Source organism: Corythoichthys intestinalis, chromosome 21 (genome assembly GCF_030265065.1).
Source record: "Corythoichthys intestinalis isolate RoL2023-P3 chromosome 21, ASM3026506v1, whole genome shotgun sequence".
Lineage (NCBI taxonomy): Eukaryota > Metazoa > Chordata > Actinopteri > Syngnathiformes > Syngnathidae > Corythoichthys > Corythoichthys intestinalis.
Window position 1 is genome coordinate 20,531,840 of NC_080415.1, and position 142,673 is coordinate 20,674,512.

General features: G+C 39.0%; 9 protein-coding genes across 15 annotated transcripts in view; 5 read left to right on the forward strand and 4 right to left on the reverse strand.

Moving 5' to 3' along the window:
• LOC130909260 (chymotrypsin-like protease CTRL-1) overlaps positions 1–1,309 on the forward strand; it is a 9,931-nt gene extending 8,622 nt beyond the window's left edge. The window contains exons 5-6 of the mRNA XM_057825511.1: positions 509–657; positions 749–1,309. Of these exons, the coding sequence (XP_057681494.1) occupies positions 509–657; positions 749–1,087 (488 nt within the window). The 3' untranslated portion in view covers positions 1,088–1,309. The remainder of the gene's footprint in view (positions 1–508; positions 658–748) is intronic.
• Positions 1,310–9,358: 8,049 nt separating this feature from the next.
• Positions 9,359–18,669, forward strand: LOC130909261 (chymotrypsin-like protease CTRL-1). Its single transcript, XM_057825512.1, has 6 exons — positions 9,359–9,506; positions 9,924–9,941; positions 10,033–10,198; positions 14,447–14,715; positions 17,458–17,606; positions 17,701–18,669. The coding sequence occupies exons 1-6, from the start codon at positions 9,452–9,454 to the stop codon at positions 17,998–18,000; spliced, it is 957 nt and encodes a 318-aa protein (XP_057681495.1). The 5' UTR covers positions 9,359–9,451; the 3' UTR covers positions 18,001–18,669.
• A 9,726-nt stretch (positions 18,670–28,395) lies between these two features.
• Positions 28,396–51,922, reverse strand: aldoab (aldolase a, fructose-bisphosphate, b). Of its 2 annotated transcripts, XM_057825508.1 has the most exons (9): positions 51,706–51,922; positions 42,822–42,943; positions 39,563–39,796; positions 34,368–34,486; positions 31,808–32,074; positions 31,527–31,687; positions 29,130–29,388; positions 28,849–29,048; positions 28,396–28,764 (listed from the first exon to the last, which is right to left on the reverse strand). In XM_057825508.1, exons 4-9 carry the CDS (start codon positions 34,477–34,479, stop codon positions 28,672–28,674), a joined length of 1,092 nt encoding a protein of 363 aa, XP_057681491.1. In that variant the 5' UTR covers positions 34,480–34,486; positions 39,563–39,796; positions 42,822–42,943; positions 51,706–51,922; the 3' UTR covers positions 28,396–28,671. The 2 variants fall into 2 exon arrangements, with proteins under 2 accessions (XP_057681491.1, XP_057681492.1); XM_057825509.1 differs by lacking the exon at positions 42,822–42,943.
• LOC130909248 (integrin alpha-M-like) lies at positions 34,723–63,199 on the forward strand. Of its 2 annotated transcripts, XM_057825484.1 has the most exons (31): positions 34,723–34,818; positions 46,489–46,547; positions 46,643–46,745; positions 46,818–46,921; positions 50,434–50,504; positions 51,177–51,291; positions 53,342–53,469; positions 53,546–53,688; positions 53,767–53,917; positions 54,004–54,154; positions 54,260–54,333; positions 54,407–54,521; positions 54,604–54,740; positions 55,875–56,021; positions 56,097–56,306; positions 56,476–56,609; positions 56,735–56,877; positions 56,956–57,110; positions 57,181–57,303; positions 57,388–57,461; positions 57,529–57,670; positions 57,799–57,897; positions 58,056–58,135; positions 60,053–60,139; positions 60,211–60,280; positions 60,346–60,444; positions 60,540–60,620; positions 60,701–60,811; positions 62,464–62,577; positions 62,641–62,751; positions 62,831–63,199. In XM_057825484.1, the coding sequence occupies exons 2-31, from the start codon at positions 46,511–46,513 to the stop codon at positions 62,921–62,923; spliced, it is 3,402 nt and encodes a 1,133-aa protein (XP_057681467.1). In that variant the 5' UTR covers positions 34,723–34,818; positions 46,489–46,510; the 3' UTR covers positions 62,924–63,199. The 2 variants fall into 2 exon arrangements, with proteins under 2 accessions (XP_057681467.1, XP_057681468.1); XM_057825485.1 differs by lacking the exons at positions 34,723–34,818; positions 46,489–46,547; positions 46,643–46,745; ... (1 more) ...; positions 50,434–50,504; positions 51,177–51,291 and adding an exon at positions 52,090–52,292 and having other exon boundaries at positions 62,831–63,194.
• A 166-nt stretch (positions 63,200–63,365) lies between these two features.
• Positions 63,366–74,749, reverse strand: LOC130909925 (uncharacterized). The gene is given in 22 exon segments (XM_057826878.1): positions 63,366–63,662; positions 64,023–64,132; positions 64,231–64,496; positions 64,654–64,825; positions 64,921–65,230; positions 65,317–65,462; positions 65,554–65,822; positions 65,890–66,052; positions 66,254–66,545; positions 66,623–66,738; positions 66,853–67,121; positions 67,196–67,650; positions 67,724–67,869; positions 67,955–68,223; positions 68,298–68,752; positions 68,826–68,971; positions 69,067–69,335; positions 69,410–70,088; positions 71,606–71,874; positions 73,940–74,102; positions 74,188–74,208; positions 74,695–74,749. Coding segments are annotated over 22 exon segments (5,337 nt in total).
• A 9,422-nt stretch (positions 74,750–84,171) lies between these two features.
• vkorc1 (vitamin K epoxide reductase complex, subunit 1) lies at positions 84,172–86,647 on the reverse strand. The gene is made up of 3 exons (XM_057825520.1): positions 86,070–86,647; positions 85,276–85,385; positions 84,172–84,841 (listed from the first exon to the last, which is right to left on the reverse strand). The coding sequence occupies exons 1-3, from the start codon at positions 86,249–86,251 to the stop codon at positions 84,630–84,632; spliced, it is 504 nt and encodes a 167-aa protein (XP_057681503.1). The 5' UTR covers positions 86,252–86,647; the 3' UTR covers positions 84,172–84,629.
• A 171-nt stretch (positions 86,648–86,818) lies between these two features.
• Positions 86,819–96,890, forward strand: mapk7 (mitogen-activated protein kinase 7). 4 transcript variants are annotated; one of them, XM_057825487.1, is made up of 7 exons: positions 86,819–87,227; positions 87,789–88,063; positions 88,143–88,308; positions 88,446–89,842; positions 92,260–93,293; positions 96,317–96,447; positions 96,562–96,890. In XM_057825487.1, the coding sequence occupies exons 2-7, from the start codon at positions 87,793–87,795 to the stop codon at positions 96,707–96,709; spliced, it is 3,147 nt and encodes a 1,048-aa protein (XP_057681470.1). In that variant the 5' UTR covers positions 86,819–87,227; positions 87,789–87,792; the 3' UTR covers positions 96,710–96,890. The 4 variants fall into 4 exon arrangements, with proteins under 4 accessions (XP_057681470.1, XP_057681469.1, XP_057681472.1 ...); XM_057825486.1 differs by having other exon boundaries at positions 86,819–87,163; XM_057825489.1 differs by having other exon boundaries at positions 86,819–87,147.
• zgc:92313 (uncharacterized protein LOC436869 homolog) lies at positions 95,818–102,420 on the reverse strand. The gene is made up of 6 exons (XM_057825514.1): positions 102,045–102,420; positions 101,442–101,554; positions 101,183–101,259; positions 97,844–98,115; positions 97,567–97,718; positions 95,818–97,475 (listed from the first exon to the last, which is right to left on the reverse strand). Exons 1-6 carry the CDS (start codon positions 102,088–102,090, stop codon positions 97,218–97,220), a joined length of 918 nt encoding a protein of 305 aa, XP_057681497.1. The 5' UTR covers positions 102,091–102,420; the 3' UTR covers positions 95,818–97,217.
• A 12,577-nt stretch (positions 102,421–114,997) lies between these two features.
• On the forward strand, positions 114,998–129,910 carry pax10 (paired box 10). Of its 2 annotated transcripts, none has more exons than XM_057825516.1 (8): positions 114,998–115,163; positions 115,989–116,214; positions 116,281–116,487; positions 124,179–124,261; positions 124,343–124,499; positions 127,154–127,230; positions 128,514–128,646; positions 128,734–129,910. In XM_057825516.1, the coding sequence occupies exons 2-8, from the start codon at positions 116,109–116,111 to the stop codon at positions 128,832–128,834; spliced, it is 864 nt and encodes a 287-aa protein (XP_057681499.1). In that variant the 5' UTR covers positions 114,998–115,163; positions 115,989–116,108; the 3' UTR covers positions 128,835–129,910. The 2 variants fall into 2 exon arrangements, with proteins under 2 accessions (XP_057681499.1, XP_057681500.1); XM_057825517.1 differs by having other exon boundaries at positions 127,157–127,230.
• Positions 129,911–142,673: the final 12,763 nt, after the last annotated feature.

The window sequence follows — 142,673 nt, forward strand, 5'->3', positions numbered from 1 at the left end:
GGGGGTTACTACATTGGCAAGAAACCTATGGTGGCTGTGTTGTACAATTAGCATCTTTAGTGGGGCAAATTGAAACTCCGCTCAGCATTTTGGCGGTGCTCTCTGGCGTTTTATGTTCCACATTTTCAATCCTTGGTTCTTGCTCTGTAGTTGTTGTCGCTTTTGATAGCTTAGGTTTGAAAAAATTACATATATCCATTTTGTCTTTTTGGTCCTCGGGTGGTTTTGGCTAAGCAAAACAATCTGATGTGTTTGAAAATCATTTTGACCCATGATAAAAAAAATGTTTTTTTTGTTCATTTCATTCATTTTTGTTGTTTTATCACTTTACAACTTTTATTGACAATATTTTACCAGAAAACTCTTGATTTTAAAAAATATTATATAAGAAAGTCAATTACATGCAATGATTTTTATTTTTTTCCCAATAGTGCATTTGTAATGATTTGCAGTTACATTGTTGGGGATGTTGTCCTGTGAATTTGTAAAACTGACACTTCTCCTGCAGAGCCAAATGTGGCCTTTGACAGGCTGCAAGAAGTTGAGATTCCGATAATTGGAAACAACCAGTGCCGCTGCAACTACTTCTTTGTGAACAACGCTGACATCAACAGCAATATGTTATGTGCTGGGCAGGAAGGTAGAGGAATATGCCAGGTTTGTGTCTTACTGTAATTGGATCAGTCTATCTTCACATCAATATTCTGGACTTTATCATTTATCTGTCATTTGTAAAATGTGTTTTCAGGGTGATTCAGGAGGTCCCGTGCAATGTAAACAAGGCTCAATGTGGATCCAGGCAGGCCTGGCCAGTTTCGGCATACCATGCGCTAGAGAGGGCTTCCCTGAGGTGTTTGCTCGCGTGTCGTTTTTCCAGGACTGGATCACAGCACAAGTGGCGGGGGCCGACGTTAGTTTTGTAACATACACCTCGAGCGGTGGTGACCAAGACGACGACTTTCGTTGTCGATTAACGGAGCCACCATCATCAATGACAATGCCGCCGGCGCCGCCGCCATCATTATCCACGACACTTCTTTCGAGTCTTAGCCTCTTGCTCTTGGTGCTAGTTATTCAGGCGTTGTAACGGACCTATGACTCAATAACTGATCTTATGAACATTTGTAAAACTCAACTTCTATTATAGTTAATATTCTCAATAAATGACCTTCAATTACATTTGTCTCGATAAGATTTTGATCCAAGGACTATTCCGCAGAGCACACAAGTACATAAGCCAACTGAATTTTAGCATTCATTATAAGGTTTTTTTCAGTCTAATTTTTAATCAACGTGGAATTCATCAAATATCACACATTGCATAAAGACAAAATGGCACTGATGACCCTCCCGGATATTAAAGTTGAAATAAAGAACAAGTGATTAATCGACAATTGAAACACCAATTTGTGTCATTTATAATTGCTACAAAAACAAAATGCTTAAAATGATATACTATTCACTAAATTCTTTTAAATGGAAACTACTTTAAATGACTAACTTCTTAAAATGATGATCAAGATAATTTTGAACACCGGTGGATAGCATTTCAACATTAATCTTTCTTGCAGTAATTACTCGTACCTAGCATAAATCACCTGTGTTAAGGTGTTTTCAAATCAAATGATTTTGGTTCACTTTGAGGAATATGGGGAAAAAAATACACTGTGACCATCACTGGCCAGTAATTCCTATTACTAGACTGATGTACAAATACTGTATGCACAGTGCCCTCCATAATTATTGGATTTATAATAATTATGTGTTTTTTAGCTTCTAATATTTTTTGTTTCTAAATAATATGGGACCTTAATGGAAAAAAAGAGAAAAATCCAACCTTCAATACAAGTGCATTTATTCAGTGGGGAAAAAATCCCACATAAAGAAATAATTATTTGACATCAAATAATGTGTGTCACAATTATTAGCACCCCTGGTGTTAATACTTTGTACAACCCCCTTTTGCCAACAACACAGCACCCAATCTTCTCCTATGTTTCACAAGATGGGAAAAGGCAGAAAGAGGGATCTTCAGCCATTCCTCTTTGCAGAATCTCTAAATCATCCAGAGACCTGGGTCCTCTCCTCTGTACTCTCCTCTTCAGCTCTTTTCAGCATGCGCATCTTTCGTGGCACGCCAGACCCACTTAGAGTGTTTGTTGCCAAAAAGCTCAATCTTGGTCTCACACAAAAATACACACGGTCCCAGGCTTCAACTGGGACCATGTGCTTTGGTCAGATGAGACCAAGATTGAGCTTTTTGGCAACAAACACTCTAAGTGGGTCTGGCGTGCCACGAAAGATGCGCATGCTGAAAAGCACCTCATACCCACTGTGAAGTATGGGGGTGGGTCAGTGATGCTGTGGGGCGGTTTCGCTTCCAAAGTCCCTGGGAACCTTGTTAGGGTGCATGGCATCATGAATGCTTTGAAATACCAGGACATTTTAAATCAAAATCTGTTGCCCTCTGCCCCAAAGCTGAAGATGGGTTGTCACTGGGTCTTTCAGCAAGACAATGACCCTAAACATGTGGCCAAATCTACACAGAAATGGTTCACCAAAGTGACCAGACACAAAATCAAGCTCCTCCCATGGCCATCTCAGTCCCCAGACCTCAACCCCATTGAAAACCTGTGGGGTGAGCTGAAGAGGAGTGTACAGAGGAGAGGACCCAGGTCTCTGGATGATTTAGAGAGATTCTGCAAAGAGGAATGGCTGAAGATCCCTGTTTCTGTCTTTTCCCATCTTGTGAAACATTACAGGAGAAGATTAGGTGCTGTTTTGTTGGCAAAAGGGGGTTGTACAAAGTATTAACACCAGGGGTGCTAATAATTGTGACACACATTATTTGATGTCAAATAATTATTTCTTTATGTGGGATTTTTTCCCCCACTGAATAAACCCACTTGTATTGAAGATTGGATTTTTCTCTTTTTTTCCATTAAGGTCCCATATTATTAAAATATATATATATATATATATATATTAGAAGCTAAAAAACACATAATTATTATAAATCCAATAATTATGGAGGGCACTGTATATTAACGCCTGGTCACCTGCATCTCTTTTTCATGACCACCTCCTACTGGTGTGCGTACATATTACACCATCACAGGAAGGTAGTCTTTCACTCCTCAGGCATTACGTCAACAATTTCTGATTTGGTTTTGTAATAACAAAGACGATTTACTCATTCACTGCCACTGACAGCAAGGGACATCCAATCCATTTGAATTGCGAGGGCTGGCAACGAATGATAGCTGTCAATGGCAGCCAAGGAATTAATTACAAAAGATTTTCTAAAGAGACAAGGCCTCGAGTCTATTTTTTTTTTCCTTTTAACCTATCCTGTTCAGCTGCTTAGAAAGGAGAATGGGAATCTAAGTGTCCTTATGGTCTGAACAGTTTTAATGTATACCACACATGGGAGGGTTATTCAATGTGTTTATATTTATTAGGAGAAAATCAGCGAGCAGGAAGGGGTAATGGGGGACAGAAAGGGAAGGAGTAGATATAAGAGAAGAACAAACAACAAGATATATATTAAACACCTGATAACAGAGGAGAAAGAGGATGGGTGGTGGGGTGAGTCAAAAGGAGATGTGATTAGGCGGGTGGAGCGTACGCAGAAATGTGAGGTGTGGAACCCAGGATTACGTGAATCACATGTAAGTGACATGATATGTTGACATCCTTGAGTCAATGTTTTAGTTAGGAAACAGTGATGAAAAAGTGAGTGTTACAATAAAATGTAAATAACAAAGTATATTGTAAATGAAGCAGACCAGTAAACAGATCACAAGAAGACAGCCGTCAGACCAGCAAGAGGGGATTCCATGTGATGCACGAGAGAATTAATTTCTCAAATTAATAATAAATGTGTTTGAACACACGATAATTATATTGGTGGCTGTAAAATCCTATAAGAAATCCAAACCAACAGGTAATGTGTACATTGGACTTCTGCCAAATGACAGAGCTCTGACTGTTCTCTTGGACTTACCTAACCACACCCCACTTTTTCCCAAGGCGGGGTCCAATTCTTTTCATCTATTTCAACTCCAGACTGCCATTATTGCACTTTTCATCATTGTTTGTCTCTCCAAGTGCAATTGAATTCAATTTCAACAGCATTACTGCACCTTTTTGCAATATCCCAAATATATATTTATGGCATCTTTTTACAAAGCTATAGTAGGGTGAATTCAACTAGTAAAGACAATTTCCTTGGCATTATTATTCTTGTCCCATAAAGATAATTCAGATTGGTAAACACCAGAAACAACATCAGCTAAGCTAACAAATACCATTATCAGTATTGAAAAGATTTGCCCAACTGTACACACCCATGTGCCTTTGATTTATTTGCTCTGTGTACACACATATTGTAATATACAAGAGTGCTGTTTAATCACCTCCATTTTATATAACGTTGCCCACAAAATGGAAAATGGAATTGTTGTCCGACTTTAACGATACTTATAATCACACAATATGGTGCGATCAAGTCTATTGCTGGCATTAACAGCTGAAGAGGATTAGTTTTTAGTACAAATATTTTACTAACTACAGTCCCACAAAACATTCTCTGTGGATATTTTACATATACCTAAATTGCCAGTGAGTGAGCTCTAGGGGTCAAAGGAAAGCTATCTAAATAAAACTCTTTGTGGTATGGTGAGCTTTTTTTAAAAACTCAACTACAATGTGAGTTGAGTCGATTAATCGATGTGTGTGGGGCTTTTTGGTCGTTAACCTTTTTAGTGCCAGAGACGTGAAATATTTCAACAGATTAAGTATATCTTTATAAATCCCACTCCCCCTGCGAAACAAAAATTTATTAGTGAGTGGTAGTACTATTTTCCCATGTATGAGATTTTTTATTCATACTTTCCTATATACAGTATAGTATTTCAATCTTCTGTTGATATTGCAATATATTTTATGAATTAGAGATGTCCCAAACACATATCTTTGCTGCCAAATCAAAGTTTCAGAATCTGCCGATACTGAGTCCCGATCCAATACAAAAAAAAAAATGTTCAAAAAAGTTTTAAACATGTTACTGTTCCACTGTGCCACCTTCATAATGTGAATTATTTTCTAAACAACAATAACATAGAAAAATGCTTGTCATTATTTAATGCTTCATTGAGTGAGTCCACTCTAAATGCTCACTTACACACACACAATCAGTTGCCATAGCACACTACCGCTAGTGTTTGACAAGCTCAACAACGATCGACGCATTCAGCGCCTTTGAAGGTAGCGTTCCTAAGCTTCTCAGGCAAGATCATACCTTCAATGCCTGTCAATCATCGTTAACTTTAACAAGCAAACTCCAATGCATTGCTGACCTACTATCCACTATCCTTTTCACCCGATTCCGATCCTCTGAAAAATGGCCCGATTTCCGACAATGTGATCGGATCGGGACATCCCCAATATGAAAATATCATATAATTCCATGTACTTTAAATTAATAACACCATATACTGCATTACAGTATGGTTCAGTATATTTCAAGTGATACGTTAGTACATAAATATATTTTCCCTCAGCAAGAGGCACCTTTATGCTGAATTATGAAGTTGTAATTTCGGGAGCCCGGCATGTTTAACCTCTCCGATTTTATCTTGTACTCCATAACGTAGCTTGTCGTCACTTACTATCGGCCATAAAACTTTGGCTACAAAGACGGAGTTTTTCTCTGATACCTCATTCTTTGGCTCTTGCTCCTGCTGGTAAAAATATATCAAAACGAGCAGCAACCGGAATAGCCGAAGCTAGAGATTAAGTGAAAGTGGTCAATAGGCTATAAGAAATTCCTCTGTAAATAATAGTTGATTGGAAGATAAAACCAAGGGTTTAGGTTTGGTCTCAACATTGGTAGGGACGTTATAACAGGATTACCTGAATGTACACTTTTTGCTGGGGACGGTACAGTGGGGCAAATAAGTATTTAGTCAACCACCAATTGTGCAAGTTCTCCAACTTGAAAAGATTGGAGAGGCCTGTAATTGTCAACATGGGTAAACCTCAACCATGAGAAACAGAGTGTTGGAGAAAAAAAAACAGAAAATCACATTGTTTGATTTGTAAAGAATTTCTTTTCAAATTAGAGTGGGAAATAAGTATTTGGTCACCTACAAACAAGCAAGATTTCTGGCTGTCAAAGAGGTCTAACTTCTTCTACCGAAGTCTAAGGAGGCTCCACTCGTTACCTGTATTAATGGCACCTGTTTTAACTCAGTATCGGTATAAAAGACACCTGTCCACAACCTCAGTCAGTCACACTCCAAACTCCATTATGGCCAAGACCAAAGAGCTGTCGAAGGACACCAGAGACAAAATTGTAGACCTGCACAAGGCTGGGAAGACTGAATCTGCAATAGGTAAGACGCTTGGTTTAAAGAAATCAACTGTGGGAGCAATTATTAGAAAATGGAAGACATACAAGAACACTGATAATCTCCCTCAATCTGGGGCTCCATGCAAGATCTCATCCCGTGGCGTGAAAATGATAACAAGAATGGTGAGCAAAAATCCCAAAACCACACGTGGGGACCTAGTGAACGACCTACAGAGAGCTGGGACCACAGTAACAAAGGCTACTATCAGTAACACAATGCGCCGCCAGGGACTCAAATCCTGCACTACCATACGTGTCCCCCTGCTGAAGAAGGTATACGTCCAGGCCCGTCTGTGGTTCGCTAGAGAGCATTTGGATGATCCAGAAAAGGACTGGGAGAATGTGTTATGGTCAGATGAAACCAAAATAGAATTTTTGGGTAGAAACACAGGTTGTCGTGTTTGGAGGAGAAAGAATACTGAATTGCATCCGAAGAACACCATACCCACTGTGGAGCATGGGGGTGGAAACATCATGCTATGGGGCTGTTTTTCTGCAAAGGGACCAGGACGACTGATCTGTGTAAAGCAAAGAATGAATGGGTCCATGTATCGAGAGATTTTGAGTGAAAATCTCTTTCCATCAGCAAGGGCATGGAAGATGAGACGTGGCTGGGTCTTTCAGCATGACAATGATCCCAAACACACAGCCAGGGCAACAAAGGAGTGGCTTCGTAAGAAGCATTTCAAGGTCCTGGAGTGGCCTAGCCAGTCTCCAGATCTCAACCCCATAGAAAATCTGTGGAGGGAGTTGAAAGTCCGTGTTGCCCAACGACAGCCCCAAAACATCACTGCTCTAGAGGAGATCTGCATGGAGGAATGGGCCAAAATACCAGCAACAGAGTGTGAAAAACTTGTGAAGAGTTACAGAAAACATTTGGCCTCCGTTATTGCCAACAAAGGGTACATAACAAAGTATTGAGATGAACTTTTGGTATTGACCAAATACTTATTTTCCAACATGATTTGCAAATATTTTTTTTGAAAATCAAACAATGTGATTTTCTGTTTTTTCCCCCACATTCTGTCTCTCATTGTTTACCCATGTTGACAATTACAGGCCTCTCTAATATTTTCAAGTGGGAGAACATGTACAATTAGCGGTTGACTAAATACTTATTTGCCCCACTGTACATTAATAAGACCAAAGTGAACCGGGATCAGGGCCACATTTCCCACAAAAATGAACCTAATTGATTGATAGGCTAAATGATCAATGCAAAATAAATATTGACATATAAACTTTGATAGGCTACTTGATCAATGCAAAATAAGTCTCTATTGCCATATTAACTTGTGTATTGGTTCAGGTGATACACCGTTCGATTCAAACCTTTGCTTTCAAAAATTACTGAAGAAACATTTTGAAAACTTCCAGAATAAATGTCTGGATTTAATTAGAAAATGTACATTTCATAAATCTCTGAATTTTATTAGCAAATTTAAATTGCAATATTTGAACATAACCTACATTATATTCATATACGCAATACAAACCTGTCATTCACTTAACTATCCAGTTGCGCAAAAAAATAAACATTTGTTTTGAGACTACGCAACATTATCTAAATAAATAAATTCATTCACTCATTCATTCATTTTCCGAGCAAATAAATATAACTGAAAAACCCTCTTACTCAGGGAATAACAAAAATAAAAATGGAGCCTTCTTCAAGTTGAACACTACTGTTTTTCTCCACAAGAACGGCCAGACTAAACAAAAAATGAATCTTGAAGCTTCTTGAATGAAGCTCCTATGGGCTGCTTTAAGACCAATAATAAAAAAAAATAAAAATGAAAATTGAGGAGAAGGGGACAAAGCTGGGTTCACTACATTTGTCACAGTTTAAGGTAAACAGTACAAAACACATACAGGAGGACGCTTCTCTCTAAGTAGCTTCCGTTTCGAGTTTTGCAGGTTAGCAAATTCACACAATTTAATGTTATGCTAACTGATGCAGGTTGGACTTTCAGTAGCTAAACTAGTGGTGTGTTCCTCACCTCTACAAAATTGACGTCTTTTTGCAGTACATACAGTGGATGCTGCTGGTTGAAAAAATGCTTGCGATACCCCCCCTCTTCAAAAGGGCGGCGGAGGCAGCATGTCGTCGACATGAAAATCTGTCGTTTGAAGAGGAAAAAAGTGGACTGGGACATTCAGCAAGTGAAAATGGGAAAGTCAGATGAAAATAATTCACTTAATAATGGTAGCGTCAACTATCCTTACAACGTAAGGGAAAACAATCTAAATTACCTATGTAATTGAACACATTATATAATATATAATCAAATAATGTCGCGTAAAACTTGGTGGGGATAATTTGAGCATCCCGAAAAGTTGGTAGTGTTATGTCCCTACCGTTCCTTGCAAACTACGCCTGGATAAAACCATGCAATTTGGCGACTTCACACATTAATACTGGGTCGTTAAGATGACTAGTTGGTTTACCTAGAATGCTCCATTACGCAATATTAGAGGAAAACATTTTTCCACGAAGGTTGATGCCTCTGTGGCAACTTGCCAAGTAAATGCATAAGTATAGTATTATACGGACCGTATTACTGAGAGCACAAAAAATATATATACGTACGAATACAACACAATTTTACTAACTTCCTTCCAGAATTTTTTAAAAACATTAATTAAAGTATGTATCCTTCCATCTATTTAACTGGAGAATATCAGTACACCCCTGCTGGTAACAGATCTAATAGTCACAGACTACCTGAGGAAACCTCTTGAAAAAACAAAATGACAATTCACCATGGTCAAAGTGCATAGATCTGCAATGCCATTCATTGCAGACTACCAAGACCAGTAGGAGCGCATTCCAAAGTTGGGTGCATGTAATCCGATTACTTGTCATAAATGTATCACTGGAAAAACACGACCTGTCCAGATAACACTTTCGCTCCTATTGTGACCTACACAAACATTGCATGCAACGCAAAGCTAGTTTTCTAGGAGTGGTTACAGTATAAATAGACACACGGGGTACAATAGGACAACATAGGTAGCGTACTCCTGCACTTGAACATGATGCTGCGGACAACATGGGCTCTCTTATTGGGTATATTACTCACAAGTAAAGGTAGGGTGTTAAACTCAACTTTATCCTCCCTGTCTTATTACATGTTGGTGGTGTACATCTCTGTGTTTTTAGATTGTCATGACACCTGCTACGGTTTCCTTGGATATATTGGATTACACAAAAACAACTTGTCCAAGGAACACTCACAGCTAGGACTGTCAAGTAACAATTAATAGCGAAAAAAAGACGTTGGTCGATTGGGAATTTGTACGTAAAAACAACATGATTTGTTTTTCCTTATTTTTGACATTATGTTAATAATGTTATACTAAAATCCAGCATGTAATCGAAAATCCATTTCACACATTAACGTAGGAAAATTAATCATTCAATTTAGCTGCTGTTTAGAGTGTTTTAAAATGATTTTGTACACAAAACGTGAGAAATAATTCATTTTTTAAAATCTCTTTTCTATAGATGGTGTGAAAGCTCAAGGTACGTCTTCCAATTTGCTCCATCACAGTAACTGCCATGCAGCATCCCATTATATTCAAGCAGTTGACATTTTGTTCATACTCCGACACAGTGGGCTGTGGAGAGGCACCACTAAACTCAAGGATTGTCGGGGGTGACGATGCCGCGGAAGGCACCTGGCCTTGGCAAGTCAGCATGCACTACAACGGGTTTCACATATGTGGGGCAACTGTGATCAACGAGGAATGGATCCTCACGGCGGCCCACTGCATTTTAAGGTATGATGATGTTTCCATCAATTTTACTTACTGTCAGTGGTTAGAAAATGTACAGAACAAAAAAAAAAAAAAAACAACAGAAAATTAGAAGCTGGGATTAACCCCGTTAAGACTTTTTTGTTTTGTTTTGTTTTTTAAAGTACATGATTTTCAAAGTATCGGAATCGGCAAAAAAATATCGGCCATGCCTTTTCTTAATATAAATATATTTTTTAATTAAATCGTTTTCTAATTGTATTTAACGTTATAGACGTATTATGTTACACTTATCCAGAGTCTTTAGTTTAGGCTTAAGGTAGGGTTATCAAATTTATCCCAATAACGGCGAAAATTAATTTTTTAAATAATGTATCACGTTAAAATATTTAACACAATTAATGCATGCGCTGCACAATCCACTCACGCATTGTCGCGCTCCAACTGTATTGGCCGGTTTGACAATATAGAGAGCTCAAAGGCAGCGTAAAATGAGTGGAGTGAATTTTGGCAGCCTTTAGAGCCTTATTTTAATTGGCTAAAGGTTTTCAATCCCCCTCCCTACAATTAGAAATATCATGGGAAACAATGTGGGGAAGCAAGGTAACAATTGATCTATTTCTTAACACCTTGTATTATATCCCATCGCAGAGAAGATATATGAATTGGTAGCACTACACACAGTCGTGGTTTCACTTGTCATGGTTCCACTTCCCATCATGCATTGGGCATGGCCTTCAGTATCATTTACTGAAAGCTCAACAAATACACTAGATGGCAATATTTAGTCACAATATACAAAGTCACAAGTCTTTCAATCCGTGGATCCCTCTCACAGAAAGAATGTTAATAATGTAAATGCCATATTGAGGATTTATTGTCATAATAAACAAATACAGTACTTATGTACTGTATGTTGAATGTATATATTCGTCCCAGTTTTATTCATTTTTTTCTTAATGCTTTGCCAAAATGTATATGATCGGGAAAAATTATCGGGAATGATTGGAATTGAATCGGGAGCAAAAAAAAAAAAGCAATCGGAGCGGGAAATATTGGGATCGGCAGATACTCAAACTAAAACGATCGGGATCGGATCAGGAGCAAAAAAACATGATCGGAACAACCCTAGTACAGACTGAAATGTTGTTAGGCTTGATTGTTAAACTTTCGTGGAATACCCACCCTTGTACCAATTGGTTAATGTTCAAAGGGACGTACTCACTCAAAATGATTGGCAATGTGTCAAACATGAGTTGAGTAATCGTCGCTATAAAAAGATAAGAGGCAATTGATATAATCAGCACACACCCTGTCTTCAAATAGGGGTGTGTCACAGACCATTGTCAAGGTGCCAGGTCCAGCTGCGGACGTCACTACAATAACTCAGAAATCAGAAGAAAAGGAAATAAATGAGGACTGATAACAAGTTAAATTATCATATAATTTGAAATCTCACTCATTGCAGTAAAAAACAAAAGCCCTCAGTCAATAAATCAATTTTACAAGTGCTTAACTTTACTTCTAAAAATGAGAAATATATTTTTTTTAAAAACCTGATTACACAAATCCAATTACGTGATCAAGCTCAATGTCTGAAACGTGATCTGAATGGGGGCATTTTTAGAATTATTTCCTTCTTGGCAAGGAACAAGTAAATAAAACGGTCCTTTAACGAAATAAAACAATCCATTAATCCATAATCCATTTTGACTAGGAGAGCGATCATTCGCTACCAGCCCCTCCCAGTCAAATATTCGAAAGCAAACTGTCACACTCGGATGGAATGGAGCGGACTCAGCCCATGTCCACACATAGCAGGGCTTTTTATAACCGAGTGTTTTGCCCCATCTGTAAAGGAAAATAAAAGATCAGCATCCACACCACCTCCTTTGTAGGGAAAAATGTCATCCACCCCCAACTGCATCAGTGTTTTTTTTTTTTTTTTTTTTACATATTTATTGATGTGCACCCAAGCACAGAGTGACTGAGAAAAAGTAAAGAAATGGTTCAGCAATCATATTTTGTTTAGCCGCACGCGGTCGCTTACGTATTTATATTAGGGCTGTCAAAATTATCGCGTTAACAGGCGATAATTAATTTTTAAAATTATTCGCGTTAAAATATTTGACGCAATTAACGCACATGCCCCGCTCAAACAGATTAAAATGACAGCACAGTGTCATGTGCACTTGTTACTTGTGTTTTTTGGAGTTTTGTCGCCCTCTGCTGGCGCTTGGGTGGGACTGATTTTATGGGTTTCAGCACCATGAGAATTGTGTAATTATTCACATCAACAATGGCGACCTACTACTTTATTTTTTTGATAGAAAATTTTACAGATTTTATTAAAACAAAAACATTAAGAGGGGTTTTAATATATAATTTCTATAACTTGTTCTAAAACTTATCTTTTAAGAACTACAAGTCTTTCTATCCATGGATCACTTTAACAGAATGTTAATGTTAATGCCATCTTTTCGGTTTATTGTTATAATAAACAAATACAGTACTTATGTACAGTATGTTGAATGTATATATCCGTCTTGTGTCTTATCTTTCCATTCCAACAATAATTTACACAAAAATATGGCATATTTTATAGATGGTTTGAATTGCAATTAATTATGATTAATTAATTTTTAAGCTGTGATTAACTCGATTAAAAATTTTAATCGTTTGACAACCCTAGTTTATATATGTGCATTATATATATCTTTAATTCATTCGCGATGTGTATGTAATGCTGTAAGATTCCAAATCCTTGTGAGCGCAAGCGCAATCCCTGAATGTAACTCATTTGCTCCCAAAAACGTATAAATACGTTCTATTTTTAATTGTTTCAGTGTCCCAAAACGTATTTATACGTCTTTTGCATTTTTTTTTTTTTTTTTTTTACAAGAGACATCTCTGGGTTCTGGGTTCTGATTCAATTTAGCTCCAAAGCACAAAGCTGAAAATCCATTTTCAAAGCAATAAAACTGGCCACTGGAGGGCAGTAGCGCATTTGGTAAGACCCGCAACCCGATTTAACGCAACGAACGGCCGGGCCGCACGGCCGGGGCGCCGGCGGAAGACGACCAAATGGACGTCCAGGATGCCAGGCGCTGGACGACCGAGCAGAATGACCGGGACCACCAGTGCAGCACCGAGCAGACCCCGCAGAGACTCAAAAAAATCCATCTTTATGAGACAGGCGGCGATGAGGGAAAAGTTTACCCGGCTGTCGCGGCCAAAACAGCGTCATCTCTCAGTTTAATAGTTTAGTTATGTGTAAATAAATTGTTACTTTGCTATCAAAAGCTCTTTGTCTTGTTTATTTATTTTGTAAAAGGAAAATATTATTCAGATGTTTGGGATGTAACTACAGCAAAAAATAGCTGTGTTAAAGTTAAGTTTTTCAATTTCTCTGTTTTTTTGATCAGAAATTGGAAAATTGCCCAAACTAAGCTATTTTCTTATGCTAATTTCTAAAGAATAGAAAAAGACACGAACTTACTTGTTTTCCTGCTAAAAGAAGAGAGTCTAATCTTTCCTTTGGTGGATTCCATGTTTATATAGCAATAGAAAAGAATTTTCTGAGGGCCTTGCAAAATAAGTCAAAATTTAGCGAAGGGGGTTGCACCGGTGAAAATGACTGGGAGTGAATGGGTTAAACACGGGTCGCACATATGACGTCTGACCTTTTTTTGTTGCAGACATTTCGACTGTTTAAAAAAAACAAAAAAAAACCCGGTTACTTTGGTGGGAGTTTTTAAAAACCCTAATATTTAATACTCAAAATATGCATCTGCGTATAGAAAATGAACCAAATTGAAACAAAATGATCCAAATTAGAAACAAGGGAGCCAGGCAAAATGCACTGGAGCAGGTCACTACAACAAAGGACGAGACATGAGGCACAAAATAACAACAAACTGTGGTAGAACATAATGAAGAAACTTACAACGTAGAATATACTGTATGTGGCTATGGATGCTGGCTGTAGCGGGAACGAAGGGCGAAGACACGTTGGCACGAGACTCGGGAGTGACAAACAATTTAAGCACATGACGAATGGGGCACAATAGGTAATCCCAATCAGAGACAGGTGAGGCAGCAGTAAGGGTGGGTGGTGGAAACAGGAAGAGATAATAATCTACCTAGACAGGACAACCCCCACCACGGCGTGACAAAATCAATGAATTCAACAAACTTGATCATATCCAGTAATACAAAGTGAAAACAACAATTGTGAATTCACCCCTTTTTCTCTCCTGTGTTTAAATGTAGCACAAATCTTGAGCCCTGGCGCCTCTACTTTGGAAAACAGAATCAGAGCGACACCAGTCCCAATGAGGTCAACCGCACTGTGGCACGGATCATTGTTCATCCCGACTACAATAACTCAACCTTTAACAACGACATAACTGTCATGAAGCTTAGCAGCCCCCTCAATTACACTGAATACATCAGACCCATCTGCATGGCAAGTAAGGACAGTAAATTCAACAACGGCACCATGTGCTGGGGCAGCGGCTGGGGCAGACTGGGGGCTGATCGTGAGTATCACACCATTCAATCACATACAGTATGATGACCGCCTTCAATGTTGGAGACCACTGAACTAGATCAAAATTATAACTATGATTGTAATCAGTTCTCTGAGAGAATTTCTAAGGATTCTTAAAGGGAACCTTGGCTCTAAAAACTTGTAGGCTCTAATAAGCCACAGTTGTTGTCTTTTACTAAAATATGTTGTTAGAAACACATAAAGTACTGCGATTGATTTAAAAATTTAAAATATTTAGTACATGTTTTGACCTACGGAGGGCACCATGTTTTTATTCCTGCAATAGAAGCTCAGGGTGATGACGTAGATTGTCACTGTCACTCGACGAATACTACCGGGTTACTGCAGTTCCTTCTACACGGCGAGACGTCTAACATATGCACTCATTGGTTAACAGCGATAGTTACCATTTCATTGCCTCAAAATACTCTTTGCATGTGTTTCCCTCTCATACCTTTGGTGCCTTGTGTTTTCTTTTGGTAGCTTTAAAGTACGTATGACACCAAAAAGCATGTTTATTTCATATATCAAGTGGTGTTTTATGCTCATGAATGAAATGGACCGCTTGGACGCGTATGGAAGTGATCGTTTAATATATTAAAATTTTTTAATCCTGCGCCATGAAAATGAATGACTTCCGGCTCCAGACTCGGGTTTAGGACAAATACAAATGTGACGTCACCCGGGTGAGCATCTCACAATACAGCCTTGCTGTATCGCTTACAGATGGACTCCGGATTCATCTGATTTTGCGGATTAGTTCGTTTATTTTTCGCATTACACCAGCTGCAGGCTTTTGTAGCTGCACCAGGGAGAGACCTGTGAGCCTTTTTGGGTTTCAGAAATTGCAACTTTGTGTTAAAAATCTCCGCGAATACAGCGATTACAAAGTAAACACAACAGACTTTCTTTAAATAAAGGAATATTTACTTATGTTTGATCATGGATGCATCCTTCCTTGTTAGTTGCACACAACAACTGTATGCCGCTTTCTCACTGTTTACGTCTTTACGGTGTTTTTAAGCATTAATTTACGTCATATTCGTGTTGACAATGTGGCAGCTACGTGCTCCTCTGACGTCGGCTGGTTGGTCCGGCGGTCATTCTCCAGCTGCTTCCCTGGCAAACGAGCTCTCCTGCCCGCAGCAGGGGAACGACGAGCTGTAACTTGCTCGCCGCCGAGCGGGTTGCCAATCGGCAAAGTCAATCGACAACCCCGCCGCCGTGTGACATAACCCGGGATAGTTTTGTGTGATTTTTCGCTTCGAAAAGCGAAAATAAGACTGAGATGTCACCGGGTTCGGGTTAGCATGTCGGCTAGCTGTCATGCCTCCTGTTTGTTTATGTTCTCCGAAGCCAGGGCAGGGGAATGACAAAAGCCGGACTAACTCCGGTGGCATAAAATATCATGGGGAGGTGCCAAGAAGTTGCTGGTTTTTCACCATTATGGAGTAATTTTGCCATGTCCTACTGAATAAATGCATTTTTAATATTTCATATTCCATTTAGCAAAAGACTGTTATTTGTCATGACCATACCATACATTTTGCTGCTCTCTTCGTCGCATTTTCCTCGTTCTGAATAATTGCCCCTCAATGGGCCGAATTCTAAATCAGATGAACTCATGACCCTGCCGACGTCATCTTCCCATTGGGGACGCAAGAGCGCTATAATGGCAGGCGTGGCAAAACGACTTTTCTTGTCATCTGCGCTATGCCAAATTGTTGTATATAGTCGAATCGTCTCAAAATATGATTCTAATTCACATAATAATGCTATTTAAGACTTAATTTTATCCTGTCATACGCACTTTAAAGCAGATTGTTGATCTGTCGACCACATTAGTCACGTAGCGTATTTAAACGACCCTTATTTGATATTACGACGTTTATGTATTTTCTTCAGGCATGTTCTGTCTGGATGCATCTAAACAAAACAAGCTGAAAGCGCATGGTAGTACTTTGGGTGTCAAATTTGCCTCTTGTAGTGGTTTTGCCAGTTTAGCACATTTTGACAAAACACAGTTTTTTTTTCCTCCTCTCGTCTCATCTCATCCCGTCTTTCCTGTTCATTTTGCTTTTGCTGCTCGTTTTGTGAAATATCGAAAGTGCTGTCATGCTCATTAATGTTCCTCTCAGATTTAAATTGAAAGGGTAGAAAAGATAACATGTTTATGTCGCTAGAGTCATACTGTGGACGCCCGGCAGCATAACCAGTGACGTCACCACCCTGCGACGTCTACAACGTTGGCGGCCTACTAGTTAAACTAATTTTACAAATTGTATAAAAAGGAAAACATCAAGAGGGGTTTCAATATCAAATTATTTTAACTCATTATAACGTTTATCTTTTAAGAACTACAAGTCTTACTATCCACGGATCCCTTTAAAACTCTTAAAACCGGACTAAGGCGTTGACCACACATAGCAGAGTCATACTAAACGAAGATGTATTTCTACAATTTGGCACAATTTCACACGCAAATGCAGATTCATGGCTTTAAAGACAATGCTTTTAAACACCTATGACAAAAGTGAGGTTTTGCGAATTCTCAATTTAATATGGCTAGTTGGGTTCCAGCCTTTTATTTATCATGACAACAATAAAAATTAAATTAAAAAAAACACAATAACATTGCATATTTAAGTTTGGTGTATATCTATTGATTTGAGGTCACATTGTTTGGGATGCTGTCCTGTCAATTGGTGAAAATGACTCATTTCTTCTGCAGAGCCAAATGTGGGCTTTGAAAGGCTACAAGAAGTTAAGATTCCAATTATTGGAAACAACCAATGTGGCTGCAGCTACAGCTTTGTGGAAAACGTTGGCGTCAACAGCAATATGATATGTGCTGGGCAGGAGGGTAAAGGAATATGCCAGGTTTGTCTCTTAATGTGATGGAATCAGTCCAACTGTACATTAATATTGTGAACTTTTTTTTTTCTCATCTGCCATTTGTAAAATGTGTTTTCAGGGTGATTCAGGCGGTCCCCTGCAATGTAAACAAGGCTCAGTATGGGTACAGGCGGGCCTGGCCAGTTTCGGTGTACCATGCGCTACCAAGGGTTTCCCTGAGGTGTTTGCCCGAGTGTCGTTTTTCCAGGACTGGATTACAGCGCAAGTGGAGGGGGCCGACATTAGTTTTGTAGAATTCACCTCGACCGGTGGTGACCAAGACGATAACTTCGAATGTCCATTTATAGAGGATTCATCCACTGCACTTCTTTCAAGTCTTAGCCTCCTGCTCTTGGTGCTGACTATTCAAGCGTTGTGACTGACTTATGACACAATGTAATTATTTTAAGAAAAAAAAAACATGATTTTATGAAAAACTAAATTTTTCATATATATTTTCTATAAATCACCTTCAATTACATTTCTTTCTATAAGATTTCGATCCAATGATTCTTCTCCACAGAGCCCACGTTATACATAAGCCAAGTGAATTTTATCATTCATTGTAACAACACTGTGAACGTTTTTGCAGTCTTATTTAATATTTTTTAATAAACTTGGAATTCATCAAATATAACACATTGTATAAAGACAAAATTGCACTGATGACCCTCCGGGATATTAAAGTTGAAATAAAGAACAAATGATTAATCGACAATCGAAACCCAAATTTGTGTCAGATTTGTAGTTGTTGCAAAAACAAATTGCTTACAATGATTTACTATTTACCAGATTATATTTCAGATGGAAATTAGAGAACAATCTTTCATTGCAGTAATTACTTGTACTTAACAAGGCGCGGCTACCATTAATTTGTTTTTTTTTATATAACCAAACAAAATGCAACACTTAAAAAAAGATCAAATTAAAACAAAATAAATCAGGGCGAGGTGAACTCTAGTGTGTTACACTTTTTTTTTTCATGTGCACCTAAGAGGTTGTGCAAATTTACAGTGAGGGCACTTGGCTTGCTGTTCTTGTCAGGGCCGGAACTGAGGGGGGTTTATGGGGGTGCTTTTAAGGGGCCTGGCGTAAAGTTGGGCGAAGGGAGGGTCAAACAGAAAGGTAAGATGATGCACGAAGCTGTAGTATAATGTTCAAGTGTTAAAATATTTCTGCCAGTCACTTGACCAGTTGTCTGGAGGGGCCCATAAAAAAAAAAAATTGCACCCCACACACAAACACACACGCCCACACATACAAACACCAGGCGATCATCTTGAGGGGCCTGCGAAAGTCGGAGGGGCCCAGGCCGTGTTCACATTTGTTCCGCCGCTGGTTCTTGCAACTATATCCAAACCAGACGAAACCAGTTTGTCTTTGTGCCTATAAACAAATGCTTCCAACATCATTATAGCCTCCGTTGAAGTACTGAAATGTCACTTGCATTGTCAGTGTTGGGGAAGATTTCTTTGGAAGTACCAGTAGTGTCTTTTCGAATACAGTCGTGTAAATATTTCAATTACTTACCTAAAATAAATATTGTTAATTTCATTACATTCAAATTACTTATACTTTCCATACTCTCAAGAGTTGACCAATTAAAACCTAATAGAATGAAAATCTTTTAATAGGAATGACGACTAAGAATGGTAAAGAAAGATATTACAAGACTTCACAAGACTGCCACAAAAAATGCATAGTATTCAACATTCGGCCCTACATTACACTTACTTAAATCAGGCATCGTCAGGGGTGAAAGTGGCTAGAATTTCTTGCCGGAACTCCCCGACGTGAAGGTCGCCACGGAGCTAGAAATGTTATTTATTTTCATTTTAGGGGTGGGGGGCGGGGGGGGGGGGGGGGTGTTCAAACCTCCTAAAACTACTGAAGTGCAAAGAAAAATGTTTTGGCACAGTTATTTCTCTAAAATACAAAAACTGATTTTCATTCAAAATTGTATTTTTCAATGATTTGCAAAATAAAGTTAACAACCACAGCAATAACCCCAACCTCCATCTCCTAATTTTTATTTTCCCTCTTTTAAGAACTACTTAAGAACATAGGATGTCTATTACAATTGAAGTTAATGTAAACATTTACTTTTGCTTTCTTTTCTTTTTTTTTTATAATAAAGAAATAAGTAACATACATTCAGAAAAAAAGGTACAAATGACCTATATTATGCAGAGTGAAATGGAATATATTTTGAAGATCGTGCAAACACTGACATTGTTAAACCATAATCATCATGCGACTTTTTTGTCGCGTCAATTCAAATTCAATTTTTTTTTTTTTTTGCTGTTCCAGAAAACATGCACATTTGAACCAATCAGAGCTAACTATCTCTGCTGATCACATGTCAGTATGTCAGCCAATTGAACGGATAAATGAGTCCAGGCGTTTTGCTTTGCTGCGTGCATTCGCACATTGACGTGACTCATCATCGTCAGACGCAGATAACTGCAGCAGTTGGGGAAACCTCCATGCCGTCCTTGGAATAAAATAAATAATTAATATCGGTGCAAACAGATTACGCGACACAAGCACTTTATTATGCTTGTTGTTAACACTTGTGTATGTAAATCTGATGTTGGTAGATTGTTTTCTTCTTGGAGATGAAATGCATGTGTGGCAGCTTAGCATTATTATTAGAGATGTCATCGATCGGGTCCGATCACGTCATTTTTAAAGTATCGGAATCGGCAAAAAAATATCGGCCAAGGCTTTTTTTTTAATATATATACTGTATATATTTTAATTAAATCGTTTTCTAATTGTATTCAACGTTACAGACATAATATGTTACACTCATCCAGTGTCTTTAGTTTAGGCTTAAGGTAGGGTTATCAAATTTATCCCGATAACGGCGGCAATTAATTTTTTAAAAAATGTATCACGTTAAAAATATTTAATGCAATTAATACGTGCACTTCACGACCCACCCACGCATTGTCACGCTCAATCTGTAATGGCACCGTTTTACCGATATAGAGAGATAAAAGGCAGCGTAATATGAGTAGAGTGAATTTTGGCAGCCTTTGGAGCCTTTTTTTACTTGGCTAAAGCCTTACAATCCCTCTCCCTATGATTAGAATTATCGTGGGAAGCAATGTGGGGAAGCAAGGTAGCAATTGATCTTTTTCTTAACACCTTATGGTAGCACTACGCACAGTCATGGTTCCACTTCCCATCATGCATTTGGGCATGGCTACAGTATAATTTACTGAAAGCTCAACAAATACACAAGATGGCAATATTTAGTCACAATATACAAAGTCACAAGTCTTTCTATCCGTGGATCCCTCTCACAGAAAGAATGTTAATAATATAAATGCCATCTTAAGGATTTATTGTCATAATAAACAAATACAGTACATATGTACTGTATATTGAATGTATATATTCGTCCGAGTTTTATTCATTTTTTTCTTAATGCATTGCCAAAATGTATATGATCGGGAAAAATTATCGGGAATGATTGCAATCGAATCGGGAGCAAAAAAAAAAAAAGCAATCGGATCGGGAAATATCGGGCTCGGCAGATAAAATGATCGGGATCAGATCGAGAGCAAAAAAACATGATCGGAACAACCCTAATTTTTTTCTCTTATTTTTTACATAGCGTTTCGACAGTTGCCGTCATATTTTTGGAATCAAAGCACCGTGTACCGGAACAGCATTCCGGCCCTGAATCTTATACCGGAACTGCGTTCCGGCCCTGAATCTTAAACCGGAACTGCATTCCTGACCGTTCTGGTCCACTTTCACCCCTGGGCATCGTGGATTGGAACCCTGCAAAGACATACAACACATGCTGGATTCTGTATTTGCAAAACCAGCACTGAAACACACCAAATCCAGCAGGCAGATTCTTGTGCTTTGGTCTTGCTGGTACGGAAATCACATGCTTGATTTACTAGTATGGAATGCAATTTGTAGCATTTGCATTTGTAGTGGGCTACACTATACATGCCTGGCTATGGACAGAAAGTTTGATATACACTGTTTTGATGTCAGCATCTTCCCTACTGGCAAACATTCTTTGCACTGTAATTAAATGTTTGAGTTCTTAGCATTTGTGAGTCAGTTATTGTTGTATTTCCAAACAAGGGAACATATGTGGGCCTAAAACATTGTTGCCATTTGAGTCGCTGGGCAAAATATCCCATGGGGGAGGGGGAGCAGTCATAAGTGTTGCTTTCATACGAAGAAATTGATGTAAAATGTACTATTTGTTAATTCGTGTTTATACAGTGATTGTTTAAATGGGACAACAATTGTAACTCGGGAAAATTCCAAATGTAACTGTTATTTAACTACACATTTTTGTTACTGTCCAACACTGGTTGTACACCTGGTGACTTAATGCTGGAATAGTGGAATCTTGTCAGAAGATGTGTACAGCAGGTGCCACCCCACAGTCGGGACTGATGACCAATCAGAAAGGGCGTCTTTAACTGTAGGGCAGAATAGCATACATCAATCGACTTTTTGAGATTTGAAGACGGTGGCCGCATCGGTCTAGACCTTTGACCCTTGACCCTAAATTTTGACCCCGGGCGTCAACACTGAGTTCAGGTGTCGCCACAGTTGGATTGCACTTCGCGCGGGAGGGGTCCTATGTAGGGGTGAAAGTGGACAGGAACGTTCAGGAACGCAGTCCCGGTATAAGATTCAGGGCCGGAACGGAGTTCCGGTATAAGATTCAGTGCATGTTTTCTGAAAACAGCAAATTTAAAAAATGGGCAATGTAACAGAAAATGGATCAAATCTTTAAGAGCAAGGAAAGAGTTAAGGTGGCCTATTTATCATATTTAGTTTTATTTGCTCTGATGGGGAGGTTCAGAACATCTTTGCTGTCAATGTGCACTTTGGATTTTTATTTGTTCATTTATGTTACGCTACTTATTCATTTCCTTATGATTTAAAAAGTCAATGTTTGCACGATCTTCAAAATATATTCCGTTTCACTCCGCATAATATAAGTCATTGGTACTTATTTTTCTGAATGTATGTTACTTGTATCTTTATTATTAAAAACACAACAAAAAGTAAATGTTTACATTATCTTCAATTTTAATATACATCTTATGTTCTTAAGTAGTTAAAATTAAGATTTGGCATTTAATATGTGAGGAAATGAGGAAAAATAAAAATTTGGAGATTGAGGTTGGGGTTGTAGCTGTTTTTGTTAACTTTTATTTTGCAAATCATTGAAAAAATACAATTTTGATAGAAAATCAGTTTTTGTATGTGTTATAGAATTAACTGACCAAAACAGTTTTCTTTGCATTTCAGTAGTTTTGACATCGGGGAGTTCCGGCAAGAAATTCTAACCACTTTCACTACTGGTCCCATGTCCAAAAACCAGCCAGGGCAAAACAATTACATACCTTTAACCACTAGATGACAGCATAAAATTAAACTGTGTTTTGGCCGTTGCCATTCGTACATCTTTGAATTCAATTTAACAGGTCCACAACACTCAGCATTTTTGTAAAATTCTAGACAATTGTTAAAAAGTTGTTGTTGTTGGTTTTTTTGGAAAAATCTTTTTAGAAGTGTTACCATTTTTAGCTGTATATTTTTTCAATTCTCTATATTTTGTATATTTCTTTTATTAATACTACAGAATTTTACGTACTTATGTATTCCTCCAATGCTTTATCTATATTTGTTAACTCTTTGGCTGCCATTGACAGCGAGCGGTTGTCACCTACTGATTAACTTATTCAAATTCACAGCAGAAGGGCGCAAAGAGCTACGTAATTGGGCGTATGTCATCATCAATAGCACTGAAAGAGCTACCATAATTTTCGGACTATAAGGAGCACCTGATTATAAGCCGCCGCCCACCAAATTTGCTGACTATAAGCCGTAGCCCACCAAATTTGACACAAAACTTGCATTTGTTCATAGATAAGTCGCAGCTGTCCTCGCTGTATTATGGGATATTTACACCAAAATATATCAATCGGTAACACTTTATTTGACAGTGGCATCATAAGACTGTCATACGACCAAATGAACCACCATAAAGCTTTGAATCAATTGGCTGCAAACCTTTATTGCTTCAAGAAGCTTCATTTAGCCATCACTTATCCCTTGTGGGAGAAAGTCAATGTCTGCTGCCACACTGTTGTCGTCCAACATGCTTCCTAGCATGCATTGCAGCGTTACAGATGTAAATGACAATCAAAATTCATGTTATGTGCATTTTTTCCAGTTGCTGTTCCAGTTGTATCATTAATTGCTATTTATGGTATTTAGTAATATAAATATCATTTTATGTCTTCCGGCAAATCATCTCACTTTGGAATGGATGTAAAAGATCCGAGCTGAACTTAAATTGAGTAAGGGACATAAATTGCCGGATGACCGTTAATGACATCTGTCATAAGCATCTGTTAATACTGATGATAGTAGGGGTGTAACGGTTCACAAAAATCTGAGTTCGGTACGTACCTCGATTTTGAGGTCATGGTCAAGAAAACAAAATGCAAAATATAAATGTTCTAGTTGTTTATTACACACCTTTGTGCTTTCAACAATAGGAACATTAGCCTATACAAAGCTAGAATTCTGCTCAAAAAGTAGCGGGTAGTAGACACGGAAAAATTCCGATCCAGACTTCCGATCCAGTTTTTTTAAGTTTGGTCCGGGTTTTCCATACAACCAACCTAATCAAGCATTTAGCGAAATACCACCACAAAAGAGTATGTGAAAAGCAGAAAACTGAAGACAAAAAGAAAGGTCCTATGCAACGAACATTGGCAGAAACTTTTGCTATGCGTGACAAACTGCCATTGACAGTCCCAAAACCCAGGGAATAAAAAGAGTCATTGCCGAAGGAATCATTCTGGATAAAGAGCCATTATCTCTCGTGAGTAAAGGGGGATTTAGACGCATCGGGCAGACTTTTTTCAAAAAATATACAGTACTGTGCAAAGGTTTTAGGCAGGACACCTGCCTAAAACTTTTGCACAGTACTGCATATATATTTTTTTTAATTCATAAATTTATTAGGATCATGGAAGCTTCCACTTGGGGAAAATATATACATACAGTACAGTGCCTTGCAAAAGTATTCAGCCCCCTTGAACCTTTCGCCACATTTCAGGCTTCAAACATTAAGATATGAAATTTCAATTTTTTGTCAAGAATCAACAACAAGTGGGACACAATCGTGAAGTGGAACAAAATTTATTGGATAATTTAAACTTTTTTAACAAATAAAAAACTGAAAAGTGGGGCGTGCAATATTATTCGGCCCCCTTGCGTTAATACTTTGTAGCGCCACCTTTTGCTCCATTTACAGCTGCAAATCGCTTGGGGTATGTTTCTATCAGTTTTGCACATCGAGAGACTGACATTCTTGCCCATTCTTCCTTGCAAAACAGCTCGAGCTCGGTGAGGTTGGATGGAGAGTGTTTGTGAACAGCAGTCTTCAGCTCTTTCCACAGATTCTCGATTGGATTCAGGTCTGGACTTTGACTTGGCCATTCTAACACCTGGATACGTTTATTTTTGAACCATTCCATTGTAGATTTGGCTTTATGTTTTGGATCATTGTCCTGTTGGAAGATAAATCTCCGTCCCAGTCTCAGGTCTTGTGCAGATACCAACAGGTTTTCTTCCAGAATGTTCCTGTATTTGGCTGCATCCATCTTCCCGTCAATTTTAACCATCTTCCCTGTCCCTGCTGAAGAAAAGCAGGCCCAAACCATGATGCTGCCACCACCATGTTTGACAGTGGGGATGGTGTGTTCAGGGTGATGAGCTGTATTGCTTTTACGCCAAACATACCGTTTTGCATTGTGGCCAAAAAGTTCGATTTTGGTTTCATCTGACCAGAGCACCTTCTTCCACATGTTTGGTGTGTCTCCCAGGTGGCTTGTGGCAAACTTTAAACGAGAATTTTTATGGATATCTTTGAGAAATGGCTTTCTTCTTGCCACTCTTCCATAAAGGCCAGATTTGTGCAGTGTACGACTGATTGTTGTCCTATAGACAGACTCTCCCACCTCAGCTGTAGATCCCTGCAGTTCATCCAGAGTGATCATGGGCCTCTTGGCTGCATCTCTGTTCAGTTTTCTCCTTGTTTGAGAAGAAAGTTTGGAAGGACGGCCGGGTCTTGGTAGATTTGCAGTGGTCTGATGCTCCTTCCATTTCAATATGATGGCTTGCACAGTGCTCCTTGAGATGTTTAAAGCTTGGGAAATCTTTTTGTATCCAAATCCGGCTTTAAACTTCTCCACAACAGTATCTCGGACCTGCCTGGTGTGTTCCTTGGTTTTCATAATGCTCTCTGCACTTTAAACAGAACCCTGAGACTATCACAGAGCAGGTGCATTTATATGGAGACTTGATTACACACAGGTGGATTCTATTTATCATCATCGGTCATTTAGGACAACATTGGATCAATCAGAGATCCTCACTGAACTTCTGGAGTGAGTTTGCTGCACTGAAAGTAAAGGGGCCGAATAATATTGCACGCCCCACTTTTCAGTTTTTTATTTGTTAAAAAAGTTTAAATTATCCAATAAATGTTGTTCCACTTCACGATTGTGTCCCACTTGTTGTTGATTCTTGACAAAAAAATTAAATTTCATATCTTTATGTTTGAAGCCTGAAATGTGGCGAAAGGTTGCAAGATTCAAGGGGGCCGAATACTTTTGCAAGGCACTGTATATGCTGTATATACATAGTATAATAAAAATATATTTATACTAAAACGATGTATGGATGTTAAATAAAATAATTTGGATAAAACAGAAGGCACTGTGCATGCCTGCGCACGGGAACGCAGTGGCCCCGTTCTCTTTTTAATCTTCCCCTCCGCGAGCATCCTGGTATTTCTTTTTCGATATGAGGCAACTATAGGAGTGAAAAACAAACTAAAGACAGAGGAATTGAAAAGCAAACAACTGCGTTGGGAGTGGGATATGGAAAGGATTCTAATTGATTGTTGAAGATACGGAAACCTGTGTCGGCTTCACTGAATGTAAATGAATGTGGCGCTTTGGTCTCATGCGAGAAATATATTTAACAAACTTTTCCAGCATTATTTCGCTGAGTAAATGCAATTGTAATCATAAGTATTTAGTATTAAGTATTTAAGCATTGAGATAACTTGCGTTTTTTTTCTGCCAACTCGAGGAGATTTAAATAAATGTCAAATCCACTATCCACCTGTTAGAACACACATGCAAACATAAAATATATAAATGTTTATTGAATATCCATCTTACAGTCTTGTTTAACTGGGAGAATTTGTTACAAAAGACAGGCTATAATTTTTTATCATTATGCATATATGCACCGGCGTCACCAAACGTGATCACACAAAACGTAACCACGCATCGCTCCTGAGTGCTCACAAATAAAACATAAAATTTTGTTTTTTTCGGGCTCGTGCCTACAAATAAAACATAAAATTTCGGGTTTTTTCGGGCTGGGCAAGCAAATCAAAGGGAGTGTGTAATAGTTAATAGTTTGAAGTTGTTTGTGTGTTTTGCTTTTTAAGACAGTTTACAATATTATTTGCACGTTTTACTGTCTGAATATGTCATTTCTGTTTGTTATTCATAATGTTTTGTGTTTATCATTTAATAAACAGGTCAGTTTCTTGTTACCAACCATTGTGTTATTCAAACTCACCTAATTCAGCTGGCAAGAGGTTATCAAGACTACTAAAACCCTTTTCATCATGAGTCTGACAACTAAGTAAGGAGGATTAATAACTTTAAACTTTAATACATGCTCAGAGAGGCCGGTATCGGTATCGGCCAGTATCGGTATCGGATCGGAAGTGCAAAACAATATCGGATATCGGGACATCCCTAAATGTGATGTAGTATTCATTTATATTGTATATTTTATGTTTTATAACTTTAGTTCCTATGTGAATATTAGTTCCTACTTGTTTTGTTGTGGTAGGAGGGTTTTGTATTGAACACGTGTTGGTTATTATTATAGCAGAGAAGACAGCAGTAAATCAACAAAGACAAGTCTACTGCGCCCGATCTACCACTAAAGAGATCTGATGGACTCAAAAAGTGGGTTACGATTGCATATTAGTTTGAAAATCGACCGGATCCACCGTATTTTTACACGAGTCACTTCCGGTCTGCCTGATCCTAGCTACCGGTAGTAGTATTGACGCAGGAGGGTCGCGTCTCGCGTCAAATAATAAACTCTGCCGTTCTTTTCGCGTGCGTCGTGTTGAGCCGCTTCTGGGACGCGTCTAACACACGGCCGCACTGCGACTGGTGTGCATTGCCTGATTGACTTTAAACGCCCGCGTTTCACTGCGTTCTCGCAGCGGCCACGTTGTCGTGCCGTTGACGTTTCTGGGTTATACTGTCCTACCGTGTTGGTCCTCATTATAGTAGAGAAGACGGAGTAAATATAATCTACACAAAGAAGCTGTAACCCGATCGACTCACAGCCTCGAAAAGTAAGGGTTACATTATGTCAGAAACCCGTTCGGTACGCCTCCGTTCCGAACCGAGCACCACGTACCGAAACGGTTCAATACAAATACATGTACCGTTACACCCTGTCATGTCATAATTATGACGGTCTTATGACAGTTTTACGACGCCGCTGTCAAATAAACTGTTGCCTATCAACCCAAATAAATCAACAAATAAGCCGCAATGGACTGTAAGCCGCAGGATTCAAAATGAGGGGGAAAAAGTAGCGTCTTATAGTCCGAAAAATAGTCAGGCATCAAGGGATTGATTATTCAAGAAAGAAGCAAACATTGTAGAAGGGTAAACATTTTATTTCATTGAACCCGTATGAATCCAATGAAAAGTCGTACAACTTGAGTAAAAACCGTGGGAATAATCACCTGAGAAAAGGTGTGAATCAGCCTAAGGTCAAGGGAATGGAGGTAAATCCACCAGTTGCGACAACCAAGAGGAGGAGGTTTACCACTCTCATTTTCAACCGAGAGGCTTCATATTAGCAGAGAGGTGACAAACAAGTCATGAGACTGGTGTAACAGCGTGAGAGAGTGAACGTGGTGATGTGCTTTTTAATAAGCGTGATTAGCCACGAACAGAGACTCTCCACCAGCAGCGCTGGATCCACTGGAAGCATATTTTCCCTGGCATGCTTGGCTGTTGGCCTGAAAGAAAAACAGGATATCAATATACAATAAAGCAAGCTACGCATGATAAAATACTTCTTTTCCGTGCATTTGAAGACCCACCAGAGCTCTCTTGATAAACTCCTCCTGGCAAGCTTTTCCATTCTCTTTCTTGCCGCCCCAGGCCTTGAGGGCAGACGCCTGCAGGGCACGTCCGTATGAGAAGGTCAGTGCCCATGGCCTGTGCAGTGGGCACTGGTTCATGGCGTTCAGGTTGACCGAGGCCTCCTCCTCACTCTGACCACCAGACAAGAAGGTGATGCCTAAACAAAGGAGGAGGAAACAAGTATTTTAGCAATCGTATTTGCGAACTCCATTGTCGGGAACATGGAGGTTTATCGCACCAGGGACTGCAGGGGGCACGGTGCGGCGGAGGGCAGTGACGGTGGCCATGGCGATCTCCTGGTTGCTGTACTTCATGGAGCAGGAGTGGCCGGCGGTAACCATGTTGGGCTTGAGCAGAGTGCCCTCCAGGTAGACGTGGTGGTCAGACAGAGCCTTGTAAACGGCAGCCAGGACCTTCTCGGTGACGTACTGGCAGCGCTTCAGGTCATGGTCGCCATCGGGGAGGATCTCGGGCTCCACGATGGGCACGATGCCGTGCTGTGGAATGCAGGAGAACGTCATTTTTCTTTTCCCGTTCCATATTAAAGTAAAGTTTGATTGCCAATATTAGAGTTGTCCGGTATTATTAAGTAGAAGATAATAGCGGCCGATTAAAGTATTTTAAAATGATATTGGATAATATCGACATAGGTTTTTTTATTATCGGTTTTGGGCTAATATGCACGACGCCTTCAAAGTGAATGTAGAAGCCAGGAACACTTGACTGAGAGAGGCTATTTGTGCCTTTTTTGTTTATTTTGTTGCACTTTAAACGGCAGCTGAAGAGTTGTTCGGATATCGGTGTAATTTTACAGATATAAACTTCGAACGAGTTAGTCAAAACAACCATGTCATTTTTAACATGAGATGATAATTTGAGTTTTTTTTTAGTTTTTTGGCACTCTGTTGATAGTCCCTTCCCAAATCTGGAAGTGTTATGTGAATTCTTGAACGCAAAAGAGGACATATCCACAGCGAGCATAGCAGCAGTGATATAAGTAACCATTCAGGATCGCTCTTTCATGACGCTAACGATGGCAAAGGCTCCCAGGAAAGATTATCTACAATTAATCCCTACATGTTTGAACCTGAAGCGTCATATGACGACGATTTACTCGGCACAGCAGACCTTGGTGATGACGCCGGTTGGCGGCTCGACACTCCACGAAAGGAAGAGTGGTAGGCATCTAGCGTCGTGATTTCTTTCTTAACCTTTCTTTCCAATGGGCTATATAGGATGAGGTAGTTCTGTTATTTGCTGTGCCTTGTTTTTATTTTCATTTTTTTGTTACAAAATGTTTTGGTGACATTTCATGTGAGACCTCAGGAGGGCAACGCCACACTTAGAGTTCAGGACATTAGAACAGATCGATTTCAGTTTACAATAAAATCATTGTACTTAAGTTATTTTATGAGATGGGGCTGTAACATTCCTTTATTATTCTTTTTATGGCGTTTTCTTCGTCGCGCCGCACAGCCTGAACTGTTTGACTGATCAACACCGTTCAAATTTCAAAATGACCGGAGTTTTTGCGCGATGCAGGGAAGTTTTCGAATGACCCAGCAAAATTTTCCGTTTACCCGTAAATGCAGGTTTTGGAAAAAAAAATAAAATAAAAAATAAAAATGCTACTTGTCCTACAATTTTTGACCAAATCAAAAATTTTACACATAAAAAAATCCAGGATGGAGGGGGCAGTAAAGTTGTATAAAGAATTTGGCAAAAAACTACAGTTCACCCAAAATTTGCCAAAAACTTGCCCATTCATTTCTAATGGGATCCGACTGACAGCCATGTACGTCCAAATTTCCCACTCATTTTCAATGGCAGGAAAATATAGGTTCTTGTGATTTTTGACCACTGACCATTAACGGTCAACTGGCGCCCAAGTAAGTCGATGCCATTGGCAGCCATGCATGTCCATGCTATTGACGGCTATATACATCCAAATTTCTTTCATTTTCAATAGCGGAAATACCTGAGTGATGGTGATTTTTTTTACCAAAAACTTAACATTACAGCCCATTGACATTCAACTGGCACCCAGCTAAGTCGATGCCATTGACAGCCATGCACCCAGACGTGTCCCTGAAATGTCCCCAAATCAACAGGAAGTGACGTAATAGATATGTATCTACCACAGCAAAGCCCCATCGTAATAGATGTGTATATACCACAACAAAGCCCCATCGTAATTTCTCCAGATATTGCAGTTTCTAGTTTGAAAAGTTATTGACGGTTAGTTTTCATATGGCAACCTTTTACCTCATTGACTGAATTGAATCTGTGTGCCTTTGTTGTTATTCAGCCAAAGCAACGTGTGAGCCTTATTTGTACTTTGAAAGAAAAAAAAAAAAAAAGATGTTTGCACTATTTTGATTTGAACTATAAATATAGTGGTGCGATATAGGCACTTTTTCCCATAACTTCAACTTATTTTTCACAGAATGTATATTTAGAAAACCTTGAAGTTGTTACATTTATCATTATTAAGGCATAGTCCAAGTCCACGACCGCATATAACGGTATCGGTTTAAAATCGGTATCAGATTTTTGTAGTTGGTTATAGGTTAAAAAGTAATTATCGGACCATTTTAACCAATATTAGTCTTTGCTTGACACACTCCCGTCCTACCATCTGGCAGATGCTGGCATAGCGGGCCAGAACGTTGGCATTCTCAATGATGGCCAGTCTTGAGGGAGTGGTAGGGGTGATCTTCAGCACGCAACGCCACTTGGCGAAGTCGGCACCGTCCTTCTTGTACTGAGCGCAGCGCTCGTACAGTCCATCGAGACCTGGAGCAAACAAGACACTTTTTCAAAATTTAAAAATATGCTATTTTGTTCAAATCCTGCACCTAAACTGGAGCAAGCCCAATGCAGTTCTGAGTGAGACGAAACTTCCGCCTGGCTTACCCTGAGTTGTCGTCTCGCCGTTGGTTCCGGCCAGAGGGACGACACCTTTGTCGACCTTGATGCCCACCACCATGCCTCTCTCCTTGAGGTACTGGGGGAAGAGCTTGCCACTGTCGGTCTTCTGGTACATGGTCTCGTGGAAGAGGATGACGCCGCCAATGCATGGGGTGGCGCGGTCATCGGCGGTGAAGAGAAGCTGGCGGTACAGCCTCCTGTTCTCCTCAGTGTTCTCAGCATTGATGCTCTGGAAGCGCTTGGCAACGCTACCTGGAGAGCACACCATGGCATTAAGAGCATTGGCACATTTCCGCAAAAAACAGAAAAAAAAACTACAGATAGGCGTGATTCGCATGCAATGTCTTAAAGTGACAATTTACAGTCATTGATTTAGCTTCATGTTGTCTACTGCCAACAATTTTCACTTTAGACACCAGTCTTTCCTCATTTCCAACCATAGTCAATGTGAAGCAAAATGTTACATAGACTTTGTCATATTTCCTGATCTTAGCTTTGAAAAAACTTTGTCTTATTATCTGTATCTGGGTTTCTTTTCATTCCTGTAAAATATTTTTTATGCTGACTTTTTAAGGTTTGTTCACTGCACTTGATATCTCCAGCTCTTAGATGTGTTTGCTCATGCTCAGTGCATATATGTACATACTAATCCACTCTGTGCACGTGTCAAAAATGTGATCACCACTGCCATCTAGTGTAGGGATGTGTAAGTCATTCTAGTACAGGGTTTCCCCCTGTACTAGAATGACTTACACTAGGATGTTCCCTGGATTCACAGGCACACACCCCTATACACTTTAACAAGGACTGGTCAAAATATACGCTTTTTAAAAATTTAATACAATGAAAATTGTTTGATTTCTTAATTATTTTTACTATATTTACTTGAGAAGAAAAAAGACTGGTTGTGAGGAATTTACATACAGTGGGGTAAATAAGTATTTGGTCAACCACCACTTGTGAAAGTTCTCCTACTTGAAAAGATTAGAGAGGCCTATAATTGTCAACATGGGTAAACCTCAACCATGAGAGACAGAATGAGGGGAAAAAAAACAGAAAATCACATTGTATGATTTTTAAAGATTTATTTCCACATCAGAGTGGAAAATAAGCATTTGGTCACCTACAAACAAACAAGATTTCTGGCTGTCAAAGAGGTCTAACTTCTTCTAACGAGGTCTAACGAGGCTCCACTCGTTACCTGTATTAATGGCACCTGTTTTAACTCATTATCGGTATTAAAGCCACCTGTCCACAAACTTAGTCAGTCACACTCTAAACTCCACTATGGCCAAGACCAAAGAGCTGTCGAAGGACACCAGAGACAAAATTGTAGACCTGCACCAGGGTGGGAAGACTGAATCTGCAATAGGTAAAACGCTTGGTGTAAAGAAATCAACTGTGGGAGCAATTATTAGAAAATGGAAGACATACAAGACCACTGATAATCTCCCTCGATCTGGGGCTCCATGCAAGATCTCACCTAGTGGCGTCAAAATGATAACAAGAACGGTGAGCAAAAATCCCAGAACCACACAAGGGGACCCAGCTGAATGACCTACAGAGAGCTGGGACCACAGTAACAAAGCCTACTATCAGTAACACAATGCGCCGCCAGAGACTCAAATCCTGCACTGCCAGACGTGTCCCCCTGCTGAAGAAAGTACACGTCCAGGCCCGTCGGTGGTTCACTAGAGAGCATTTGGATGATCCAGAAGAGGACTGGGAGAATGTGTTATGGTCAGATGAAACCAAAATAGAACTTTTTGGTAGAAACACAGGTTGTCGTGTTTCGAGGAGAAAGAATACTGAATTGCATCCGAAGAACACCATACCCACTGTGAAGCATTGGGGTGGAAACATCATGCTTTGGGGCTGTTTTTCTGCAAAGGGACCAGGACGACTGATCCGTGTAAAGGAAAGAATGAATGAGGCCATGTATCGAGATATTTTGAGTGAAAATCTCCTTTCATCAGAAAGGGCATTGAAGATGAGACGTGGCTGGGTCTTTCAGCATGTCAATGATCCCAAACACACAGCCAGGGCAACAAAGGAGTGGCTTCGTATGAAGCATTTCATGGTCCTGGAGTGGCCTAGCCAGTCTCCAGATCCAGAACTCCATAGAAAGTCCGTGTTGCCCAACGACAGCCCCAAAACATCACTGCTCTAGAGGAGATCCGCATGGAGGAATGGGCCAAAATACCAGCAACAGAGTGTGAAAAACTTGTGAAGAGTTACAGAAAACATTTGGCCTCCGTTATTGCCAACAAAGGGTACATAACAAAGTATTGAGATAAACTTTTGGTATTGACCAAATACTTATTTACCACCATGATTCCCAAATAAATTCTTTAAAAATCGAACAATGTGATTTTCTGGTATTTTTTTCCACATTCTGTCTCTCATGGTTGAGGTTTACCCATGATGACAATTACTGGCCTCTCTAATATTTTCAAGTGGGAGAACTTGCTCAATTAGTTGTTGACTAAATACTTATTTGCCCCACTGTATGTACAGGGTATAATAACACAATGGGAATCTTTACCGGTGGACTCATCTGCAGCAAGGATTCCCTTGCCGGGAGCGACGATCCTCTGAGCGATGTCACTGAGCTCCTTCTTCTGCTCAGGAGTGAGGAAAGGGTATGCGTGAGGCATCTTGACTCTGTTCAGTGAGAGGGGAAAGCAATGTCTTGGTAAGGTAACAGAGGTTATGGATGGCAAAACTCCCAATGGCGCCACCAGGGGGTGGCCAGGAAATTTGTTGGCCACCCCACTGGCCACCCCGCTTAGATTGTTGTAGCATCAGGTATGCGTTTCATCCCAAATGCACAGCCAGGCAAGCTGCTGCTCCTCACCTTCACAGTAGTCCCCCCGCCCCGCCCCCGCTGCTGTTGCGCCCTCCGAGAGCAACGGTTTAGAGGTAGCACAATTCGATGGGCAGTTTATTTCGGTGAATGCCAGAAAAGTAAAGAGAGAAGACGGAGACGACTACAAGTAAGTATATAAGTCAGAATACCTTTGTAAAAGAAGAAGGGGAAGTATGCGCCATCGTAACATGTGTCTTTTAAGAGCTAAATTGTGCTGTTTTTTTTTTTATTTATTTTTTTAACAAACTTTATTTACACAAAAACAAATACACATAATGGGCGAACAATTTACATACAATCAACAGATTTAAAACAAAATAATAAATAAAATGGTCGGGGTCATTTCAACACAAGCCGTACTGTTTTCAAAGTCTTTTGGTCCTTATAGCTTTGAGATTCAAAGAGGAACTCAAATCGTCCAAATATTAAAACATTTTCCCAAAAACATGAAAATTTGGTCTTTCATTAGCATATTTTACACAGTAAATGTGAAATTTTGTCAATATTAAAATAAGATTTACAACATATCGTTTATCCATTTCTGGTTCTTCAACGTTGGATAGGCCAAACAAAATATGTCTAAAAACAATTTTCAATGATGGCACAACTTTGGAATTAATATAATTGTTCAGGTCAATCCAAAAGATGTGGGAGTAAATACATTCCCAAAACAAATGGGAAATAGTTTCCTCTGCATTTGCACAAAAAGAACATAATGTCTCAATATTAATTTTAAATTTAACTAAATTGTGCTTTTACACATCTGTTAGAGCAGCTTTTTGACGTGGTTTCGACTTGTGTAACTGAGTTACGTAGCTAACGCTAGCTGCTGCTGGTCAATTTTCCGACGATGGAGAGAAAGTCGACAGATATTGCTTATTTTAAGAAGAAAATTAGCACAAGGGGCGAGAGAGAAACGACAGGGGAGCAACAGAGGCTTAGTGAGGAGGATAAATTGTGGTAAATAGCACTTCCGTTACCTGTGAGCACTGCATCCTGTGAGGGCAATTTTTCTAAACTCAAGTTAATCAAAACTGCGTTGAGAAGTACCATTATGACTGATGAGCGTGTAAGCAATTTGGGGGTGCTAAGTGTTGAATCACGAAGTACTAGGGCCATAAATCTTGATGACTTTGTGGATGCGTTTGCCACAAAAAACATAGCAACAGGCGAATAAAACTGTTCTGAAGCATACTGATTGCTTGGTATCAAAATCAGAGATTATTGATCCCTTTTGGCAAGGTCTTTATGTTGTTTTTTTGTTCAGTATATTTGTTCAGACAATTCAGTAATTATTTTTGCGTTACATTAAACAACGATATGAGTGTATGTTGCACGTACGGAATAGCCTGGTAATCTGTTGACCCTGTTGGGAAGTACTTTTTATGTTTTGTTCCTTCAGTAATAATTATTTTTGTGTCATATTAACATTGTGTTGGGAAATATCCAGGTAAGATATGATTGCCTCTGTACTTGCTTTTATTTGCATCTGCCAGCACCTGCTTTTCCCCAGTAATTATTTTGTTTCGTTAAATGTACACCTTATGCCTAATACTGGTATATACTAGGGCTGTCAAAATTATCGCGTTAACGGGCGGTAATTAATTTTTTAAATTAATAATTAATTTTTTTAATTAATTACGTTAAAATATTTGACGCAATTAACGCAGATGCCCCGCTCAGAGAGATTTAAATGACAGTACACAGTGAAAACGCTCACTTATTGTGTTTTATGGAGTTTTGCCGCCCTCTGCTGGCGCTTGGGTGCGACTGATTTTATAGGCTTCAGCATCTATGAGCATTGTGTAAGTAATTATTGACATCAACAATGGCGGCCTACTAGTTTATTTTTTGATTGAAAATTTTACAAATTTTATTAAAACGAAAACCTTAAGAGGGGTTTTAATATAAAATTTCTCTAACGTGTACTAACATTTTTCTTTTAAGAACTACAAGTCTTTTTTATCCATGGATCGCTTTAACAGAATGTTAATAATGTTAATGCCATCTTGTTGATTTATTGTTATAATAAACAAATAGTCCTTATGTACCGTATGTTGAATGTATATATCCATCTTGTGTCTTATCTTTCCATTCCAACAGTAATTTACAGAAAAATATGGCATATTTTATAAATGGTTTGAATTGCGATTAATTGCGATTAATTAATTTTTAAGCTGTAATTAACTCGATAAAAATTTTAATCGTTTGACAGCCCTCGTATATACATAACACAATAAAACAGAATTGTTGTGGTACTCAAAATGTTGACTGGACAGTTATGGACTATGCACATTAAATCATTAGTAACATCAAATATTACACAATACACCAAAGTATATCAGTAGCCGTGTCCTTAAGTCTTTCTGATTGTTCTCCCCTGACCTTTTTACTGCAATAATGAAAACCTGACATTATGGCTTATAGTTTTGGTATGCCACCCCAAGATTTTAAGTGGTCCCATCTGGCCACCCCTATGAAAAATTTCTGGAGGCGACACTGAAAACTCCCCGTCCATCTTATGCTAGTATATGTGTGTGACTACCACAAGCATGTGCCTGACCGCTTCCATTTTCTGCCCTCTTATCCCTGACCTTTTCACTTCCCCCGACAACACCAGACTGAACTAAATATACACAGTGTGGCACTGCATGTTCTCTATCTTTGCACGAGGGTGTTACATGAAAAACACCAGAGCCTGTGCATGCAGCTACACTACTTAAAAACAATATTCTTTTGTATCAGATTTTAGCTGAGCTGTTTGATACAAAACAGTCATGATCACCGTGAGAATATTTATAAAACATTACTATGAAGTAAATTATGAATTAGTTCAACATTTCACAAAGACTTAAGAAACCTTGAGAGATATCATATATTTCTTGCCTTAGCCCTAATGTTCTTGCCTTAAATAACATTTTTCTTGTTAAATATTAACAAAGTACTTAAGAGTAGCGTTACTTAGAAATAATATTACAAAAGTAAAAGTAGTCATCCAAAAAATGTACTCAAGTGCAAGTAAAAAGTATTCGATGATAAAAATAGTCAAGTAATGAGTAACATTGTGACTGCTTACAAATTTCATTTTTTTAAAAACAATTTTTGTTCTCTGCTAAATGTTAGCTACCGTAATTTTCGGACTATAAGCCGCTACTTTTTTCCTTCATTTTGATACCTGTGGCTTATAGTCCAGTGCGGCTTTTTTTTTTTTTTAAGAAACACTTTATTTGACAGCGGTGTCATAAGACGGACTCATAAGATCATCAAAATTATGACATGACACTATCATGGACATTACTGAATGCTTATGTCAAAAGTGTCATTTGGCAAATTATGTCACTAACTCAATTTTTGTCCATCTTGAATCTTTTGCATCCATTCAAAAGTGAGATCATTTGCCGGATAACACTTAATGACATCTGTTATAAGCATTCATGAATGCTCAGGACAGAGACATGTCATAATTATGATTGTGTAATGAGTCTTATGGCCCCACTGTCAAATAAAGTGTCAGCAAATACCATAACTAGCAATTGATGAAACAACTGGAACAGTAACTGAAGAAATATTTAGCACAAAACATGATTTTTGATTGTTATTTACATCTGTAGCGCTGCAATGCATGCTAAGAGGCATGTTGGATGACAACAGTCAACAGCAGGTGGCAGCAGAGGTTGACTGTCTCCCCCAAGGGAGCAGTGATGGCCAAATGAAGCTTCTTGAAGCAATAAAGCTTTGCAATAATTGGTTTAAAGTTTAATGATGGTTCATTTGGTCTTATGACAGTCGGTCGTATGATGCCGCTGTCAAATAAGGTTGTACTGGTTAATATCTTTTGGTGTAAATATCCCATGATACAGTGAGGACAGCTGCGGCTTATAGTCCAGTGCGGCTTATCTATGAACAAATGCCGTTTTCGTGCCAAATTTGGTGGGCTGCGGCTTATAGTCAGATGTGCCTTATAGTGCGAAAATTTGGGTATATGAACTGTTGTCATAATTATACTGTACAATTACCCATTACATAACCAAATTAAGTCAAAGAAAGAAAAAAGAATTCCGGTGAGAAAAAAAAATGACAGATATGAAGCATTATTCGTACAAAGAGCCTGAGGGCCCTCTAGTGGAGAAAACAGTTTCTAGTTTGAATAGTAAATACTGTACTGCCTTTATGATTACTATTATGAAATTAAAAGGACAATACCGTGGTCAATAGGTGCCAAATAAAGACAGGGAGAGAGGTGAAAATCTGCGCTTTCGAGTCATATTGAGGGCAGCGCTCTATGTCATACACTTCATTTTTTACAGTGCTTAAAAGACGCCACGTGATTGAACAGGCTGGCGTGATCATAAAACTGTAAGCCTGCGTCTGATTGGTATATTGTAGTCATGTGATCATTGTTGCAACGTCTCGTTGGTGAAATTAGTAGAGCTACTCTTGGCATTCCTGGAAAAAAAAAAACCCACTAAGTCTAAGATGTAGAATAAATAGGAAAAATTTAACGCCCCCTGTGTAGCCCAAAGTAGCGGAGTAAGAGTAGCGTTTTTTCTTCACAAATCTACTCAAGTAAAAGTAAAAAGTATGGCTTGGTAAAACTACTCAAAGAGTTACTCAAGTAAATTTAACTGAGTACATGCAAGGCATTACTACCCACCTCTGAATATTAATCGTAGTTCACAGTTGACTGCAGTTTCAAACATGCAGTGAAATTGTTGAACATGCTACATTATCAAACGCAATAGCCAATATGCTGTATTTTCATGATATCCTAAGAAAACGTGTGAAATTAAAATATAGGTATACACAATGCTTGCAATGCACACAAAATACAGAAAAGTGACTAAAAGCCAAAGGCAGGATTGTCCTTTTACCTTTGAGTTTAGAAGGAGAGCTGGGAGAAGTGAGAGGGAGGTAGAGAAGTGGCCTTCGTCTGCGACACCCTCTAGGCTGGCTGGCTCTTGTATTTATCCTCCCATAGTGACCCTTCACATTTCAGCTGCTCGGCTATAAAAAGAATGGGACGCAACCAGAGATGGCTCGTGACATTCAGCGCGTCTCAGGCTGGAGTGCAGCGGTGGCGGGTGGCCAGCGAAAGGGCAAATGGTCTGTGGAGTACAAACCACGAGAGAATTAGGAAAACAGCGTGAGAACAGGATACAGGGGGAAAAAAAAGTTTTGTGTTAACATTCTAATCAACGGTGATCATAATCCAAGCAACAATCAAATGCCATAAATACCAATTGTTGCCAAAAAAAGGCGATAAAACTAAGACTTTCATATTGCGGTATTTAGTGCAGTACATTTTCTACATTTAAATAGGCACTATTTTCTACTCCCCTTTCAGTTAGTTCAACTTTAATATCATAATTGTGTTATTGTACTTGTAGTACTTCTACATGGTATTTGCTGTAAATGCAAAACCACTCTAGATCTATACTAGAACAAAACATATAGATGCATATGCTTCAACAGTAAGAAGCACGGTTTCATTCAAAATGTCATGTCCAAGATGCTGAATTTGCTCTGGTAATCTAAACCACTTGCAGTAAAAGAGAGAGTGCTGATCCTTGACCTTTGGGTGACCTTTCCTTGTCGTCCTTTCATGATGGAAGAAGTCAGGGTCAGCTGGCATACACAGTAAAGGTCACACATGCACACAGTCCACCCACACAAGCTTTAGTCAGCCCGTTGTCGAGCAGAAAGTTCCCCATGGATGTGGAGATTTGCACCTCGACTGGACTATTCCATATGGTTTTTTTCACAAGTCTTAAGCGGGTACACACATGGCATCCACACTGCCGAATAATAAGTGAAGTAAGAAGAACGAGAAGCAGTTGCTGTCATGACTGGCCTACACACTGTAGATGTTACTTTTTTCATGATGCGGTATTTTTAAACATAGGAGAAATAACAACTGACGTTTCATTTCCGATCGCTTATCATGTTCAGAGTTATGTTTGAGTTGAAGCCTAGCAATTAAGTCAACCAATATGTGTACAGTTCAGAATGTGGAAAAAAGCCAGAGTATCTCAGTGACAGATTTCCTGTATGAAACACACAGGAAAGCAACTGCATTGTCCACTAACTAGGAATTAAATATAAACCATCAAGCAGATTGACAAAACTCGAACTTTTAATTTCTGGAGCTAAAAACAAACCAACAAAAACAGAAATAGGTGTCTTTTCTGCTTGTTATTATGAGCTACCGTAATTTTTGGACTATAACCCACTACTTTTATCCCTCATTTTGAATCCTGCGGCTTCTAGTCCAGTGTTGCTTATTTGTTGATTTATTTGGGTTAATAGTATAAATGTATGTATGTATGTGTATATATATATGTTTTAATTAAATCATTTTCTAATTGTATTTAATAACGGCGGTAATTAATTTTTTTAAAATTAATCACGCTAAAATATATAACGCAATTAACGCATGCGCTGCACGACCTACTCACGCATTGTCGCGTTCAATCTATAATGGCGCCGTTTTACCTATATATAGAGCTAAAAGGCAGCGTAAAATGAGTAGAGTGAATTTTGGCAGTCATTGTAGCCTTTTTTTAATTGGCTAAAGCCTAACAATCCCTCTCTCATCAATTAGAAATATCGTGGGAAGCAATGTCGGGAAGCAAGGTAGTAGTTGATCTTTTTCTTAACACCCTATGTTATTTCCCAACGCAGAGAAGATATATCAATTGGTGCCACTACGCACAGTCATGGTTGCACTTCCCATCATGCATTTGGGCAGGACAGTTAAATCGCTACAGTATCATTTACTGAAAGCTCAACAAATACACTAGATGGCAATATTTACTCACAATATACAAAGTTACATTTATCCTTTAAGAATTACAAGTCTTTCTATCCGTGGATCCCTCTCACAGAAAGAATGTTAATAATGTAAATGCCATCTTGAGGATTTATTGTCATAATAAACAAATACAGTACTTATGTACTGTATGTTGAATGTATATATTCGTCCGAGTTGTATTCATTTTTTTCTTAATGCATTGCCAAAATGTATATGATCAGGAAAAATTATCGGGAATGATTGGAATTGAATCGGGAGCAAAAAAAAAAAAAGCAATCGGATCGGGAAATATCGGGATTGGATTGGGAGCAAAAAAACATGATCGGAACAACCCTAGTTAATAGGTAACACTTTATTTAACAGCGGTGTCATAAATATAACACTATCATGGGCAATACTGAATGCTTAAGACAGATGCAAGGGCGTAGGTTTGCATAGGGACGGTAGGGACACTACCAACTTTTCAGGATGCTCAAATTGTCCTCACCAACCTTTAAGCAACCTTATTTACATTATATAATGACTTCAGTTATATTGGTAATATAGATTTTCTCCTTATATGTTGTAGGGATAGAATTGACCCTACTATTATTAAGTGAATTATTTTCATTATGTTCAGACTTACATTTACCCCTTGTCACTGCTGAGTGAAACACAGCCCCAGCCCCATGCTGCCTCCTCCGCCCCCTTCGAAGAGGATGGATATCAGACTTTTTTTTTTTTTCCGGCCAGCAGCAGCTGCAACCACTGTATTTAATTTAAAAAGATGTTAATGTTGTGGAGGTGGGGAACACACCACTAATTTTGCTACTGAAAGTCCGACCTGAATCAGCGTTAGCTTAACATTAAACTGTGTGAATTTGCTAACCTGCAAAACTTGAGTAGGGAGCTGATTAGAGAGAAGTTTCTGTATGCCTGTATCTATTTTCTACTGTTAACGTTAAGTGAACCGAGGTTTATCCCTTTCTCCCCAATTTTCATTTTTATTTTATTTTAGTGGTTTTAAAGCAGCCCAAATGAGCTTTCATTTTTTTGTTAAGTTTGGCTGTGTCTGTGGACAAAAGCAGTAGTGTCTTACCTGAAGGAAGGCTGAATTTTTATTCATTTTTGTTATTCCCGGACTAAGAGTTTTTTTTCAGTTTTTAATAATCAATATGGCATGTTGTGTTTGCACATTTTCTGTGCTGCTGTCGTGTCCGTGCCTGCTTAATGGCGTACCGCACGCATGCTATTTTTAGACTGTGACGTCGCATCACAACATGCCATATTGATTGATGACACCTGAAAGACGGCTACCAAAGAAAACGTGCAATAGTTACCTTTTAAAACCCCTTTGTTCGCCGAGGGCAGATGGTGCAGATGCTTGCTCGGTCGGTCCCTCGGCGTGGACTCGGAGTCCCCGCCAAACATTGGTGACTACCGTTTCCGGGTCATTGCTAAACTGTGGGTACAGATTAGTAAACTGTGGGTACAGATTAGTAAACCGTGGGTACAGTTTAGTAATCTGTGGGTACAGATTAGTAAACTGTGGGTAAAGATTAGTAATCTGTGGGTACAGATTGCTATACTGTGGGTTTTAATCTGTAGGTACAGATTACTAAACTGTACCCACAGATTACTAAACTGTACCCACAGATTAGTAAACTGTGGGTACAGATTAGCTATGATTTTTTTATTTTTTCCATCTTGGCACCCGGGGGGCTCCGTAGTTAAGAGATGATTAACAAGTTTGTATTTATTGTGTATTGTAATGTAATTTGAGTTATGTTCAAATATTGAAATGTAAAATTTCTAATTAAATCCAGACATTTAGTCTGGAAGTTTGAATGGAACAGTGTATCACCTGAAATAATACATATGAAAGTTAGTATAAGTCAATAAAGATGTATTTTGCTTTGATTATTTAGCCTATCAATTAATTAGGTTTATATTCGTGAGAAATGTAGCCCTGGCCCCCATTCAGCTGATCCATTTGGTGTTATTAATGTCGCATCCCCAGCAAAAGTGTACATGCAGGTTGTGCTGTTATATCGTCCAATTCATCCAATGTTGAGACCAAACCTATGTCCTTGGACAGATGTCATTCAATGTCATCCAGCAAATAATGTTTAACTTCATTTATGTCCAGCTCAGATCTTTTACATCTATTCAAAAAGTGAGATAATTTGCCGGATAACACGAAAAGACATCTGTTATAAGCATTCATTAATGAACATGACAGTGTCATGTCATAATTATGATTATCTTATGACAGTCTTATGGCACCACTGTCAAATAAAGTGTTACCAAGTACCATAACAAGTAATTAATGAAACAACTCGAACAGTAAATGAAGTAATAATTAGCACAGAATATTAATTTTGTTATTTACATCTCTAGCGCTGCAATGCATGCTAGGAGGCATGTTGGATGACAACAGTGTTGACAGCAGGTGGCAGTAGAGATTGACTGTCTCCCGCAAGGGAGCAGTAATGGCCAAATGAAGCTTCTTGGAGCAATGAAGCTTTGCAGCCAATTGGTTCAAAGCTTCATAGTGGTTCATTTGGTCTCATGACAGTCTTATGATGCCGCTGTCAAATAACGTGTCACCAGTAATTATCTTTTGGGGTAAATATCCCATAATACAGTGACGACAGCTGCAGCTTAAAGTGCATGTGACACAAAAAAGCATGTTTATTTCATAATACACACGGTATTTTATGCTCCTGAATGATATGGACCGGTGGGATGTGTGTGGAAGCGATCGCTATATTTATTTAGTTTTTTGAATCCCACGCCATGAAAATGAGTGACTTCCGGCTTCGGTCTTGCATTGAGGAGGAGGGCGTTGTGACGTGTACGGTAGAAGGCATCCTCTTCACTATACAGCGTACTGTTGTGTATGAGGACTAAGGATTCAGCTGATTTTTCGGATTAATACGTTTATTTTTCGCATCACGCCAGCCAAACGGCTGCAGAAAAATCTTGCTGTATGAGGGAGAGGCGTGTGCGCCTTTTTGGAGTTTCAAAAGGTTCCCATTCACCGTGGATATTGGCCAAAACAAGCCCTACTACTGTGGGACCATTGGACTTACGAGGAAGTGAGTAAACATCTTGTTTTGTATTATGTCAAATACGAATACAGCGATTACAAAGTAAACACTACAAACTTTCTTTAAATAAAGGACTACTTACGTTTGATCATTGATTGGCATGTAAAAAGCTCTCCTCATGCACATTAGTTGCACGTTAGCTACACAAGAACTGCAGCCGCCCTCCACCGGGGAACGAGATGTAAATTGCTCTCCGCCGGGCGGTTTGCCAATCCGCAAAGACCATCGACAACCCAGTCGTCATGTCAAATAATCCGGGCTAGTTATGTGTGATTTTCCGCTTCAAAGACTTTGAAAAATTACTTGGTTCGGGTTAGCATGTCGGCTAGCTGTCACGCCTCTTGGTTTGTTTACATTCTCCAAAGCCGGGAAAGGGAAATGACATATGTCCGATTTAGGTGTCATAAAATATCGTTCAGGAGGTGCGACAGTAAAGGTGAAGTCGACGGTTTTGACCATTGAGGAGTAATTTTGCCATGTCGTCCTGAATAAGTGCATTTTTATTATTTCATATTCCATTTAGCACAAGACTGTTATTTGTCATGACCATGCCATTTATTTAGCAGTTGGGGAAAATACTTGGATAAAAAGAATATCCAGTAAAAATATTGGAGTAGAGAGACTGAAACAATGACATTTTGCGGCTCTCTTTGTCGCGTTTTCCTCGTTCTGAATAATTCCCCCTCAATGGGCTGTATAGTAAAACCGATGAGCCCAGTCACCCGCTGACATCATCCACCTGTTGGGGACGCTTGAGCCCTACAATGGTAGGCGTGGGTAACCGGCAGATTAAAAGACTAATTTCTCGTCATCTGCGCCTTGCTAAATTGTTGTATATAGTCGAATCGTCTCAAAATATGATTCTAATTCACATAATAATGCTATTTAAGACTTTTTTTCTCCTGTCGTATGCTCTTTAAAGTCCAGTGCGGCTTTTTCATGAACAAATGCCGTTTTGGTGTCAAATTTGGTGGGTGGCGACTTATAGTCAGGTACGCCTTATAGTCCAAAAATTACGGTAATTTAGCATTTGAGTCAGTTCACAACGTTAGCAAAGCAATGGGATCAGTTTGTTCTGGTAGCAGTCTAGATCAACGGTATATAGCTAGCTAAGTGCAAGGTCTTTGCAAAGTTAAAAAAAACAATCAATTTGTAATGCATTTTTTTGCTCTTATTTTACCAAGTTACAAATACATTTGGTGAACGCATGTAGGCTGATGGTAACTACCTTTCACACGTATGCTGCATAATGAGTAACAACATTCTATTGTTCAATAAAACAGGAACGCTTATGCTGTTAAAAGTGAGAATGGAGTCATTCGCCACAAAAAGTTCATTCATTTACAGTATATGCCTGCACAGCATGTCTGTACTATTTTAGACATCTAAGTCATCAGAAGGTTAAAAAAATGGGGTATTGCATGAATGTCTGCCATTTACGCAGCTGGTGCAATGTGAAACTTCCTGCTACAATGATGGAATGAGACAGTGCAGAGGAAGTAGAAGCAAAAAGCAGAAATAAATTAGTTATTTGGGGATGTTTTGTGATAAAATCTACTAATTTTGTGAATTTTTGATCTACTTACGTGCACCCATGCTGTACCATAAAGACTAAACACAATAGTTACTGCCTGTATTTAGAAAAAAAATAAAAACAAACAGAAAACAATGACACTAAAGATGCATTTGATTTTATTTGAACTTCTATTCTGCTTGTGAAGCAATTACGTAGTCAAGGAGGATGTTTCCGTGCTGTTCAAAAAGTGAGACAATACTGTGCATTTACATCAAGTTCTTCTTTCTTCTCCTTCAGTTTTTGCAGAATTGATTACACAAGTCATTTGCCTCCAAGTTCCTGGTCAGTTGTTGTAGTGCATCATTTTTTGTGTTTCAGGGAGGTTTGTGGGGTTAACAGAATGGATTTCCTCACTTTCCTCACAGTTTTAATGTCAGGTAAGATAAGAGTCTGTTAAACTGAAATTTTCTTTTCAGTATACCTTATAAAGAGACAGTTGTAGACAAATAGATTTTTTTTTCTTTCCCTTAAGTCTTGGAAGCTGCATTTGCCTTCAATATTGACCCTGTGGCATGGAAAACCTTGACCAACTCAGCAGAGGGTTTTGGATATCAAATAGTGCAAAGACAATCTGAGTGAGTAAAGGAATTGAATTGCAAATCTTTTTGCAGTTTGTAATGATATCGTTTGTCTGGTTGTTTTGTCAGTTTACTTGTCAGTGCGCCCCTTGCTCAGACTTCATCAAACAGAAGAGGACAAATCTTCCGTTGCTCTGTTCACACCCCGACTTGCAATGCGTTAGAAATTTCAGGTAAGCGACTTGCTTTTCATGGTGGTTCATTACTCAGAAATTGTTTGTACAATTGTGCCGAAGGTAGATCATCAATTCATGAGAACTGAAATTTGAATGCAAACAAACAACTGGTTTTCTAACAGCCATTAGTACATCCCTTGATGTACAGTGAGGAGCAGAAATATTTGCACGCCTTGTTATCTTGCAAGTTAACTCACTTAGAAAATAGGTAGAGATCTGAAATTTCAATCATAGATGCATAGAGACATAATCTAAAAAAATAAAATAAAAAAATCTGGAACTCACATTGTATGATTTTTCAATAATTTATTTGTAATTTACTGGGTTTCATAAGTATTTGTACCCCTGAGAATCAGCAATAATTATGACACTCAGAGTTTTCACTCTACCTTAAAAAAAGTCCACCTTTAAACCATGAGTAACCACCAGTGTTGGGCAAGTTAGTTTAAAAAAGTAATCAGTTATAGTTACTCACTACTTCTTCCAAAAAGTAACTGAGTTAGTAACAAAATTACTCTATAGTAGGCCTGAACGAAATTGGGAAAAACTATTGTTGCGATTTTTGGGGGGTTTGCGATATATTGTGATATTATATTGCGATATTAAAAAAAATATATATATATATTTTTTAAAAGACATTTTTACTAGATGACTTGAATAGCTGTTTGGAAAGACTTTGGATGACTCATCACCACAGTGTACAGTATTCCATCGTTTTTCGCGTTTAATAGGGACCAGAACCCGCCGCGATAAGTGAAAAACAGCGAAGTAGCGCATACCCCCCCCCCATTTTTGTGTGTGTGTGTGTGTGTGTGTGCTCAATGTATTTATTCAGATCTAGCACTGGAAAGAGATACATATAAGACATGATTTTTCTCACTTTTTTCCCCCAAAGTATGATTTTAAAAAATGTATGTATATATATATATATATATATATATATATATATATATATATATATTTTTTTTTTAATAAATGCTTTTTAAGCACTTCAAATGTAATAATTATGATCAGTTTTAAACATAACTGTCCCACTGAATCATTTTTAAACAGCAGTAAAGTACTGTAATAGAAAAATGCTTGGTTTTATTAAATGCTTCTGTTTACCTAACATGGCTGTGACTCTTGGAGTGACATGTAGAAATTACAAACTCCTCATAATCACTTCTGGCATTTATTTTATATGTCTCGAACGTCTCCACATTCTCCCCCCACAGACACACACATTCATTCCAGCCCACACTTCTTTGCAGAAACTGTTTGACAGATTGCTGCCCGGCTTCTTAGACCAGATCAAAGCCATCGTTAACTTTAATAAGCAAGTGCCGCAGTGACTAAGGGCTGGGGAAGGGGGTGAGAGAGGCTGTGCAAGCGAATGAAGCAGATCAAAGGTTTGTGGATTGGGAAAAAAAAACAAAAAACTATCGCACGTCCTTGCGATGGGACTGTCGCGCATGCGCACATCGCGATGGCGATGTTTAAACGATATATCGTTCAGGCTTACTCTATAGTAAAAGTAACTAGTTACCAGGGAAAGTAACTATTTCCGTTACTTTAAAAAGAAGCTGTTGTATGTCAAAGAATTTGAAATTTTCTGAGCAGTATTCGAGTCAGTTGAATAGAGAAGAACAGACAGGTAGTTGTTTTATAGAACCTTGTAATATTTATTGCACTTCACCAGCAACAGATTTATCCTACACTTGAAGTGCAACAAAAATAAACAGATTTGAATTGCTTACCACAGATGTCGACAAAAGCTTTGCCCCGGGACATAAATTACACTTTACATGCACATTCTTTCCTTTAATTTCGACCAACTTGAAATAGTGTTTATAGCTCCACCTCGCAAAGGACAAATTTTCCTCTGAATGCTCTGCCATCATATCCCTCTGCATCTGTTTTGCGTGTGTGTGTTTGCCGCACGTGCTGTTCCGGTTTGTGTGTGAAAACACCGGCTCTAAGTTTTTTGAACGCACCCCAAGTCTTGTATGACAAAAAAACAGAGCAGAGTAGACTTGCTCCGGCTGGTAGTTTCTTCAATTTATTCAAAATAAGTAACGCACCGCTTTTGACCGTCATGCAATGGCGTTATTCCCAACACAGGTAATCCCCCACCCACCCACCACCCGTTTTAGCTCATTATTGTCACCTGTTCACCTCACAGTCAGTCAAAATGCAAATGCTACCATGGGCAAGACCAGAGAGCTTTCAAAAGACACCAGAGAAAAAGTGTTGCGCTCCACAAAGCCGGAAAAGGACAAATGGAAAGCAGCTTGGTGAGAATAAATCAATAGTTGCAGCAATTTTTAGAAAATGGAAATGGCTAAACATGAATGATAATCTACTACGGACTGTGACTCTATGTAAAATCTCTCCTCGTTGGGCATCACTCATGATGAGAAAAGTGAGGGCGCAGCCTAGAACTACATGGCAGGAGCTGGTCAATGACCTGAAGAATGCCTGATGCACAGTTTCAAAGGCTACTGTCAGTAGAACACTACGGTGCAATGGTTTAAAATCATGCACTGCTCAGAAGGTTCCCCTGTTGAAGCCAGTACATGTAAAGGTCCGTATAAAGTTTGCTAGAGACCATCTGAATGATGCAAAGGGGTCATGGCAGAAAGTCATGTGGTCAGATTAGACCAAAGTACAACTTTTTGGTGCAAACTTTACTCGTCGTGTGTGGAGGGTGCCAAAATGTGCCAAAATCCCGTTTCCATGTGAGAAAACCTGGTGAAGAACTACAGAAAGTGTCTGACCTCTGTAACTGCAATCAAAGGCTTCTGCAGTATATATTGGAACTAATTTTCTCAGGGGTAAAAATACTTACGAACTACTTAAACTACAAATAAATTATTTTAAAAATCATACAATGTAAGTTCTGGATTTTTTTTTTAATTATGTCTCTATAAGTTGAAATGCATCTATGATTGAAATTTCAGACCTCTACCTATATTCTCAGTGGGTGAAGTTGCAAAATCACAAGGGGTGCAAATACTTCTGCTCCTCATTGTATATCCAAGTAAGGAACTGGCAAGTGCTTTGGCTGCCATTGACGACGTTAGACGTCCAATCCATTTGAAGTGGGAGTACTGACATCAAATGAGCAAATCTTCATTCACTGCAAGCCCTTCCACTTCAAATGAAGTGGGCATCTACTTGTTACAAACAAGAGTTTTAATTTAGAGCCACACAATTGGACATTGTCAATCATACTGAAAGAGTCAAAGATTTTAGTGAGTTTATATAGGCTCAGCAGTTAACCATTTTTTCATGCAAAAAACAGCACGAAGTAAAGTAATTACAGTGGCTTCCTGTTATCAAAATCTGTTAGTAGATATTGTGTGATGTGTGGATAATGCATACGCAGAACTTCAGTAAGCCTCTTAAGAAAAATTGCATTTTGTTTTGCAGGAAAAACACAATCACATATATTTATATTTAAAAAATGATAAAATAATAAAAATGTCAATCAAATCCTTAAATATTATTAATTTAATCCTTCACAGTGCCGGACTTTGCCGTCAACATGTCTTTTGGCTTGACCATGACAGCCAATCCATCCACTGATGATATCACGGTAAATCATATTCATAGTTTTGCATATGTGGAATCTGTGTACAGTCATCCCTCGTTTTTCACGGTTAATGGGGACCAGAACTTGCCGCGATAAGTGAAAAACTGCAAAGTAACACTTAAAAAATGTTTGGTGTGTGTGTGTGTCCAATGTATTTACTCAGAGTTAGCATTGGAAAGAGATACATGATAGACATCTTTTTTCACTTTTTTCCATTTTTTCCCACTTATTTTTAAACAAGAATAAAGTAGAAAATGCTTGTGTTTTTTAAATGCTTCATTTGAGTGAGTTCACTCACATGCGCTCAGACTGCTCACTTCAACACAATGAGTTGCCACGGCAATTGTTTAACAAGTTAAACGATGATTTACGCATGCAGCGCTTTTAAGTTTCAGTTTCCAAACATCTCGGGCAAGATCAAACCTTAACATCTGTAAATCATCGTAAACTTAAATAAGCAACTTCAATGCACTTCCTGACCAAGAAAAGCGGCAGAAGCGAGAGTAAGAGACTACTTTATCAGACCGGGACAGCTTTATAAAATACTGCATTTAATTATTTATTTTTTAACTGAAAAAAAAAAAAAAAAACGGGATGGACTGAGGGCGCGAAGTTTGAAGCGCAAAGTAGCGAGGCATCACTACATTCCCACTCATCACATCTGGTCCCTTGCAGGCATGTGGTCCCACCATTCCAAAAGACTGTGGAAGCATCACCATGTTCAACGGTGTGTGCTTGGAGATACCCCCTTCAAATGTCCCCAGATCACCTCGGCCTGATTCTCTTGATGGTGCTCATTTTTTCATTCATTCAGTATAGCAAGCAAGTCATTGAACGTATTGTTGTTTGCCTGCTTTGTTAAATTTTGAAAATCAACAGACGATCGGAGTCTTCAAAGTGCGCACTTTCAAAGCGTAGATCTGTAAACTCATTAGCAAAAACGTACTCTGCACATATCGACAACGCTTCTTCTTTAGTCATGTTAAGAACTCACTGTCCGCCGCTTAAAGGGAATGAGAAGAGCCGCTGTGATTGATGGCGACTGGCGTATGCGGTCCCCAAGCCTGCAACTCCTTCAGCTATGCCGACTTACCAATACCCTGTCCTTGCAAACTTGAAAGTAGACCCCTAAATGTCACCAACTTTTTTTTTTTAATGGCGAATGACTAATCAATTAAACGTCAAAAAGAGGTGATAAACTTACCCGTCGAGAAGAAATATTGCTTCCTTGTTGCTTCTGGATATTTTACAGTCTTTGGAAACAAACACAGCTGGATGCTGAGAAGGCTGATGGAAGTCTATGTTGAAATGAGCTTGCTGTATAAAAAAAGACTTTATTTCCATCAAAGACCTATATCCTAAAAACTGAATCATGAGAGCCACTTATTAGGCTACCTATTTTGCAACCCCTCGTGCCTCAACTGTCTGCCTCTAAGGACCACCCACACAATATTGTTTGTTATTTGTCTAACACACTTTAATGTCCTGTGTACGCTTTAAAGAACAAATATGAACGTTTATGACAGCACGTAAAGGATTAGGATCAATGTTTGGATTACAATAGAAAAGGATCATACAGAAATAGAAAACCTCTGTTTCAACAAACTTGTCAGGGAAGTGATTCAATCACAATAGCTTTGTGCTGGTTGTTTTCGACAAAAAGAAAGTTTCACCTCTTATCAAAACAGCCTTCATCAGTTCATGCAACAAAGCTCAGTCGGGAAAGTCCAGTTGCGATCAATTCAGTGCATGGAATATGAAATACCCTCGATTCACAGACAGCTAATCAAGGTTTGCATAGGGACGGTAGGGACATAACAGTACCGAACTTTTCAGGATGCTCAAATTGTTCCTACCAACTTTTAAGCAACATTGTTTGGATTATACTGTATAATGAGTTCAGTTATATAGGTCATTTAGATTGTCTTACCATACTTTGTAAGAATACAATAGACCCTACCATTATTAAGTGAACTATTTTCATTATTTTCAGACTTACGTTTATCCCTTTTCACTTGCTGAATGTGCCGATCCATTCCCCCATACCCTGAAACGAAAGGGGATTGGCGGATGACTTGCCCCTTCCGCCCACCCCCAAACAGACACACATGCACAGTCACACAGCCCCGATAGATTCATGTCGACATCATGCTGCCTCCTCTGCCCCCTACAAAGGGGAGGAATATTAGTTTTTTGGGGGCCAGCAGCGGCCACTGCAAGTCATGTAAAAAGACGTCAATGTTGTGGAGATTGCGGTAACACCACTAATTTTTCTACTGAAAGTCTGACCTGCATTACAGTTAGCATAACATTAAACTGCTTGAACTTGCTAACCTGCAAAACTACTGCGGTCAGGACAGCCTCCACAAGGAACGACGAAGTCAAGCTAGATTCCCTCATTTGGATCATTGTTTGCATTGTGTGCATTGTGGTAATGCAACGCGGTAGCTTGAGAGTGCAAGTCCCTTTATTAAAAAAAAAAAAAAAAAAAAAAAAAACTGGGAGCTATCTAAGAATCGGTCCACTTCAGGGGGACACTGACATAAACACAAACTGACATGAAAAAGAAATCTTGGAAATGAAATCATACATCAGAATTTCACTAGAGTACTTTAGTTCGAGTCTTGGGGTAGTCTAGTATGCCTCAGATGTAGATCGGTCTTTGGATATCTTAATAGGTTATATCGTCCCTACCAATGTTGAGCCTACACCTTTGCAGCTAATTATTAATCTAATCGTTTTTCTGGGGCAGGTTATTTTCATAATTTCATGATGTTAGACTTTAGAAATGACCCTCAGTACGGTGAAAACAATAATTGTCCTTTTTCGTTTTTCACAAGAGTGCCGAAATAAAGCAGACATCGCATTTCTGTTGGATGGGTCTGGCAGCGTTGACGCGGGAGATTTTAAGATAATGAAGGATTTTGTCATAGGTCTCATCGACTCCTTTGTGGGCAAAGATTCCAAGGTGAGAGACTTGGCTTATTTTGTTGTTTTGTAAGTACAGTATTTTAATACGTACCTTTTTTTTATCTCTTCTAAAGTTTGCCATAATCCAATTCTCCAACAAACCCACAGTCCATTCTGATTTTTCTACCTTCAAATTTGCGACTTGGAGAAATGACATTCAAGGGATAAAGCAATTAGGAGGAGGGACAAACACAGCCCGTGCCATTCTAAGTGTTACGTATGTTTTTTTTTTCTCCACACATCTTCTACAATCTGAATACATACTCATTATTGAAAACGCTCTTTGTTTTCATAGGAATACAGTCTTTGTAGAAACAGAAGATTCCAGGTTGATTGTGAAAAAGATTCTTATAGTAATCACAGATGGAGAATCTACCGATAGCCGCAGTTTACCAAACGCAATAAAGGCAGCCGAGACAAAAAATATAGTTCGATTTGCTATTGGGGTAAGTTGTATGTCAAGAACGTTCACAGTAAATTGGAATTTTTGATTCTTAAATACGCCCTTTTTTTTTTTACTATTTTTGACAAGGTGGGGAGTGCATTTCAACGTCCTAATGCAATAAAGGAGCTAAATACCATCGCATCTCTTCCCTCGACAAAGCATGTGTTTCGCGTAGGGAGCTTCAGCGCGCTTAACGCAATACAGGAGACTTTGGAGGACAGCATCTTTGCTATTGAAGGTAAAGATCGAAAGTACACATATATGTATATTATTAAAAAAATATCACAACATTATTTTCGTAATAGTCTGCATGACTTATCACATATTTTTGTGATGATCGTAGGATCTCAAACAAGCGGTGAGAAGCTAAAAATGGAGATGGCTCAGCTTGGATTCAGTGCCGCCTATATGCCTGATGTAAAAAACAGCACTCGTGCACACACCAAAAAATGTGTCACAAATGTTCATGATGTTTCTGTGGTCATTCCAGGGAATACAAATAGCTTCTGTTGGGGCAAACGGTTGGAGAGGAGGTTTTCATACATACACAGACCAGGTACAGAGTTCCTATCTGCCGACAGACATTGATCCTGACAGCTATCTGGGTAGGTATAAGACAATCACCTTCAATCTGCTGGATCTGGAGCCACGCTGTACATTTTTATCACCTTGTTCGTTAACTTTCAGGTTATTCCATAACCATTGCCCAAACAAGCTCTGAAACGCTGACGGTAGTTGGTGCACCAAGATATCAACATAGAGGGATTGTTATGGTGATTCTTCAAAACAGAGCTATACAAACAATAGACCCCTTTGTATGGCAGGTATGCTCTCACAGTGTCACATAATTTGTATCCAGTTTTGATTTCAGAACTGGCCAATAGTTATGGGAAATTATTTATTTTTTTAATTTAGTCTTCATTTAACCAGGAAAAAGTCTTGTTGAGATGAAAAATGTCCTTAGTAGTTGCACATTGTGGAAATTTAATTTAGGGTAACTTCCTATTTATTTTGGGGCCATTCGAGGTCACTTGCTATTCATTTTGGAGCATCTAATGTTTATTTTGGGGCATTTTGGGATCAATACGTATTGGTTGTGGTATATTTCAAGGTCACTTCCTTTCATTTAAGCCTTTATTAACTTTTAGAGACAATTCCTGTTGATTTTCTGGCATTTCTGCCTCACTTTCTATTGACCTTAGGTCACTTCCTGTAGATTTTGGGGCATTTCCGTATTATATGAAATTTTTCCAGTGTACCTGAAATAGTAGTGTAAAATGAATCCACAGTGATCCCTCGCTACTTCGCGCCCTCAGTCCATCGTGAATATTTTTCCATAAAAATTTTTTATAAATAAATAAATTATAATAAATGCAGGATTTTTATAGAGATGTCCCATTCGATCACGTACAGCCTCTCACTCTACCTCCTGAAGGGTTTCTTTCCCACCAGGCAGCTGCAGCTTGTTAAAGTAAACAATGAGTGACAAGGGAGCTGCTTTGAAGTGGCCTGACAACTACCTTTCAAAGGCCGTCGCCTCGTTTAGCTTTTTAAACATTGACTGTAATCGCTATGGCAACTCATTGTGTTGTGTCATATGCTGGTCTAAGCAGTATGAGTCGTTTTGAGAGGACTCACTCAATGAAGAATTTAATAATTATACTTTGGGGGGAAAAAGTAAAATCATGTCTTATATGTATCTATTTTCAATGCTAAATCTGAATAAATACATTGAACACAAAAAAAATAATAATCATCATGTAAATAACCTACACCTCTACTTCACGGATTTTGATTATCAAGGGTGGGGGGGGGATCCCAGTAACCGCAAAAACTAGGGATTACTGTACTGTTGTAAATATTAGCATAGCTTGTTCTTGTTTACTTTGTGCCACTGAAATTGTACACAAAACATTCATCTTTTGAATTTCTAAAAACATTTTTAATTCTGGCTTTAGTACCAGATTGGTGAATATTTCGGAGCAGTGGTCTGTGCCATGGATGTGAACCAAGACGCCTTCACGGACGTCGTGCTCATTTCTGCCCCTATGTTTGTGGAAGAGGATAGAGAGGGGAGGGTTTACGTTTGCAGCATGATCCGTTTGGTGAGGCACTCATTTTTGGGAGGCTTTCTCTTCAAATTCTCTCAACAATGACTTTCGTCCTTATTTATCCTCCAGAGAGTAGACTGTCAGTTCGACACTCCTTTAGTGCTGAGAGGAGTCCCATCTCCCAGAGGGCGATTCGGTTCTTCCCTCGCCATACTGCCTGACCTCAACTCAGATGGACTTAACGACTTGGCGGTCGGGGCACCGTTGGAGGATGACGGCCAGGGCAGCGTCTATATATTTCACGGCGAGCAAAGAGGAATCTCTGCTACTTTCTCACAAGTAAATTGCAAATATCAACTATTCTTCCCTGCACACACAGCAGACTGACAAAAAAACATAAATTATGCACTATAACCCCTATTAACATGAAAATAAACACCACATTGAAGAGTGTTGTGATTCCAACACTGACACAATAAAACAAAAAGTTTTTCACTGACTCATTTAGAGGATTGCTGGATCAGAATTGGACTCAGGTCTCAGGTTCTTTGGTATGTCCATCGGCCAGTCTTCAGCGGATCTCAGCGGGGATAACCTGAGTGACCTTGCAGTGGGTTCAAAAGGAACAGTCATCTTACTCAGGTGAATGATTCTCCATCGATACTTTATTTAGGGCAATATCTTGGGAGTAATTCAGAAATTACTCACACTTTGACTTTCCTACTTGTTGTAATGTGTAAACATTGTGTCTACCTCTTTGTTCCCAGATCCAAACCCATAGTAATGGTAGACAGCACACTGTCCTATAACCCAAAACAAGTCTTGACAGAAAGCGCTACTTGTGAAAACCCAAAGCCTTTCAATGCAGAAATCTGCTTTTTGATGAGCAGCATCTCATCCCTGGAAGGAGGTGCTTAAAAATCCGTGTGTATCTTCATTCAGTGACTCGTGCATGTATCTTGCTAACACTTAATCAAAAATGTCACAGCAAGAGCGAGAGTTAATTATACTTTAACGCTGGACGCCACCCGCAAGGTTCCCAGCAACCGAGCTTACTTGAGTGAAAAAAAACGAGAAACAAGCGGGACCATGATTCTCGACTTACAAGCGTCAAACTGCTTCACAGTCAAGTTCTACATCGAGGTAGGTTGCCAGATAGTGAATTGCCGAAAACCTCATAGGATACTCTTCCACAACATGTTGAATTTTGCAGCCCTGCCCAGAAGACTCTTTGAATCCTCTTTACAATGAGCTTCGATTCACATTTGAAGGTTTGCCCGCCGCTAATAATCTGAGTCCCTCTTTGGCTCAACAGGCCCAAATGACCCCTTATCCGGTGAGACACCTTCATCTATTCATGCCTCATAACGTGTAGACATCTCACAATGATTCAATATCATCCATCTTCTGCTCTCCACAGTTGTATTTTGAGATCGATTGTGGCGAGGACAAAACATGTGAAGATAACCTCAAACTGGATTTTAACTTCAGCAGGTAAAAAAATTCATCATGTTTTGAAGTTGTGCTTCCGCAATGTCTGACTTCCCTCATTACGGAGCAGCTCCTTGGAGGTCAAAGTGGGCATTGATGAACTCTTGAACGTCATCATATCTGTGAAAAACCAGGGAGAAAACTCCTACAACACCCTTGTTGTTCTCACGTACCCAGTTGGATTCTCATACAGGAAATTTACTGCTCTGCAGGTAAGGATGAACATCAACCAGACTTCCTCTTCACTTAGCGGGATTCTGGATTGTTAATTAGCAACACCTAGATTGCCGACAATCTACAAAGGCATTATTGTTTGTTTGTTTGTTTGTTTTCCATAAAGGGACGAATTGAGTGCAATTCTTTGGACAGTGAAGGTGGTCAAGCCCGTGGAAGGACAGAGTGCACCATTGACAAACCTATTTTCAGAAGCAACGCGAAGGTTTGCTCCGTGCCAATAGTAACAGATTTCACTTAAATATCTGTACTTCTTAAGTACAGATTGTGAGTGATTTTACCACCTCTAGTAGAACAGTACCTGATAATATTGTATTGCCCCAAAGACCCAAAATAAGTATATTTAATTCGATTACATTTCAGGCTACCTTCGTGGTGTCGTACGGTATTGACACCAACAGCGAACTGGACAACAGGATGTTTGTCACAGCAAATGCAACAAGGTAGGGTTTTCCACCAGTGTGTGGGATATCATTAGCCTGGAACTCCAGACTCACCGCTGTTCCAGCTATAGACCCTACTCACATGACGTCACAACCACGCCTCCGCGCCATATTGTCCGTCAGCTCGTCGTGTTTACGCATTACCGCTACATAAATTCCTCCTATTATGGCGTGTTTTTCTGCTCGTTAACATTAATAATCAAAATGGTGAAGGCGTGTGTGGCGGTTGGTTGCAGTAACAGAGAAGATAGATGGAGAGACTTGAAGTTCTACCGTATTCCGAGAGACTCGGAGAGGAGAGCGAGATGGACTGCTGCAATTCGACGAGAAAACTGGGCACCAAACGATCACCACAGATTATGTAGTAGTCATTTTATATCTGGTAAGATGCATTTAATATATATTTAGAGGGTTTTGGGCTGACAACCACAATTAAGATCATTGCGAGGCTAATCGCCGACAACATACAGTTTCGAATTCAAGATGCTTATTTCTTCCACCATCATTATTTTTTAAATAATATTTAGCTGGTAACAAGTGAAAGAAGCTGGCCTCGTCTACGGATCATCCGTTAAACAGGGGTGTCCAAACTTTTTGCATAGGGGGCCAGATTTGGTGTGGTAAAAATGTGGGGGGCTACCTTGGCTGATTTACGTAGAACAATATATTTAAACAAATTTTAGCAAGCCCTTCTGTGTGTCACATTTGCTTTATAATTATTTTTTTTTAATTCATAATTCCAACAATCTCGCCTTTGTGGCGTTCTCTTTCGGCACTCGGGCTCTTGCGAAATATTGCTGCTGTGAAATTAAACTAGCTTCAAGTTGCTTTCATTTCTCGCTGCGTATCTTCCCTGTAATGTTGTTGTACATGTCAGCGTGTCTTTGAAAACAGCGACTGTCTCTTTGCAAATGAGGCAGACACAGTTGTTGCGTGTTTTATTGAAGAAATAGTCCAATATCCACCTATCCTTGAAGCGTCGGCCATCGCAGTCAACTTTTTTTTATTGATTGTCGCCATTTTAGAAAATTCGAAGTAAATGGTCACACGGGGTAATGTTGCTTAGAGTGCTGCTCTTAAAGTTTTTCAAAATTTCGTGAGAATAGGCTGAGTTTCTGTGGACAAGATAGTTGTAGATATCAGGGTAGCAGATGTCAGGCAGAGAGGGCGAAGACAGCGGGTCGAAAAATATTGATTTAGGCGTATGGACCGACCGAAGCTTTTCCACATAACGCCTTTTATGCAACACATCCAATGAGTTTACAGCGTCTGAAAGCACCGGGGCTTCCATGAATTGCACTATAAATTGCACGACAAATTGAAACCATTGAGAATACAGATACACAATGACGGACAATATGGCGGCCGGATACATCGACACGTCATTTTGTGACTTCGGTGAGTAGGGTCTATAGAGTCTGGCGACTGTTTCGTGGGTCAAATTCCCTGGGCGGAGCAAGCCACAGCAAACAGACAGTGGATTGGACTAATCACCGAAGAGCGGACGTGACGTTGGTAAAGCGACAAGAAACTAGCGCGAGAACATAAACATACGAGGAGAACGGAAAACGGAGAAGTTTATTCAACATGGCTAACGCGAGACAGACTGTTGGTTTTAGCGACTCAATGTGTTTATGGTCATTCAAAACTGAATTTACCGCGAATAGGAACATATTCTCGGCTCTCCCGTTTACCATCTGTGTTGTTGTGAAGACGAGTTCCAACGCGCAAGAGTAGCGTTGCTCGTTAAGAACACGTCACGCAAATAAACAAATTTGATTGCACGGACGATTTCGTTCGGGCTCGAGAGGCCAATAAGGAGCTGGGTCCCAGACTCTATAGCTGGTTAGTCTGGAGTTCCAGTCTAGTAGGATATCATCATTTTTTGCACACTTCAACTGTTGTCTTCTGTTCTAGTGGGAATGCGCAACACTCAGCTTTAAGTCAGCCTTACAAATTCAAAGACATTGGTGTGAAGTACAGCATTTTTGTTACAATGGAAAGGTGTGTAAATGGACTGTAACGATAATTTGATCATTACTTAAGTGTATAATTATTACTTTTTTTTTTTTCAGTTCGCTAAGCTACATCAATTTCACCTATGGAAAAAGTGATGTGCAAAAATCAATCCAGCAATCAGTTTTGGTAAGAGTATTAAAAAAAGAAAAAAGTACACGTTGTTATATTAGTCTAAGCACTTTTTGTATTAGGTTTCCAATACCATCCGAGCCTTGAACCTCACAGTTGTGATCAGAGTGCCAGTGAAGCTTGGTGAAATGGACATCTGGCAGAATTTGAACAGTTTGCAGGTAGCCCATCATATCAGTGTATCTGTAAATATAGCTGTTTGGGCACACCTTGAACGTCCTCACATCTATGTTGACATGAACTGTCTTTATTTCAGATTCCAGACTGCCAGTTTAGCAATGATGAAAGCGCAAATACAACAAATTTTGTTGATCTGGTGCAAAGAAATAAGATGGTGGTAAGAGCAGCATATCCATCTGTTTAGAAGTAAGCACTTTATTAGGTACACATGCATATCATGTGCTTGAATGTCCACAGGACTGCTCAGTTGCTACGTGCAGGGTGTTTCATTGCAACAGGTTCATGGAAACTTTGGAGAACAAGCAGTACAAAATATCTGCCAATATGAGTTCAGCATGGATCCAGCAGGTAATGCACTAGCATATGTACAGTGAGGCAAATAAGTATTTAGTCAACCACCAATTGTGCAAGTTCTCCTACTTGAAAAGATTAGAGAGGCATGTAATTGTCAACACGGGTAAACCTCAACCATGAGAGACAGAATGTGGGAAAAAAAAGATAATCACATTGTTCGATTTTTAAAGAATTTATTTCCTAATTAGAGTGGAAAATAAGTATTTGGTCACCTACAAACAAGCAAGATTTCTGCCTGTCAAAGAGGTCTAACTTCTTCTAACGAGGTCTAACGAGGCTCCACTCGTTACCTGTATTAATGGCACCTGTTTTAACTCATTATCGGTATAAAAGACACCTGTCCACAACCTCAGTCATTCACACTCCAAACTCCACTATGGCCAAGACCAAAGAGCTGTCGAAGGACACCAGAGACAAAATTGTAGACCTGCACCAGGCTGGGAACACTGAATCTGCAATAGGTAAAACGCTTGGTGTAAAGAAATCAACTGTGGTAGCAATTATTAGAAAATGGAAGGCATACAAGACCTCTGATAATCTCCCTCGATCTGGGGCTCCATGCAAGATCTGAACAGTGAGCAAAAATCCCAGAACCACACGGTGGGACTTAGTGAATGACCTACAGAGAGCTGGGACTACAGTAACAAAGGCTCCTATCAGTAACACAATGCGCCGCCAGGGTCTCAAATCCTGCACTGCCAGACGTGTCCCCCTGCTGAAGAAACTATACATCCAGGCCCGTCTGCGGTTCGCGAGAGAGCATTTGGATGATCCAGAAGAGGACTGGGAGAATGTGTTATGGTCAGATGAAACCAAAATAGAAATTTTTGGTAGAAACACAGGTTGTCGTGTTTGGAGGAGAAAGAATACTGAATTGCATCCGAAGAACACCATACCCACTGTGAAGCATGTGGGTGGAAACATCATGCTTTGGGAATGTTTTTCTGCAAAGGGACCAGGACGACTGATCTGTGTATAGAAAAGAATGAATGGGGCCATGTATCGAGAGGTTTTGAGTGAAAATCTCCTTCCAACAGCAAGGACATGGAAGATGAGACGTGGCTGGGTCTTTCAGCATGACAATGATCCCAAACAAACAGCCAGGGCAACAAACGAGTGGCTCCGTAAGAAGCATTTCAAGGTCCTGGAGTGGCCTAGCCAGTCTCCAGATCTCAACCCCATAGAAAATCTGTGGAGGGAGTTGAAAGTCCGTGTTGCCCAAAACATCACTGCTCTAGAGGAGATATGCATGGAGGAATGGCCCAAAATACCAGCAACAGTGTGTAAAAAGCTTGTGAAGAGTTACAGAAAACGTTTGGCCTCCGTTATTGCCAACAAAGGGTACATAACAAAGTATTGAGATGAACTTTTGGTATTGACCAAATACTTATTTTCCACCATGGTTTGCAAATAAATTATTTAAAAATCAAACAATGTGATTTTCTGGTTTTTTTTCCACATTCTGTCTCTCATGGTTGAGGTTTACCAATGTTGACACTTACAGGCCTCTCTAATATTTTCAATTGGGAGAACTTGCACAATTAGTGGTTGACTAAATACTTACTTGCCCCATTGTATGTTATCGGGTTGTGGTACTTTGTACTGAACTGAACAGCCCATCTAACACAGCTGTTACTCTAAAATAGATCGGACTCAACAAGGCCAAGTTCATGTTCATCAGCACGGCCAGTCTTGAGTATGACCTGAACCAGTACATCTTCTTTTCAACATCATCTAATAGTAACCCTCCCGTGCACAAGGTAATTTTACAATTAGGTGACAGAATTTGAATGTATTGGCTTAAATGTTATTCTCCATATTAGATTGTAACAGAGGTAGAAGTGTATCCCCAACCAGACTTTACCAAAGAGATAGTTGGCGGTTCCATAGGAGGACTGGCAATACTGGCTATACTCTCAATTGTCCTGTATAAGGTGAGAAAATAAGGACTTGAAGTAATGAATAAATCACACAAATACATCCTGATAACATTCCAACACTTTGTATTCACAGGCTGGATTTTTCAAGAGTAAATACAAGGATATGATCAATGAGGCTGACGGCGGAGAAACAGTGAATGATGAAGCCACACTCACACCGCAATAATAACATTCAAGAAATTATTTTGAGCCTTTTGCTTTCAGCTATCCAAAACACTGACGTCAATGTCAATTAATCGTCTTGCTGATGCCCATTCAACACATCATTTAAAGGAATTTCAGATAAAGGATGACATTTTTGCACTATTATTTTACAGCATGTTTATAAGCTTAAGACACCTGCCGTATATGCATCAACATGAAAAACATACTGCAAAACAACTATAGAATTGTATCATTGTTTTGTATCTTATTTTGCATTTCATTGTATTGTTGAAAATATTAAAAATATTTATAATTAAAAAAATTAAAAAAATCTATGGTACTTCATTTACTGGTCTAGCATAACGACAACATGTCCTCCAAGCAGTACAGTTTGGGGCTTCAAAGTGACCAGTTTGCATTGTACCATTTTTTTCTACTCTTACATTTGCCAATGTTAATGTGCCTTAAGCACAAGGGCAGCAATGAAAAACCTCATGCTTCTCCATAATAAACAGGTAGGTGAAGGTCAAAGCCACAACTAAAGAAAGGAGGGATGCCCTAAAGGAACCTAGTGCACCTGCTGAGGAAGTAGCTGCAGCAGATGGCAATTCGCCTACCGTTTCCTTCAAGAATGATGCAAAACGAGATGTTTTGGAGAACACCTGAATGTTGTTGCGGAGGATTGTAGTATCTTTTGAAACAACAGCCGCCTGGAACCATGATGATTCCGACTTGCAGATAAGAGGGCCACCGACATCCCCCTACAAAGACATAAAAGTATTAGTGATCTTCCATCAGAGCCCAGGCCAGAAGGTTTAAAGACAAACCTAGACAGGCTACTTTAGGATGGTTTGAACCTGTCCATATGATGGACATTGGATATGTTAGTAGAAGATCGCTCACAATGAAACCACCAGGTACGAAGCAAGGGTAGAAAAACTACAGAAAATCCGGATGTGATGATGTTGTTTGGTTGTTGAATTTTTTTCAACAGATAGCTCAGGTTAAAGCAAAAGATGTAAAAGAAAGGGTGAGACAGAATAAGATCAAGCCAAAGGGAAATCAAATTTTATTAGGCTAAATCTGACAAGTTGATATGGATATGAGTAAAAGGAATGTACCTGTTGAAGGTCCAAGGAAGAGGTACAAATATTCTCCTGATCAGAAACAGAACTTCTGCAACTGACTACCTCAGTTTCAAGGTCTCTTAGTCTTTCAGATTTCATGATGCCTGAAAAGAACATGCATACTCATTAATGTGTATATATATTAAGTTATTTTAGTATATCCCATCTCGATACAAAATTTCCATGGCCATTATGTCCTCACTTTGATTTGCGTTCTGGTTTCCCCAGCCTGCAGTCCAGCAGCGACTGCCAACAGGGAAGGCTATTGCATTGTTGAGATCCAAACACACAGGCTGACGGTAAATACTGACTCCAACATCCCTTTCTAGATGCAGCACAGCAACATTGGAACCTTCCAGTTGGCTTATGGTAATACTGTCGATGCCCAATGTAATTTCAAACTGCTCCACACCATTGACAATTTTCTGTCCCAGATACACTGTCCAGTTACTGGCCACTGGAGCAGAGCTGTATGTAGCATATATGGCATTAGAATAGAATTATTCCAATATGGACACTTGGAATTTGAATTGATGAGTACAACCTGAAGTGAAATACGTAATTTAACCATCTATTACATTGATTATACAGAGAGCAGGTATGCAGTTAAAAAAAAAAAACACACCTAGAGAAGCACTCAGCAGACGTGAGGATGAAGCTGGAAGTAATAAGAGTTCCTGCACAAGCGTACTGTCCATTTACGTGGAGACTTATGATCCAAGGCCAAGTTCCACCTAGTACAAATCCACGGCCACCTTCGACGCGATTGTTTAAAGGTGCAATGCCACAAACTTGCGCTGAATGAGGGACAAATAACAAAGTCCAAGCTAGAGGTGTGAAATAATGCAAAAAATAGAGGGTAAAATTATTTGAAGTACAAAAAGATGGTAACCAGTGGGAATTTGTAGGGTTGAGCTTGTAGTTGTTGAGCTGAGAGCTGTTCCTTCCGTTGTGGTAACGTCAATACCAGGAAGGGGTAGAGGACAAGTGTAGTTGCTATCAGCATCCAGCGCATTAGAGTTGAACTGTACAAATCCTGGCTTATCAGAGCTGATCTGAGAGTTGATCCAGGACTGGTAGCGGGACACTCTTGCATAAACCCACGGTTTATTGGGGAACGCACATCCAAAACCAAAACTAACAATTCCAGATTGTATCCATTTGGAATTCAGCTTGCTCACCATTGGACCTCCCTTATCCCCCTAAGAATTTGGAGACGAGTAGTTTGTCTGTTGAAGCTCGCAAAAATTATTTCAAAATTAAGAGAGAATGACAACAAGGAGTCTACCTGACAAAGGCCTTTCCCTCCTTCTTGAACCCTAGCACAGATCATGTTGTCTGTGACTAAGCCTTCTCCATTGAGGCAGCTACACTGTCTGTTTCCAACAACTCGGATGTCTACTTCTTGTAGCTTTTCAGGAAAGGGGAGGGTTTCTACAAAAGTGGAATGTCACTATATCAGATACATTCAACAAAGGTGATTTTATTTGAGAAATATTACTTTATTACATATCAAATTTCTCACCTCCTTCATGTTGTGTTCCCCATCCAGTAACCCAACTTTGAGTACCATTGTTGAACACACTGCTATTAGCTGCCAGACATACAGGTCGGATATAATCCGTGAATGACACAGCTGAGGACAGTCTGAGAAGAGCGATGTCATTGTCATTGCTGGAACTGTTGTATTCTGGATGTACAATAATTGATTCAACATTTCTGGACACTTGGTTTGAATTGTTTCCCTGTAGGTTCTGAAGACCAAGAGAAACTGACCATCCAAATGTACTTGTGCTGCAGAGAGAATGACAAAGATTAGCAGATCAAAACAGAAATGTGTCTTCATGCTTCGGTGACCCACCTGGAGAAGCACTGAGCAGCAGACATTACCCACTCATTGTTTATGAGAGAACCACCACAAACATGGCTGCCAAAAGTCTGGAGACTTGCCTGCCACGGCCAACTTCCCTCTGAAGCATTTACACCTCTGACTATCTTAGTGTTCAATGTTGCCATGCCACAAACTGTAAAACATGTTACTTCATTAGAACTGAAGTAGACTGAAAGGATGTAGTTTACATTCAAAACATGTCACAATTTTTTTTATTACTACTTAACACGCATGCCATTTGGACTCTGTATTCTAATGTACTTCAAAGCACATCAAATATTCGTAACTTAAGTATAAATTACACTAGTATAGTATAGTTCAGCTTGTGACACACATTCAGCACTTGAGACACTGGGTACTGGATCTTCAGTTGTTGCTGGTCTTTCAGTAACAGGAAGAGGTAAAGGGCAAGTGTAGTTGCTATCAGTATCCGGCCCACTAGAGTTAAACTGCACGAAACCAGGTTTATCAGAGCTGATGTGGGATTCGATCCAGGACTGGAAGCGGGACACTCTTGAGTATACCCCAGGTTGTTTAGGTCTAGCACAGCCAATTCCAAAACTGACAATTCCTGACTGGATCCATATAGAACCCTGCTCACTCACCATTGGACCTCCAGAATCCCCCTGAAATTGTGAAAAAACATTGTCAATAACATTTTTTCACTTAAAAAAAACAAAAAAGGAAAAAAGAAGTAGTCCACCTGACAAGCGTCTTTCCCTCCTTCCCGAACCCCTGCACAGATCATATTGTCTGTGACTGAGCCTACTCCAATCAGGCAGTTACACTGTCTATTTCCCAGGACTGGGACCATCACTTCTTGGAGTGTTTCAGGGAATGGGAGGAACACTAAATATTACAGTGACAGTGCATTAAGTATGTTTCCAATAGTATAGTTGGTAAATATATTTTATCACAGGTAGAGTGTCTTACTATCTTCCTGGATTGTTCCCCAGCCAGTGACCCAGCTATGAGTGCCATTATTGAACATACTGGTACTGGATGCCAGACAAACTGGTCTGATGTAGTCCGTAAACCTGACTGGCGATGAGAGTTTGACCAGAGCTATGTCATTCTCAAGGCTGAAGATGCTGAAGCCTGGATGTAAAATGATTGTGTTGACATTTCGGGTTACTCCGTTTGAATTATTTCCTTGTAGGTTCTGAAGACCAAGAGAAACTGACCATTCAAAGGTACTAGTGCTGTAGAGAGAATGCCAAAGCTTAGCCAGTCAAATTGGAAGAATTGTAAATGTATTCACGTTTGGTTGACCCACCTGGGGAAGCATTGGGCAGCAGACATTACCCACTCTCTGTTAATGAGAGAACCACCGCAAACATGTTTACCAGAAATCTGCAGACTAGCTTGCCAGGGCCAACTTCCTTCCTGAGCATCTTCCCCACCAACAATCTTTGTAATAAAGATTGGCCTGCCACACACAATACTTGAAGGAATGGGCACTTGATCGTCTGTTGTAGATGGCACTTCAGTGACAGGAGAAAGAAGACCTGGGCATGTGTAGTTGCTGTCAGCATCCAGCCCACTGGAGTTGAACTGCACAAATCCAGGCTTATCAGAGCTGATGTGGGAATTGATCCAGGACTGGTATTGTGACATCCTTGAGTAAACTCCTGGCCGGTTGGGCTGAGCACAGCCAAACCCAAAACTGATGATTCCAGATTGGATCCATTTAGAATCCTGCTCACTCACCAGTGGACCTCCTGAGTCTCCCTGGGGTGTAGGAAAACATTATCTGTCAAAACATCTTTTAACTTAAAAAGACAATGATATAAAAGTCGTCCACCTGACAAGTATCTTTTCCTCCCTCCAGAAAACCAGCACAGATCATCTTGTCTGTGATTGTACCCAATCCATTGAGGCAATTACACTGTCGGTTACCCAGAACTGGGACTTTCACTTCTTGTAGCGTTTTAGGGAATGGGAGAGGCACTAAATAATACCGGAATAGTGTATCAGGTATGTTTCCTACATTATTGTTGGAAATTTTCAGTTTATCACTAGTAAAGTGCCTTACCATTTTCCTGGACTGTTCCCCAGCCTGTTACCCAGCTAGGAGTGCCATTATTGAACACACTGTTACTAGAGGCCAAACACACAGGTCTGATGTAATTTGTAAACGTGACTGGCAATGAGAGTCTGACCAGAGCAATGTCATTGTCAAAGGTGAAAATGCTGAAGCCTGGATGCAAAATGATGGTATCTACATTTCGGGATACTTCATTTGAGTTATTTCCTTGTAGGTTCTGAAGACCAAGAGAAACTGACCATCCAAAGATATCTGGGCTGCAGAGAGAATGCCAAAGGTTAGCTGATCAAGTTAGAGGAAATGCATTAGTTTTCTTGTTTGGGTGATGCACCTGGAGAAGCAGTGGGCAGCAGACAATACCCATTCTGTGTTTATGAGAGAACCAGCACAAACATGGCTACCAAATATCTGCAGACTAGCCTGCCATGGCCAACTGCCTTCTTGGGCATCACCACCACCAACAATCTTTGTGTTCAACGGTGAGATGCCGCACACCGCACTTGAAATAATAGGCATTGGATTTTCTGTTGTAGCTGGTCCTTCAGTGACAGGAGGAGGTAGACCTGGGCATGTGTAGTTGCTGTCAGCATCTAGCCCACTGGAGTTGAACTGCACAAAGCCAGGCTTATCAGAGATTATGTTCGAATCGATCCAGGACTGGTATTGTGACACCCTAGAGTAGACACCGGGCCGGTTGGGCTGAGCACAGCCAAATCCAAAACTGATTATCCCAGATTGGATCCATATAGACCCCTGCTCAGTCACCATTGGACCTCCTGAGTCTCCCTGGGGAGTTTAAAAAATAAATCTGTCAAAAAAACTTTTAAAATATACCGATCGGTAAGGAGAATTAGTCTACCTGACAAGTGTCTTTCCCTCCTTCAAGAAAACCAGCACAGATCATATTTTCTGTGATTAAACCTAACCCATTGAGGCAATTACACTGCTGGTTTCCCAGCACTGGGACTTGAACTTCTTGGAGCGTTTCAGGAAAGGGGAGGGACACTAAATAATACATTAAGAAAATTTCAGGTAAGTAAGTAACATTAAAAAGTACTGTTGTCGGAAAATTCTTGTTTGCCACTCATGAGATGCCTCACCATCTTCCTGGACTGTTCCCCAGCCAGTGACCCAGCTATGAGTGCCATTGTTGAACTCACTGTTACTGGATGCTAGACACACAGGTCTGATGTAGTCTGTAAAAGTGACTGGCGATGAGAGTTTAACAAGAGCAATATCATTTTCAAAGGTGAAAATGCTGAAGCCTGGATGCAAAATGATTGTCTCAACATTTCTGGACACATTGTTTGAATTGTTTCCCTTTAGGCTCTGAAGACCAAGAAAAACCGACCATCCAAAGGTATTTGAGCTACAGAGGGAATACCAAAGATTACTCAGTCAAAATAGAGGAGATTCATATTCCTCCATGTTTGGTCAACCCACCTGAGGAAGCACTGGGCAGCAGACAATACCCACTCTCTGTTTATGAGAGAACCACCACAAACATGGCTACCAAAATTCTGCAAACTAGCCTGCCAAGGCCAACTTCCAGCTTCAGCGTCTTCTCCACCAACAATCTTTGTTTTCAGGGTTGGCTTGCCACACACTGTAGTTGAAATGCTGGACATTGGATCTTCTGTTATAGCTGGTCTTTCAGTAACAGGTGAGGGTAGACCAGGACATGTGTAGTGGCTATCACCATCCATACCAATTGGTTTGAAGAGCACAAAACCAGGTTTATCAGAGATGATGTGGGAGTTAATCCAGGACTCGTATACAGATACTCTTGTGTAGACTCCGGGCAGATTAGGCCGAGCACAGCCAAACCCAAAACTGACGATTCCAGACTGGATCCATATAGAATCCTGCTCACTCACCATTGGACCTCCCGAATCTCCCTGAGAGTATAGAGAATAAGTGCCTGTCAAAACATCTATTAACACTTAAAAAACAAGTGCAAATTAAAGGTAATCTACCTGACAAGCATCTTTCCCACCTTCTTGAAGACCAGCACATATCATATTTTCTGAGACTAAACCCACTCCAATTAGGCAGTTACACTGTCTGTTTCCCATAACTGGGACTTCAACTTCTTGTAGTGCCTTAGGGGAGGGGAGAGGCACTGAAAGATAGAGTAACGTCAATGACGTACATTCAACCGATTCCATTTTAAGATTTTTTCTTTAAACATGTTATGTCACTGCAGAAGAAGCCACTTACCTCCTTCCTCAATTGCTCCCCAGCCAGTGACCCAGCTATTAGTACCATTGTTAAACACACTGCTTTCAGATGCCAGACACACAGGTCTGACATAGGCTGTAAACATGACAGCAGTGGCGAGTTTCACCAGAGAAATGTCATTTTCAAATCTGAAACTGTTGTAGAATGGATGCAAGATGATCGTGGCAACAGCGCTGGTCACTTCGTGTGGTTCATTGCCTTCTAGTTTCTGAAGACCAAGAGAAACTGACCAACCAAAGGTGTTTGTGCTATAAAGAGAACGCCAAAGGTTTGTTGGATGATTTAACATATTATTAATGTACTATGTCTGTTGTATGTTTTGGCTTACCCACCTGGTGAAGCAGTGGGCAGCGGACAGTATCCACTCTCTGTTTATGAGAGTGCCGCCACAAATATGGATACCAAATTGCTGCAGACTTGCCTGCCAGGGCCAACTTCCCTCTGAAGCAACATCACCTCCAACTATCTTATGCTTCTTTGATGGTATTCCACACACTGCAAATATGCCATTTCATTAGAATCATTTTTGTAAATTTCTTGCAAGGTTTATTGACAGCCTTGCCGTGAGGTTCATGACCACGGTAGTTTAAAATCTAAAGGGATCTTGAATACAGCTTTGCTGAATATTACAATGTGTAAATACAAGTGAAATCTGAAAACTGAAATTCAACATTACATTAGTAACAATAATGTATTTGGAAATAAGCTTTCAGCGATAAAACAATCAGTCACAATTCCTGGTTGTGTCCTGGGTATTTATTGTACATATAATGTATTTTTATGTTGTTATCATGATTGTGACGCACGTTCAGCACTTGTAAAGCTGGGCAATGGATCTTCAACTGGTCTTTCAGTAACGGGAGGAGGTAGACCAGCGCAACTATAGTTGCTGTCACCATCTAGCCCAGTGGAGTTGAACTGCACAAAACCTGGCTTATCAGAGGTGATGTGTGTGTTGATCCATGACTGGTACCGGGACACTCGGGTATAGATACTAGGTTGATTAGGCTGATCACAATCAAGTCCATAACTGACTATTCCTGATTGAATCCAGATAGAATCCTGCTTGCTCACCATTGGACCTCCTGAATCGCCCTAAGAATGTAAAGTTGAACTGTCTGTTGAAATATTTTCCAACACTTTAACTGAGAAGAAATCATGATGTACTTTACCTGACAAGCCTCTTTTCCTGCTTGTAGAAAACCAGCACAGATCATATTTTCTGTGACTAAACCTACTCCATCCAGGCAGTTACACTGTCTGTTTCCTACAACTGGGACTTTCAATTCTTGTAGAGTGTTAGGGGCAATTAAGGACACTAAAAAATGCAAGGACAGTGTATCAGCTTAATAAATGAATTACACAAAAACGTATTTTACAGAACGAACAGTGCCTGACCTTGTTTCTTGACCGTTCCCCAACCAGTGACCCAGCTTTCAGTTCCATTGTTGAACACACTACTACTGGATGCCAGGCACACAGGTCTGATATAGTCTGTGAACGTGACTGGTGAGGAGAGTCTGAGCAGAGCAATGTCATTTTCTAAACTGAAAATGTCAAAGCCTGGATGCAAAATGATTCTGTCAACAGATTTGGTCACTTCATTTGAGTTGTTCCCCTGCAAGTTCTGACGACCAAGAGAAATTTCAATTCCAGTGGTACTAGGGCTGCAAAGTGAATTTAAAGATTGCATGATCAAAACAGACGAAAGGTTTCTATTAGAGATGTCCCGTCCGATCACGTCATTTTCAAAGTATCGGAATCGGCAAAAAAATATCGCCCGTGCCTTTTTTTAATATGTATACATTTTTTAATTAAATCGTTTTCTAATTGTATTTAACGTTACAGACATAATATATTACACTTATCCAGAGTCTTTAGTTTAGGCTTAAGGTAGGGTTACCAACTTTATCCCAATAACGGCAGTAATTAATTTTTTAAAAAATGTATCACTTTAAAATATTTAACGCAATTATTGCATGCACTGCACGACCCACTCACGCATTGTCGCGGTCCAACTGTAATGAAACCGTTTTGCCTATATAGAGAGCTAAAAGGCAGCGTGAAATGAGTAGAGTGAATTTTGGCAGCCTTTGGAGCCTTATTTTAAAAGGCTAAAGCCTTACAATCCTTCTCCCTACGATTAGAAATTTCATGGTAAGCAATGTGGGGAAGCAAGGTAGCAATTGATCTTTTTCTTAACACTTTATATTATATCCCATCGCAGAGAAGATATATGCTTTGGTAGCACGACGCACAGTCATGGTTCCACTTGTCATGGTTCCACTTCCCATCATGCATTTGGGCATGGCCTTCAGTATCATTTACTGAAAGCTCAACAAATACACTCGATGGCAATATTTAGTCACAATATACAAAGTCATAAGTCTTTCTATTCGTGGATCCCTCTCACAGAAAGAATGTTAATAATGTAAATGCCATCTTGAGGATTTATTGTCATAATAAACAAATACAGTACTTATGTACTGTATGTTGAATGTATATATTCGTCCGAGTTTTATTCATTTTTTTCTTAATGCATTGCCAAAATGTATATGGCGGAAAACACAGACAAGACTGAAAAAGCAGTTTCTGCTCTCGCACCCCTCTATAAAATAAACTGCTGTATTTTAAGCCAAAACAACTGTTGTGTTTGATAGAATAATATGTCTATATGCTGGCATAGCAGATTCATGGCGCACTAAGCCTCCAAACTATTTTTAATTTGACCGTTTTACCCTGAAAACCTCCGTTTACAGACGTCGCGCTACCGCTTTTGTTTCAACATAGCCATAAAAAGAAGGTAAGTAATTATATTTATTATTTAAAATGTCTGTCATTTTTAGCTTAGAATCATTAATTGATGTCTATGTTTTAGTTTAAAAAAATAAAATAAAATAAAAAATTATTCATTGGCATATTTAAATTTTTAAACTAATTACGTCACAATGAAAAATTGGGCGTCTGTAAAAAAAAAAAAGTCACTGATATCTACTTCATAACTATCGCTTAATTGTATTTTTTTTGTTACTGTCGCATTTTCCCCGATATGTTAGATGATAAATAATTGATCCAAACAAAAAAAAGTTGAAAAAAAAACGTTTAAAAGGGTAAATATATCAAAAAGAAAATCTCGACTACTCCTTGATGTCTGCGATTTCTGCATCGCGACCCTTGTTATATTACCATGTTTCACCCATAAAATCCCCCAAAAATCCAGATGAGGCCATTCACAGCTGTGTCTTGACACTCAGTGATAGATGCTACGTGGAGTTTTTGGATCGAAACAAAGTAAGTACGCGATAAAATCTCGTTAAAGTCATGGCGTCTGTAATTCTGTTTTCGCGTGCTCTCACCTCCAGATAGTGTTTTGCTGTGTAAAAAATTTTTTTTTTTAAAAAAGCCCTCCTGCTCAAAATTTTTCTTCCACCAGAAAATTGAGATTTTAAGCTTACCAATGATGTATCACACATGCATATCGGACAATTTTGAAAGTTGGTTAAATTGGGGGTCTCAAAGCGGAACTTCAAGTCACCTGACTGTTTTCCGCCATATGATAGGGAAAAATTATCGGGAATGATTGGAATTGAATCGGGAGCAAAAAAAAAAGCAATCGGATCGGGAAATACCGGGATCGTCAGATACTCAAACTAAAACGACAGGATCGGATCGGGAGCAAAAAAACATGATCGGAACAACCCTAGTTTCTATCATCATGTTGACGTGATTCACCTGGAGAAGCAGTGGGCAGCTGACATAACCCACTCTTTGTTTATGAGAGAGCCACCGCAAGCATGTATTCCAAAACTCTGCAGACTAGCCTGCCAGGGCCAACTTCCTTCTTGTGCCCCTCCACCCCCAACAATTTTTGTGATTAGTGTTGGGCGGCCACACACTAGGAAAGATAGTGGTTAAGACGAATGCATTAGAAGAATATTCATTCGGTGAGACAAATCCTTCATATATAATCCCAAATTTACCATCAAGTTGAGCATGCGACTCTGCGGAAACACACAGAGAAACACAAATTATTCCTTGTCCTAAACAGGTTTGTTGACATTGAATAGCTAAACACTCGGTACAATTATTGACTTGATTTTCTGAAACTCGCTAAACAAATTTGACTCATTGGATGATTAAATTTTTGTTTTTTGTGACGATGAATTTACCCTTTGCTCATATCTGAATATCTAAACATAAATATAAATACATGATTAAAGCTTGTAAATTTTATGTGAAATTCCAGTCTTGATAATATAATACATGAAAAAGGAAAACATTTTTAACAAACATGTTTAAACAGGAATCAATTATTTTGTTTGAGTATAATCATTTATACAAAAAAGAAATTACACTACACCTAACCTGCCCGGGTTTGTCATTGCAGCATATATTTCAGTAATGTACGCAAAGCATAAACAAACCAAATAGGGGACTTGTTTCTGCAAGAGAAAAAAAAAAATCAATTAAGATAAGTTCAGACTTACTTGCAGTCAAAAGGATGATCAGCGACAGTATATTGCGCCATCCATTCCAAGCCATTGTGGGAATATACAATTCTTGCGTGTCACAGTATTTAGACTTAAACATCTAGCAGGTGAGCCCCTCCCACATGCAAATGCCCCCCAACCTGCACACCTATAACAAAGAAAGTTGATGGTGTCCTTGCTCCTTCAATTAGATGGTAGAATTCTCAGATGACACAATTACCATAACTCTGGCTTTAAATGCTAAATATTTTCGGTGAATACTACAAATAATTCACATTTCACAGAGCTGAAAAACAACATTTTCAAATGGTGCTTCTCTGTCAAAGATGGGGTATACCTCAGGCCATCTGATAAAAGCACTTGTCAACAATCCGCTTCAGACATGTCATTAAAGTCATTAAAGACTCGCCAGCCCCAGAAAATCATATTTGTGTATTTGCATCCTGACTGCAATGCCATACACTTTCTTTTTTTTTACTTAGAACTTTTATGTAATATAATGTAATGTAACATAATGCAATATAATATAATATAATATAATTCAAACAATTGACATTTAAGGCAAGGCAAGGCAAATTTATTGATATAGCACAATTCAACACAAGGCAATTCAAAGTGCTTTACATCACATGAAGATCATAAAGATCACATTTAAATCAATACAACGTAATAACCAAGACAATCAAAATAGGAAATAAAATACATAAAAATCACATTTAATCACAAATAGAATAAAATAAATAGAAATAAAACAAAAACTACTACTACTACTAATAATAATAACTGAAATCAGCAATGGAGATAAGCACAAAAGGAATAGAAAGCAAGTAGATTGAAATATATAGACAGTTATGGATATGCAGTGCTAAACAAAAGCGTTTTTAGCCCTGATTTAAAGGAGCGAACAGTTTGAGTATACTTCAGACGTTCAGGTAACTTGTTCCAGAGGTGAGGAGCATAATGACAAAATGCTGCCTCACCCTGCTTGGTTCTTGTTCTTGGAACATGCAGGAGACCGGTTCCAGACGACCTTAGGAGTCTAGATGTCTCATAGGAATCTAACAAATCAAGCATGTATTTTGGTCCAAGGCCATTATGTGTTTTGTAGACGAGCAGTAGTATTTTATAGTCTATCCTTTGACTAACTGGAAGCCAGTGTAGCGATTTCAAAACCGGTGTAATGTGGTCCAGCTTCCGTGTATTTGTGAGGACTCTGGCTACAGCATTCTGTACTGGCTGCAGCATTCTGTACTAGCTGCAGCTTCCTGACTGATTTTTTATCAAGACCCGTAAATATACCGTTGCAATAGTCCGATCTGCTGAAAATGAATTTTCCATTTCTTGTTGAGTCAGAAGCCCCTTAATTCTGGCTATATTTTTTAGGTGGTAATAAGCAGATTTAGTGACGGACTTTATATGGCTATCAAATTTTAGGTCTGAATCAAATTCTGGCACATCCATTCATTGATTTGATGAATGCATTTACTCTGGGAGACTAAGAGACTATAATCATGTGGGGAGACAGAAATGTACAGTTGTGTGTCATCGGCATAGGTGTGATAGGAGATGTCATACTGTTCCCTAATCTGAGCTAAGGGAAGCATATAGATGTTAAACAAGAATGGTCCAAGAATTGACCCTTGAGGGACTCCACACGTGAATTTGGTTCATTCTGACTGATGGTTTCTGGGTTGACACAAAGAAATCCCTACCATGTAATCAGGATGTGAACCACTGAAGAATAGTGTCAGTAAGCCCTACCAATCTGCTGAGTAGTATGTTGTGATCAACCGTGTCGAAGGGGAAAAATATTTGTAAAACAGAATTAACATTTTTTTTAAATGTACAAAGTCTCAGTAAATAGGGAAGCTAAATGTCTTGTTAATTGACACAATCCAAAGAAAATAGTTTGTTAGCAATTTCTTTCTGTTAATGTGGTCTGCTTCAATGTGTCGAACACCAGTCCACAAATGCTCATGGAATTTTGACTTTCACGATGTTATACAGTCTCTGGCAATACATTTTTTTCTGGTCTATAGGAAGCAACCGGTTTTGTGAGAAAAAAAAAATACAGCTTAGAAGAAAATGAAGAAGGCTCTCTTGAAGTTCATTTTACCCCCATGTAAAGGTCTGCTTAAGAATGTCAGCTGTTGCTGGGGGGGCTTTACATTCTTTCAAGTGGTGGAGGGAAAGCCAATTATCTTTGGACATTTCTGGACAATGTGAACATTTGGTTTGACCTGCCAAGCCATTCTGAGAAACAAACACAACCCGTAAGGAGCCAAAAAAATATATATCTAAAAAAAGTATTGTTGTCATGTCCGTATTGTTATTTGCTATACTGAGCATCATTACAGAAGTGACCCAACTTACAGGTTTTCTGAGATACAGTACCATGATAATGGCAGATTTTATTTCTTTTTTTTTTTTTTTTTTTTTTTTATTGCTTTGACCTGGTGGTAAAATGTGACGATTTCACACTAAAGCGTGGCAAAGAACTCAACTGAACTCACTCCTCAACAAGCAGACGTTTGCCAGACAATTCTTTTTAAAATGAGAATTCAAGAATTCACTCAAAACCACTGAATAGCATTAGGGTGCAGCAACACATGTAGACAGATAATGTAACAATATGCACCAGCCTATTCTCTATGTCCTCATATCAAAAATTCAATCAAAAGTTGTTGTTTTTTTGTTAATGGGTACTTGAACGGTTTAATGGTATTAAGTTAATGGGTTTTGAAGACAAACACTCATACACACAAACCTTTCTGCGGTGCATCTAAGTGACAAAGCAGTTGATACTCTATTATTAGAGCTGATTTAATTTCTTTGAGGAGAAAAGCTTCACATTGTGTCCTGTACTATGTACTATACCTATACGTACACTTGACAACAACTTTTACTGTCAAATTGTGGTTCATGGGGCCAAGTTTTAATCATATAGTTGCACTCAATGAGATTAGGATCATTTTCAGTTATTGTAATCAAAGAAAGTGGAACATCAACTACAGTATTTTCCTTCTTTTGGGCAATTGATAGGTGTGGAAAATACAACAATAAATGTTTGAATAGTGTGAGTTTGCAGACTATAGAAACACTAATATGACATTTATCAATTGTTTACAGGCCACATACAGTGGGGCAAATAAGTGTTTAGTCAACCACTAATTGTGCAAGTTCTCCCACTTGAAAATAGAGAGGACTGTAATTGTCAACATGGGTAAACCTCAACCATGAGAGACAGAATGTGGGCAAAAACCAGAAAATCACATTGTTTGATTTTTAAAGAATTTATTTGATAATAATGGTGGAAAATAAGTATTTGGTCAATACCAAAAGTTCATCTCAATACTTTGTTATATACCCTTTGTTGGCAATAACGGAGACCAAACGTTTTCTTTAACTCTTCACAAGCTTTTCACACACTGTTGCTGGTATTTTGGCCCATTCCTCCATGCAGATCTCTAGAGCAGTGATGTTTTGGGGCTGCTTGGGCAACATGGACTTTCAACTCCCTCCACAGATTTTCTATGGGGTTGAGATCTGGAGACCACTCCAGGACCGTGAAATGCTTCTTACGAAGCCACTCCTTTGTTGCCCTGGCTGTGTGTTTGGGATCATTGTCATGCTGAAAGACCCAGCCACGTCTCATCTTCAATGCCCTTACTGATGGAAGGAGATTTTCACTCAAAATCTCTCGATACATGGCCCCATTCATTCTTTCCTTTAGACAGATCAGTCGTCTTGGTCCCTGTGCAGAAAAGCAGCCCCAAAGCATGATGTTTCCACCCCCAATGCTTCACAGTGGGTATGGTGTTCTTCGGATGCAATTCACTATTCTTTCTCCTCCAAACAAGAGAACCTGTGTTTCTACCACAAAGTTCTATTTTGGTTTCATCTGACAATAACACATTCTCCCAGTCCTCTTCTGGATCATTCAAATGGTCTCTAGCGAACCGCAGACGGGCCTGGAAGTGTACTGGCTTCAGCAGGGGGACACGTCTGGCAGTGCGGGATTTGAGTCCCTGGCGGCACATTGTGTTACTGATTGTAGCCTTTGTTACTGTGGTCCCAGCTCTCTGTAGGTCATTCACTAGGTTCCGCCGTGTGGTTCTGGGACTTTTGCTCACCGTTCTTGTAATCATTTTGACGCCACGGGGTGAGATCTTGCATGGAGCCCCAGATCGAGGGAGATTATCAGTGGTCATGTATGTCTTCCATTTTCTAATAATTGCTCCTAAAGTTGATTTCTTTACACTAAGTGTTTTACCTATTGCAGATTCAGTCTTCCTAGCCTGGTGCAGCTCTACAATTTTGTCTCTGGTGTCCTTTGACAGCTCTTTGGTCTTGGCCATAGTGGAGTTTGGAGTGTGACTGACTGAGACTGTGGACAGGTGTCTTTTAAACCGATAATGAGTTAAAACAGGTGCCATTAATACAGGTAACGAGTGGAGCCTCATTAGACCTCGTTAGAAGAAGTTAGACCTCTTTGACAGCCAGAAATCTTGCTTGTCTGTAGATGACCAAATACTTATTTTCCACTCTAATTTGGGAATAAATTCTTTTAAAAATCAAACAATGTGATTTTCTGTTTATTTTCCACATTCTGTCTCTCATGGTTGAGATTTACCCATGTTGACAATTACAGGCCTCTAATCTTTTCAAGTAGGAGAACTTGCACAATTGGTGGGTGACTAAATACTTATTCCCCCCCTGTATAGCAGGATGACATTATGTGCCAGAGTTGGCACCATTTGCATGAATATACTGTGGATATAAAAACCCTACACACCCCTGTTCAAATACCAGATATTGGTCATATTAAAAATTTGACGCTCACTGAACAGGGATCACAGAAACTCAGCTCCAAAGTAATATGACTGATAAGACATGATTAATATAGAATGTAATAGAGGTTTGTTATAAATACATTTTGACAAGCTTGGCTTTCTTCTAAATTAATAACCAGAATTATATGACCAAAATTAACACCTCTGCACTTTTTTACTTGGTCTTATTATATGACCGCAGCTCAACTTAGCTTGTGGAGGAAGTGAGCAATAACAAGGAAGTTTTATTAAATACTTCTATATTAAGAGTTCTGTGGGTGTTAGTGTTACTCATGCATTTAGTGAAAGGGGAAGTTCAGCATTTTTTTTACATTAGGCTTAATCTTCGAGTTAGCAGGGGTTTAATTAGTCGGTGGAGTTGATTTCAACAAATTCTGTGCAGTTTGTCAGTTACTTCTTAGATTATTGGCTCAGGGGTGGCTAAACTAGCGTGAGTCAATGGTGCCCACTTAGCATGCTAATAAAGAAAAACTATTAACAGATCTAGCTAATAAAGAAAAACTATTAACAGATCTAAAATAGTCAAATAAATTCAAAATGCAGATCGTTGTTCGAAATACCCATGCGCCCAAAACAATGTCACACCAAACTGCCATACCGTAATTTCCGGACTACAAGCCGCTACTTTTTTCCCTCATTTTGGATCCTGCGGCGTGTGCAATGATGCGGCCAATTTGTGCATTTTTCTGACGGCTGCCCGGGACGCTCGAGCATGGAATGTGGGAGTGAGACACGTGGAATATAAGTGTCGAGGAAAACGCTAGTTTGCACTATGACCGGTGGTTTAACTTTGACGTTGTGCATGAATAGAGGTGGCGGACCCTCGTCTTTGTGCATGAGTAGAATTGGCAGATCTGCATCATGGAGAACGCTAGAAAAATTTAAATTGGCCATCTGAGTTGTATGGGAAGTTTTGACGACTCGCCGCGAGAGATCGTTTGCCAAGACTCGCCTCATGCGAAGAGCAGCTATTGCACAGGTATGCCGGAGGAGCCTGGCAATGTGAAGCAGTGTGAAAGAAGTCCGCCATCACCAACGGGTTTCGAGGGGCCAGTCTGCTGCGTGACGAAGAGGACGGCACGGGCTCAAGAGTGAATTTGCCTCATTATGGGAGACATTGAAGGCGATGGCGAAGGAGAGACTGAGTAGGTGCGTGGCGAAGTGTATCTGAGCGTCTTCATATCCGACACTGAGGGTGAAGACTGCGATGGTTTGAGTGCACAGGAGGAAGATGAAGATTGCTCATAAAGACTTTAATGTTTTTAATAACCAGCCCAATTTGTGCTGTACCACCGTGCTGATGCTATGTAACTTCCGTGCCGCTGCTGTATAACTGCCGTGTTTGCTGGCGCTGTTAAGGTGTGTTATTAACATTTTGAAAAAAAACGATCTGATATCACTCAACCATGATTGCCTAGACAGCCTGTTCCCTTTAGAGCTGCTGCATTGCAAATGTTGCTGTTCATACTGCAATTATTGAGATGCAATGGTGCGTTTTAATAACTTATATCCTGAAAACAAAAACAACACTATTGATTGCAGGGTTCATCGGTGATTGTTATACGTGAAAATATTGTTTTGTTTTTTTATTGGTATGCTAAGCTGGCACCATTGACTCGTGCTATCTTAGCCACTGCAGAGCCCTGAAACTAACAAATAACTGACAAATTGCACAGAATTTGTTAAAATCAACTCCACCGACTAATTAAACGCACGCTAACTCGAATATTAAGCCTTATGTCAAAAATTCTGAACTTCCCCTTTACCTTGTTTTTGTTTTCATATTGTAACTAAGGCACCCATTTTGATCTAATGTCGCAAAACCAAATGTCACAGCTAGTATATACGCTGAAATTATGGTAATCTTGTCTTTAAAACAGTCCTTCTCAAATAGTGGGGCATGCCCCCCAGGGGGGTGCAAAGCAATGCCAACGGAGGGCAAATGAGTAGCATACTTTTTTGCCATATTACAATAAAGAGTAATTGCACATCCACTCAGTGGGTGGCAGTGGCGCTCTCATTTTCAGAGTGTGCGCAGTATTTTTGGACCAAAGAGGAGCGCGCAGCAAAGAGCAGGAGATATGAAGAGCTAAGATGAGGAAATATGACGATGCGTATGTGGTTTTTGGCTTAACTTTTAACCGTGGCAGACGAGGAAAGAACAGTATGTTTACTGTGTCCAAAAATGTTAGCAGCAGACAGCATGAAGCCAAATCAATTAAGACGTCACTTAAAGATGTTACACAAAAATCACATTGATAAGCCGCTTGATTTTGTTCAGTGAACGAATATTGACAACAACTGTCCTGCTTTGTGAGTGTTATGTCAGTAAACCATCGAGCACTGTTAGAATCATATAAGGAGGCATAAAAAATTGCTCAGTGCAAAATAACCCCACACCCTAGCAAAGGAGCTGATACTGCCTGCAGCAATAATAAAAACTGTCCCTCTGTCCAACGACAATGTCGTTTTTGTACTTATAAATTTTGTTTTATCGGTCAAATTGTTTGGCAAATTGTATTCAGAGTTAATGTTGCCAATATATTTGAATTTATTATTATTGTTTTTTGTTTTTTTTTCTGTATCGAACGGTCAAGAAAAATTATCCTTGAGTGTATGTTTACAGTTATGATGTGGCTTTTTTTTTTTTTATATAATTCAAGCAAATTGATGCACTTTAAGTCTTTTCTCTTGCGAACAAAACAATGTTAATAAAGTTATACTTTATTGTAAATTGATCTACATTACCTTTTTTCTTTAAGAAGGACACAATGTTATGCAGATGTGTACTTATATTTTTATAGACAAGTGATACTATTTACAGTGGCGGCACAGAGTTGGGTGGTGGGGCGATACGTTTAAGTCTTCCTGAGTGCGGGGCGTAACAGAAAATAATTGAGAGGCACTGGTTTAGTTGAAAACAAAATTCATATTCTGCTTAATTATAGCACCATATGGATATACACAGGTTAATTATACCTTTTTGTGATAGGCAGGGGTGAAAGTGGCTAGAATTTCTTCCCGGAACTCCCCGACGTGAAGGTCGCCACGGAGCCAGATTTTATTTATTTATTTTTCATTCAAAATTGTATTTTTCAGTGATTTGTAAAATAAAAGTTAATAAAAACAGCAATAACCACAACCTCCATCTCCTAACATGTATTTTCCTTCATTTCCTCACATACTAAATGCCAAATCTCAATTTTAACTACTCAAGAACATAGGATATATATTAAAATTGAAGTTAATGTAAACATTTACTTTTTTTTTTTTTTAATAATAAATATATAAGTAACATACTTTCAGAAAAATAAGTACAAATGACTTATATTATACAGAGTGAAATGGAATATATTTTGAAGCGCGCGCAAACATTGACTTTTTTAAATCATAAGGAAATAAATAAGTAGCATAACATAAATGAACAAATATAAGTCCAAAGTGCACATTGACAGCCAAGATGTTCTGAACCTCCTCATCAGAGCATATAAAACTAAATATGATAAATAAGCCTCCTCAACTCTTTCGTTGCACTTAAAGATTTGATCCATTTTATGTTGCTTACATGTTTTGTTTTTTTTAGTTTTTTTTAGTTTTTTTTTTTTTTCTCTTCCAGAAAACATGCACATTTGAACCAATCAGAGCTAACCATCTCTGCTGATCACATGTCAGTATGTCAGCCAATTGAACGGATAAATGAGTCCAGGCGTTTTGCTTTGCTTCGTGCATTCGCACACTGACGTGACTCATCATCGTCAGACTCAGATACAGTAACTGCAGCAGCTTGGGAAACCTCCATGCCATCCGTGGAATAAAATCAATAATAAATATTGGTGGAAACGGATTACGTTACACAAGCACTTTATTATGCTTGTTGTTAACACTTGTGTATGTAAATCTGATGTTGGTAGATTGTTTTCTTCTTGGAGATGAAATGCATTTATGGCAGTTTAGCAATTTTTTTTTTTACATTTGCCGTGATATGTTTGGAATCAAAGCACTGTGTACCCTAACAGCATTCCGGCCCTGAATATTATACCGGTACAGCATTCCGGCACTGAATCTTATACCGGAACTGCATTCTGGCCCTGAATCTTATACCGGAACTGCGTTCCTGACCGTTCTGGCCCACTTCCACCCCTGGTGATAGGTAGTATCATTCTATTGTTGCCCTTCATTTTTATTCTTGCTCTATAAATTATCTTAATTTTTAAAAAAAATTTACCTGACATGTTTCTCCCGACTTCATCGTCAGTGTCACATGACATCTCACTATTGATGTGGAAGATAAACCTCTTCGTTTCCTTGTGGCACCCAGGGCTTTTTCACAGTGAAAAATAAAATGACGCTATCTAGTGGCAAAATGCATTCATTGCGATTTTAAACATTTAAATTAACAAATGTGCCGCACAAATACTAAGCCAATGAGTTAATATAATTAACATAAATCTACCATGATTCCCATACCTTTTTAAAACATGGAAATTTAATTGTGTAGTTTTCCATGTTCAAAATAAACACAATACATAAATCGAAATGTTTCAAAGTTACTTTCCTACAAACATGCAGAATATAAACCAGAACTAAAAAGAAAATGTCTACAATACAAATATCCCATATTCAATTTCATTTTTAATTTACCAAGTTTTTTTGTTTTTTTTTTTACACAAATTACCACTCACATGTTAGCTAGATCTTTGGAGCTGGCTTGTGGCTGTTACAAAAACGGCACAAAAATGCAAAATTTGGGTGTGTGTATAGCAATTGATGTTCAGTTCTATGAAAGTAAAAATCAAAATAAGCTCAATTCTCACAGTACAGCACTAATTATTTGATATTATTTTGAGTATTGCTCAGAGATTACAAAACAATAATAGAATCATTCAACTTTATTACTCAACACTCTAAAATTAAGTGCATGAGGACTGAAAAAATACATTTTCATTGGAGATGAATACTGTTTTTGGGATGGAAAGCCTTGAAATGGCGTAAACAAGCCAGTAACACTGGAAATGTCACTTTGGGCCAGGAAAGAGACAGGTGTTGAATTTTCTTTAGTTTTGTGGGTGGGAATGATTATTATCCCGCCTTCTCTTTCTTTCCATCAATGGCGTTCCTTCGCTTGAGGTTGGTGTAAAGCAACCCAAAGTTGACTAGGTATGTTGACACGCAGACCATGCAGAAATCCCCCAGGACAAAAGCCAAAATAGAGGCGAGGTACAGCGAGCCAGCCACAGACACCCATGAAGAGAGCACCAAGAAAAGAGCAGCCTTTTTGGACAGGGAAAGACCTGAAAACAAACACATGATCAAGTCAGAACATAAATACTCCAAGACATTGGAACTGAGTATCAGATATGAATGAAATGTTTGAAGTAAAGCTTTCCTTAGACAAATGTCAGTCTTTGCTGCCCTCTCCTGGTGTCTATGGGCTATTAAAAACTGTTCTGACTAGATAAGCATCTTTCTACCCATCAGTTACTTGCTCGACCTACAGTAGACAAAATGGCATTACAGTTGGCCCCTTCAGCAACTAGAGCAAATGGCAAAAGATACGGCAATAGCAAAAAAATTTAACAACATTCACTTCCTCTGATTAAAAAAAAGTCAACTTTAAATATAACTGGAATGCAGACCAACATTCTGGTTTGTCCATTTTGTTGTTTCTTACAACCACGCAAACACACAGTATCTGCAGTCTGTCATTAGAAGAAGGAAAACAAACCCAAGCCAAGTTGCAGAGTGTAAAATATGATTCCAAGAACACTGTTGGGCTGGTTCAGAGGGCTATCTTGGGCAACAAAGAACTGGACCAAGCCAAAACCACGTCCCCATCTGTAAAATGTAGAAAAAATAAAAGCATATTTCTGAAAAAGGGTTGGGAAAAGATTACAAAATATTTAATGCATTTGATGCCTGCTCAGATGAGAAGAATAGGATCAGGCGTATTTAGCATTTTGGTAATGGTCTGCCATCAAAACATTTAACAAAAAGGTATCTCGTTTTTAATATTTTCCTAGTAAACATTTTTATATTGTTAAACTGGTATAAATGCAAAGGTGCAATTCGTTGGAATATCAATCTATGTACAACTGATATATATTGTACTTTTCAAAAAGAAGACTCATCAATAGTGCTGCATGTAGGTAAAATACAGATTAAGATTACTTTAAAAAACAAACAAACAAAACAATAATAACACCAAACTGCTACAAGGGATGTGCATTCAGGGTAAATGGATTCCAAGGGTGTATTTAATCTTTAAATTTAAAACGTATTCCAACAAAACACTGAACAAGAATTGACTGCCCCTAAAATTCTTGCAGATCTCCATCATGGAATGTGGAGGTGAAATAAACGCGCATGATTTGTTCTAGGTAAGAGGTCCCACCATGACAGTGGGGGTTGCAAAACGTGGCACTTAAAGGGGGCGGACTCCAGTCACAAGAGGCCATTGATAAAACCCGCCAAAACCCTTTCTTGCAAAACAAAAAGTGCAATAGAAACAACAAACAAGACCTGGAGGTGAAAACTTTGGAGCAGCTGACAGACTCTCCTAGGTCGCACATCGCTCTGTAAGCCGGGTCGTGCTCGCGGGATAATTCCACGTGAAGCGCATAGACAGACAAGATTAAACCGAAGACGCATAAAAGCATGCGTACTGTCCTCTCCCACTTAGGCATAATTGCTACTTCTGCCATGTTTAAATCCACGCAAAAATGTCGCCCTCTACTTTACTAGCTGAGGAGAAAAAGATGATGTACAGCCACCGTGGGCTGGGACAAATCAGTCCAAACAGCTCACCTGTTGATTGGCTCTGAGAGTTCAAGCCCCGCCTTTTTTTCTTGTTGATTGGCTCGGAGCATAGAGCCCCGCCTTTTCATTGGTCATCCTGGGGTTGGACAAGTCCAGCGGACAGTGGCGTAACGCTGTTTGTTTTGTGAGTTTGTCCACAGTTAAGTGTAAATACGCCTCATTTTTAGCTGTTTTAGACCTCATAATTGTAACTTCTAGCAGCTAGTCTGTTCTATTGAGCTGTTGACTCCTACTTCTACATTTTGGAGATGCTAAACGTTTGACAGGTTTTGTCAAAGAATATCATTATTTTTGATTTATTAAAAAAAAAAGGGGGGGGGGGGACTATTGTACCGTTTCGTGGGTATCCCGCCTTCCATGTTCTTATTGGACCATATGACATGACGTCAATCAACACTAGATGGCTCTTCACAGGCCAATCAAAACGCCAAGCGAGGTATTTTCCAGCAAGCGGCATTCCGTACGCGCATAAACTTTTAGCTTTATAGTGCAGTTCTTTGGGAGGGAAAAAAATCTTTTAGTTTATGGACGATTTGTTGCAGCAACATCAAGTTGATGATAAATCAGTCAGAATCTTTGTAGTTTGAGTCAGAATCGCATCGTAAGCGACCATTTCTCCACTTTTTAGCTCGTAAGCTCACATTTCGTCCGACAGATGGCGGTCGTGCCACTTGGTGCCTGGTTACCGCCGTGAAGGGACACTGAGGAAGAAGACAAAGACAAGGAAACGACAAATATCAACAAGATCCAGATATGCTACCAAAGGATTAAACGATTTTAGGTGAACTGGCGCTTTGGTGAGTCTCGAGGTGAACAAGTGTTTCGTCACATTAAAGACGTCTCCATGATTGGTTATATCTGGTAAATAATTATACTGACTTTGATTATTGGACGGTGTTAAGGCTACGCCCCTGTATTGAGAGATGGGGAGATACTGTCCTGATGTTCTATGCAGTCTGTGGTTCGTTGTTAGAAATAAAAAAGCAACATTAATATTTAGTTTTACCTCATTGTTTTGTACGGGAATTCAGTCTGGAGAGTTAGTGTGTAAAGGTGCGTCCCCCACAGCAGTCAATGAATTACCCAGTTCTCTTATTGTTTGACTAGCTGGCTATTTGACGAAGCAAAGTTGCTTGTAATCGACTGAAACGTCTCACAGCATCAAACCAAAACGAATTTATTCTGGAAGGAAAAAATGTCTCTAATTACTCATAAACCTTTAAGTGTAAAATGTAAGCAAATGTAATCAAAGCCTACTCTATGGTATGCATGGCAACAGGTTTACTGAACCTTCAGCTTTCCAGTGGAAGAGCCTGTTAAGTGCTTTACCTGTCATTATACGTTACTGGCATAGATCGATTAACACAGGGTAGAGAGCTGAAACTAAGTAAGTTGATCACATTGTGTCCCTCTCATTTCCAGAGGTATGTCATCAGAGGAGCATGGATCAGGTCAAAACTTTCAACCTGTGGCCGTGGCGTCCAAAAGAATCCCGACTGAAAAAGGCGATGTAAACCAGCATGTGGTCAAAACCATAAACAGCAGCACAGACACCAGTACAACTGCTAAGAACTTGGCTTTGCTCAAAAAGCACTCACTGGATGTGAAGTTTGATGTGGGCGAGGAGTATGATGTCATTGAAACCATTGGCACCGGTGCCTATGGCGTCGTGTCATCTGCGAGGAGACGAGATAATGGTACAACTGATAGCTGGGGGTCATTGATTTATTGTTATTTATGCTGTAGTTATGGTCTCCTATGCTTGATGTACCTTAGGCCAGCAGGTGGCGATAAAGAAGATCTCCAATGCCTTTGAAGTGGTGACAAATGCCAAGCGCACCTTGAGGGAGCTGAAAATTCTCAAACATTTCAAACATGATAACATCATAGCTATTAAAGACATCTTGCAGCCTAACCTTCCTCACTCAGCCTTCAAATCTGTGTAAGTATTGTTTTTTTTAACGCTGACACAAGTGCGCATTGATGTAAAATATCAGTACTGAACATCTGAAAGTAGTTACACGGTAAAGTAGTACTTATAATCCAGCTTAATTTTTGTATTTTTCTGTTGTTTCGCAGGTATGTGGTGCTAGATCTCATGGAGAGTGACTTGCACCAAATCATCCACTCAGCTCAAGCGCTCACACCGGAGCACACTCGCTACTTCCTCTACCAACTCCTCCGTGGCCTTAAGTACGTGCACTCTGCTAACGTCATCCACCGAGATCTCAAGCCCTCCAACTTGCTGGTGAACGAGAACTGCGAGCTAAAAATCGGCGACTTCGGCATGGCTCGGGGTCTGAGTTCCCACCCGGAGGAATCGCACTCCTTCATGACTGAATACGTGGCGACGCGATGGTATCGAGCTCCCGAACTACTCCTGTCCCTAAATCACTACACCTTGGCAATTGACATGTGGTCGGTGGGGTGCATCTTTGCTGAAATGTTGGGACGAAAGCAACTTTTTCCCGGCAAGCACTACGTCCACCAGCTCCAGCTGATTTTGTCAGTGTTGGGCACCCCACCCAAGGGCTTAATTGGTGCTATTAGAGCAGACAGGGTGCGCTCGTACGTTCAGAATCTTCCGTCCCAATCTCCTGTGCCCTTAGCCAAGCTGTACCCTCAAGTTGAGCCAGGGGCTTTGGACCTGCTCGCGTCCATGCTCCGCTTTGACCCACGAGAGCGAATTGGTGTGACTCAGGCGCTAGAACATCCGTACCTGGCCAAGTATCACGATCCCGACGATGAGCCTATCTGCGTGCCGGCTTTCGACTTTGAATTTGACAAGCTTCCAATGAGCAAGGAGCAAATCAAAGAGGAAATTTTGATGGAGATCCAAGACTTTCATAAGAACAAGCAGTGCTCCCGTCAGAGGCTGCAGTTTAGGCCATTGGTGAGGGCAAACGGCAGTGGAGGAGGAACTACGACACAAAGCAGTCAGCGCATCGCTCAGGTATCCTCAACCAGCGAGTTCAATGGCGATCCTGGTAAACAGAACCAACCGGCCTCACAAACAATAGACTCAGAGTCCGTAGTGAACCAGATGTTCACAAATCAAATGGACGCATGTGGCAAAGATGCCCTCAATTTACCATGCCTCAAAAAAAGTGAAAGCGATCCGGTCGATGTGGACATGCCCAGCGCCAACTCAGACAGCGGACAGCCGGAGACCATCGATTTAACAACACCCATCTCGATTCAGGAAATGGAACCAATGAGGGAGAACGAAAGTCAGCCGCAGCTCAGCGAGAACCAGAACCGGCCTACTTCTGTGACACCTTTAACTAGTACGGTGCCATCTCTGTCGCTCTCAGCTGCACAAGCTCAGTCACTGTCCCACAGCCTCTCACAGTCACTGGCAACAAACCAGAGGCCTCCTCAAGGTACCTCAGAAGCACCCAGGAAAGAAGGAGCGATCTCGGAAGACACCAAAGCTGCTCTAAAAGCAGCTTTATTCCGAAATAAAGCAAGAGGCGGTACGTAGGTTTTGTTCTTTCCATCCATGCATTTTCCGCTTTACCTGATGCGCGGTTGCAGGTATTTTTTCTTGAAGTGTTTTTGCACAAGGATCTACACAGACATTACATTTTTAAATTGAAAAAAATTTAAAGCGAAAAACAACATGTATAAATGGCATTTATATTAAAGAAAGTTGCGCAAAGTATTTAAAGCAACACTAGGTAAATTTAAGCTTTTAAAAAATTTTCATAACATTTGTGATATGTTGACTGACAACTAGTTGAATGACACCTCTTTTATATCTTGAGGGGGTCTGTATCACTTTCACCGGGACTAACTTTGGGGAGGGTGGCAGGAACCCCACCACTAGAGCTGAAACGAATACTCGAGCAACCTGAGTTTAAAAACTGATCCAAGTAATTTTTTTCACCTCGAGGAATCGCTTAATTTTGCCAGCTCTAAGCATCACGTTTTGCCCGGACTACATTTAACGCGGGATAATGCACTGACGTCATGTGCGAAGAGGAAGAAGCAATAAAAAAATTTTTTTTTTTAATTACTGCAGCCGACAACCGCTACAAACTACGCCCACATTGCTAAAAACTACGCCCGCATGATGCTAGTGTGGTAGCAGGTAGTGTCCGATGCGTCTCATAGATATTGCGTACATTTAGAACTAGATGCGAAATGACAGCCGCGTCTGGGCAGCGTTAGTAAACAGCCGCCATCTTTAAGCAGTAGACTTCTCAGCGCTAATAAATATAACGTTACTGTCACTCGCTCACGTAACGTTAACCCTTCGGAGGGCTAGGTTTCTATTCATTATGACCACTGTCGATGCGTGGCTAACATGTCTTACATACAGGCTTTATTTAATCTGTAAAAACACCGCGCTGTTGAGTGATGAGGGTGTAAAATTAAAACATAATAAAGCCAACATTCAGTTTTAGCTCAGTAGTCATTGTTGAATAAAACACCCAAGTAGCACTGGTCCCTAATGTGCTCCAATACAGCAGGTATTATACATTTATTTTGAAAACTGCAAAAACTCAAAATCCTATCAGTACTTACAGTTTAGACTAACTTAAAAATTAACTAGAACTTAAAAATAGCTTGACACAAATGGAATTTAAATTGAAACGTGGGAAAAACACATAGCTTTCAACTGATGTGTTATCAAGCGTAATTACAATTTTAGGTAAGATTTTTTTTTTTTTATAAGATCTAGAAGTTTTTTGAGTGGAAGCAGTGAATTTTTTTTCTAGTTACATCTGAGATGCAATTGTTGGCTGTTTTCAACAATGTACATCGGAAATAAATACATTGATTGACAGAAAATGGTTCAATATCGGATTAAATGTCTTTTTTTCTCATGTATATTTATAATTGCTCTTTACCTAAAAAAAATGTTTTATCCGATTACTCGATTAATCGATAGAATTTTCAGTCGATTACCAAAATATTCAATAGCTGCAGCCCTACCCACCAACACAAAAAAAATACAAATGTGCTGACTGCTTTACGGCATACGTCACCTAACTTCCCTCTTTCCCCATTCATTATAAAGGCTGAAGTGGATGCAATGCTTTTGCGCGAATTCTGCAAAGATGGTAGAGCAACAAAAGAGACAAAAAGTTTTTTTGTCTGAGGAGGAAAAAAGGCAGGCTACCAGGATATAGAGAGTAAACATTGGCCCGGCTTTCACTCACTGGCGTGACCCAACCGAACTCGTCAGCGAGTTTGGATTTGATTGAGGGGTTAGCCATATTTAGCCACACGGTTGCTAACCATCATATGCTATTCTTTAGCCACAACTGGATTCATTACCTTATTACTATTCATCCTTCACACAGCCACTGGAAACTAATGTTGTTTCATACATCTGCAAGCAACCGGGAGAGTGATTTTTGATTGATTGATGATTTTTACGACACTGTACACTCATTGGAAAGGCCGTCTTCTTTAATGCAAAACACTACCGCTTTTGTCCACCGGCGTCCCAAAAATCGAAAACTGAAAAGTTACAAAGTGTTTTGCTGCTCATTTAGTGAAATATCGACAGTGCTGTCATGCTTATTAATGTTCCTCTCAGGTTCAAATTGAAAGGGTTGAACAGACAACATGTTTATGTCGCTAGAGTCATACTCTGGAAGTCTGGCAGCTCAACCATGTGACGTCACCGCCCTGCGACGTCAACAATGGCGATCTCCTAGTTAAACTAATTTTAATACTGTAATTGCATGAAAACAAAAACATCAAGAGGGGTTTCAGTATCAAATTATTTTAACTAAAAAATGTCAGTCTTTTACCAACTACAAGCCTTTTTATACGTGGATGCCTTAAACGCTGGGATCCACATGATAAACGTGTCCGCTGAAAACTAATGTTCTTTGGACACTTTTGTCCTAATTTGACTCTTTGTAATTCATTGTAGATGGTGGCGTGTCCGCACTGAGCACAGAAGCGTCCGCAGGAGGTGGAGGAGGAACATCGTCTGCTCTTTCCAATCCAGAGTCGCGGCGGCCCGTCACGGCTCAGGAGCGCCAGCGAGAGCGTGAGGAGAAGAGAAGGAAGAGGCAGGAACGAGCCAGGGAGAGGGAGAAGAAACTGAAGGAGAAGGAGAGGCGAGAAGGAAGGCGTGGGGACTCGTTGGGCGGCGTTTTGCTCAGTGACAATGACAAGAGCCTTTTGCAGCGCTGGACTAAAATGATGGACAGTCGCAATGACAAATCTCACACACGTAATAGTGAGGGAGCAAAGAATAGAGTTTTAAATGTGATTGCTGTTGGGGAAAACACTCAAAGAGCATCCAACAAAAAACTGGAAAGGGAAACAAAGTTTCCGTCACACGAGCAGCTAAACCCTCAAGTCCGAGCCAGTCAGTCCGGTTTGCTGCAGCCTCCCAGCAAAAACCAGCAATCAATTTTCTCAATGAGCCAGAAGAAACCAGCAGATATTGTCCTTGCTGTAAGTGGCTGTGTGGACGTAATGGCTGTCTCTGGCAGTTTTGTTAAGAACAACACGCTCAAACCTCACAACGAGAGCGATGGGTTCAACTGCTTCGGTAATTGGAGCGGACAGCAATTAGAAAGCAGGCCCTCACAACATGTAAAATTGCAAAGGACACCGCCACAGCAGAACTTTCAGGCCTTAGCAGACTCTCAAACTCAGCTGCTCCCAGTGGAGACTCTTTTAACTAAAGGGCCGACAGCACCCAGCACCAGCGAAGCCAACGGGGATGTCGGCGGTCGCGATCACCTCAACCGTCATGTCACGCCCTCGGCCGCCAGCACTGCGCCCGTGGAGAAACAGTGTTCCTCCGTTGGGGAAAAATCAGGGGCCCCCGGCGGGACTTTGTCAGTCCCCACGCAGGCTCATCCCAGTTTAGCTTTCACAGACACAGGACAGCAAGGACCCTCCATCACCCCCGACATCCACACAGTAACACTACAGCTCTCTAAGTCTCAGGTGGGTCTTCTTTTAGATACTGTAGATAGGTTAACAGTGAATGATCATAGTATTTTAGAGCACAGGTGTCAAACTCGCAGACCAAGGGCCTGATCTGGCCACCACACCTTTTTGTACGGCCCGTGAAATTAAATCGTGCATCAATTTCAGGTTATTCTGCGCAAAGGAAATTTTAATTTAAAATTTCTGAAATTTTTAATGAAAGATCGAGCACTACAGAAATCAGAAAAAAATGTTTAGCTGTTTTCATTTTAAAAAGCTTTATAATTAAACATAATTAAAACAAAATGAAAATGAATGGCGGAAAACACTAAGGTGACTTGAAGTTCCGCTCTGAGACCCCCAATTTGGCCAAATTTCAAAAAGGTCGTGTATGCATGTGTGATACATCATTGGAAATGTTAAAAACTATATTTTCTGGGGGAACAAAAAATTTAAACAGGAGGGCATTTAGAAAAAAATAAACAGGAAAACCCTAACTGTATGTGAAAGCATGCGAGAGCATAATTAAAGATGCCACGATTTTAACGAGATATTATCGCGTAGTTACCTCTTCTCGATCCAAAAACTCCATGTAGCATGTATCACCGAGTGTCAAGACAGCTGTGACTGGCCACAGCCGGATTTTGGGGGAATTTTATGGGTGAAACATGGTGATATAACAGGAGTCGCAATGCAGAAATCGCAGACAACATGGAGTGGTTGAGATTTTCATATAGTTACCCTTTTAAAAAAATAATAAAAAAAAATTTTTTTTTTTTTTTAAACAGCAAAACCCTAACTGGAGGTGAGAGCACGCGGGAGCAGAATTCAAGACGCCACGATTTTAACGAGATATTATCGCGTACTTACCTTGTTTCGATCCAAAAACTCCATGTAGCATGTATCACCGAGTGTCAAGACACAGCTGTGAATGGCCACAGCCAGATTTTTTTTTTAATTTTGTGGTTGAGATTTTTTTCATATAGTTACCCTTTTAAATGTTATTTTTCAATTTTTTGTTTGTTTGGATCGATTATTTATCATCTAACATATCGGGGAAAATGCGACATTAACAAAAAAAATACAATTAAGCGATAGTTATGAGGTAGATATCCGTGACTTTTTTACAGACGCCAAATTTTTCATTCTGATGTAATGTTTAAAAGTTTAAAATATGCAAGTGAATTATTTTTTAAAGTCGTTTTTTTTTTATTAAACTAAATATTGGACATCAATTAATGATTCTAAGCTAAAAATGACAGACATTTTGAATAATAAATACAATTACCTTCTTTTTATGACTAGGTTGAAACAAAAGCGGTTGCGCGACGTCTGTAAACGGGGGTTTTCAGGGTAAAACGGACAAATTAAAAATACTTTGGAGGCTTAGTGTGCCATGAATCTGCAATGGCAGCATATAGACATATTGTTCTATCAAACACAACAGTTGTTTTGGCTTAAAATACAGCAGTTTATTTTAAAGAGGACAACAGCAGAAACAGCTTTTTCAGTCTTGTCTGTGTTTTCCGCCAAATGTATTTTCCCATTTTAAAATGCTGTATTTTTAAAAAAAAAAATGCTGTTCCCCTCATTAAAAAAATAATAATAAATGAATATTTTTTCTTAGGAGGCTCAAAATGGATTGGGATTTCGGTCAACAATATATTTAAAATAAAAGTACCGTAATTTTCGGACTATAAGCCGCTACTTTTTTCCTTCATTTTGATACCTGTGGCATATAGTCCAGTGCGGGTTATTTGTTGATTTTTTTTTTTAGGTAACACTTAATTTGACAGCGGTGTCATAAGACTGTCATAAGATCATCAAAATTATGACATGACACTATCATGGACATTACTGAATGCTTTTGTCATTAAGTGTCATTTGGCAAATTATGTCACTAACTCAATTTTTGTCCATCTTGGATCTTTTGCATCCATTCAAAAGTGAGATCATTTGCCGGATAACACTGAATGACGTCTGTTATAAGCATTCACGAATGCTCAGGACAGACACATGTCATAATTATGATTGTGTAATGACAGTCTTGTGGCACCACTTTCAAATAAAGTTTTAGCAAATACCATAACTAGCAATTGATGAAACAATTGGAATAGTAACTGAAGAAATATTTAGCACAGAACATGATTTTTTTATTGTTATTTACATCTGTAGCGCTGCAATGCATGCTAAGAGGCATGTTGGAGGACAACAGTCAACAGCAGGTGGCAGCAGAGGTTGACTGCTCCCCAAGGGAGCAGTGATGGCCAAATGAAGCTTCTTGAAGCAAAAAAGCTTTGCAGTAATTGGTTCAAATTTTAATGATGGTTCATTTGGTCTTATGACAGTCGGTCGTATGATGCCGCTGTCAAATAAGGTTGTACCGGTTAATATCTTTTGGTGTAAATATCCCATGATACAGTGAGGACAGCTGCAGCTTATAGTCCAGTGCGGCTTATCTATGAACAAATGCCATTTTCATGCCAAATTTGGTGGGCTGCGGCTTATAGTCAGGTGCGCCTTATAGTGCGAAAATTAGGGTAGTCAACTATCAAAAACATTTTAATCATTTGATACTCATTCAATGGTGGCAGCCTTAGTTTGCAGACATAATGGCCCACCTAAGGGAACCATACCGCTTGGGTTCAATGTAAATCATGTCGTACTCATATCTCAGCAAATATCTCCATTAATTAAACATTACACATTTGGAGAATCAGTCTAATATTGAGGTTGAGGTCAGTGGGTGAAGGACTGTCCCCGATCTGATTGCGTGATCAGAAATCGGGCCATTTTTCAGACGATTTGAATCGGGTGAAAAGGATCAGGTTTTAATTTGGGGGAAAAAATAAATAAATAAGGGCTAAAAAGTAACAAAATAATTAAGAAATACAATGTTAATGCCAAAATAAATAGAAATATTTACATTTTATACTCCGCAACATTACCGGAAAAGGTGGAAACAGAAGTACTGTAAACAGTACAGTACTGTAACATGTTTGGAACTTACTCCCTAATTAGCTGCTTTTTCCTTATCTCAGGTTGAGGACGTATTGCCCCCAGTGTTTTCAGTTACCCCGAAAGGCAGCGGGGCAGGCTACGGTGTTGGCTTCGACCTGGACGATCTTCTCACGCAATCACTTACAGAGCTGCAACACTGTGACCGAGACAGGTGAGCTCTTTTTTTTTAACATTAGTAAAATTCAGGTTATTGGCCTTTCAGGTTCAATTTTAGGATGATCCTGTTGAACTCCACACTAATGTTCTTTCTTGTTCCCTCTATCAGTTATGACTCGGCTCCTCTCTCTGCCTCGCTCTTATCTGATTGGAGCGAGGTTCACCGAATGACTCCGGCCGACCTGGAATCGCTGCAGCAAGAGCTACAATTGGGCTCTCCCATGATCCTTTCTGATTCCATCCCACCGGATGCCTGACTGAGTGCCAGTGCTTGACTGAATGTCAGGAGTTTATGATTGAATGAATTAATTTAAAAGTAGTTCTGTGATTTGTGTTGTCAAGTAGTTTATTTTTACATTGGTCTCCTAGACCTAATAACAAAAAAAATCACCTACTGTCTCAGCTTGTGAATGTTAATGAATGATTAAAATTTTGAGTTTTCTAAAACAAATTTTTTTTTTTTAAAAGCACCGCTTACACACCGTTAGTTTGCACTTCATGTAAAGATTTGTAAGTCCTTAGACGACAATACATGGCCCACAAGCAATAGCGCTCATTTTAAAAAGAAGAATCCCATTTATTCAAACAAAATGAATACAGGTCACAGTTACAATTTAAAAGATATAAAAAATAATAAAATGCAATAAATTGCAATTTCAAATGCTAAAAATTATATTACAATTCATGTTCAAACATGTTGCAAGTAAAACAAATTTCTTCATTTGGCCCGGTTTTACCTTCATGAAAATATTGGTCAAAGCTTACTTATAGCCATTGTAGGACCAGCATGGCCGACAACGAGCCGAGAAGCACCGTTGCAGCTTCCTCAAAGCGTTGCCGATGAGCTCGGCCGTATATTTGCGCCTCGGGTATGTTGTCTCTGATGAAACTGGAGTAGGTGGTGAGCCTAGCGTACACACCTGGCTGGTTGGTTTCAGCGCAGCCTATCCCGAAACTCACTACCCCTGCCTGCACCCATGTCCCATTTACCATCTGGCATACGAGGGGGCCTCCAGAGTCGCCCTGGTGGGAGATTGTGGGTTGGTACTATTGCGTATAATAAATGGAGCTATTTCTGGTAACTGAGCAACACAAAGCGCTGACCCATCAGTACCTGGCAGGAGTCCTTGCCGCCCTCCTGGTAGCCGGCACAGATCATGTCATACAAGATGTCCACCTGCTCTGTTGAGTACATCTCACGACATGAATCCTGTGGGATGATTGGCACCTGGACCTCCTGCAGAGGCCCTGCTCCTGGCAGCGGAACTGCAGAGGGCAAACAGCCAGACAAGGACTTTTTAAAATCCACTTCCCAAATTACCAGGATGCTCTCTTTCTTTATATTTTCAAAAATTATGAATGCACAAAAATAAGTGTAAAGTGAGCCTTACTATTATTGCGGATGTGCCCCCATCCAGTCACATGGCACCGCATCCCACCCGGAAACTGCATGCTAGAGCCAGGCAGGCACACAGGGCTGATCCAATCTGACCAGGTCAGGGGACTGGAGAGTCGCACCAGGGCTACATCCTTACCGCGGTGAGGGTCCACATACCCCGACGGGATCACCACATTGCTGACACGGTGCGCCGATTGGTGCGGGTTGAAATTGTTCAGGTAGTACCAGCCGGCGTATATGGTGTATGAACTCAAATCAGATGGACTGAACAGGTATAAGAGAGGTACACTTGTTGGTCACAATGTGCAAGTCTCAAAATGTGATATGACACAAGAAAGCATCAACACTTAAAATGAGAAGTCATGTTTGTTACATTTTGCAAGAAGATGAGGTATCAGTTTTCGTGTGAATCATTTTTTTGTATATGGCGGAAAACAGACAAGACTAAAAAAAACAGTTTCTGCTCTTGCACTCTTTAAAATAAACTGCTGTATTTTAAGCCAAAAGAACTGCTGTGTTTGATAAACAATATGTCTATATGCTGTCATAGCAGATTCATGGTGCATTAAGCCCCCGAACTATTTTTAACTTGTCCATTTTACCCTGAAAACCCCCATTTACAGACGTCGCACAACCGCTTTTGTTTCAACCCAGCCATATAACGAAGGTAATTAATTATATTTATTATTCAAAAGGTCTGTCATTTTTAGCTTAGAATCATTAATTGATGTCTAATATTTCGTTTACAAAAAAAAGACTTTAAAAAATTATTCACTCGCATATTTTAAACTTTTAAACATATCACAAAGAAAAAATCGTGTCTGTAAAAAGGTCAAAGATATCTACAGTGGGGAGAACAAGTATTTGATACACTGCCCATGGGTTTTCCCATTGACTGTGTATCAAATACTTGTTCTCCCCACTGTACCGCATATCTTTTGCTTAACTGTTTTCTCTGATATGTTAGATTATAAATAACCGATCTAGGGCTGCAGCTATCGAATATTTTAGTAATCGAGTAATCGACTGAAAATTCTATCGATTAATCGAGTAATCGGATAAAACAAATAAATTTTTAGGTGAAGAGCAATTATAAATATACATGAGAAAACAAGACATTTCATCTAATCTTGAACCATTTTCAGTCAATCAATGTCTTTATTTTCGATGTATATTGTTGAAAACAGCCAACAATTGCATCTAAGATGTAACTAGAATAAAAAAAAAAACACTAATTCACTGCTTTCACTCAAAAAACCTTTAGACCTGACTAAAAAAAAATATATATATATATATATATATACGTATATATATTGTAACGTTGATAATAGTCAATCGTTGAATCAGATTGCAATTTTTTATTTGTGGAAACTTATTGAACAACACGACTGCTGTCTGCCGCAGCCAACGCACATATCTCCCCCGCCAGAACAAACGTAAACACGGAAGGCACGTCCCTCGCTCTCCCGCACCTCCCTCACCCCTCTACGTCATGCGGTGCATTCAGGAACACATGCTAACACCCCCGCCACATTATAACTTGATTCGTTACAATATAAATATATATATATATATACATATACACCTAAAAATGTCTTTACGCTTGATAACACACATCACGTGACTTAAAAGTTAGGATTTTTTCCCACATGTTTCAATTGAATTTCTATTTGTGTCAAGCCATTTTTAAGTTCTAGTTAAGTTTTAAGTTAGTCTAAACTGTAAGTCCTGGTAGGATTTTGAGTTTTTGCAGTGTTCAAAATAAATGTATGATACAGGCTGTATTGGAGCACATTAGGGACTAGTGCTACTTGGTGTTTTATCCAGCAATGACTACTGAGCTAAAATTGATAGTTAGCATTTTTGAGTTTTTATTTTACATCCTCATCACTCCACAACGCTATGTTATGTTAAAGCCTGTAGGTAAGACACGTTAGCCACGCATCGAAAGTGGTCATAATTAATAGAAACCTAGCCCTCCGCAGGGCTAATGTTACGTGAGCTAGTCACAGTAACGTTAATCTTATTTATTAGCGCTTTAGCGCTCTTTATTAGCGCTTAGCGCTCTACTGCTTTAAGATGGCGGCTGTTTACTAACGCTGCTCAGACGCGGCCGAGTCTGTCAATGCGCATCTACTTCAACATACGTGTGATCTCTATGAGACTCATCAGACGCTACCTGCTACCAACCATCGTGCGGGCTAGTATTTAGCAACGTCGGCGTCGTTTGTAGGGGCTGTCGGCTGCAGTAAGTTTTTTTTTTTTGTTTTTTTTGCTTCTTCCTCTACACACGTGACATCAGCGTGTTGTCCCGCATTAAAAGTAGTCCGAGCAAAACATGATGATTAGAGCTGTCAAAATAAACGATTACTCGAGGTGAATAAAATTACTCGGATCAGTTTTTAAACTCGAGTTACTCGAGTTGCTCGAGTATTCGTTTCAGCTCTAAATCAATCTAAACAAAGAAAAATTTGGGGGAAAAAAGTTTAAAACAGTAAATATATGAAAAAGAAAATCTCGTCCACTCATTGATGTCTGCGATTTCTGCATCACGACTCTTCTTTTATTACCATGTTTCACCCAAAAAATCCCCCAAAAATCTAGCTGTGGCCATTCACAGCTGTGTCTTTACACTCAGTGATACATGCTACATGGAGTTTTTGGATCGAAACAAGGAAAGAACGCGATAATATCTCGTTACAGTCATGGCGTCTTTAATTCTGCTCTTTCATGCTCTCACTTCCAGATAGGGTTTCGTTGTTAAAAATGCCCTCCTGTTCAAAATTTTACTTTCCCCCAGAAAATTGAGATTTTAAGCTTTCCAATGATGTATCACACATGCATATCGGATAATTCTGAAAGTTGGCCAAATTGGAGCGGAACTTCAAGTCACCTGAGTGTTTTCCTGAGTGTTTTATCAATAGATAACAAGCTCAGTTTCACTGATTTAGCACTTTGTTAGCCACACTTGCACCGTAGTATTGACAGATGCTTCAAATTGTCATCTGGTGGACATCACTGTCTATTAGGTAAACTTGTTTAGAGATAAATCAATAATGATTCAGCCTTTGATTAAATTAATGTTCTTCACATCCAAAAGGGACATCAACACATTGCAATAGATACTGCTTTGCGATGAACCAGGACTCCTACATTTTTAAAATGTTAAAATTCTATACTTTCTTTACACCACAAGACCTTTTAAGAAAAATAATTTACCTTAGAATAGTGTTAATCATTTGATTGAGCCCTGGTAATTCATAAAATCAAATTTCCAATTTTCCTCACACTTCGAAACCCTGAACAAGTGTATATGTGTAAGTGTTCTCACTTGGGGAAACAGTGAGCTGCTGAAAGGATCCAGTTCTCAGTTATAATGGAGCCCCCACAGACATGGACAGCATCTTTCTGGAGGCCAAAGAGTAAATTGTAAAAAAGAATCCGCAGACACACAAGCACACATACGGTGAGTCACCTCAGCATCACAAGCAGATGAGTATAAGATTCCCCCACCTCTTGGCAATATCAAAGAGAGAGGGGGATACACGGAAGTAGAGCGCCTGTGTCTTGTCCATCGAGACCCACCTTACCTGTATAGACACCTGCCATGGCCACGCCCCATCAGAGGCGTCCATTCCTCCCACAATTCTGTTAGTCTGGATTGCCGGTCTCCCGCAATCTTGTGCGTACGCTGCCAGGAAACCTAAATGTCAACATCAAGGACACAGTGAAATGAAAAAAACCATTGAGAAGGAATCATCTGATCATTTTGAGCAAGTAGAAAGACGGTGAACATTCAGAAGGCAATAAAGTATAGCAATATACTGTATTGTACATGTTTGTAAATGACGACACAACCCGTAGATTTTATGGCTGTGTTTATCAAATGGACTCACTATCTGAACGATCATAAAATAGGTTAAATGACGTCAGGACAAGTCGCCAACTAATGAGTAATAGCTTGGATTTAGTGTTAAATCAAGAACAGTATCATTAGTAGTAATAGTAGCATTTTTTTTCTGTTTTTTTTTTTTTTTTTTTTTTTCTTACTTTGACCCATTTAAAACATAATTCTTATTCCAACTATAAACATATTCAAACTAGTTTTTGTTTGTTTTAAACAGAGGACTTTAGGTATGGAACAATGAAATCGAAATGGCGACCACAGTGAAGATGCAGGCGGATGCACTCACCTGTTACGCTCAACAAAATGGCAATGAACTGGAACTTCAGTGACATTTTCTCCGTGTTTAATCCCACAACTCGCAGTCCAGCTCACACAGAAACAAACACCCAAAAAGCACAGTCGCTAACGCGATAGATAAACTAAACTCTGGAAAAAGCCCTTTGTTTACGACGACGTTCCCGCCGGGTGGTCATTCGGTCAAATATAGAGGAAAGTGTTTTGTTTTGAAGAAGAAGAAAAAAAGATAAACGAGGGAAACTGTTTTCGTTTGTGTTGTCTCGTGACGAAATAACATCGACTAACGGGTCCAGACTGAAGCGGTTTCGGCCACATTCCAAGGTAAAATACTTCCTTCTCATCACACCACAGTACGCCGTACCTGTTTGTTTGGGACCAATCAAAAACGCCCTGTGGTGGACACCTGAGCCAATGGAATTCGAGGAATTTAGGTGGCAGCCCCTCCCCCGAAATTAGCCAACAGTTCAGTGCAATACTGTTGGTCAATGTGACAATAGAGTATCATAGTGAGAATGACTCGTCATCAAGATGCAGCAGAGTAATCAAACTCAGGGGACTTTTTATACTAAGTGGTAAGCATGGATCACACTTTTCTAAATACAGTGTATCTGTAATGAGTGGTTAAATGATGCAAAACTTTTTTTTTTTATAATTTACATTATTTTCCACGGACTGGGAGGGATGCGTCGTGCATGATGAAAAATGTTGCCAAAAGAACTGTTGTGTTTGATAGAACAATGTCTATATGCTGCCATAGCAGATTCATGGCGCAGCAAGCCCCCAAACTATTTTTAATTTGTCCGTTTTACCCTGGAAACCCCCGTTTACAGACATCGCGCAACCGCTTTTGTTTCAACCCAGCCATAAAAAGAAGGTAAGTCATTATATTAATTAAAATGTCTGTCATTATTAGCTTAGAATCATTAATCGATTGAACTAATATTTAATTAAAAAAAAAGACTAAAAAAATTATCCACTCGCTTATTTTAAACTTTTAAAGAAATTACATCAAAATGAAAAAATTAGCGTCTGTAAATAAGTCACAGATATCTACCTCATAACTATCCCTTAATTGTATTTTTTTCGTTACTGTCGCATTTTCCCCAATACTTTAGAGGATAAATAATCGATCCAAACAAAGAAAAATTGGAAGACAAAAAAACGTTTAAGACGATAAATATATGAATGAATGAATGAATGAATGAATGAATGAATTTATTGTCATTGTCATCATCATCAAAATCATTGACAGTTTCAGAGTGTGGAATTTTGCCCGAAAGAAAGACGATGACAGACAAAGGAAAGATGGGAAAAGCAGATGCTTATCGATACCCGTCCCCCATCAGCCAGGGACGCACAGACAGCATATTTGTGTTAGAGTCCAGTTATAATCTTCACATATCATTCAAAAGTCATTGATTGCCATGGAATTTCACATAATGTCAATTTGAGTGGGTTCATTGTATCAGTTGATGTCCAAGTAGGTGTAGGGGGGGAAGGCCGGGGGTGCCATGGAGGCTCGCGTCTGTTGTATCCGCTTCAGAAGATTAGTCATCATCCTCCCTTGCCCGGTTTCCTCGAGCGAGCCTTTCGTGATCCCGGATTGATTTTTTGTTGATTGATTGTTGATTTTTGTGACCAGTTGAGCGGTGGCATCACTTAGCGCTGCTTGTTCCTTCGTCACCTGTGACAATTTGTCGCCATTGTTACGAGCAACCTCCATTATCTCGTTGAGTTGATTCTTCATCCTCATCGAGAATCGGTGAACCCAGAGGGCACCAAGAAGCAACAGGAAGGTGAGCGCCATCAGAGAGCCAAAGATAAAGAGGTCCTCGACGTCCTCAATCTGGAGAGACGTTAAGCATAATGGCCTCCATTTTCCCCAGGCATCCTCCACATAACCAGACGTGAAGGTGTTGGCCGGACATGGTCGTTGGCTTGGTGTAGGTCTCATCGTGAAAATGAAAATCACGAACACTCCTTGATGTCCGTCCATAAAATCCCCCAAATATCCGGCTGTGGCCATTCACAGCTGTGTCTTGACACACGGTGATATATGCTACATCAAGTTTTTGGATCAAAAAGTATGCGATAATATCTCGTTAAAATCATGGCGTCTTTAATTATGCTCTCGTGTGCTCTCACATCTAGTTAGGGTTTTGCTGTTTATTTTTATTTATTTATTTTTAAATGCCCTCCTGTTCAAAATTGTTCTTCCCCCAGAAAATTGAGATTTTAAGCTTTCCAATGATGTATCACACATGCATAGGCTATAGGACAATTTTGAAATTTGGCCAAAAAGGGGGGTCTCAGAGCGGAACCTCAAGTCACCTGAGTGTTTTCCGCCCTATATATACAGTGCTGCTCAAAAGTTTGTGAACCCCCTCAACATTTTGGAATTTTCTATTATTTCAACCTGATTTCCTAATCAATCAATTCAGTAGTTTTTTTTTGTTTTTTTAACAGTTGTGTTGTCGAGACTAAATTAAAAAGAGTTTTCATCAACTGATGTAGGTGCAAAATTGAACTGTTTGGTCACAACCAAAACCGCCATGTCTGGCGAAAAGTCAACACTGCATACCACCAAAAGAACCTTCTCCCAACAGTGAAGCATGGAGGTGGGAATGTCAAGATCTGGGCTTGCTTTTCATCCTCAGGACCTGGACAACTCCACATAGTCCAGGGAATCATGAATTCTGAGGAATATTGTCAAATCCTAGAACATAACCTGACGCCATCTGTTTTGAAGTTAAAGCTTGGCAGAAGGTGGATCATGCAACATGATAATGATCCAAAGCATTCCAGCAATACAACCAAGGAATGGCTGAAAAAGAAGAAGATTCGTGTTCTGGACTGGCCCAGTCAAAGTCCTGACCTAAATCCCATTGAAATGCTGTGGCGGGACCTGAAGCGAGCAGTTCATGCCAGACGCCCATCAAACCTCTCTCAACTGACTGCGTTCTGCAAGGAAGAATGGGCAAAAATCCCCCAAAGTAGATGTGAGAGGCTGATTAGTCACTACAGAAACCGTTTGGTTGAGGTAATCTCTGCAAAAGGAGGCGCAATATCCTATTAACTGAAGGGGTTCACATACTTTTGCACACATGATATCTGAGTTTTTCTGAAATCAACCACTTTTGTTAAATAAAGAATGACAATATAACTATTTCTTTTGTTTCAGTCCATTATTTGGAATGTCAGTATTGTGGATTTGGGTATAACTTAACATTTAATAAGGTTATTTTAGGTTTTTTTACAAAAAATCTGACCATCGCTGTGGGGTTCACAAACTTTCGAGCAGCACTGTATATATATAAAATAAATAAATAGAATTTATGTGAACTATATTACCCTAATTTTCTGACTATAAGCCACAGCTGTCTTCACTGTATTATGGGATATTTACACCCAAAGACATTAAACGAGAACACTTTATTTGCCAGCGTCATCATAAGACTGTCATCAGACCAATTGAACCACCATGAAGCTTTGAACCTATTGGCTGCAAAGCTTCATTGCTTCAAGAAGCTTCATTTGGCTATTACTTCTCCCTTGAAGATAGTCAACCTCTGCTGCCACTTGCTGTCAACACGTTTGTCATCTACTATGCCTCCTAGCATGTGTTGCAGCGCTACAGATGAAAATAACAATGAAAATTCATTCTGTGCGAATTAGTTCTTCAGTTGTTTCATGAATTGCTCGTTATGGTATTTGGTAACGCTATATTTTACAGTGGCACCATAAGACTGTCATAAGACCATCATCCTTATGGCATTACACTGCCATTAGCGTCAATGAATGCTTATGACAGATATCATTTTGTGCCATCCGGCAAATGATCTCGCATTTGAAGGGATGTAAAAGATTCGTGGTGGACATAAATGGAGTTAGTGACTTAATTTGCCCAATGACATCTGTTAAACCTCCTTCACAAAGGTGAAGCTCATTGTCTATACATCTGAGTTTGAATGAGGAAGCAAAAAAAATTGATTTTCCTTGATTTTAGCTGGATAAAACATTACCTAACCTCATTTCATTTGATAATACATTAACTGAGAAAAAGTTAAGGCATGTTGGATGTGCTTGTGGTTGGAAAACTCATATTTTTAAAACTCATTTTAATGAAAATGTTCTTTAGGCAATCACTGCAGATCATTAATTCGAAATATATCTTTTTTTAAAACAGCCACGTCGCATTAGTCACCTGACTCTTGGTAATGGTTAACCCCACAATACCCTTCTTGTGTTTGCTATGAAAATGCAAGTGAAAACCTGCTTATCACGTTTTGCGCACAGGGTGGGAGACACTGAGAATACCGAGTAGTAGTGCCTTGATTTATGAGTGTCCAAACTTACTAATGTTTTCGTGTTAAGTCTTTATGAGCTTTAGGGTCATACCTATAAACTTTCAGTCAAATGTACAAATTAAAAACTGAGATAGCTCACTAGGCCTCGCCTCTTAATATCCAACACATGAATTCAACAGAACATACTGAAGAGATTGATTTCATTGCTATTCTAATACTGTGCATAACCCATTCAAAAAGTCTCTGCGTGACTGTTTTTCTTTGTAAGCAATGAATGGGAGCCTTTTCTCAAGAAAGGTCGCCTAATCGGATAAGGATGCTTATGTTGCCCCGCCATCGGCACAGGTGTTCGGTGATTTTCCACTCATCATGTTAAGCCGTAATTGCTTTGCATTTGCATAGGCTTACTATAAAGTTATAAAGGAGTTTATGTTCAATCTGGGCCGCCTTCCCGGAACCCATTTTTATTTGCTGGGAATGCGAAACCAGACCTATCTGCTTTTATTGTTTTTTATTTGTGATACTTCTTATATGTTTTTTTAAATTATTATTATGATTGTTATTTATTATGTTTTGTCATCTTGTTTTAATATGTACACCTTCTTCTGTCCATTTTAGGAAATAAGAGAGTTTTGAAGTAGAGGATGATAATTTGCAGCACATAAAAAACAGTTTCTTCTACTATACAGAAATTACACTTCTCTACATTCTCTTTTGTTAAGGTTTTATTTAGCTACTATTGAATTTAGTGGTATCTCAGTGAATTGATCCTAACAAAATATTGTGACGGCATTTAAATTTATATTAACTCATTGAATGCCATTGATGGCGATAGATTTCCAATCCAATTAAATTAGATGTTCTGGCCTAAAAGAACATATTTACGATTTTGCTCCACATTTAGTCTTTGGGTCACTTCCTTTTTCCACATCACACCGAATGCTTATTCCTTCTGTCTGTCTTTAAAGCTGTCTGTCTCTCTCTTTCTCTCTCTCTTTTGCTCTCCTGCTTCGCTCCCTCGCTCGCTGGCTCTCTCGTGCCCCCAGGCACTGTGTCTAGTTTCACAGAGCAATTGAAGGTGACAGGGACAGAGAGAGAGGGAGAGGGAGGGAGGGACAGAGGGAGGACACATCACACTGTGGCCTGGGGCTACACAACAGTAGCGGAAGAGCAAGAGATGGAGGTGGGTGGGATGTAGGGGGGTGGGATGTAGTGGGGTGGACGGGGACCAAAAAAGGAGCGAGTCCAAATAGGGAATTCCGTAAACAGGTAAATAACACAACAAGTTGGAATTAGTATGTGACGTAGCTGCAGGTTAGCTGTTGGTGCTTCAACACACAAGGTCCTCCTACCTGCTCTTCTCACTCATTATATATGAATGCATTACAGGAGCCAGTCAGTAAGAGCAATTATAATGCACTCCCGTTTGTTTTTATTTTAACGTCTTGATGAATATTTGTCGTGGCATCGTAACCATGGCGACTGCCTCCACACGCACACATCGCCGTCCCCTCCTCGTGCCCACCCCCTCTTCCGCATCCCCCCTTTAGCGCCGAAAAAGCAAGGGATGGCGAGGGAGAGAGAGAGAGAGGTGACAGGAATGAACTAACAAGATGCACTGAAAAAAAAAAAAAAAAAGCATGTCCCGCAGCTACATGAATCTTTGCAGCGAAGCACGCGCCGTCACACACACTCACAGGCTCACACATTATTGCACTCAGCACATAGGGATCACATAGGTTAGGCCACATTCCAACAACTGGAACACAATGGGATGCTGCAATCATTTTTGAATAAAAGGAGTGCAAGCGAGTGTTCAGCTACTCCACATCAGGTTACTTGTAAAACAATGTACAGTGGTTCTATTTGTATGGAAACTTTGACACTTTTTATTCTGATCAGCAGCAAACTGTCAGCTTTCGTACATGAATCACCTCCATAGGCATGTACATGGGACGCAAGACAAAACCTAATGGTGATGAAAAGCAAAAACATAACCAAACTCCACTTTGAAAAAAGTAATTCTGCATTTTAAGCACATAATACTTAGAAATTGAGGTACACAACCTACACTAATCAATCTTGTGGGGCTAATGATTATATTCCCAAATTGTACACTGCAAATGTTAAAGGTACACAAATAAAAAAAATAAATCAAGAAAGAGGAACCTGACACTTTTGAGGAATTTATATTCTAACTGGGTGTAAAAGTTTGTTGTGCAGCTCTAGTCAATTCAAGTCAAATTTCTATATATAGCCCCAAACCCTTAAAAGATCATCAAACGGTTCCATATTAACACCAGTTGACACACAGCTGACATTAAAATGTTAAAATTAATTTGGAAAAATCTATAATAAAGAGCAATTATTGCAGTGATGAAATTCCCTGATCTAAAACCCTCCAGTCTACCGCACATACTCACGTTAAATACATTAATCATTCGTATCCGTATGTTCAAGACAATAAATTCCACTTTATCCACTGTATATAGAACACTATGTACAACCAACACTGCAACAAATATAAAGCGATCCCTCACTTATTGCTGTTAATGGAGACCAGAACCAACCGCGTAGAGTGAAAAGTAAAGTAGTGTCACCCACCCCATTTTTAACATACATATGTATACAGTGAGGAAAATAATTATTTGAACACCCAAGTTGCAAGTTCTCCTACTTAGATTTGAAATTTTCATGGTAGGTGCTTGTCCTCTGTGAGAGACAATCTAAAAAAAAATCTAGAAATCACTGTGTATGATTTTCTTCACTATTTATTTGTATTATTCTGCAGCAAATAAATATATGAGCACCTGAGAAAATCAGTGTCAATATTTGGTACAGTAGCCTTTGTTTACAATTACAGAGTTCAAACGTTTACTGTAACTTTTCATCAGGTTTGCACAGACTGCAGCAGGGATTTTGAATTACGGCTCCACACAGATCTTCTCTAGATCAATCAGGTTTCTGGGCCGTCACTGAGAAACACGGAGTTTGAGCTTCCTCCAAAGATTTTCTATTGGGTTCTAGAGACTGGCTAGGCCCTCCAGAACCTTGATATGCTTTTTACGAAGCCACTCCTTGGTTATTCTGGCTTTCTGCTTCGGGCCATTGTCATGGCTCTAACTGAGGAAAGGAGGTTATTCCACAAAACCTCACAATACATGGCCCTGGTCATCCTCTCTTTAATACAGTGCAGTCGTCCAGTCCTATGTGCAGAAAAACACCCCCAAAGCATGATGCTACCACCCCCATGGTTCACAGTAGGAGTGGTGCTCTTGTGATGGTACTCATCATTCTTCTTCCAAACACTATGAGTGGAATTCAAACACTATGAGTGGAATTCAAACTCCTATGACCACATGACTCCTCTGGATCATCCAAATGGTCATTGGCAAACTTAAAACAGGCATGGACATGTACTGGTTTAAGCAGGGGAACCTTCCTTTCCATGAATGATTTTTAACCATGACATCTTCGTGTATTACCAACAGTAACCTTGGAAATGATGGTCTCAGCTCCTTTCAGGTCCAGCTCCTCCTGTGTAGTTCTTGGCTGATTCCTCACCATTCGTGGACAGTCATGTTTAGCGGCTTCCATTTTCTAATAATTGCTCCAACGGTGGATCTGATATCACCAAACTGCTTGGTAATTGCCCCGCAACTCTTTCCAGCCTTGTAGAGGTCTACAATTCTGTTACTGGTGTCTTTGGACAACTTTTTGCTGTGTATGGTATGGACAAGAGTTTATATGCAGCTAACCGCCTCAAACAGGTAACTAAGGCAGACTCAAAAAGTCCACCTCCACTCCACTTATTTAGGTGAATAAGTGGAGTGGAGGTGGACTTTTTTAAAGGCGACTAACAGGTCTTTGAGGCACACAATTCTAGCTAGTAGACAGGTGTTGAAATACGTATTTGCAGCAGTATTATACAAACAAATTGTTAAAAAAAAATTAGTGCTGTTAAATTTATCACGTTAACAGGCGGTAATTATTTTTTTTAATTAATCACGTTTAAATATTTGACGCATTTAGCGCATGCGCGGAATGACCCGCTCATGCATTGCCTTAAACAGATTACAATGATGTCGTTTATTGCACATTGAGAGCCAAGAGTGGACACAGGCATTCATTGGACCGTGCCATTTATTTGCATAAGCTCATTTAGTGAAAGCACAACAAAAATAATATTCCTTTCTCTCAAAAAAATAATGTTCACAAAAAGAAAGTCGCTTCAATCGTTTAGCTCAACAAATACACTGGATGGCAATATTTAGTCACAATATACAAACTATCAGAGGTCTCGTATGTTGTGAAGCCAGCACTCAAATGACTGTGAAGTACAATGGAAGCACGGAACTACGGCATCAGTCAGGGGCAAAACACACTCATTGGCTTGATTTCTAAGTAATTTAAAACTCAAACTTAACTCAAAACTCAATTTAAAACTCGCTATTGACACCTTGTGGTGTACTTCAATCACTACCTTACGTAGTTAAAGACATTGTTGAAGAACGGCTGTGACGTCACCGCTCGGCGAAGTCAACAATGGCGAGCTACTAGTTTATTTTTTGATTGAAGATTTTACAAATTTTATTAAAACGAAAACATTAAGAGGGGTTTTAATATAAAATCACTATAACTTGTACTAAAATTTATCTTTTAAGAACTACAAGTCTTTTTATCCGTGGATCCCTTTAACATAAAGAATGTTAATAATGTTAATGCCATCATGTGGATTTATTGTTATAATAAACAAATACACTACTTATGTACAGTATGTTGAATGTATATATCTGTCTTGTGGCATATTTTAAAGATGGTTTGAATTGCAATTAATTACGATTAATTCATTTTTAAGCTGTGATTAACTCGATCAAGATTTTTAATCGTTTGACAGCCCTAGAAAAATTCATACACTGTGTTTTCTGGATTTTTTTTTCTTTATATTGTCTTTCACAGTGGACAAGAAACTACCATGAAATTTCAAATCCGCCCATCATTTCTAAGTGGGAGAACTTGCAAAATCGCAGGGTGTTCAAATACTTATTTTCCTCACTGTAATACCAAAAAGTGTATATAAAACCCTATAAATGCATATATTATCATAAAAACATTAAATAATAGTCTGAAACACGTAAATAAAATATTAATAGTATATATATAACATACTTCTAATAATGTATAAATAATATAAGTAATACGTAGTCTGAAAACATCAAGGTTTCAAAACCGCAAAAATTTTCCTTCATACAGTCCCTGGGGTATTAGAAATTTTTTATGTCCCAAAAATGCAGGGGGAAATCCCTAGCTTGTAGCTGCAGGGCTCAACCCTCCCCCACCGGTTGTTGCTCAATGTCAGTGAGTCAGCTGTGCTACACGATGGCTGGAGGAGGTGAAACTCCTGAACTTTTTCCCCATGGAAGAAAACGAAATCACTGGTATGGGAATACTTCAGCTACAGAAAAGTTACAGACAGGAGCGGCTTAGAGGAGGGCCAGCAGACATCTAAAACATGTTTGCGGAGGGTGGCTGCCGAGGAGGCAATACCTCCAATATCATTTCACATTTATACAAAATAAAGGTTAGTAAACACTGTCATGACCTTTTCCCACCAGCTACGAGAGTTAACTCCAGTGTTTTTAGTGTGTCTAGCGGTGGTAATGTGTGTTTTTTTCTCTCTGGCAACTGTCTGTGTTGAGAAAGACAGTGTGTGTACAATGTAAACATGATACAAGTCATACACACGTGCTTTGTTTGGAAATTAATTCCATTATTTGTGTTCTGATGGTAATAATGTTGAGGTGTGGCTGTGGGTTAAGCTCACCATCATCTAATTTAACTTAACATTATACTTATGTTTCAATTTTCTGATATTTTAAAAGAATAAAAATCCTTTTCAATGGGAGAACAAGCTTATTTTAAAAAAAACAACAAAAAAACCAAATACTGTATCTCAAAGTTACACATTTTGAAGCTGTAATTGCATTACCGTGATATCGGGATATTTTGGCTTAAGGTTATCATACAGTCAGAATAACAACTCTTTCTAACTCTTTCATAGGATACGTGTGGGGGGGTGAGTGTGCGTGTGTAAGAACATACTGTACATACGTGTATGTAAATAAAGTGTACATAAATGTTTTTAGAACTTTTTTATCCTCATAACAAGATACTTATAATAGGATTAAAAAATCCACGGTGCACTGAGGGCGCTAAAGTTGAGCCGCAAAGTAGTGAGGGATCTCTGTACAGCAATAAAACTTGAGCCTACTTTAAGGTGATAAAACACACCATAACTTAGAGGAAATTAAGTTTCAACAGTAAAATAAATAACGCACAGAAAGGTGGATTAGGGTTGGAAAAAAAAAAAGACAAGAAAAAAATGTTTAAAAGAAAAAAATCACTCGAACAATATGAATGTATTTTTAAAATTGGGGCTTGAGGCGTGTTTTAAAACCGGATACAGTACTATAAAATACATCATCACTAGGGTGTAAATCACAAATTTCATGACAATATGATACCTTAAATACTGGTAAAATTTTTACCAGTATTACAAATTCTGCCACATTTCGTTTGGAGTTAAGACCCTCCGATCAATTTAAAAGGATATTATACTGTATATTGGTTTAACACAATCACATTTAACCGAAAGCAATAAAAACTACAAAGCAATTTTGACGTTTTTGACAATTTTGTTGCTGACACAGTTCAAACATTTGAATAAAAAACATTCTTTTTAACATAATGGCATATCTAGAAAATTACCCTGTTGTTTTCTGATTCGATTGTTTTGACCAGCTCCTTGCTTAATCGATCAATTCATATCGATTTACCGTTACACCCCTAATAATCGCATAGTAATTGCAAATATACCCACAAGAAAGGTCCAAATTAGTGAATTTAAAAAATTTCAGAACGTCATTTTTTGAAGACATTTCTACAATTTGTTTGTGATTTAAATAAGTAACTGAGTGAGAGGTAGAAAAGATAGAGCAACGATGTTGGGATGGGGGCGCGGGGGGTGGAGGCGGGCAAAGAATAGGCGAGTATGAAAGAGAGAGGGAGCGACAGAGAGAAAGGGAGCGCAAAGTCTTGTCAACCGGAAATAAAACAAGCTGGCACCCTCCCCATCCCCGAGTCCCTGCACCCACCCCAAAGTCACATACTTCCTCTTCACTCCCTCCATCTCCAGCCTCGGCCTCCATCTTCCAGCAAAGAGATATATTTAAACCGCGCTTCCACGCCGCTTCCTGCCACATACATACCGTCATACCTGCGTCATTAGTTGCACCTCATAGCAGGCCTTCACGTGGGTCTTAGTATAAGTGTGTATGTGTGCACAATCGAAATATGTATTTGGTAAAAGATAGTCAATGATAGTCAAATAAATATGCACTTCTATGTGTTTGTGTGCCAAGTTTTAGTCTAGTGCTTTTCAACCTGCTTTTGGGCCTCCATGGTTATTTTGTTTGTTAGCCTACTGGGCCTGCAACTATGCCTAAATGAAGAGGGGAAAAGAGGAGTTTTTGATAACTTTATCATCACTTTTGCAACATCTGTTACTCTTTTGTCTGCCTATATCCTTATAATGAGGTCACACAGTCCACAAAATAAAGGCCTAAAGAAGGTTTTTTGTGATATTTTTGTGCTCTATGTGTAATTTATTCTTAACTAATTTAGGTTTAGTTCTATCCAGAGAAGCCACTTGGTGATTTTATGAAAATATGTTGGTTGAATTTTAAATTCATATAACAAATGAATGTTATTTATTAATATTATCAAATCAAATATATTATGTATAATATCAACACTATTATTGAATGCATTTACAGAAGTTTAGTTTAATTCGGCATTCACTCACGGTGTTTTGCAAAGCAAGATTCTAAATGCTTGCACAGTTATACTTACAAATTACAAATTAATTACAAGCTATTACACAAGACACCTTTTTTTCTCATTACAAATATTTTTAGCAAAACTACATTTTTATCATACTAAATCTAATGCTAAAACACCCTAACCACATAGTGAAAAAGATCACAATATACATTTAAATTAACCTGTTTGTCCTGTCCTATATGTTAATTATTTAATTAATCTGCTACTCTTTTATACATTATTGTGAAATATATATACAATCGAATTAAAATTTACTTGACACAAAAATATATTTTTAAATCTGACTTGAATGTAACCATCCGTTTATTTCACAGTTCTTTATTAGTTTGTAATTTCTGCTTTCACGTTATTCTATCAGTGTATGATAAGTGTTACTACGTTGTGGCTCCAAAACAGGTGAAGACATTGATGTCACACAAATAATGTCGTCACCTGAGTTGAAATTGACATGCCTTTTTATGTTTAAAATGAGATTCCTTCATGTTTTCATCATCGCCGCTATCTCTCCATTATGTGCGCCTCATGCTGGACTCTGTATGTGTGCGCGTCCCCTCCTCCTCTCCCTGGCATTAAGTTCAAACTTGACACTGATGTTGACTCACTTTGTCACCCCTCGGTGGCCCTCTACCTCCCTTCTTCTCTCTCTCTCTCTCTCTCGCTTTCTCTCTCTCTCGCCATCGCTCCGAGGACAAGAGCGCCCGCAGACGCATTTCTCTCCAGAGCGCACCCCCCCACCCCCTTCCCACACACCACCTCTTTCCCTCCCTCGCCCTGTCTAACTCCCTCCATCTCTTTCCTTCATAGTCGCCTTTACGCACACAGTATTGTCAACAAAGCTGGAGAACAAGGGGGGGATCGAGGTACACGGGACCCCCGGCGTCAACACACCTTGACGCTCTGTAAGTGGAAAACTTTACTTTTTTTCTCCAAATTGATTTGTTAACTCTTTCTGTGTTATTGACGACAGTTGATGTCTATTCCATTTGAACTGGGAGGGCTGGCAGTGATCGTTTATATCAGAAATGATTTGATGTCCATCGCCATCAATGTCTGCTAACGAGTTATTGTCGCGATTTGTGGAGAATGAAATGTTGGTTTTCTAAGAGGTCACTGTCGGGGATAGGTGACCTGTCGCAATTTTTTCTATCGGTTTGTGTAGTGAAAGGTCATTTTTATTTCTTGCAACAATGGCAAAGAAAAACAAAGAAAGCCTTTAGTGTCTTAAATTAGGACACCCTTCGGTTTAAAAGTACTCCGACAATGACGGATTTTATTATTGAGTTTCTTTACACTAGTATACTGGATTTGGAAGATGTGAGTGAAGTGTAGACTTTGTGTTTTACGTCCAAAGGTTTAATCAAATTATGGCATTTACCAATTAGGGATTACAAAGTTGTTAATGTCATTGTTAATAGGAAAACTTTGGTCGGAATTCAGCGTCTTTCTATGCTTACATGTGTGTGCGCGTACATGCAGTGTTATCAGCAAAGCTAAAAGCGGGTAGCATAATAAATGTCGCGGTTCGCAGAGTGGCTTCTAATGTACCTCCGCTCCCAAAGGTATACCAGCATTCCAATGTATAACACACACACACCACGACAGCCAGCATGTAACTAACTCCATTTCTGTCTGTCATCATGAGGCTAATTCGCCACAATGCCGGCCATGTGTGAACTCATGCGATATGAACCCCCTCCTTCTTTTCCTCCTCCTCCTTCCCCCAGGAGGAAGAGTTGGAGGATCGAAGGACGGCGCGAGGAGCCCAAAGTGACAGTAAACAGGGGCGAGCACGCACACAGCAGGACTGCCGCCTTGGTCTTCATGGTGGTTGGGACACTTGTAGTATGTATGAGAAGTTAACCATGCTCAACCTGCAGAGTGGCTCTAACTGGAGCGGGCCTAACAACTGGTACCATGACCCCACTGGAGTACAGACTCAACACAGCACAGGTGAGAGTTAAAAACCACACATTTGAGCTGCGAGTGAATTCTCATCACCGCATTTTGTCACCTCAGTTTCCGAGGGATGCCTGCTGGACACGGAAGGCGGCATGGGAGGAGAAGCGGTCGTCGGGGGAGGCGGAGGAGGAGGAGGCACGGGCCGAGGCGTGCCCGTGGATAGAGACGAGGGCGAGGAGTCTCAGCTGAGGCTGCAGCTCAAGAGGAAGCTGCAGAGGAACCGTACCAGCTTCACGCAGGAGCAGATCGAGGCGTTGGAGAAAGGTCAGGGCCGCACGCAATCCAACGGCGTCATGCTTTACAGCCAATCACGACACGCCAGATAGTGATGACTGACTATTGGGTTGGTTGAGGGCAAAGGCAGGGTTTGTACAGTTACAGACATTTTATGAGATACAATAACATTTTAAATAGGTATATTATTTTAGGTCTTTTAACTCATTTTTGGGCGCAGAATCCAAAATCTGTTTTTCTCTATCAGGTCAAGTTGTTTTTCTTTAGCTAAATACAATGTTGTTACTACATGTAAACAACTAGCCATATCTTTTTACTTTAAAATTGATGAAAGTGGAACCATTGTTTGTAAAAAGACTGGTACTCCGTATATCTATATTATATATATATATACACTACCCAATGCAAGCTTGATGTTGCAGCTTCCTAATTCAAAACATAGCTAATCACCAAAATTGTTTCTATAGCAGTTAATATTGTTGATTAATGTCAATTTTTTTATACTGTACATGAAAAATAACAACAACAAAAAAAACATTAATTTTTCTGAGCAGTGTGTCAAATAAGTTTCTTAGTTTATTTCTGGCTGTACATTAAGTCGCCTGAAATTTGGCTATAAAAATGTAAATTACTCACTCAGAATGAAAACAATCAAATGTTGAGTGCTCAATCTGTGTTAAAGAATGTAAAGGTGTTTTGTGCTTTTCAGGGTGGTGTCCTCTGTTGTACTGAATTATATACAGTGATCCCTTGTTTTTCGCGGTTAATGGGAACCAGAACCCGCCGCGATAAGTTGAAAAAACGCGAAGTAGCGCAAAAAAAATTTTTTTTTTTTTTTTGCGTGTGTGTGTTAAATGTATTTATTCAGATTTATCATAGAAAGAGATACATATAAGACATCTTTTTTCACTTTTTCCCCCCCAAAGTTTAATTACAAAAATATGTTTATAGCGGAAAACATAGACAAGACTGAAAAATCCGTTTCTGCTCTTGCACCCCTCTTTAAGGCAAGGCAAGGCAAATTTATTTATATAGCACAATTCAACACAAGGCAATTCAAAGTGCTTTACATCACACGAAGTTTTACTTTGAAATTGATGAAAGTGGAACATTTGTTTGTGAAAAGACTGGTACTCCGCATACAGTATCTATGAATTAGAACCCCGCCCAATGCAAGCTTGATGTTGCAGCTTCCTAATTCAAAACATTGCTAATCACCAAAATTGTTTCTATAGTAGTGAGTATTGTTAATTAATTTCAATTTTTTTCATACTGTACATGAAAAACAACAACAACAAAAAAAAACATTAATTCTTCTGAGCAGTATGTCAAATAAGTTTCTTAGTTTATTTCTGGCTGCTCATTAAGCTGCCTGAAATTTGGCTATAAAAATGTAAATTACTCACTCATAATGAAAACAGTCAAATGTTGAGTGCTCAATAACATTGAAAGAATCTGTGTTAAAGAATGTAAAGGTGTTTTGTGCTTTTCAGGGTGGTGTCCTCTGTATGTACTGAATTATATACAGTGATCCCTCGTTTTTCGCAGTTAATGGGAGCCAGAACCTGCCGCGATAAGTTGAAAAAACGTGAAGTAGCGCAAACATTTTTTTAATGTATTTTTTTTGCGTGTGTGTTAAATGTATTTATTCAGATTTAGCATAGAAAGAGATACATATAAGACATCTTTTTTCACTTTCCCCCCCCAAAGTTTAATAAAAAAAATATATGTATATGGCGGAAAACACAGACAAGACTGAAAAAGCAGTTTCTGCTCTTGCACCCCTCATTAAGGCAAGGCAAGGCAAGGCAAATTTATTTATATAGCACAATTCAACACAAGGCAATTCAAAGTGCCTTACATCACACAAAGATCATAAAAAAATCACATTAAAATCAATAAAACATAAAAACAAAGACAAATGAAATAGGAAATAAAATTATACATTAAAAAATTGCATTTAATAATAATAATGATAATACATTTTATTTATAACGCACTTTACATTTGTAAAACAAATCTCAAAGTGCACATTACCATGTAAAAAAATTAAAATAAAAAGACTAAGAATCACGAATAGAATAAAAAAAAAAATTAATAAATAAAAATAAAACAAATACTAATAATTGAAATCAGCAATGGAGATAAGCACGAGACAAGCAAAAGGAATAGAAAGCAAATAGATTGAAATATATAGACAGTTAAAATAAACTGCTGTATTTTAAGCCAAAAGAACGGTTGTGTTTGATAGCACAATATGTCTATATGCTGCCATAGCAGATTCATAGTGCATTAAGCCCCCGAACTATTTTTAATTTGTCCGCTTTACCCTGGAGACTCTCGTTTACAGACGTCGCCCAACCCGTTTTGTATCAACCCAGTCATAAAAAGAAGGTAAAAATTATTATTATTTTTCAAAATGTCTGTCGTTTTTAGCTTAGAATCATTAATTGATATCTAATATTTAGTTAAAAAAAAAAAAAAAGAATTAAAGAAATTATTCACTCGCATATTTTAAACTTTTAAGCAAATTATGTCACAATGAAAAAATTGGTGTTTGTAAATAAATCATGCATATCTACCTCATAACTATCGCTTAATTGTATTTTTTTTGTTTTGTTTTGTTAAATTGCATCTTCCCCGATATGATGATAAATAATCAATCCAAACAAAGAAAAAAAACTTTCAAAGGGTAAATATATGAAAAAGAAAATCTCGACCAATCCTTGGTGTCTATGTTTCACCATTAAAATCCACCCAAAATCCAGCTGTGGCCATTCACAGCTGTGTCTTGACACTCGGTGATACATGCTACATGGAGTTTTTGGATCGAAACAAGGTAAGTACACAATAATATCTCGTTGAAATCATGGCGTCTTTAATTATGCTCTTTCATGCTTAAACATGAATATAGTAGTAGAAACATGCTTGGCTTTATTAAATGCTTCATTGAGTGAGTCCACTCAAATCCTCTCAAGCTGCTCACTTACAAACAAATTGTCACACCTACTGTTTAACAAGTTAAACGATGATTGACGCATGCGGCGCATTGAAGCTTTGGCTTACGAGCATTTGTGACTAGATCAAACCCAAACATTTTTCAACATCGTTAACTTTATAAAGCAACTCCAGTGCACGGGCTGACGAACAAAGAGCAGAGAAAGAGAGGGAGGGAGACTGAAACTAGGCAATTTTTGATTGAAAAAAAATTCGCGATGGACTAAGTTTAAAGCGCAAAGTAGCGAGGGATCACTGTATACAGTATATGTATTGAGGTGTTAATTCAACAGTATGTTAACTCGTTGGCTGCCATTAATAAGGATGGACGTAATTTTTTTGATGACACGAATTGGACGTCTATCCCCGTCAATGGCAGTGAGTTAATGTTGGCAGTTATAGTTTCCACTGGAGTACTCTTAGACAAAAGTGAACATGATTATCACCTTTAAGGCAGAATAACACACTTGTGTTTCATTAGGGTGGACAGGTGTATTTAAAAATGTAAGTGTGTTTTTCCTAATTTTACCGCAATGAGCCCTGATTGCTCAACTCGGATGATAAAATCAAATTAAGACCACAGCTATAACCCCAAAAAGAGCCGCCGGCTGCATAAACAGTGGAGTTTTGATAATGCATCATTACTGTGCATGCATTATGCAGTAAGATAAGCACACACGCACAGAGGCATCAGAACGCCACCCTTGACTGGATATGGCTGCAGCGGCCCCTTGAGCGAAATAAGGACACGATGTCCACTGCTCAGCCGAGTGGAAGTGTATCACTGTGGTCACTCCGTGCAAATGACATTAATGAGGTACACTGACCTCGGTGCACGGCCAAGGCACAATAACAATCATGTGTTGACGCAGACGCCAATTATAACCGAGCCAATTAGAGCAATTTGCCAGACAGGTTTAATTCATCAGGTCCGTGTTGCTATCCTGTGCAATATGGGACCTGTTCAGCACGTGTTAAATGTTCAATCTATTAATGGGGAGCAGTCAAGTACTCTTGACCTAATTTTTATGAACTAAGCGTATGCTGTTTTGGTGGTGACACAAAAAGTATCGTATTCAGTCAACAATTCTGACTTAATAAAAACAGTCCATTCATATTGAGTGCAACCTTATGAATTATCTAGTTTGTGGAACATTAACATTAATAACTAAATTTTTAAAGGGAACTGACCTAAGACAAGGTTTTTTTTTTTTCTCTTGCATTTAATTAACAATGATTTTTATTTTATTTTATTTTGCTCTTTGTTAGGCCGCAATATTACTCCAAAGACAGTAAATTACTAGAAATGGTGTTCTTAGAAAGCCTAAATGTTTCTCTATGAATACATGTTAGCTTAGTTTGGCAAAAACTACCATCACTAACAATTGTATTAATAAAAATAAGAATATCAAATGTGTATAGCACTTTTCTCACTGTCGACATTCACTGCCATTGACGGCGTGAGCTCATCTTCTCTTTTTCGATATCATCTATAAGCACTATGATATATACTTTTATTCATCGTCCCAATTCAATTTAAATTGGTGTATATATTGAATTATTATTAATGAGCCAACCTTAGTTGGTTGTCTATTAGTTTAGTTGTTTTTGTCTGTTTTTCTTGTTTTCTTCTCTTTCATTGTTTGGACAGTAGTATCTCACGAAGTAAAGATGTTGGACAATGTGATCAGTGGTGGGATAAATAAGTTTTTTCTTTTTCCCACTCCCTTTTGAGTACAAATAATTAACGTATTTTTCAGACTATAATTTGCACCTCAGTATAAGTCGCACCAGCCATAAAATGCCCAACGAAGAGGAAAAAAAACATATATAAGTCGCACTGGAGTATAAGTCGTATTTTTTGGGGAAAATTTACTTAATAAAATCCAACACATAGAACAGATATGTCATCTTGAAAGGCAATTTAAAATCAAAATACAATAGAGAACAACATGCTGAGTAAGTGTACAGTATGATAACAACAAAATGAGAATGTGGCCGGTATGCTAACGTAACATACTGTACCTGTTAGGAATTATTCAGATAACTATAGCATAAAGAACATGCTAACAAGTTTACCAAACCATCAGTGTCACTCCAAAACACCAAAATAACATGTGAAATGATGTAATAATATGTTAATAATTTCACACATAAGTCGCTCCAGAGTATAAGTCGCACCCCCAGCCAAACTATGAAAAAAACTCCGACTTATAGTCCGAAAAATACGGTAGTTGAATTATAATGTATTTCTGTTTCTTGTGCATGCTCGAAATAAAAAAGCTTCATCATCATCGTCATCATAGTTTAACTCATTGCCTGCCTATGACAGTGATAGGCGTCCAATCCATTATCCATTATCCAAATAAGAGATTTTAGTTTAGCAGCGAATGATTGATTTGTTAGTAACACTTATATTTCTATTAAAAAGATTTTTTAAAAAAACATTATCGCTTGTTATTGAATTGTACTGTACAGTGGTCAGAAGTGGGTAGAGTAGCCGAAAATTTTACTCAAGTAAGAGTAGCGTTACTTAATATATAAAATCAAAAATAATATTATATTATATTATATTATATTATATTATATTATATTATATTATATTATATTATACAGGGGGATTCAATAAGAATGTGCCAAAACCATTGCAGTATATTTAAAAAATGAAAAAAAATAGAATTAAAAAAAAAACAACAACAACAATAACTAGCTGGATACAAGTATTGTATATAACTTCAAGTTTTTATTTTTATGCTTTACAAGTGCTCGATGTGACCACCACCAGTGGCAAAAACTGAGAGCATGTTACACCTTGAAAATGGCATTTGTTTTCGCAAACTCAAGCACAAAGCACACAAAACGCCTTCTGCTGAGGAGTCGCCATTTTAAGCGTAAATAAACGAGTGATTTTCCGACAAACTGAAATTGACACCCAGTTAAACAAGGAAAATTCCTGTATCAAATGACCGCAAATGACCGATGATTTTGGCACATTCTTTTTGAATCACCCTGTATATTAGTAAAAGTAGTCATCAAAAAAATGTACTCAAGTACAAATAAAAAAGTATCCAGTAAAAAGAATACTCAAGTAATGTGTACCATTGTGAGTGACTGCTTACAATGTTTGATTATTTTTTTCAACAATCGTATTTTTTTCTCTCAGCAAATACTTATCTATATGAACTGTTGTCATAATGATACTGTAAACAACCTATTACATAACCCAAAGAATGATAAGCCAAAGAAATTTAAAAAAAAAGAAAAAAAAAAATCATTGAATTCTGGCGAGAGAAATAAAAAAGACACAGAAATGAAGCATAACTCTTCCATAGAGCTTGAGTGCCCTCTAGTGGAGGAAATATTTCATAGTTTGAGTAGTGAATAGTGCCTTTATAGTTACTGTTATGAAATTAAAAGGATCATATCTCCGGTTTTCCGTTGTCAATTTGTGCCAAATAAAACCTGGAAGAGAGGTTTAAATCTGCACTTTCGAGTCATGTTGAGGGCAGCGCTCTATGTCAAATACTTCATTTTTTATGGTGCTTCAAAGACGCCACGTGATTGAGCAGGCTGGCGTGATCATAGAACGGCAAGCTTGGGTGTGATTGGCTTAATGGAGTCATGTGATTATTGTTGCGACATCTCATAGGTGCAATTAGTAGAGTGACTCTTGGCATTGCTGGCAAAAATAGATGAATAAATCCAACATGTAGAATAAAGAGGAAAAATGTAACGACTCTTGTGTAGCCCGAAGTAGCGGAGTAAGAGTAGCGTTTTTTTTTTTTTGTTTTGTTTGTTTTTTAATCACAGATCTACTCAAGTAAAATTAAAAAATGTGGCTTTGTAAAATTACTCTTAGAGGTACATTTTCTCAAAAAGTTACTCAAGTAAATGTAACAGAGTACATGTAACGCTAACTGTAACGTTACCGACTCACTGCTAACTTCTTCTTTCAATAATATACTGCCCCCAGATGGCTGAAGTGCACACAACAAGAGGAGTAGCACCATCCCTATTGAACTCTAACAAATAATTTGGCAAACACTGTTTATTTCTTTACATTCTATTGAAGTTCATTCAGGTACATTTTTAATGAATGCTTTCAATACTGCTTCAAATAATAGGTTTTTGAGTTGGGAGTGTGATTGCAGAATGAATTAAACTTATATCTCAAGGCACCAATGTATCTATTTCTAAGTCATTGACTGCTATTGACGGCAACAGATGTCCAACCCATTAGATATTGGAGGACTAACAGCAGATGATCATGTTTCAGTTGCCAATATGAGTGGAAATATGTACTATTGGCAGCATAACTCTGCTGATATTCTCAAGCCTGACTTTGGTAAATAAATGTTGACGACGAAACACAAACCTGTAGGGAGTTCCAAGTCGGCCTACTTTAAAATAAAAATGCTTAGGCAGCTTCTCAACTTGAATCCTTTCATTTGAACTTTCGGCGTATTCCATCACCATCAATAATTCATATAAAGTGCAACAGATAAATATTTCAAAAATGGTTGTAAGGATACATCTCTCAGCCTCCTTGATTTGTGTTTCCCACGGAAAGTTGAATTAGTCAACACAGACATGACGCAGGGAATTGAAAAAGATGCAGTGCGGATGAACGCTGAGTGATTATAATTTCATCACAAATTTATTTCGTTTTGAAGCGCCAGATGCTTTTCCCGAATCCCCCTGTGACCAGTTTATTTCCTTCGCAGAGTTTGAACGAACACATTACCCAGACGTCTTTGCGAGGGAAAGACTGGCCAATAAAATTGATTTACCTGAAGCCAGGATACAGGTGAGCTGATCGGAACTTTATAGTTTCCGACGCTGCTTTGTCATCATCATTGTCATGAATATAATCTTGTGCTCGGACAAGGTGTGGTTCTCCAACCGAAGAGCTAAATGGAGACGAGAGGAGAAGCTGCGTAACCAAAGGAGGTCAGGGGGGGTGTCTTCCTGTTCGCAGAGCCAAGCCCCTCTGACCACTTCCTTTAACACATCTGTCTACCATCAACAGCACGGCAGCAGTTCGGGTAAGATGAAGTGTCTTTACATGAATCTGAAAAGCTGATGTTTCACAGTGTGCGTATATGTGATGGGGCGAGTCTTGTATGGCATTGAAGGGAGATTATATTGACGTGGTGGAATCCAATTAACAAACAAACAAACAAAAAAAAACACTTAAAAACTACAATTCTGTGTATTCTTGCGTGAAAATTTTTCTTTGCAGAATGATTTTTGGAATTTGAAAAAATTTATTGTAAGAAAAAAAAAAATCGCATCTCAATTTCATTACATAGAAATTGCATACACACTAGTGCTGCAACGATCAATCGATTAACTCGAGTGCCGTAATTTTCGGACTATAAGCCGCTACTTATTCCCCTCATTTTGAATCGTGCGGTTTATAGTCCCGTGCAGCTTATCTGTTGATTTATTTGGGTTAATAGGTAACACTTTGACAACGGCGTCATAAGACTGCCATAATACCGTCATAATTATGACATGATTATGACACTATCATGGCCGTTAATGAATGCTTATGACTAGGGCTGTCAAAATTATCGCGTTAACGGGCATTCATTAATTTTTTTAATTAATCACGTTAAGATATTTGAAGCAATTAACGCAGATGCCCCGCTCAGACAGATTTAAATGACGGTACAGTGAAACGCTTACTTGTTAACAGTGTTTTATGGAGTTTTGCTGCCCTCTGCTGGCGCATGGGTGCGACTGATTTTATAGGCTTCAGCAACCATGAGCATTGTGTCAGTAATTATTGACATCAACAATGGCGGGCTACTAGTTTATTTTTTGATTGAAAATTTTACAAATTTTATTAAAACGAAAACATTAAGAGGGGTTTTAATATAAAATTTTTATAACTTGTACTAACATTTTTCTTTTAAGAACTACAAGTCTTTCTATCCATGGATCGCCTTAACAGAATGTTAATGTTAATGCCATCTTGTTGATTTATTGTTATAATAAACAAATACAGTCCTTATTATTGATGTATGTTGAATGTATATATCCATCTTGTGTCTTATCTTTCCATTCCAACAATAATTTACAGAAAAATATGGCATATTTTATAGATGGTTTGAATTGCGAATAATTGCAATTAATTACGATTAATTAATTTTTAAGCTGTAATTAACTCGATTAAAAATTTTAATCGTTTGACAGCCCTACTTATGACAGATGTCATTAAGTCTCATCTGGCAAATTATGTCACCAACACTCCATATATGTCCAGCTCGGATCTTTTGCATCTATTCAAAAGTGAGATAGTTTGCCGGATGACACAAAATGACATCTGTCATGATGTCATTAATGCTCATGGCAGTGTCATGTCATAATTATGATGGTCTTATGACAGTTTTATGGTGCCACTGTCAAATAAAGTTTTACCAAATACCAGAGCTAGCAATTTACGAATCAACTGGAAGAGTAACCGAATAAATAATTAGCACAGAACATGAATTTGGATTATTATTTAATATTTGTAGCGCTACAATGCATGCTAGGAGGCACGTTGGACGACAACAGTGTTGACAGCAGGTGGTAGCAGAGGTTGACTGTCTCCCCAAAAGGAGCAGTGATGGCCAAATGAAGCTTCTTGAAGCAATGAAGCTTTGCAGCCAATTGGTTCAAAGCTTTATGGTGGCTCATTTGGTCTTATGACAGTCTTATGATGCCGCTGTCAAATAAAGTGTTACCGGTTAATATATTTTGGTGTAAATATCCAATAATACCGTGAGGACAGCTGCGGCTCATTGTCCAGTGCAGCTTATCTATGAACAAATGCTGTTTTCGTGTCAAATTTGGTGGGTGGCGGCTTATAGTAAGGTGCGCCTTATAGTCCAGAAATTACGGTAATTCGATTAGAAAAAAGATTCGAATCAAATTTTGCTGCTTCGTTTAATTAAAGTGGTGTTGTCATGGTTTGTTGTGAAAGTGTTTTCATTTAGTTCTGTTGATATGGGTGGATACACTGCCCTCTAGTGGCGACAGTGAATATTACATAACTCATTTCACATGGCTGAAACCATCTGCTCCCCGTTAAGACCAACATAAGCTAAGTTTTTGTTTGAGCTGGTGTCTTTTTAATGCATTCGTAATTTAGTTTATTGGTATATTTAGCTGTTTTTGTGGGAATATGTGTTTGAACCATTTTTTAAGAGCTTTGTATAAAATAATAAAAAATAAAAAAAAACATTTAAGCTAGTAGACTTTTGCTATGTAAGTTAGCCGATTGTTGTTGTTGTACTTAGATCCTTATTTATTTATCCTTTTATACCATTTGTGGCTCAGCTAGGGTATTATAATTTTCTATATTCCTTATCCCATTACTCGATTATTCGAACTAACTAGTTAATCAATTAATCAAGTACTAAAATAATCGATAGCTGCAGTCCTAATACTTACACACATAACATTATTTAAAACCCCTTTTAAAGATGAACTGGTTGATCTCTAGCCCTTTAGCACAAAAGTTCTATTGTTTTACCATTTCCAAAGTCCATTTTGAGTGAGTGAGTGAGTGAGTGAGTGAGTGAGTGAGTGAGTGAGTGAGTGAGTGAGTGAGTGAGTGAGTGAGTGAGTGAGTGAGTGAGTGAGTGAGTGAGTGAGTGAGTGAGTGAGTGAGTGAGTGTTGATGTTTACGATGTCTTCTCCTTCCCAGCAGGCTCCATGTTGAGTCAAGCTGAGTCGTCGCTGCCCAGCTACAGCTCGTTGTCAGTCTTCTCGTCTGGAGTCCAGGTTAGTTCGTTTTCCTACCTAAGTACTTTGCAAAGCACGACATACTGTACTTAAACCACACTTGCGCCCTACCTCGTCACCATCCAACATGCCCTACAGTCAATTTGGTAGTGGTGATACTGTATGTATAATCTGCATTTACAAAGGTTTAGCACCATATCATAGATGTTAAACTAACAACTTCTTAATAATTGTACATACTTGTATGTGGGGGGCTGTACACTATTTTGTTATACCATTACATAACTGATTGTGAGAATTACGAGCAAGGGAATACTGCAAAGAAATATGCATTAACTGTACTGTTTTGTTTTGCTACAGCCACAATGTTAAACTTTAAAATAAATCAATACAAACAGTAATTCCTTATCAAAACGTAAATGTATTTTTAAAGGAAAAGAATAGTGGCTAATGTTAGATATCATATAAATAGTGTACGTAAATTTAAATTCAGATATCGTATAACGCAACACGAGCACCCTCTAGCAGGTAGAATTGTGTCACTACGTCTATCAAGCCCCAGGTTTTACAGCAAGGCATGCAACACGATTAAAAAGTGTCATTGTACACCGCTAATCAAAACTATCAAAAAATAAATCAATAAAAAAGATCACAAAAAGTATATATAATTTTTATAACAAAATAATGATCTTTTCTCAATTTACCCACAAATTGACATACTAATTGAATAAACGGTTTCATTGTAACATGTAAGACTTACAGTTACATGTAGAAAATAACATTATTCATAGACTTCATAATATATTGACGGGACAAGGGGCGTGGGGCCGATTCATAAGGGGCGTATTGAAAAAAAAAACTTAAAAATTCAAATATTTTCAAAACAAAAGCTGCTACTGACCTCAAACCAAAACAGGCACCTACCTATAGGCATATGTAAGTCTTCATGAGCAGCGGCATAAAAAAATTCAAAGTCGTTTCCGAATAAAATTCCGATTCATTGTTTTTTTAAGTATAACAAAATTCTCTAATTTTACACTAAATGCACAAAAATCACCAAATGCATAGATAATCACCTATATTTTCAGGATCAAAAGCAATATCATGTAGTTTTTGAAGTCTACGCATTATTAGCTGGAAATCACTCGAACCAAGTCTTTCCCTGCCATTGACGGTCATAAAAGTCCATTCCATTTGAACTGAGAAGGTTTGCATGGATTGGACCTCTTTTGGTGTCAAGGCAGCTTATTGGTTAACATTGATTTTTTTTTTTTCCATCCGTACTGAAACTTACTTGCTCTATCTCTCCTCCTACTTCTCAGTCCATCCCTCCGCAGTCAGCCTCCACGTACTCTTGCATGTTGCCCCCATCTCCATCTGCCCCACGCAGCTTTGACACATCAGCATACTCCTCCCCTCACCTGCAGGCTGCGCCCTCGGCCAACTCCAACACAGGTGAGTGCTTCTAATATATTAAAATTCCATTTTTGAGCCACTCTATTTCCACCAACATAGGCACTCATCTCTTCTTCCTCTCTCCAGGCCTCATATCACCTGGCGTTTCTGTGCCGGTGCAGGTTCCAGGAACTGAGCCACAGGGCATGAGCCAGAACCTGGGCCAGTATTGGGCCAGATTACAGTGAACGACAAACCAACCTAACATATGATGAACAGATGATAAAAGAAGCGAAACGGGTTGTGAAAACAATAAGGGATAAAGCAGGACTGAGCTTTATTGGGTCCAAAATAAGATGAAGACCCCGATATGCATCAAATGTTTACACATGTATCCAAGAGCAGCTTTGGTTACACTTGACAGTACTCTACTGCTATTTGCCCGGCAGTAGGATTAGAACCAGTTTAGGATTAAATTGGAGACAGGGTGCGGACTACTTGATGAAACAACACAAGTAAAATGCCAACAAATGTCTGTAGTGTATTGTTAAGTCCAATACTTGTTCCATGAGCTGCTCAGAGGTAACAACAACATGCAGATTTGTCTACTGGCTTCAGGTCCATTGAAAAACATTAGGAAAAGAAAAAAAATATGGTTGCATCCCGACATTTTGCTTTGTATTTTTGTACATACATCCATGTATGATGACGTGCTGTCAGATGTTACCGGAGGGAAGAATGTAGCATTTTGTGGACTGAAAATTGCTAATTCCTTCATCCAAAATGAACTATATGGCTCAACATACAAATGTAAAAAGTCACAGGGATTTCTATATCAAAAAAACAAAAAACAAATCAGGTTAATGAATTTTCTTTTTTTTTTTCTTTTTTTTTATCCTTTATCACGAGTGAAGCTGATATGAGCTACTGACAATCAAGGCTGCCTGCATGCACTCTAGGCTGACAATCAAAGCAGAGCAGAGAGGAAATACTGTGAAATGATACTGCGTCACTGCAATGGCAACATTATAAACTGTGCATGACCAAACGTACCTGTGAGACAATCAACTAGATGGGGAAATGATTATACGGCAAATAACTATGCTCACTTTCCTGTGACTGATGGTTTTGTGGATGCAACTCAGTGCAAGCTCTACCGCCGTCGTCTTTGCAATCCTATTTATTTGTATTTTCACTTCACAGGTCCTCGGTGTAGTTTCTGTTGCTGTGTGTGTTGTGCTAGTACCGTTTAGCTGCCAAGAGTCAACCCTTTTTGTGAAGACCTTGGATCCCTTTAATGAAAATAAAACTGTGCGTCATCTGTACTAAAGTGAGTCCTTTTCATTTGTTTACATTTTTAATTTGGTTTAGAGGCCAAGACTGGTTTTGATTTTTTTACTACAGTGGTACTTCTACTTATGAACGTCTCTACATGCAGAATTTTCAGGTTATAACACACCTCAACTGGAAAATATTGCCTCTTGTTACGAAAGAAGTTTCAGGATACGAAAGACAAAAATACTGTATGGCTGGTACTCGCGGCTTCCAGAGTTTACTGAATGTAACATACTTATAGCTGCTCTGCCATTGGCTATTGCCGAGCATTCCCGGCATCCAATTGGCTAAGAGGGACCTCTACTGTATGTGTATGTGGGTATCCCAGCGTCATCTTCACCTGTCCCCAAGTGTTCCGACAGCTTTACATGAGTCTAATACCTTTTATTTTTTACTCCATTCATGGTGTTTTACATTATGCACAACTTGTGTATTGTGCAGATTCAGATTCAAAGATTTATTTGTCATTGACACCAGCTCTCACAAGATAACAACAGATGACAACAAAATTCCGTTTGATGAGTGAGCATCGGGCCACTGCAGACGTTCCGCGCCGCCAACTTCTCTCTTCTTCAGTAATTACAGAGCAAGTTGCAAGTAGACACACATAGATGACAAAACATAGCAGGGATATGACAGGATGCACAAGTCACGTGCAGGGATTTTTGTACGAAAAAAAAAGAACTACCAGTCATGGCTGGAGGAAGGGGGGGGGGTCAGTGATAGTAAGAAAAAGGCGGTTGCGGACTGGAGGGGGGGTTGTGTGTGAGTGTGTGTATGCACAAGTGTATCAGTTTTTGTACCTGTCTGTAGACAAAATAAGAATCGCAGGGCCCTGCGACCGGCATTGGGAAGAGATCAAGGGCAAGAGATAGGGCCATCTGCGCGGCTCTCTCCAGGCGGAGGGAGTGGTGGGGTAAGGGTGTTCGGGAAAGGGAAAGGAAAATTATCTTCGAACTAAGCCAAATAAGTAATTTAATGTCCAAATACGGTTGGTCTTAAGTCAAATTTGCACTCCTCATGGCGTACGTGAGACCTCAGGTCCCTCCAGTCATTGCCAATAGTCGCGGTCTGCCTCGACAGTTCAGTCACCTGCTCCGACAGTTCCGTCGCCTGGCGCAAGGTAGCATCCACTTTTCTCATCCTTCCTCGGACCGAACCGTGAGTCCACGGAGTCAGTTCTCAATCCGAGCCTCGACATGGTCTTCCAATGCCTTGAATCGCACCGTTTGATCTGTGGTCAATTTTTGATTTCCTTGAAAGCTGCCGTCTTGGAAACTTTCCGATAAAGCAGGGCACCTCCTAAGCCAAGCAGAAGGAACCCCACGACTGTCACGCGAAACAGCCAAATATCCTTGATATCTTTCATTGATAAGACACAGGAAGACATGCTGGCTTCCAGTGATCCCATGAATCTCTCACATATCCAGCGGCGAAGGTACCATCTGGGCAAGACGACTCTTTTGTTGCACCGTGTCTTGTTGGAAAAATCTTGTCAATTGCGCTGAGAGACCAACAAAACAGATCCATTTTCGTATGAGAGACCAGCACAGTTGAGCCACAGAGGAAATACAAAAAAAGCAGACAGACTAGACTGATGAAGAAGCAGCAAGCAAGAGAGGGGAAGAAACACGTTCACCCCCGTCGAAGGCAGGAAGAAGAATCAGAACACAGTGATCCCTCGTTTTTCGCGGTTATTGGAGACCCGAACCCGCCGGGATAAGTGAAAACCCGCGAAACAAAAGTTTTACACATGATCAGTTTTAAACATGTTACTGTCCCACCGAATTATTTTAAACAAGAATAAAATATAATAATAATAAAAATGCTTGTCTTTATTAAATGCTTCATTGAGTGAGTCCACTAAATCCGCTCAAGCTGCTCACTATTCACAATAAGTTGCCAAAGCAAAGGTTTAACAGGTTAAACAACGATTGACGCATGTGGCGCAATGAAGTTTTGACTTCCAACCATCTCTGGTATTTATTTATTCTTTTTTTTTTATTGAAAAAACAAAATCCGCGATGGACTGAGGGCGCGAAGTTTGAAGCGCGAAGTAGCGTGGAATCACTGTAATCTAATTGTAACATGTATTTGTTATATGTTTTAGATTCATTTTTATGCATTATTAAAGATTTGTGTCTGAATTTGAGGGGCTCGGAACGGATTACGGCACTTACATGGAAAACGCATCTCTACTTACAAAATTTTCAATTTACAAAACTACTTCCAGAACCAATTAATTTCGTAAGTAGAGGTACCACTGTATCATGTTTAGGTCCACTGAAAGTTGAACAACAGAAATATTCAATGTAAAAGTTGTTGGCACGATTTTATAACAACAATTAAGTCATTTTTAGTCGGCATTGGCTGTCACAATGTTGGTCAAATCGTGTTTTGTTAAAGTGCCGGTTGTGGGAGGGTTCCCGACGTCGCACCTGCAGCAAATTCAAGCTCATCAACACTGAATTTATGCCCAGGCGATCCAAGAGAAGGGTGCCGAGATATTAATGCTGGTTGCCATTCGGCACATTGTACTCTCGAGTCTCGAGCATTTGCTAGCTTGTTTGTCTACCGCTCTTGTTTTGAAATCCCCGAAATTGTGCTGGTATTTGAGTGTATTTGTTTTGTTGTCTTATCGGCTCTCTGCCTACCGCATAGGTTAGTATTGTTGATCCCCGTCGACTTACTGTTACGGACCCATTGTGTTATTACCCCTTTCCCGCGATATTGAGTTTTTTTATTTTTATTTAGTAAACCCTTGAACGCATCCCTCCGTTGTTTTGTGCTTTGAGGTACAACCTTGTTTCCACAGGTGCGGACCCTTACATTGGCAACAAAATAAACCACACAGTTCCAAAGATGGACGATGGACTCTTCCTCGGCTGTACGATCCAGTAGCAATTTAATTTCGCTATGTTTTCAGTTTAATTTAGCTATTTCCAGCTTGCTATGTTGATAATTGCAATGTTTTTTTACCGCTTTTCGTCTTACTACGAAAAAAGAGGACGTGACGATCGGCCTGCCTTGACATTTACGCCATCAGCCATCTGGCTTTGACCCGGGAATTTAACGCCAGGAACCTCCCGGAAGTTATACTAAGACATGACTCGTTTAATGTCCGCGTAATCTCCGTGTCAGTCGACCCGGAAAATTGCTTTCACATAAAAGGCAAGGTGTTTTAGTGTATGTAAAAAGGGCTATACCCAGAGGAAAAGAAAATCTGAAAAGAGATCTCCATAATATCTCATTTATTTCTCCTAGACGACTGTGAGATCTGTGTGACGCCAAACTGAGACTAAGGTTTATTTCTCCTGTGTCTCAGTTTTTTCTCTGGAGCAATAAAATGCACTAAATCTCAATTTAGTCTCCTTTTAAGTTTCAGAAGAGATCTCAACGAGCTCTCAATTAATTCTCAGAGTTTCTCAACTTTTGTGTCTATTTGTGATCTCAGGCAGAGAAATCAGAGAGATCTCTCGATGAACTCAGTCTACTCTTATCACAACTTCCGTTCATGCATCTCATACTGAACTCAGACAGAGCAAATGAAGAGCTCTCCACAAGCACTCGTTGAATTCTCAGGCAATTCAAATTTATTTGTATAGCATAATTCAACACAAAGCAATTCAAAGTGCTTTTCATCACATGAATAACCACGATCAGAGATAAAATGATTTTAAAAAATTAAAAACATTAGTTCAAAAGAAAGTTATAACAAAGACAATGAAACGTCAATGATAAAAAAACTTGAATATTCTATTAGCAGCCTCAAAGAAATCTATTTCTAGGAAATGGCTTAAAAAAAATCACCAACTGTTGAGGAATGGATAGATATTGTACATGAAATTTACATCATGGAGAAGCTGTCATTTTAACTTAAATTAGAGATTGATACATTTTATTTGATATGGTCCAAATGGACAAACGTGAAACCAACTAGAATGGATTTCAATTGATGCTCAACAGAGAAAGTACCTCCTTACTTATTGGGGGGTAAGAAAACAATATCAGATGTGCTCCCAAATGTTTTAAGTTGCTGTATGTTTTTTATTTATGTACTTTTTAATTTATTTATTATTTATTTAATTTCTTTTTTGTTGTTTTTTCCATTAAAAAAGTAATGTATCGAGAAATGGACTATCGTCATTCACTGTTGTAAGTACAATGTACAGTATATTATTGTTGAGAATCTAAATGAAATTAAAAAAACAAAAAAAAGAAACAGGCAATAAAATTATACTTAAAATGAATAAAAAGCAAATTGCTTAAAGGTTAAAATATATTGACCGTTATGGATATGCTGTGATAAACAAAACCGTTTTTAGTCCTGATTTAAAAGGAGCTAACAGTTTGAGCACACTTCAGACCTTCAGGTAACTTGTTTCAGAGGTGAGGAGCATAATACTAAATGCTACCTCACCCTGCTTGGTTCTTGTTCTTGGAACATACAACAGATCGGTTCCAGATGACCTTAGGGGTCTCTATGATTCTTTTGGTCCAAGGCCATGAAAGTGTTTTATAGACGAGCAGTATCAATTTCTAGTCTATCCTTTGACTCACTGGAAGCCAGTGTAATGATTTCCAAAACTGGTGTAATGTGGTCCAGTTTCCTTGTACTGTATTCGTAAGGACTCTGGCAGCAGCATTCTGTACTAGCTGCAGCGTCCTGACTGATTTAAAAAAAAAAAAAAAAAAAAAATCAAGACCTGTAAATATACTGCTGCAACAGTCCAGTCTTCTGAAAATGAACCGCACAATCAAACTTATCTGTATCCTCTATAGAGGAGCAATATTCATGCTTTACTGGTGTCAGAAATGGAGCTGCAGGGTCAATGAAGTTGGGGATGACGGGATAAAAAGGCATAGATAGTTCATAAATATGATTTTACATATAGAAGTGCACAAAATATGGTGCCCACATTGCTCCTGGTGCTGTGTCACCAGTAGGTAGATGGCGCTGTAGTGTAAAGCGCTTTGAGCGCCTTGAAAGGTGGAAAAGCGCTATATAAGTATAACACCATTTACCAACACCATGCAATTTATTCAGAATGAAAAGGGTTATAGTAATTGAATAATTATAAAGTATATTATATATGAAGAGATAGTTATTATATATAAAGAGAAATTGATTAACACATAGTTAGAAAAAAATCAATAATCATAATGAAAACGACCACGGTGGTACATTTACAAACCGGTAGGTACAAAATGCACAAAGGAAAACTCTTACTGACGTGTAATAATGTTACCCTTCTAAAATTGTTATTATGATGGTATTATAATGTCATTAAATTTCATAAAAACGAAATAATATGATATTGAATTAATGAAGATGTTAACATTTGAGTTATCTTAAATTAAAATGAAAACAAGGCTTTAAAAACTCCAAAAACTGAAAATGTATTGTACATTAATAAAGCCAAATAAACTCAACTTATAAATATTTTTTTTAAAGATTTTTTGTATTTTTTATTTTTATTAGCCTTATGTAGTCATGCGTATATAAAGAACATTTTTGTAAATTAATTCTTACTTAAAATGCAGCTGAAACCACTCAGCGTTGACCAGCGCTGCAGCGCTGTTTTCTTCATGCACTGTCAAGCTGTATGTGGCGCGAAACACTGTGAACTTTCAACCCTGAAGATAATGCAGACCTAACGTCTACATTGGAAGAAAGCGCCATCAGTCACAAATGCTGCATCGTCATTGGTTAACTCATAAGGGGGAGGCTGACCTAACGACTCAAGTCGTACTTATGAAGTTGGTGTCAGGAGGAATGGAGGAAGAAACCGTTTCAGGACAAAAAAGAGGGTAAGTAACATCTTTGTAGAACGGAATTTGGGTATAATTTATATGGCTTGTGTTTATGCTAGTTCTGATAGTTTTTTTTGGGGGGGGGGGGGGGGGGAACTGGTCGGCAATAAGTGGCAAACAGTGAAGCTAGCTAGCTAGCTTGGGGGGCCATGAATTTACTGAAGTGAACATATTCATGTAAAAATATTAACTTTGGAATTATTTCTACAAACAGTGGCCCTACACAGTCTTGGAGTTACATAAATTGTGTACAATTGGAACATCTTCTCATTGCAGTGAGACCCATTTTCTCTAGCTTCATGCAACGAGTTTACATTGGGGTGACCAAAGGTGGGTAGGCAAAAATGTCACTCATGTAAGAGTAGCATTACTTCAAAATAATATCTTTTAATATTTTTATATTTATTTATTTTTTACAATGGTATTTTTTTCCTGAGCGCAACATTATCTGTATGAACTGTTGTTTTAATGATACTGTAAAATAATCCATTGCATAACCACATTAAGCCAAAGGGGGGGGGGGAATCATTGCATTCCAATGAGAAAAAAAAAATCTATAAATGAGGCATTATTCGTCCAAAGAGCATGAGTGCCCTCTGGTGGAGAAAATAGTTCCTAGTTTTAATAGTGAAGAGTTCCTTCATAATTACTCATTTGAAATTAAAAGGATCATATCTCCGGTTTTCCATGGTCAATTATCTGCTCAATGCCCCCCTCCCGCTCTCCCTCAATCTCTCGACCCCTACGCTCGCTGGTTTGTTTTCTCTGAGCTCTGTTTGACACACACGTTACAATTGTGCCATGAAGCCAGACAGCTGGCGGAAGTACACCGATCGGCTGAATTGGACGGGAGATGGATGACTTCTTTGGAAACAGCCAAGGGAGATTATTTTTGGCAAAATAAATGTTGCATGTTGAAAAACATCTGGGAAGCCTATCTTAATTTGTGTCTCTGGATATGGAGATTATTTTGTTGTATAAGAGAATATTCTATGCATACAGAGAAGGCATACTTTAAAACTGTAGTTATAAGGCATCTTTGAGTAAATTCTGCGTATCATTTAAGTACCCCGAGGACATGCTGCTCTGCCTATTTTTTGGGAAATCAAAATATGGTCACTCTATTAACATTAAAAACTTGAGACATAGGGAATTGAGAAGGTGCATCTTTTCACGATATATTGGCAATAAAAAGGTTTTTTTTTAGGAGCAGTGTACAGGAAAGAAGAGCCCAACAACTTGTCCAAGAAAAGTGCAATTCTTACAGAAATCTTAACATCATGGATCATCATGGATTTTTACTTTGTCTCTTTGTTTTACGATGATTGGTATGGGGGATTTTAAATGATATTTTTCAGTCCTTCGGTGGTCTAATATGGTTAAATGAACACAATCTGTGTATCTAAAGATATTAAGAAGTTGCTGCTGTACCAAATTATGAGATGTGATGACAGTGTAAAACCAAATAAGACATTGAACCACTTTTTCAAATTAAAATGTATTATATTTCACAGATTGAATGGCCCAGCAGGAAATAATAAAAAAGAGATGCCCAAAAGAGCGCGATACCCACAGAAGAAGATGAGCTTTTATGACCCTGACCCTGACTCACCCAGAGATGACCAAGGTGGTAATTGAGTTATTGTCTTACTACACGGCTTATCTAATTTTTAAAGTGATTGTTATTTTTAACTTGAATTGGACACTATAATAACTATTTTGTTTATTAGTGTCTGATCACTGGGATTATTATCAATATTGGCAGTTTAGGGCACAAATATTGATTTACAGGATTTTTTTTTAAAGAAATGTCTAGAAAAGGGAGCGTAACATCACTTGAAACTATATTTTGGTGACAGAATTTTGCAACTCCATTCGTGCAATTATCTCTACATTGGGGGTGGTGGTGATTGATTGATTTAAAGATGTTCTTTTAAAATCAAAATTATCTCGTTGAGGATAAGCGACTCAGAAAATGGGGGGGGGGGGGGGGTTTCCATTATAGGCATCAATTTGCAAAAAGCTTTTTAATTGTTGCGACCTGCATGCAGAACTCTATTACTACTTGATTGCAATTTTAGACTTTATTCTTTAAAATGTTTTGACAATTTTCTGAACTGTTTTAGCTGCCCATTATTTGAAATGAGAAAAAGTAAAAAAAATACAATGAAATGCATTTGATATATACTGTATATTTGATTTGCAAATGAATTTTTCAACCGGGCTCGAAAAATTTTCTGTTGGCATGTGAATGCTGATTTTTCACAAAAAAAAAATAAGTCATTGGGGAATCAAAAATTCTGGGATGATGAGTGGCATAAAAGTTGTATACAGATTTTGGGGGGAAAAAATTACGCTTCCTTGGAAATTTGCCAAAAACTTTCCATTCATTTTTAATGGGATGCCACGTCCTAATTTCTAATTCGCTTGTAATGTAATTTACATCGCATTGATGCCGTTGACGGCCATGTATGTCGAATCTATTGATGCCAATGTACCTGGATTCCACTGACGGCCATGGGCCTTCAAATTTCCCATTCATTTCCATTGTCATTCACATTGCATTGACACACAAGTACTCAATTGCCGATGAGGGCTATGTACGTCCATGCCATTTGCCACGTTTACATGGAGCCAAATATTCCAATTACAATCTGAATATTTGTTCAAACCGAATAAATGGATTCCATATAAACACCTCATTCGGAATGAACAGGCCCAAACCGAATGGAATTTCATTCCGATTCACAGGGGTGGAATATTCCTTTTCCCAAACCGATTAGAAGTAAAATTATATCATGTAAACAGGGAAGCGGAATGGTGTCTGGTTGCGTTCTTTCTGCGCATGCTCCATACTGACGTGGTGACGTCACTCGGTGACATAAGTAACGTCACTTGCAACATGGCTTCCAAGCACACGCACAGCGCACCCACACAACTTTTTAAATGAACGGCGTATCATTCTGAAGTTTTATTTCCACTCGAAAAAAAACAGCAGCTGATCAGACGATCGATCTACATGTTTTGCAACGTGACGCTTTGTTTTGATTAATCTGCGCATGTCAGACGGCAGTTGTCAAACGTCCTTTCGGAATAAAGGCAGTCACATGTAAACGCTGGATCGGAATAGATGAAGTGACATGTAAACAGCTGATGTGAAATTTCCATTCGGAATGATTTGAATCGGTATGAATAAAAGTCAGCATGTAAACGTGGCTATTGACAGCCATGTATGTTGATTCTATTGACGTCAATGTACTTGGACTTCATTGACGCATATGTAAGTCGAAGCCATTGACGGTCATGGACGTCCAAATTTCCCATTCATTTCCAACCTCGAAATGTCCCCAAACCAATCTGGGCAGGGCTAATATCTGTATCTCCACACAGCAAAGCCCCATAGTAATTTCTCCAGAAATTACAGTTTCTAGTTCAATTTCTAATTTGTGCTTTCTTTTATACTGGCAGCTTACACCATGCGCTGCAGTATGCTGGATGATTGGACACCAGTGGAAAAAAGCCTTGATCAACAAATGTCGCATGAGGGGTACAACATAAATTCTAGATGTACTTAAAGACATTTGTTGCAGTGTTCAAAGCCCTAATACTGCTGGGCTTAGAGACTTAATTTTTGTTTGCTGTCTTAAAAACTGTGTTGAACTTTGTTGTTAATATTATGGCTGTTGATGTTATTATAGCTATTTGAAATGTTGTAAATTGTTTGCACTTTGTTTTTTGTTGGTGTTAATTAAAAAATGTTTGCCCGCCTGTCTGCCTTGCCTCCATTTGCCTGCGTTTGGGTCCGCACCACTTGCCCGCCCACATTCTTTGACAAAAATTCTCAACAGTACTCAATTTTTAAGTACAATGACTGTGTTGGATTTCACTAAAGCCATTTGTTCTAGGATGATAAAGCCTGATGGCTTTGGGTGTATCTTCTGTATCCCTCTGTCCTGCAGTGACGAGAGAGTAGTGTCCACCATTGTTTCTTTGGTCCATCAAGATGTTATGAAGTGGATGATCTGTGTTTAGAATGGTGAATCCAGTCAGGTGGGAGGAGAGGGTCACATGATTTAAGTGTCTCGTGTGTGCGTGCGCGCAGACGCGCGCGCATGAGAGGGAAAGTGAGGGAGAGACTCCTATATTTCTCCATAGTAGCTCCAATAATGCTCATCTTCTTTTTCAAAGGAGAAAAAGGAGCCATTAAAAACACTGAATTGAGATTAGCAAGGTATCTCCCTTAAGTCTCAAGTATGATTCCCTCTAATTTATTGTCTCACCTATTTCTCCTAGTGAATTTTAGGAGAAACATCTGAGAAACATTTAAGACAAAATAGAAACTGCAATGAGGCTAAGATGAGAATCTCAAATTTATCTCCCGAGCTATAGAAGAGCAATCTTTGAGCAATAAAATTTTCCTCTGGGTAGTTAGGTTGCCAGTCAAGCTAGGGTCACCATGCTAGCTACGCTAATGTTTACATTCAGTGCAGAGAAAATAGCGTAACATTAGCGGGACATTGTAGTGTGCTAATGGCATGCGTGACTCACACGAGCCCCTGAGGATGAAGAGGAATTAAAGGCAAGGAGGATGTCAGGGAGTGAGCGTGGAGAAATATAACACCACAGAGGGGCAAGCTAACATACAGTAATGGCCTTCTGAGATGTGAATGTGAGAGGACCCACTTCATGTAGCGTCATAACTTTATCATCAACAAATCATGAACATTAGTATTGGAAACTGCTCAGTGTTATGCAAAGTATTGAAAATGGAAGGCAAATATAGAGTTGCCTCAACTTTCTCTAGAAAAAAAATTATAAAATTGTGGGAATAAAAAGAAGAAACCAATCCAAAGTATGAAATCAAAGGCATAAATTGAGCAATGTAAAAATCTGCATTATCCAGGCTGCACATGTGTCCAGACAGACACTGTTTTTATTTCACTTTTTTTCAGAATGAAAGTCACTCTTTTTACTAATGCTCTCTAATGCTGTAATTATATCCACCTGGACTGTATGTAAAACATGTTGTCCGAGAGTTTAAGGACACTCGTCGTTAGCAATATCCTAATGCTAACACGAAAATGAATGCTATGCTAACGCTACGAGTTACATTTAATGTGTGATGATCACCCAACACAGACCTTTAAAGACTTAACTAACGTTGCATATTCTCCCATGCCAAGATAAGACAAATCTTATCATGTGTGTCTCGAAACAAGCAATGGGGAGACTAGAGTGGGTGAGTTGGGGGTTGGGGGGTGCAGCACGTTACGTGAGTGACACAACGGACACTGCTACGATGCAGGCTAACAACACATAAAATGTCACACATTGTGAACATGTGACGGAAACTAAGGCACATTGGTGTGGTTATGTTTTAATCTCCCAAGACACGTTTTTAGCTCTTTATCGTTTCATCATCGCCATGGAAAAATTGTTCGTCGATGAAATATTTTTATTATAGCCCTCGTTGACGAAAACAACACCGCTCAGGTGTGACTTGTATATGGCAGAAAACTCTCAGGTGACTTGAAGTTCCACTCTGAGACCCCCAATTTGGCCAAATTTCAAAATTGTCCCGACTGCATGTGTGATACATCATTGGAAAGCATAAAACCCCTAAAACCTAACCCTAACATGAGAGATCATAATTAAAGACACCATGATTTTAACGAGATATTATCGCGTGCTTACGGTACCTTTTTTCGATGAATGTCTAACCGAGTGGCAAGACACAGCTGTGAATGGCCACAGCCGGACTTTTGGGGAATTTTATGGGTGAAACACGGTAATATAACAAGGGAAGAAATTGCAGACATCAAGGAGTGGTCGAGATTTTCTTTTTAAAATATTTTTATTGTGATGTAATTAGTTTAAAAGTTTAAAATATGCGAGTGAATAATTTTATAAAATCGCTTTTTTTTTTAAAACTAAATAATGATTAACAATTAATGATTGCTTGATGATTACTTACCTTCATTTTATGGCTGAGTTGAAACAAAAGCAGTTGCGCGGTGTCTGTAAATGGGCGTCTCCAGGGTAAAACGGACAAAAAAAGTTCGGGGGCTTAATGCGCCATGAAGCGGCTATGGCAGCGTATAGATATATTTTTCTATAAAGCACAACAGTTTTTTGGGCTTAAAATATTGTTTATTCTAAAGAGGGGTGCTAGAGCAGAAACTACTTTTTCAGCCTTGTCTGTGTTTTCCGCCATATATTAAAATTAGGGCTGTCAAAATTGTCGCGTAAACGGGCTGTAATAAATTTTTTTAATTAATCACGTTAAAACATTTGACGCATTTAATGCACATGCCCGCTCAAACAGATTAAAATGACAGCACAGTGTCATTTCCACTTGTTCCACTTGTGTTTTTTGGTGTTTTGTCGCCCTCTGCTGGCTCTTGGGTGCGACTGATTTTATGGGTTTCAGCACCCATGAGCATTGTGTAATTATTGACATCAACATTGGCCAGCTACTAGTTTATTTTTTTTATTGAAAATTTTACAAACTTTATTAAAACGAAAACATTAAGAGGGGTTTTAATAGAAAATTTCTATAACTTGTACTAACATTTATCTTTTATCCATGGATCGCTTTAACAGAATGTTAATAAAGTTAATGCCATCATGTTGATTTATTGTTATAATAAACAAATACAGTACTTACAGTATGTATGTATGTTGAATGTATATATCCGTCTTGTGTCTTATCTTTCCATTCCAACAATAATTTCCAGAAAAATACGGCATATTTTATAGATGGTTTGAATTGCGATTAATTACGATTAATTAATTTTTAAGCTGTGATTAACTTGATTAAAAATTTTAATCGTTTGACAGCCCTAATTAAGATATTAAAATTTTACAAGTTCTTAAATGTTTTTCGCGCTGACCAATATGATTGGACAGCAAATGTTACCTAGAGCGATGTGCTTGTA

What these genes read in the sequence shown, in the direction of transcription:
- LOC130909261 (XM_057825512.1), top strand. Translation starts at nt 9,452, where the DNA reads ATGATGCTGCGGACAACATGGGCTCTCTTATTGGGTATATTACTCACA. An exon ending in GCGGCCCACTGCATTTTAAG is followed by an intron (nt 10,199 to 14,446) that starts GTATGATGATGT and finishes GTTTAAATGTAG; the next exon opens with CACAAATCTTGAGCCCTGGC. An exon ending in AGGGTAAAGGAATATGCCAG is followed by an intron (nt 17,607 to 17,700) that starts GTTTGTCTCTTA and finishes ATGTGTTTTCAG; the next exon opens with GGTGATTCAGGCGGTCCCCT.
- aldoab (XM_057825509.1), bottom strand. Translation starts at nt 34,479, where the DNA reads ATGCCTCACGCATACCCTTTCCTCACTCCTGAGCAGAAGAAGGAGCTC. An exon ending in ATGCCAGCATCTGCCAGATG is followed by an intron (nt 29,389 to 31,526) that starts GTAGGACGGGAG and finishes TGCATTCCACAG; the next exon opens with CACGGCATCGTGCCCATCGT. An exon ending in CGTGCCCCCTGCAGTCCCTG is followed by an intron (nt 29,049 to 29,129) that starts GTGCGATAAACC and finishes TCCTTTGTTTAG; the next exon opens with GCATCACCTTCTTGTCTGGT.
- LOC130909248 (XM_057825484.1), top strand. Translation starts at nt 46,511, where the DNA reads ATGGATTTCCTCACTTTCCTCACAGTTTTAATGTCAG. An exon ending in TTTGCAGCATGATCCGTTTG is followed by an intron (nt 56,022 to 56,096) that starts GTGAGGCACTCA and finishes TTTATCCTCCAG; the next exon opens with AGAGTAGACTGTCAGTTCGA. An exon ending in GGAACAGTCATCTTACTCAG is followed by an intron (nt 56,610 to 56,734) that starts GTGAATGATTCT and finishes CTTTGTTCCCAG; the next exon opens with ATCCAAACCCATAGTAATGG.
- vkorc1 (XM_057825520.1), bottom strand. Translation starts at nt 86,251, where the DNA reads ATGGCAGAAGTAGCAATTATGCCTAAGTGGGAGAGGACAGTACGCATG. An exon ending in TCCAAAGTTTTCACCTCCAG is followed by an intron (nt 85,386 to 86,069) that starts GTCTTGTTTGTT and finishes TACATTTTACAG; the next exon opens with ATGGGGACGTGGTTTTGGCT. An exon ending in CACTCTGCAACTTGGCTTGG is followed by an intron (nt 84,842 to 85,275) that starts GTTTGTTTTCCT and finishes GTTTGTTTTCAG; the next exon opens with GTCTTTCCCTGTCCAAAAAG.
- mapk7 (XM_057825487.1), top strand. Translation starts at nt 87,793, where the DNA reads ATGTCATCAGAGGAGCATGGATCAGGTCAAAACTTTCAACCTGTGGCC. An exon ending in TGCGAGGAGACGAGATAATG is followed by an intron (nt 88,064 to 88,142) that starts GTACAACTGATA and finishes GATGTACCTTAG; the next exon opens with GCCAGCAGGTGGCGATAAAG. An exon ending in CACTCAGCCTTCAAATCTGT is followed by an intron (nt 88,309 to 88,445) that starts GTAAGTATTGTT and finishes GTTGTTTCGCAG; the next exon opens with GTATGTGGTGCTAGATCTCA.
- zgc:92313 (XM_057825514.1), bottom strand. Translation starts at nt 102,090, where the DNA reads ATGTCACTGAAGTTCCAGTTCATTGCCATTTTGTTGAGCGTAACAG. An exon ending in CATGGCAGGTGTCTATACAG is followed by an intron (nt 101,260 to 101,441) that starts GTAAGGTGGGTC and finishes TTTGGCCTCCAG; the next exon opens with AAAGATGCTGTCCATGTCTG. An exon ending in GCGGCAAGGACTCCTGCCAG is followed by an intron (nt 97,476 to 97,566) that starts GTACTGATGGGT and finishes ATCTCCCACCAG; the next exon opens with GGCGACTCTGGAGGCCCCCT.
- pax10 (XM_057825516.1), top strand. Translation starts at nt 116,109, where the DNA reads ATGTATGAGAAGTTAACCATGCTCAACCTGCAGAGTGGCTCTAACTGG. An exon ending in ACAGACTCAACACAGCACAG is followed by an intron (nt 116,215 to 116,280) that starts GTGAGAGTTAAA and finishes TTGTCACCTCAG; the next exon opens with TTTCCGAGGGATGCCTGCTG. An exon ending in TACCTGAAGCCAGGATACAG is followed by an intron (nt 124,262 to 124,342) that starts GTGAGCTGATCG and finishes TGCTCGGACAAG; the next exon opens with GTGTGGTTCTCCAACCGAAG.